Source organism: Elgaria multicarinata, chromosome 1 (genome assembly GCF_023053635.1).
Source record: "Elgaria multicarinata webbii isolate HBS135686 ecotype San Diego chromosome 1, rElgMul1.1.pri, whole genome shotgun sequence".
NCBI lineage: Eukaryota > Metazoa > Chordata > Lepidosauria > Squamata > Anguidae > Elgaria > Elgaria multicarinata.
In genome coordinates, this window is record NC_086171.1 from 55592102 (window position 1) to 55736280 (window position 144179).

Here is a 144179-nt window from a genome sequence, read left to right on the forward strand (position 1 = left end):
AAGTTTTGAATGGTTGTAATGAGTTGGACACAATGGTGCTTGGCAAACGATAAAGACAAGTTACCCTGTTCTATTAGACTTGAGGTAAATTGATTAGTTGAGCAACATCATTACACAAAGTAAACACCATTAAGTATGATGTATACATGTAAAAACCTAGCGGATCTTGCCTGTCTACTTGTAGTTCGCATTGTCCTAAAGCTAAATGGACTGTAATTTAATTTGGACTGGAATTGGTTGCCAACTGTATGTCAACTACATTATTCTACTTTTAATAAAGAAGCTGGCTGGAAAACTGCCCTGAAGTGTGCTTCTTGCATCCAAATAATTACACACACCACCAACACAAACGCATTTGTTTTCACTAATACATTTAAGGTGCTTCTAGACAGAGGGCTCCTATCCTATTGCTGATAATCAAAAGGCACGGGGAAGCTATTCTGGCTACAAATCCCCCCGCCATAATATTCTATGACTGAGGCTGTGTGATTGCAAAATAAAAGATTTAATCATACTTAGAGTAAACCCAGTGAAATCAGTGGGATTTGAGTTGGTAGCTCCACACTGAGAATATAAATATGAAATGTGAAAGCTGTCATCTGCCACAGTCCACTATACAGAGCAGTTCAGTTGACTTAGCAAATGCAGTTGGGAACCGTTAAGATCTCAGCCCAGATGTGAATAGGCCTAAGAAGTTAGAAAGGGCTGGCCAAATAAAGAGAACTCGATACTTTGTTGGAAAGGATATCAGGAGAAAGGAACATAGATACATATGTGGTGGAATTGTGAACATGTACAAAAATTATGGAAAATGGTGTATAGAGAAATAAATGAAATAACTGGAATGGATTTAGAAGAAACACCAAGGCCACAGCTAGACCTAAGGTTTATCCTGGGATCATCCAGGGTTCGCCCCTGCCTGAGCACTGGATCCCATGTGTGTCACCTAGATGAACAGGCTTGACCCCTGGACGATCCAGGGATAAACCTTAGGTCTAGCTATGGCCCAAGTGTAGCATTATTATCAATGAATGGAAATCTCAAATGTAATCAGATGGAAAAAGAATTAATAACGAACCTGTTAATAGCTGCAAGGTTAATGATATCCAGAAATTGGAAGGTTCAAGGAGATTATGATATAGAAGATTTGTATAAAGGAATATGGGATATTGCTATAAATGATAAATTAACATGTAATATTAGATTTAGAAGGGGAATAACAAAAAACAATGATTTTGAAGAGATATGGAAATTGTTCCTAGAACATGTATTGTTAAAAGGAAGAGGAAGAACACCTCCAGAAGACTCAATGCAATTTTGGAAACTAGAATAAGATCCCGAGGGTGGGGGGCACTTATTAATGTGAGTTAGTTAAGAAGTAGAATGTATAGCTAAGAAATAAGAGGAATGTTATGTTATGTATGTATATGATTTATCATGTGCTGTAGTTAAATAATAAAAATTAAATAAAGAGCTGAAAGGAAAAAAAGAAAGGGCTGGCCCTGTCCAAGTAGTTTCCCTTCAACCTGCCCCCGATAGTTCCTTAGCCTAGGTCAGCTTTGCTCAACCTGGTGCCCTCAGATGCATCAGACTACAGCTCTCGTGTTCCTGAGACTGTATGACCAATGGCTCTGCTGGCTGAGCATGAGGGGCTATGTAGTCCAAGACATCTAGAGGACACCAGGTTGAGGGAGGCTGCATTAGATAATCAAGCCACATAGGTCAGGCTCTGGGTTTCAGAAGCTGTTTCCTTCCAGCCACTCTAGGGATGAGAATCAAGGTAGCTGCTGGACTGTTCATTGATAAATGTTATTGCTCAAAAAGTAAGTTTTAAAGTTTGGATTATATCATGGCTTTGGGGGGTAGGAATAAAATAGCATTATTTCCATATGTATGTGTGACTCATCCATCTGAGGCAACAATGAACGCTTCCTTAACACAGATCTCACAGATGGCCAAGACAGAGTTAAAATGCTCTTCCAGCTTCTTCTTTCTCCTCATGGAAAACACATTCAACAGCAAATCCAAAAATGTCCTGCAGTTGTTGCTTCTCCACATAATCAATATCAAAGGCCAAGATGATACTGTGGGCTCTTCCTGCAGTACCTTTGCTGAGCAATGGGTCGTACCTGAAGGTTTGCTTAGGGTCTCTCCTGTTGGCAGATGTTCATGCAGTGGGCATGATGAACAGAGTCTTTTCTGTGGTGGCACTGTGGAAAGACTGTGTCACTATGTGCTGTCCAGTACCTTGTGAATAGTTAGCACTTTAAGAAGGCCATAAAGTTCAACCAATAATCTGTTAATTTTGCTGATTCTATTATTATAATTTTCATTTTGTTTGATACAAACCCTCTATATAGGGCCAGCCCTACCATTAGGCAAAGTAAGGTGAAAGCTTCAGATGGCAGATGCATGGCAGCCTCCAGCTGGGTATACCTGCCCCCCCCCCCCAAATTAGCCTGTTGCCTTCAATGTGGTGAAGGGTGTTATCCATTGCAGTGGTGGAGTAAGATTCAATAGTCCAGCTGATTTCTTTACATGACACAGGAGGGGGAACCACTTCGTCCTGCACTTCAGGCAGAAAAATGTCTTGGGTCACCCTGGCCTCTATAGAAGAAATGCCCACATGTTGAACCAGCATGTGAGTGGGGAATATGAGCACACCAAATAGTCCCACCCTTGATGTCATGCATGTTGGCTTGTTCACTAGCTGACACCTGTGTGTACAACACCAGAGACTGTAGGGATGAACCTTCTTGCATACATCTCTAAGTGCAAAGGCATCCATGCAATTGTGAACCCTGATCATTCAAGGTTACAGTTTGCATGGGTGCTTTTGTATATACAGCTCTACAGTTTTGCTTACGTTTGCACTGTGCATGTGGATGTCAAGGGGCAGAGCAAGCCAGCATACATAACGTCACAGGTGGGGCTCGTTGGCACATCCCCCCACCCCAATATGTATTGATACAGCACACAAGCATTTCTTCTGACCAGAGCTCTCGTCTTGATTATTTGTATCTCTATTTTGTTAGCTGCTCTTTCAAAAGAGGAAGTAAACAATGTGCACATGGCCCATTCAGTGGGCCATTTTGATCACGTAGCAACTTCTGTCTCAAAAAAGAAAAAGTCAGAATTACTGGGGTGTGTTTTTGTCATGCGAAGAAGGCTAGAAGGGGCGGGAGGTGCACAGGAGGCAGACATCAACGTGAGAGGGACCTGCAAAAAACTGTAAATGCCCAGTAATGAGCGTGCAATAAAACGCTCATCTGATGGGGCCCTAGAGCTACACTACTGCTCTATAGCAGTATTGAAGTGCACTGATAACTGTTGGGGCAGAGGACACATTCCATATACCGCTTCCATAGTGATATTTCTTGCTTTTTATTCCACATTTGTAATGATTTCAAACAAGTTGCAGATCTGGCCTTAGTGGCAATAGGAGCTTCAACCTAAAATAGGTTAGTGGGGTTGTTGTTGTTATTTATTAATTATTATTATTATTATTATTATTATTATTATTATTATTGCCTCTCCTTTTTTGCCACTAGAGAGGCTCTCTAAAATGGAATTTGGCCCTGGGGTTGAAAGAGGCTCTGCATTATATGAATATATGTGGCTGAGTATATGTATTGGGGCTGAAAGACATGTGGCAGCAATGGGTAAAGCTCTATAGATAAACACACAGCATGCGCACCACACAATCATGTACAGTCATACCACATGAGCTGGCCCACTTGTGCATAGAGTTAGTATGTGAGCGATGCACCTACCTGGGCAACTGATTACCAGCAACCTAACTCTGCATATGGCCAGGTTGTCTCACATAGTGAGTTTGTATGTGGCAGGGTGAACATAGAATGCTTACCCATTGCTGCTATTGTTTGTTACAGCCTTAGCATATTTACAAGTGCATTCGGCAAATGCATGTAGATTTACGGAGGCTGGGGGAAGACAGTTCAGTTGACTCTCTTGTGGTAGGAATGGTTCGCGAGCTCTGTACTTGTCACTAGTGATAAAAAATAATATCCTTAAGAGCTTGCATTTAATTCATTACCATTTCAATATGAAAAAGGGCTCCATTCGTTGCAAGCTTTTTATCCCTTAATTAGATTTTCCTGTTATTGATGCTCTCATAATACAGACTGCATCTGAACGGAAGTTCTGCTGTTAGATGACATTTAAAAACCTCATAGAAATGGCACATAAAGGCATCATATGTAAAGCACCATTAACTGCATGTCATTTCCCTGATAGACTGTTTGCATCATTAATCTCTCTCTCTCTCTCTCTCTCTCTCTCTCTCACACACACACACACACACACACTCTTACTCAGTCCTCTGCCTCTATGGTATTGTGATGTTCTATGGCATTTAAATGTCTCACTATGAAAAGACATGTTTTTCTTCCAGTAAAATCCCCTTTAACACTGAGGAAAACCTACACAGCAGGAGAGAGAGAGAGAGAGAGAGAGAGAATTGAAGGACAGACTGTGTTTCCAATGATGTCATCATTAATAAGGTTGAGCAATTCAAGTGTAAACACCATCTGAAAACCAAGACATTTCTAGTGGTGGAAATCCCTCATCTAGTGGTGGAAATCCCTACATGCAGGCTGGGAGAATTGCTGCATAACAACATGAAAAAAACTGCTGGATTTGCCCTGGATGGTGTGTGATTTCTGGGAGGAGCCAGGAAGTAGTTGAGGGCAACACCCACTGCTCTCTCTGAAGAGAGAGAAAGGCGACAACCTGTGGGAGCTCTGTGGAAAAGGCTTTGAGTAAATAAAACTTTGGAAGGCAAAGAGAAAGAGCACTATTTACACACGTGCAGTATATGCAATGGTTTGGATCCAGATTTAGGCGTGCGCAACTGGGCTGGTAGAAGCAGACTTCCTTGATCCCTCCTCTCCACAGCAGCCCTTCACCCCCCTGAAAATGCTACACAGGGAGTTGTGGGGGCAGCTGAATGGGATATGCTGCAGGCCTGGAGGAGACTGAGGGGAAAGGGGGAACCCGACATTTCAGCCGAGGCACCTTCCACAAGCCAAGTTAACTCATGGAAGGTACTTTTGCTTGATTATTGGGGACTCATGCCTCCCACCACACCACATTCAGCAGGATCCCCAGACCCTCTATGCAGCATTTCCTGAGGGCTGGAGAAGCTGCCATAGAGAAGAAGGAATGGGAACATCTGCTTCCACCAGCCCAGTTGCACCTGCATATATCTGGATCCAATGCATTGTCTTTGACTTAACAACAGAAAAGCCTGCTCATTCATTTGGGAAGTGTGCATGTTTTATTAGTGGTAATTCATGCTCCAGGCCTGTTTATGTCAGAAGCTGTTCAGAAGACAGCAGCCACTTTGATTTGTAATGTACAAACATAGCAGGTGGGTGACATGATAAAATGTGGCCCATTTAATGTAAAGTACAGCAGTGGGCAGCTTCCAGATAATTTAGCCTGCAACACCCATCAACTGTAACCAGCAGTGAGGAATGATGGACATTGTAGGCTAAAAGCTCTGGAGGGCCATAAGTTGCTCACTCTTGGGGTACAGCCTGAGCTTGAGACTAGAAAGGTCACATAGCCAGAACGTCACCAACCTCTTCCCAATGCAGCAGATAAGACAAATGCAAAGTTGTGGACTTGGAGAAAGGCTATCAATGTTTCACTTACAGATTTGAGGATAGATAAATCTTTTTGCCTCATTATATCAAGTTGTCATCACAGGTCACCGTTCTTCAGTTGTCTTCAAACAACTTGGTGTATACATTCAACAGGTTTGTGGCATTCTTGTTTTACTAAAGCCATTCCATTAACATTTGTTCAATTTCCCCCCTCTGTCTACCCCTTTTAACAACCCGGCTGATCCCAGCTACTGGGATTCCACCATGTATACTGCCACTGAAACCCAAGTACTTTTCTACACTCCAAATGCTAATAGCACTAGTGCAACGAGATACCCAAAAATGTCTGGCTTGTTCCTCTTTGCTGAATATACCATAATGATATACAATTCCGAGCCAGCCTATATATCAATACCTTAAAGCACAACTAAAATCACTGAGAAGTTCTGCCTCCTACCTATGCCTCTGCTGTTTTTCATTTTTTCAGGAACGGAAACCTCTTGGTTAAGACTAAATCGCAGGAAGAACATAGTGCAATGCTTCCTTTGATGGTGCAATCTCAAATTGCTCTGGCCCTTCCTCCACACTGAAAAATAAGAACTGTGAATGTGGATCAGCCGATGAAGATGGGCTGTTCTTGAGAAATAACACAGAAGCCTCTGAGATACTGGTTTTGAACATCTGGGGAAGGTATCCCCTTCTAGTATTTTGTTCTGAAACCTTCGCTCACTGGCTCAGGGAACCAAAGGGAATCATCATTGGCATTGTTGATAGCAATTAAGCAGCAACAGCAGCAGTACTATTTTGAAAACTAAAGATCTCTGAGGTTGGGTATAAGAAATGGGTGCAACCACAGAGGAAGGGCCAGACTATAACATTGTATATAACAATGGATATGATGTTACACTAGGAAGGAAGTGTCCCAAGCAGATTGCATTAAATCTTTATTGGGACCAATTCAAAGTGTCCGGTTTTAAATGGGGAGTGGGGGGGGGGGGCGTTGATACAAAATTGGCTTGAAAGCAGCAGATCTTTTATGTAATGAAAGGATTAAAGCAAGGTTAAATCTATTGAGCAGCATTTCTGGTAACTGGGGGATTGCACTCTTGATGTTCTATCATGCATTTATTAGGGCTATTGTGGATCCTGGTTGTCTGACCTATGCATTTGCTTCATAGTCTTCCCTACAGAAAGTAGATACTATTCAGACAAAGGCTTCGAAAATAGTTTGTGATGGTTTCTGTCAATAGTTTGTGTCTTTACATTTCCTTGCAGTCATATGCAGGACCTGGCTGGGAAATGGATGCACTTCATTGGAACTCACCTTTAAGACGTACTTCATTGGAACTCACCTTATGCAATAGGTTGTGGCGTGTTAAGAAGGGCCGTGGGCTTGGTGTGGTATTTATGATGATGGGAGTTTAGTGACCCTGAGATGTTTGCCAATTAACAAATTCCTTTACATGGTTAGGGTTAGGAAATAATATAATGCAAAGTCAAGTTGTTCCTAGGATGCACGCTCTGTTGTTTCATGGACGGATGTGGATGCCTCCCATGGTAGATTTGAGTTGTGATGGCGAAGGGAAGAAACATCTTGTATAATTGAATGCATTCTTTATCAGTGGGATTATTGTAGCTTAATCTACACAGCTGGATCTAGGGTTGGGGAGATGGGTGCAGATTTCGGTGTTCCTGCCTTTAGGGTTTGAAACAGTTTTCATTGTCAAATTGGGTTTCAGTTTTGTGGGCTGAGTTGGTGGTTATTATGTTGGGTTTGGAGTGGGTCAGACGTCTGAGGCTAATTTTAACTGATTATTTGTCAGTATTGTTGGCTATTCAGAATGGAGGTACGGGATGCAAGTTTAACCTGGTACTCTTCAATTCAGTGTAATCTGGTAAACTTGAATTTGGAATTTGGATCTATGGGTCTTCGTGTCGTTTTCTGTTGTTTTCAACCCATGTAGGAATAGTAGTTAATCAGATGGTATATCAGGCTGACAAGGGTGCTTTGAGACATGACTGAACTGATATCATATTACTTTTGTCTTCTTCAGAAGTCAAGTGTTGGGTTAAGTGGGAGTTTAAGAGCCAATGGCAAAACCATGAGGAAATGGCTGCCAACACTAAGAGCCTTTCTACATGAAGCTTTGATTGAACACTCATGATTCCTCAGTCCCGGTAGTTGCAAGTCCATTGTTATCCTCAAGAGCCTGTCCCATGCTTTGCAAACATTATCACTATTTTTTTCTTAACGGGAGAAGTCTGGTATTTTTCTCAATGGCGTTATAGAAGCCTTGTGTATTTGTGCAATTCTGTTATAACACAGCACCAGCTAGTGATTGTGTAATGGAACATATAGAAAAGCAGAGAAATAACCCCCCTTTTAAAAACACACATGTAAAGAGCAGAACTTAATTGCGCAAAGACTCCAGAAGCAGATGCCTCGATAAAGGTGCAGATAAAAAAACTCAGGTAGAAAAGCCCTAAGGAGGTTAATTTCTTTTGTCCAAATCTCCTGGAGGTTCAACATTTAGTCAGCGATAACAGGTGACACAAGTTAGTCAGTTTAGGTTTTCAGCGGGACATTATGTTCTTTGGAGATATAGATATAGATATACAGTAGATAGTGGTCTCTGTGAAATGTGTTGGGTGAAAGAGGTGGCTGACCATATTTTATGGGATTATTTGAGGTACAGGGTCAAGAGGGAAGAGCTTCCTCTGCAAGCTGAATGAGTTGGGGGGGTTGTGATTTTATCTATAGGTTAACATTCTTTAGGATTCTGCACTGGTGATTCTATGGAGACTTTTACAGGTTAGCAGAATTTTTGACCGACAGTAACTGAGAAGTGATAAAGTATTAGCCAGCTGGTGTAATAAGGCCTTCCTCTGTGGCCTTGGAGGAGGAGGAGGAGGAGGAGGCGAGATCTGCTGTTGACTTGCGTGCCCCCACCCATGGATTTCACTGGGATGGGGCCAATCTTCGTGTGCTGTTGAACTAGCTATGCAGGTGGCAGCATTTGTTGCCCCTTATTCTCTGAGTATGGGGACATATAATGGTGCTCTGCTGGAAGCAAACAGAACACCCCCTAAAGTCTCCAAAGTGGGATAGACAGCTGGCAACCCTTGTTCGAGACAACAGGGCTGGTTCTGATGTGCAGCCAGGCTGCTTTAGGAACAATTCATTGTCCTTAGAGGATAGTGTTCTGGATGATGGAGCAGCTGCACCAGGGGCAATTTGCTGGATCAGGGAGCACAGCATTAGAAGCCATCTACTTATAACAATAATGTAAAGGACATTAGCAGCAGCACAGAGACTCCCAGGGTACATTGGCATGGGTTTATTTCATATGTACAGGCTGCATAAGTTGATCAGGTGCAGCAACCGTTATCCCATACCTTTAAAAATGGTGTTGAGAAGGCCATTTGAGAGGCAATAAGTGTCTTTTTTAATGCCTGCATGACTGACAATCAGCACTGACTAATATGTTTCCTATATTCTACACAACTATGGAAGTTATGGAACTTGCCTCTGCCAAGCTTAGCTGTCCTAGTGTTGTATAAGTCAAATTTACTTCTATGCATTTCTGTCCGCAAGCTATCAACTTGATACAGCCTCGCTTTTAACCCATGGAGTTTTTTCCTCTGCAGTAGTATATTTTTAAAAGTCATTCCTTACTTTGGAAGTGGAATACTTATCAATACTCTATCTGATTAAACTGGAATCCAATTTTCTTGATCAGCTAAGGTGGTAGTTATCACACTATCAGGGTATCACTTGAACAACTTGTCTCCATCGGTTGGTATCACATGACGAGACGTCTCTCTGTCAGAGCTGATCTGTGACAGCCACTTCACACCGGTATGCTATCCTGTAACAGTATAAATTATCACATGATAAGCATAGATGTTTGAATTAATCCTGGGCAATCCTTGTCACTCTGCCCAGTGTATCCTAGTCTGGCTGATTTCAGCAAATACACCAAATTAACCTCCAACTCTATCAAAATTAGGCTAGGGCACTCAATGGCCAGCTATCTCTTTCCCCTCCTGCTTTGCTAAAACTCTGTTTATGTGGTTTTTTAAACACAAATGTTCCTTTTCTTCCTCACGGGTTGATTGACTTAACTGAAGCACTTCCTTCAAATGTGTATTGGGTTGGGAAAGGTTATGGCCTGTTAAGACAAAATTATCGCCATCAGTTGTGAGCTTTTTACCCTAAGGTTGACAGTCACAAGTTGGACGCCACGCTCTCTCAGAATTACATGAGGCACTTAATTAGATTACTTGACAAAACACAATTAACTCAGCAAATTCAACTAAGGAAACCTCTGCTACAAAGTCACCCTAGTGTGTATATGCTTTTTCAGCTGGCTGAATGGTTGACAATCCTAATAATTTCTTAAGTGTAGCAAGATTCACTAGCACAGCCTCCTCCAACCTGGTGACGTCCAGATTTTTGGACTTTAGCTCCCATCAGACCCAGCCAGCTTGGCCAGTGGTCAGGAATCCTGGGGATTGCAGTTCAAACTATCCAGATGGCACCAAGTTGGAGAAAGCTGCACTAGAGATGGCTTTATTTTTTTTTGTTCAGATTATCTGCAATGCGCATTCATGAGAGCTTTTCAGCAGATGTCTACATATGTTCTTCATTTGGCTCAAAACTATTTAGGGCTGGTTATAATTTACAGAAAAGCAATGGATCATAATGTAAGGATTTGTCCAACAGATAAAGAGGCTGCACTCAAAAAACACAATCAAAGACACCTTGGGTTGAATCCAGGACTTGCCTTCCATTGGCGGAAGGGCTCTACTAATGGAAGGTGCTTCAAAATTAAATAAGTTTCAGGATCTTTGCTTCTCTACCACACCACGACTCACCCTATTCGGCAGGGTTCCCAAGCTCTCTGTGTAGCATTTTCAGGGGGCCAGAGGTACTGCCATGGATAGGAGGGGTTGAGGCAGTTTGATTCTGCCAGCCCAGTTGGACGGGCCTGAATTTGGGCCCAAACTTTAAAGGAGAAGAAGAAGAAGAAGAAGAAGAAGAAGAAGAAGAAGAAGAAGAAGAAGAAGAAGAAGAAGAAGAAGAAGAAGAAGAAGAAGAAGAAGAAGAAGAAGAGAAGAAGAAGAAGAAGAAGAAGAGCTCGCTCTCAGTGTGTGCCTGGCATTTCCCCCAGTTTGGTGCCTCAGATGTTTTGGACTTCAACTCCCAGCTGCCCCAGCCAGCATGGCCAATGGTTAGTAATGTTGGGACTTGTAGTCCAAAGCATCCGAAAAGCACCATGTTTGGGGAAGCAGCTTTACAGAGTACAAAAGGACAGGTTCCTGCCCTGAAGAACTTACAATTTAAATTAAACACAGTGGAAACAACATAGAAAGGGCAGGGAAGTGGAACCAGGGGTAAGAAGATATGATGGAGCATCTATGGGCTCCATCACACCTACTTTTTTTCCTGGTATGCACCCACAATTTTGATCGCCGTTTCATTAGTGCAGCAAGCGCTGGTCCCTTACGCGATTGCCGCTGCTGTTTGCTCTCCTGCTATTGCGCCCGCCCCACCCTGCTTCTTCTCGTTTCCCCTCCAGTTCATTAGTTTTTGTCGGGTGATGGACGTGATTGCCTTCTCCCCCTTGCTCTGGTTTTGTTGTCTAGGGTTTTACTGATTCAGTGTTTAATCAGCTGAGTGCCATTTCTGCGGGCAATGAGGTTTGGGTTGGAGCAGCAAAAGTCCATTCAACCGGCTCAGCACAAGTCTGTTCATCACAAGCTGAATATGAGCCAACAGTGCAATATGGCTGCAAGAAAGGCAAATGCTATTTTGGGCTGCATTAATAGAAGTATAGCTTCCAAATCACGTGAGGTACTGGTTCCTCTCTATTCGGCCCTGGTTAGGCCTCATCTAGAGTATTGTGTCCAGTTCTGGGCTCCACAATTCAAGAAGGATGCAGACAAGCTGGAGCGTGTTCAGAGGAGGGCAACCAGGATGATCAGGGGTCTAGAAACAAAGCCCTATGAAGAGAGACTGAAAGAACTGGGCATGTTTAGCCTGGAGAAGAGAAGATTGAGGGGAGACGTGATAGCACTCTTCAAATACTTAAAAGGTTGTCACACAGAGGAGGGCCAGGATCTCTTCTCGATCCTCCCAGAGTGCAGGACACGGAATAACGGGCTCAAGTTAAAGGAAGCCAGATTCCGGCTGGACATCAGGAAAAACTTCCTGACTGTTAGAGCAGTGCGACGGTGGAATCAGTTACCTAGGGAGGTTGTGGGCTCTCCCACATTAGAGGCAGCTGGACAACCATCTGTCAGGGATGCTTTAGGGTGGATTCCTGCATTGAGCAGGGGGTTGGACTCGATGGCCTTGTAGGCCCCTTCCAACTCTGCTATTCTATGATTCTATGACTGACCGACTAAGCAAGCTGGAGAACCACCCCAGCCTCTTTTGTTAGCAGGACTGCCCCCAACAAAAGCAACATAGCGGGAGGACACGGGGATGGAAGTGCGCTTTTATTTCGCGTGGAGAAAATGTATTGGACTTTTTGGGTGGTTTTTTGTGGTGCAAGGAAGGCCAGAAGGGGCAGGAGGTAGATGATGTTGTGAGAGGGACCCACGAAAATCTGTGAGTGCCCAGCAAAGAGCGTGCAATAAAACACTCGTCTGATGGAGCTCTGAGTATCCATGCTGCTAGTTGCTTGTTCCAGCCAACAACTGGGAAATGTTTTGAGAGCTACAAGAGCAAGAGATCCTCTTGTTTCCTGCTCACTTTTGGATAATGTACAACTACTAAAGGATTGCCTAACAAACAACTATTTAGTTATAGTAGCTTGGATGTGCTCATGCATTTGGGCTTTAGGTAGTGGTGACAAGGATCAGTCACTGAAGGCATGAGATTGTACAAAGCTGCTGATTTAACAGGTGTTCCAAGGCTATGGAAACATCTTGGCACTTGTGTGTATGCTTTTCCCCTTACTGGCTTTTATGAGAAGCTGCAAGGAACATCTCTTGAAGTTCATCTTGCTTTTAATCTGGCTGGTTAGATTATGGGATCTTTTTGGATTACTGAACATTTTGCTTCTTAACATTGTGCTTTATATAAATTAAGGGCTTTTGGTAAAAGATCTTTAAAAGGGAAAACATCTTTAAACCCTGATTTCCAACCACCACCACCCCGTTTTATTTATTTAAAGCATTTATAGCTGTCTTTCCAGTCTCCACCCCTGCCCATCAGAAAGGGTTGCCTCTGCAGATACAGCTGTAGGCATGCAGGTACCCCCTTTCTGATGCTCAGCTGATGTAGAAGTTGGGGGCAGGGCACATAGATGATGAGGTGGAGCCAGTGGGTGTAGTCCCAATCCCCCCATCTCTTGCATTAGGTATCCACAGCGTGGTGTCTGAACAGCCCACGTCACTTCTGAATCCTGTATAACATCCCACACCCTGCAATTTATTGAAGAAAACTGTAGTTAAAACCACATTCTATGAGCGACTGAACCTAAAACGGCATTTGGCAAACAAAATTGTTGAATGATAAATTCCAAGGCCATTTGTTTAGGCAGGCAGAGGTATCCCTGTCTGAAGCAAAAAATGGGCATTTTTGTATCAACGAAGTGTTTGCAGAGAGTGGAGGAAATCCTTCTGATTGGGTAGAGCAAATAAATGATTTTTATCTGCTGAATTTTATCTGCCTACAGATAGTATTCTGGGTTACCCTGAAATCACCTCACCTTTTTGTACTGGCACCTCCAAGTAATCCTTGTCTTGCTTAAAATGGCAAAGCTGAATAAAAGCTCCCATGAATATGGTAAATGGCGCTGGAGTTTAAAATACTCTTCCAATACCACTTCAATATGTTAACTTTTTATTTTTAAGTGAATGTCCAGCACAAATTCTTGCTGAATTTAAGCATACAATTTGTCTCCTTGTGGTTATGAGCCTTTAAAAGGTCTGGCACTTCATTCTCACTGGTTTAAGTGACAACAGCTCACAGGATGGAAAAAGACTATATTTGTGAAGCTTAATGACCCCCTCTCATCCTATTTAGAGTTTTGCCTTTCCCTTTTAACTGATTTATTGCTTCTCCTGAACTGTGTCTCACACTCTCCCTCATGTGGAAGATAGAAGTCTGGCTCTGGAGCTCATTATTTAAGCATTTTAGAAGATACTCTAAAACAGGAGTGCAAAACATGTGACCCACACACCGCAAATAGCTCCACCAGATCCCCAGAAACTGCTACCATTAAAAAAGAAAAGAAAAGAGGGAGAAAATAGCTCTAAAGACTCATTCCTAGAGAATCTTAGCAAGTAGTACACAAAAGTGCCTCATAGCTTCCTCTGATGCTCTAGGAGCAAACTGTCTATGGAAGGAACCATAGAGCCTGGTGCCAGAGAGGTTCCCCCCTTTTCCCCCAGTGACTGCGGAGAGATGGGTTAAAGCTGGGAGTGAGTAGGTGCGTATGTGTGCATGAGTGTGAGAACATGACTGTGTGCGAAATAATGAGTTGATGTAGAAGTGACTGGGAGGTGTGTGTGTGTACGTGTGTGTGTGTGTGGCATACTGGAACCCAGCCTCTGATAGATTACCCCCAAAGGAATGCAGCACAAATTGCACCACACTGGTCTTAAATGTGAAGGTTTTTTAATATTATTATACTTAAAAACCTTCACAGTATAGTGTGGCCTGGTTCAGACAACACGTTAAACCATGCTGCTTAACCACAAAATGGTTAAGGGAATTAACCATTTTATGGTTAAGCAGCATGGTTTAGCATGTTGTCTGAACCAGGCCAATGAGTAGTATGTGCACATGTGTGTATGCATGCCTATGTGCAGCCCCCAGCAGAAAGCAGCCCTGGGGGCCAAGAGGTGGTGTCCTGTTTTTAACCATTTTTCAGCAAAAGTCCAGTGCTGTCTTTGGATGCAAGCCACTATTCAAAAGATATTTAAGGGTTGATTCCAGTGTAATGTTTTCACCCACCAATGAAAGACATCTCTCTTGATGGCATCAAGGACGATAGACTGATTGTGAAAGCACAGAGATCGGTATAATGCTATTGACTCTGAGTAACCTTTCATTTTACAGCAACTTCCACTACTTTCCCAGTCTTATCTTCAGTTCAGACTGTAGTCCTGGTGATGAAATTCTTAAAAGCTTCAAACTGAAACACTGTAGTCATTTATACCACATCTGAATTAGTTTTAAGAAAGGTATTTCAATAGTGTGTATTAAATGTAGAAAGGGGATCCTAAGTGGTACATTTGGTGGTTTTATTGAACTTTTTTTTTTTGAAGCGAAGGAAACTTTTGAGATAGACAAAACCACAAGACATTTCTCATCCAAACGGATTTTGGATCATGGAAAATGCTCACTTGATTGCCTGGCATTTCACAAGAAATTTGGGGGGTTGGGGGTTGGTGTCAATAGTACTGAACAAAAAGACCATTTAAATCTCTGAAAACTCACTTCATTTGCTTCAAATTTATTGCACCTTGTGGTGTCGTACCCCATTTTATTGTTTATAGCAGAAATATTAGGAGGCAGATCTTTGTTTGTATCTTCAGTTACAGCGAGTATGAATTTTTAAAAACAGAAATAAATCTGTGTTAAATCTTTTAATGGGAATACTGATGAATCTGGAAGTAAAAAAAAGCTATTAAAACCTGAAACAAAACCAATAGAATTAAACTTCAGTGTAGGCCAATAACATGGGAATTGTATCATAAAACATTTTAATGTGAATACTTCTTCACATCCACGAAATGATAAAACTATGTACAACATTTTATTTGCAGTTTGGTCACTTTTACGTTAGCTGTAGACATCTGCAGATGTTCTTCGGTGGAAATAGGTATGCACCTTACTCAGGCATTTAATGGCAGACTGATTGCACATGTTCCTTCTATGCAATGGTTCTCCCAGTGCATTGTGCCATGAGTACGTACTTCGTATTTACATTCCCCTTTTTATTTATGGCTCAACAATAACAAAAAAGAAATCCAAAACAACAGTAGCACTTTCAAACCTGAACACTGCCAAGTATCCTAATCACACACTTTTGTAAAATGTGTGCATTTGCTTACGTTTTCAGCCCTGTTTCTTTTTTTAAAAAAAAAAGTCAGATGTGCAACAATAGGCCTAATTACCACAAACTATTATAGAACGGTACTGCTCCTAAATCAGGGAAATTGCACTGCACACCTAGATTTCCCCCCCCCAAATCAAGGCACTTTTCTGAGCAATGACAAAATCCCCTTTCCTTGCCATTCTAGCATATTTCCAGTCAGAAAAACCAATCTGTTTCTCTGTTGAATGACAATGATATTTTCTGCACACGGTTATTGAATCATGACATCTTGTACACATACACAGAGTAGTTTAGCCAGCAAAATTATGTCCATGTTAGAACAATTCAATTGCCTTCGCACACAGAATTGCTACGTACATTCACAGTTTTCATGGACTGTAATTAGCTTCTCCAGTTGTGCTTTTAAAATTCCAGGATCCCTCCCCCACCCCCACCAGTAAGTGCAAAGCAAAATGTCCTGTGCAGCTACAATGGTTGTAGAGTTATAAACTCCAAAATAATGAGAATTTTCTTTTATTCTCCATTTTCTTCACCCGCCTTTTCAGGTATGGCCTCCAGACTTCGACGGGGCTTTGAAGATTCAGCATTTTCAGATCCTGGCTTATTCAGTCCACATGAAACAGTGGCATAGTGGATTTGCTTTAGGTTTTCCAGTGCCTCATTTTTAGCATATTTGAGAAGATCAGCCTGGCCCTGTTAAGAACAAAAGCAGTCACAACTATCAATAATGAGACCATTTTCCAGTCTTGCTTTATTGTACAACTGTTCATGAAGATGAAAACCAGATTACCTTGAGCTAGAAAACATGCTAATATGCTGCTGGATTGCTTTGTATCCAACTGGTCAAATACATTTAAAAAGACAAGAATCTTTCCCACCAAACAACTCCTGGCAAAGCACTTTTACTAGAGTTTTAATGTTCTGGATGGAATCCAAGAACCCACAGAAACAATGAGGAGTGATCCAGCAACTGCAATTATTGCGCGTGATCCAGCAGCTGCAATGTTCATATATTGGGCTTCTTTCTTCTCTTTGTTGAGGAAATGCAAACTCTGTGCACACAATTAAGAATTACTAAGTGCCCAGGCAAATGCTACCCTTTGAAGAGGGAACTGGACACACACATACATATGCACAAATGAGCGTGCACACTCAAGCTCTTTTAAGGCTTCAAATTATTGTTGCTTTGTTCAGAGTTCAATGTGTTCACAGGAGAATAGTGTTTATATATTGGAGCTCCTGCTCCTGTAAACAATCTTGGGATAGGGGTGAACAAATTCATGGGGAAAGAATTGTATTTGTGTTGGTATTTTAACAAAATTAGCATGGGGATGGGTTGGGAAGATTTATTTTGGCAGTAATCTTACTGCTAGAAGTGTCTTTTATCATTTGCCACTTCTGTTAACTGCTAGTAGTAAGGCTTCAGATTTCTTTCACATGGATGAGGAGAACTGCTTCTAGGACAATTACCCCTTACTTTTTCTAAAGGTGGAGCGCTTTGCAAAGCAGAATACCACAAGCATGGTAGGGTTCCAGAGTGGGAGGATGAAGCAGAAACTGCCCTCCCCAGGAATATGCTGCTGCCTTGGAGAAACAGCCTGGACAATATAATCATGGTCTGAGAACACATAGCAGCTCTTTATAGAACTATGAAAGCTGTTGATTATTCACATGTTTATCCAATAATATATAAATAATATTTTTTATAAATTCAAGAGGACTAAATTACTTTTGCCTGAGTCACATAATTGGAGAATTAAAAGAGAGAGACCAGGACCTTGGAAACTTGCATTTGGCAATTTAAGTTTGCTCTTTAAGAAAGAACATTTATCCATGGAACTTTGGCTTCAATAGCACTCTTTAATCTGTCAAAAGAGAATTGGTGTCTTTTTTATTTTCCCATAAAAACTGAAACAAAGTTAATATAAAACATTCTGGTAGAACAGATGGATACACACACACACGTTATCACAAACATTTCCACAAACTTCAGCACTTATAGTTTATTTTGACTTTATTTAGTTCACTTTGTTTGATTTCAGTTTGTTTAAATCTAAGCTTGGCAAAGTTGACTTTTGCATTTGCTAAAATAAACTGAGTGGATTACATGTTGGGTGCAATCTGCAGAGCCCTTGGAATCCAACTGAAGCCCCACTGAAATGAACAGAAGCTTTGAATAAAAAGCAGGTTTGCTTTTTGTTTGAAGTTGGTTCACCTCTCGTTACTGGTAAATCAAGTTAGCTATAACTCAGAGGAAATTCAAAAGTAGCTAGCAAGTAATTAGCCATCTCATCTTGGGGTGACATGGGGGCAAGAAACCCAACTTCCCTCCACTGCAGATATTTAATTCAGATTTGCTAGCACACATTTACAAACATAGTATTTATCTCAACTAATAATATACCATACTTTGTACCGATTCAGAAATGTCTGAGAGCAGCACAAGTTTGCTTAAATAAAGTTTATATAGAAACACAGAAGCCTATTGCATAGCATTAGTATGATGACGCATATGCAGTTCTGTATGTGCTTTTCTTTACACCACGCTGCCTTTCGTGCATCTAGCATACCTAAAACTCATTTCCACGCACAGGGTGTAGATGTTTAATTATTTAAACATCTAAATTGTAAGCTTTTCAAACAGTCATCCATTGTTTGCCCAGAGGGAACATTTATTCTTTACAAGCCCCACTAAAATTGTAAAATTCCTATTAATTTCAGTTGTTGTTATGAAAGAGCAATTCCTGATGTTCCTGCCTTTGTCTCAACAAAAAGTATCATTTAGGGAGCGTAACAGCACTGTAAGGAAAGGTGCATCTAAACATTCCTTTCTATGGACCCGTTATAAAACAAATCTATATTATCACACTTGCAAAAGTATCAACCAACAAGCCCATCAATTCTCCCACTTCTGAGGCCAGCCTTTTGTGCCACAGCTTTCACAGTGCTAAATCTGTTTTACAATACTCTTTTCCCCACATGCAAATGTCAACACTTGATTATCTTCTCTGCAAAGAAATAGCAATGGATTGGCTCTCACAAGGTGGATAGCCACTTTCACAGAAATAGAGTCTTTGGTTAAAATAATGTAACAAAGCACAATCAGATCACAAATGTTAAGCAAAGTATTCAGTAAACTTAAGGTTCCTACGTCGATACCAGCCAACATATGCCAATGGATAAGGAGCACTAGATTTTATAGCCTCCAGACTTTCTTCCTAATGTAGTGGAAGCGAATTTTAATGGAAATTAATTTTAATATACTTTTTATGAATACCATATATTACTTTCTAAAAAGCTGCTACTAAATGAATTGTGCCTTAGGGTTATGTATTTGCTAGAGGTTGTTATGTGGGGAGAGCAAACTACAAGGGTTTTTTTCTTAAAAGAATATGCTTACTTTGTCAAGGACATGGAGCATAATCAATCCTACCACAGGGGCACAATATTTACATGCAACAGTATGCTAGGTTCCTGGAAAATTCTGGCATATTGTTAAAGAGCTTTGTGCTAATGCATGCAGCCGATTTGCTTCTGCCTGGCTTCTCCTGCTAGCATGACTAGCTAAATTAACCAGGAATTGAAAGGTTACTGTATCATCCAAACTGGGGCTCCAGGCTTGCTGTTCCTAAACAAGACAGGATTCATAAGCCAAGAACAAATCATGTGGCTTTAAAAAAAAGCATAACAAGCTAAAAATATGGGTTTAGAAAACACAGAAAGCTTTTAATCACTCGATAGTTTAGTTGGTTGCACCAGCAGGAGAAACCAAGCGGGCACTAACAGACTAGATGCATTTGCACACAGCTCATTCAGAGTTAGCCAAGATTCTTCAGAAACCTAATTTACTATTGAATGTAAACACAGCTACTGTGAAAGCTTGAAAGCACTGGCTGTATTGATATGATGTGTGGGAGAAACTTAAGATGAGGGTTACAGTTCATATGTTGAACATATTTCTACAATCAGTCCTGTAATGAGCCTCTGAGTAGAAAAAATAACACTGAGAGGTGAGATTAAAATGTATTTTTGAAAAGTTGGTAGAAGTGTGTGTGGGAGAGAGAGAGCGAATGGCACAAAAAATTATATCGTTAAAATAGATTCCTCAGTTTAGTACAGAAATGAGTTACTCAGTAGGCAAATTGAATATTTATCCATTTGAGAAAGAAAGATGGGGACTGAATGAGGTGGTGAAATATAGGGAGGCAGCTGCACAAACTTTGTCACACTTTTTCATTTTGCTGAATGAAAAACACTGCAAATGACAAATGGAAACAGTTTTGCATTTTAATTGTGTACTTCTATATGAAAAAAAGCTTTGTTTATTGCATGATTTTATATTCAGGCAAGATGTAAGGCAAAAATGTTCTGTAGTCAAGCACAGAGAAGAAGGGTAAAGTAAGCCTATTCAGTTACTAAAAAAGAAAATACGTTAATTCTGTGTACATCATTAAGTACTATTGATGAATTTTGAAAGAGCAGCAAAGTACTTAATTTTCTCTTCCTAACTGCATTAATGTTAATACAGCTGCTTCTTTTCAGAAATGTAATCAGATTTCTAATAGCTACACAAAGTCTGCTTAGATCTTTTGAAACGTGAAGGAAAAATTGGTGATCATCATTCCAGACTTATATTCAGACAATGAGGAATTCCGCTAGAACTAAAAAAAAATCAAAATCGAAACAGAACAGCAAAATATTTGGCAGATATTCTTTTAAATATAGTTTTAAAAAACAAAAACAAAAATGCAGTCATTTTTTATATTGGTTCTCTAATTGTTTCCTGCTCAAATCCATGCAAGGGGGTAGATTAACGAGATACACCCCCTCAACTGATGCATGTTTAAGAGGATGCATAAAAATCAGTATGTTGTGCCACGGCTTGAGAATACGGAGGTCTGGAAGTAGCAATATTAGATTCAACCATGATGCTTAATGGCTGGCCCTGGGCATCAGAGTAATCTTCACATGCCTGTTGTGAAAATAAAATGAGTTCTTCACGTTCCTTGGACGAAGGATAAGATGCAAATATGACAAAATACTGTGTATGACAGCCTCCCCTTATTCTCTACTGATTCCCTTTCCATCGCCTTTCACTGCTTTGCACTCATTGCATTCATCTTTTCCTCTGTCTAAACGCTTCATAATTTGTGTTGCTTTTTCCTGTTCCTCTTATTTCTCTCAAAACATGATGACCCAAAGTAGACAAAACATGCCAGCTGCATCCAGTTAACACTGCAGTGAAGTGTGATGCTAATGTCCAGCATGCAATGCTTCTGTAAATTAGGGTGGCCATATGAAAAGGAGGGCAGGGCTCCTGTATCTTTAACAGTTGCATAGAAAAGGGATATTCAGCAGGTGTCATTTGTATATATGAAGAACCTGGTGAAATTCCCCCTTCATCACAACAGTTAAAGCTGCAGGAACTATACTAGAGTGACCAGATTTAAAAGAGGGCAGGGCACCTGCACCTTTAACTGTTGTGATGAAGAGGAAATTTCACCAGGTTCTTCATATATACAAATGACAACTGCTGAAATTCCCTTTTCAATACAACTGTTGAAGATACAGGAGCCCTGTCCTCCTTTTCATATGGTCACCCTATGTAAGTTCAACACAAAGACAGAATGTCTATTTTTGAAGCATCTGCAAGCCACTTAGTCAGTAGAACCACATATGGTATCATCATCCTTTTGGTAAAGAATTGAAAATAACATCCTGTGGTTAAAAAAGAAAATCTTAAGTAAAAGAGATATTACCTTTAATATTGTAATATTCCAGGTGAAACTCTCCACTGATTTTTGTAGTTTTCTTTCCTTTAAACCTTCTTTTGCGCCTATACTTTGTAAGTTTTCATGGAACTCCATCGCTGGGGGAAGGGGAAAACATTTTAATCCATCTGTTCAACTTACAATTTTCTGATAAGATTCCCCCCTTAAAAGCAGCTTTCTGTCAATTTGGAAAAAATACAAAGGAAAGACATAAAAACACTAAAAGTGGTACTTGTTCTTAATTGTAAGAATTAGCTAAAATTGTTCTTAATTTCACAGTCAGGGCACCCAATCCAGTCTTGTCTCAGCCAAGGAAACCAGAAGCACAGCAAAATCCACTACAGTGCTCAAGAAATTCAAGACCAGTGTGTGTGCTTATGTCTATATACACACACACAGACACACACACACACACAGAGAGAGAGAGAGAGAGAGAGAGAGAGAGAGAGAGAGAGAGAGAGAGAGAGAGAGAGAGAGAGAGAGAGAGAGAGAGACTTTTCTGAATGTGAGCTGTGTGACATGCTAAGCCATGATTCACATGACATGCTAAGCCATAATGTTTAGCTCAAAATGCTTAACCAACGTGGCTTAGCGTGTTGTCTGAACAGGGTCAGAGTGAAGCATATGTCGAAACAGGATTTTTTAAATTAAACCGGTCACCTGTCATTTACGATTTGGACACTGAAGAATGTTCATACAGCTTTAAGCTTTCTATTATCTCGCTGAAGGATTTCCGTTCAGCTGTAAGTTTTCAAATTTGTTTATGACTTACACGCTGAAGAATGTTTATACATTTCTTAGTGCTTAAATGTTGATAAACCTCCAGTCTGTATTGTAAATTGCATTGCTGCTTTTATTATTTTGAAAAACCAATGCGGTTATATATTCCCAGTTCCTTGGTTAAATGTATGCAATTATACATTCTGCCTTTGTTCACTTCGTGCACTGTATATTGTAATTTATTCTATTGTATAAAATTAGGAATCTTATGGAATGCGTGTGAACTCATGATAAAATAGAACAATATTTTAAATTCCCATAAACCTAGTTATGCAGTATACCTTCTGCGTTGTTTATGTGGTTGAGTGTTCTTGCACCCCTAGTGTTTTGTGTTATTTCAACCACTGCTTCCTATTATATTGCAACTTAAGAGTGTTGTCTGAACAGGCTCCATTTTAGGTTGTGTAAAGATAGATGTAAAAATATTACTGACGTAATATATATGGTGATTCTTCGTGTAGACATTGCAAAAGCCACTTACAATGGGGATAGAATTTTTAAACTGTCTCAGATTCCCTTTATTTTACTGTGGTGAGAGTACCCAAAACATGGACAACCACTACAAAACTTTGTCTGCATATCCTCATTCCAAATATCTGCACAAAACCTTTTAAAATCATGCCTTTGGTAATTTTGGTAAGTTTTTATCTGAAGTGCTAGGCACACTTCGTAAACTCAGCTAACCATTTATTAAAAGTGGGCAAGAAGAACTCCCAGGATAATAAACACATCAACTAGTATTATACAAAAAGAATGTAAGAAAATGTTGTTTGGTTCAATGTGATGATCAAATTTGACAGTAGTTATATGTGGGAAATTACAAAACCTACCCACACTAGACTAGGAAGAGAGCTAATTCGATAGCTTTAAGAAGAATGCCCTACTTATAGTCCCTAGGCAGTATTCCCCCAGGACAGCTACCACACAAGTTAATGATGTATTGCAATGAGAGAAAATCTAAAGCAAGAGGTATGAATCATAATATGATCTGGAAGTTCCAAAGAACAGTTAACGACTTATATAGCTTTTCACTTTACAATAACATCCTTTTATAAAAACATCTCATCACTTTGCAATTCTTTTCCTTCAAAGAGCAGTTCGTCTTGATTCCTGCTTGATACTCTGTGTATCAATCAAAAATGTGATGGGATGAATGCATCAATTAAGTTCTAATTCCTATATCAATCTGTTGATGCAACTATGTATCTCATAAGCAATGCAACAAGATGGAGCATTACCGTGTGCCTTAAATCATACCCTCTGAATTCTGATGGATTAAATAGAAGGTCTACTTTCTGCCAACTAAACAAGGTGCCAATTAATGACAGATTTTATTTTGCAACACAGTGACTTGCACATACTGTTTGCAATTTCAAAAAGGAAAGCAAGGAAATGCAATCTCAGGGCTTTTAAAGAGGATGAAAACTATTCCCCCCCCATCCCCTGGCTTACTAGCTCCAATACAGTGCTCTTAAGACAAAACTGTCATAAGGCATGAATGATGAATTGTCTTGAGATGCAGACTTTGAGGGCTCCCATGTGGCTAAAGAGGTATCACTGCAAGAAGCAAAGAAGAATGAAGACTGTTAGTAAAACAGCATAAATGCCAAAGAGAGAGAGAGAGAGAGAGAGAGAGAGAGAGAGAGAGAGAGAGAGAGAAAAGAAGAAGAAGAAGAAGAAGAAGAAGAAGAAGAAGAAGAAGAAGAAGAAGAAGAAGAAGAAGAAGAAGAAGAGAGATCTTTCTGATCTCTCTGATGCAAAGAAGAAGAAGAATATTTCTCTATAGAATTGGCTTTATCTAGCCAATGGCCTGTGGTTATAATTTTAAGTCATTCAAAAATTGCTTAATTTTTAATGCTAGACATTCCAAATTATCTTTGTGCTGCTTCAGATGCCAAATAGAATAAAGGTTATCATAACATGCAGTCTGAGTGCTGAAAACTGTTATAACTGTTATACCCAGGCAACAGGTTTCTCAAGGTTTTTTGAGAAAAAGATGTCTGGATTTCCTATAATAGATGGGTAGCAACTGTATGTTTATTGCGGGGCGAGGAAACTCAAACCAACATCATGAAAGGCTTAGTGATATGATAAGCTGGTGGGAATTCTCAATATTCTGCTTTATACTTCTCATGATATAGCTACCCTCACCTCAATGTAGTAGCTGATCCATGTAGCTCAATTATTTTTGCATATTCGCTTGCCATTTAATGTGATTTGTTTCCAAACTATGCCAACAACGTTCATGGTGACATCTTGCAAATTATACAGATATGCTACACAGTAGCAGGGGGTTGGACTCGATAGCCTTATAGGCCTCTTCCAGCTCTACTACTCTATGATTCTAGTGGGCAATCTTTGTGGCAAACTGATGCACACTGTGTACCACTTCCAATAGCTGCCATAATGGAGCCTTCATTTCATGCATGCAACTGTATTGTGAGAAATTATCTTTAGACCAGGTTCTAACGCGTTCCAGTCTACATTTCTTCAACCATGAGCTATAGCTATGCCTCTATCATTCTTCTATTGCATGTATATAACGGGCACTATCTTGGGCTTCAAATACTTTTAACTGTTTTTCACCAAACTTCACAATAGAGATTTTCAGTTTCTATGAACACAAAATGGGACATCAGAAAATGATGTTCACATATCAAATCTCAAGCTGTGACCCAGAAAAGCAGCATCTCTTTCTGTTAAAAATCTGCAATTTATTCATTGCTCCTTGTTAGTGGAATTCCAGGGATATTACACATTAGGTAATTTACGCTGTCAATGCAATTTTCAGGGTCCAAGAATAGTAAAAGAATGGGAAAGTTTTGAAAGGAACATAATCCTGAATGCCTGGAGAAGTATCAGACATATAAACATGAAACGTAATTGCATCCACCATCTTTTTCTGAATTATCACTCAATATCTTTTTCAGGGATAACCAACAGGTATAAAAAAGTGTGATGCTATGGTAGCAAACTGATTAGCGCCTAATTGCAAATTACACATGCACGTACCATGATGACCCTTTTGTTTCCAAGAAAAGTGATAATTAGGAGTAGAGAAATGGTGGGTGAGGAAAGCATGAAAGACTCTTCTAACAAATTGTCCATCTCACAATGGCTTTTACAAAACAAAGAAAGATCAATATTTGTATTGTATTAAAAAAAACTGTTTAACTACATAATATTTCTTTATTTGTTTTCCTGCCAGTATTACTATGAATTACTTATAACTATGTATTTCTAAGACTTTCTGATTGACTAGGGAAGTATTTACGACAGTGTGTGTTAACACAGGGGTGCAGGGTTGGTCCTAATGGATGAACAAGGGTTCTAATTGCACTAAAAGGCATGCAAGAATAGGATACATTCATACTGGCCCAATCCATATGCATCCTGATGGTGCTATATAAATAAATAAATAATAATAATAATAATAATAATAATAATCAACCTTTGTCTTCCCTCCCTTCTTCCTTCCCCATTTTATATAAGGTATCATTAACTTGCAGCCTAAATTTGAGGTGTTGAACATGTGTCTTCAGAATGCAGTGAGGATTCAATCACGTATAAACAAACAAACACACACACACACACACAGAACACTAGCATGTCAGAGAAGAAACTAGACTAGATCCCTTGTACTGCTGGTTTTCTGTGCAGTGGGAATCCTTTTGTATGGAGGAAGAGTCACTCACGTGAATGCCCACCAGCAGTCTGACATGGCACAGCACACACATCACAATGAAAATTAGGCCTAAGATAAACTCTTGTACCCTTTACTTAAACATTAATAGAAATCGTCAATACAGGCTAATGATCTATTAGAGCTCAATCCTATGTATGCTCAGACTTATTGGCTGAGGAATGCTGGGAGTTGTATGACTTTTTCCTCTCTAAACATGCATAGGATTGTGCTCTTACTCACTTAAGCTAAGAATCGTTTAAATTAACACAGCCAGTCCAGTTAACAGATTTTCTTTCTAAGCTAATTTATGATACTATAAATTTGCTAGTTGCTGCAAGCTTCTAAGGGCAAGGATTTATTCTGATAAATCCCATGCTCACTATTTGTGGTCCAGAAACAACACACACACACTAAACACAGCCAGGATCTGCTATGGTAAATTTCATTACCACCAGTGTTTCATTCTCATGACTAATATGTAGCTCAAGATTGCTGCTTACAAGCTCAGGATGTTATATAGAAAAAAAATCATCCATAGTCTTTCTTTAATCATTCATAAAAAAGGAGTTCTTAGCCATAATCAATGGCAGCACAGAAAGTATTTGTCAACACTATTAAATACATATTTTTATTTATTATTACATATACATCCCACCTTTTTTCCTCCAAAGAACCCAAGATGGCTTATATGCTTCCACTGCCCCCCCATTTTATCCTCACAACAACCCTGGGATATAGGTTAGGCTGAGAGTCAGTGACTGGTCACTCAGTGAGCTTCATGGCATGGGGATGACTAAAGATAGGAAATTTATTAGAAAGACGGTTACTCATAAAACAAAGATTTGACATTTTTATATGTTACTTTGAACCATACCTAGTGCCTTGTTTGTCAGGACTGATAGAGCAGGTCAGACATCACATGCACAACCAATTCCTGTTACCAACTCATCTTTAGCACTTCTACACACAGCCCAAGCCACCCTATGAAAGCAATTTGAATCAGGACTTTTATCACATGGATTACTGCTATTCCCTGGGCATGGAAATGGTCCACGTACTAGCAGTTAAGCCATTACAACACATACTTAAGACATTATAGAGCAGCCTTCAGGAGCTTAAGAACCACAATATTTGCACTCATCAAAAAGAGAAAGCACCACAAATGAAAAACACCTCCAAAGAATATGTCACACTTTGTTGGGTTAACATAACAAATAGTCCCACTGATACTTTAAAAATGCAATTCTATACAGGTCTACTCAAACACAAGTCACGTTGATTTCAATCAGGCAAGTGGCCACAAGATCAGCCTTAATAGATCAGTTGTGTGAGATGGGGGGGACTCAGGTTTTTATACAATTCTTCACTGGGCAGAAAAGAGCTCTGTCCAACATAAATGTTAGCTATACTATATTGTCAATCAAGGTAGACTAGCCTTACCCGACGTGCTGCTCTCCAGATGTTTTGGACTGCAACTCCCAGTGTGGCCTATGGTTAAGAATTATGTGTGTTATAGTCCAAAACACCTGGAGTGCACCAGGTTAGAGAAGACTGAGATAGACTAACTAAAACATCTTCTTAACATTCTTCTCATAGTGATAAACACAACCATCTGTTCAACTCAGCTGCAAAATGAATTATTTTAGGGGTCACTTGTTTCATTCTAAAGAGATTAGCCATCCCTGTAAGGGAAGTATTACTTTTACTTTTACAAACACAGAAAATTAAGTAGAGATTAAACAACCTATAATGTGAGATTTCCTGGCTCTCAATGCACATCACTATATACATTGTTTCCAAATGGCATAAGTCCATCTCGAGTTAAAATCTGTTCTGGCATGCCTTCTCTATTTCATTGTCAAATAAAAGATGGAAACAATTGAGAGAGAAGCTATATATTATGCATTGTATATATATTATATGTGACTTAAAACGCTATTAAATTTTGCCCTGTCAGGTGGAAGCTGCTAACTTAATGCTTGTCCCAGTTAACACTTGTAGATTTTCACATTGGCAGACTGAGGCAGGCTTGATTCTTATCCCAATTAAATTAATTTGTGACCCGCTTGGCAAGTCACTTGCCTTCTAAATGCTTCATTCAGCCAAAAATGAAGTTTATACACACTGAAAGTTGAAATAAAAAATTAAAAGAACAGCGTAATCAGATAGCAGTCAATGGGTACTTGCTCTAATACTCTGTATAACCACCCTTTCACTTAACATTGAAATCTTTAAATGCAAAACCAAAAAGTAATTCATCTGCTGAATTTTGGAATTTATACAAAATCCTGATGTAGAATATTTCTTATGTTAATAGAATATATCAACTCAAGGCAGAAAACTGCTGACATATACTTGCATTTTTAAAATGATGGTCGTCCTTACCTGCTTTTTGGCACTGGACTATTTTTTCATATACATTATCTGCATTTTCTGTCAGAGTCTTGATAGCATGAATCATCTGCAAAAATAGAATACCTTGTTTAAATATATGAATGAACATATAACACTAGGAGTCAGAACACTGGCCTATCCAGCCCTAGACTCAAGTGTCTTTTAGATTGCCTGAATTTATATTTGAAAAGTTCATAAAAGTTCCAGTCATTGACCTATGAAGCCACCAAGTTAAAGTACAAAGTTCTGTAAGAGCTGGATTTGTAATAAAAGATTCAATTCAATACTCCTCAATGCAGGGAGGCTCAAACAACATGATAACCAATGGTGGTTTAAATAGTCACTGGTTGGTTATTTAACCCACCGTGGGTTATTGTGTTGCGTGGTGGGAGTTCTTTAACCAACGGTTGGTTATTTGGCCAAAATAACCAATGCAAATAACCAATGCTGTGCACAGTTGGATATTTGAACCACTGTTGGTTATCATTTCGTGTGGAGAGCACCATTGGTTATTTCCTCAGCCACATTGGTTATTTCGTCACCCACAAAGTAGCAAGGCAAGAGCGGGCAAACCAGCAGCTGCCACTCTAGTCCAGCCAGCAAGATAGATTTTCAGCAGCAATGGCTGATGGGATACTAGTGGGAGGACTGAGGGAGGAAGAGAGGGCGGGGTATGAATGAGTCAACTCAGCATAGACTAATAGTCAACTCAACGCTGATTCTAATCCACACCACAGTTGATTATTATCATGTTATGTGGGGACTACCCCCTAGATAAACAACTGTTAATTTGATTATTACCCCACCATTGACTACCGTGTTATTTGAACGTAGCCATTGACCACTTTGATCACCTTAAACTAACTTGGCAAACCATGCCCCCCAAAATACATAAAATCTAACTGCTAAAAGTAATCCTCCATATTTGTTTTTCTTTGAGATTTACCATTTACTCATTTCTTCACTGCCTCTTTCAAGGTTCTTGGAGTGCATTCAAAATGCTGCTTTTCATTGCTGCCTTTCATTGAAGTTAATTTACCTTCTCTTTATTTTAGTTTGCTGCCGTCTTCTCTCCAATAATAGCATATTTTACTGCTTCACCTTGAACCTACTCTATGCAATATCACAAGTCACAACTATTCTGGACTCTTTTGGTCCCCTTTCTTTTCAATTTCATGCCATGGAACATATTTGAAAGTTGATAATGATACATACTAATACTATATTTTGAAGTTCAGTATGCTGATATTACCCTGCTTTCCCAACCTCATAATGGTTTTAAATGGCATTATGTTACTGAATTTAGCTATCTGTGTATGTAGCCATGCATCCTGATATCTCTGAAACTTAGGACCAAGAGAAGTGAACATTAGCTGCCCTAGTGGTCTACTGCCACTTCTTAATTATCAGTTTCAAATTGCATTTTACTAAAGAAAGCGCTGCACACTTTTAAGGCTTTGGTCTTAAAACACTGTAGAAGAATTAAACAACAAATAACTTTCCTGAACAATAATTGCACGTATTCTGACCTAACTGAATACCAAGAGTGGACTTTTCCTATAATGCTGATTGCAACACTTTGGCTATCCATCCAGAACATTTGCATGAGTGAATCCATCTGCAGAGTGGTACAACATGAGTATTGTATTATTTATATTTAAATAGTAATAATATCAATGTTCTATTGGTGCAGTTGAGAAGATTTATCCTAAGCAGTTATCTGCTACAGCAGCAGTTTTAGGGCTGGGTTCTGTTCTATCTTTCCTTAGTCTTGATAACATGTTATTTCCAATTAAGAAATACTCTGGAACACAAACATGCAACATACTGTAACCTGTTGTAACATGTCACTCAAATCAAGATGGTGAGAAAAAATCTTCCCCACATTTAAAATAACCTGTTTTGTTTTAAAGCAGTTTCTGAAATATAGATATTGAAAAGTATTATAACTCTGATGAACAAACTCATTCATACAATGAGTTTTAACAATGTATATTATGTTCTTAACTCAGTTTTATGTATTTTATATTTACTGTTGTTCCCCACCTCGCTCAAAATGGATGGACGGGTAAGAAATTACTATTATTATTATTATTATTATTATTATTATTATTATTATTATTATTATTATTATTGGATCAGCAAATCATAATGTAGAAGAATCTTAACTGAAAATGGGTTTGAAAATTAATTGAACCAAAACTGGAATTCTTTCTGTTTCAGGGCTTCCTTCAGGCTACCAAAGAAAGGGAATAGAAGAGGAAGGCATAAAGTACATTTTATCCTCTTGTCTGCATATCCCCTTTTTGGGGGGCTATACTGGAGGTAGGGGGATTGAGACAGGCACATGACTGAGAGGATATTCAGTTCCTCTACTGTATATTTCTCAATACTTCATTGCTGTTTTGGACAGTGCAGCAGAGACAAAGGAAGACAGTAGAGTGGTAGCTGGACCTGGTAGCAGGCCATTTTGTGGCTAGAATCTGAACCTCAAAGTGGACCGCTGCTGTAAACAAGTGGCATAGGGTAACTACAGTGAGGTCCTCAGACATGGTGCTGTAAATTGTTCCATATTGAATGTCGGCAAACATTCCCGCTTTTATTCAGTATGCTGTAAAAAATGGGTTGAAATGCTGCAAAATTCTAGAAGACCCAGACCTTTAGGATTCTGTGACATGCATGACAAATGCAGTGCCAATACCTAGGTATCTTATAGACCACTCAGCCAGATTCATACAGCCCTTGCAACAATTAAACTTAATGCCACACAAATCAGAAAACGGTAACCTGCAGAATAGACATGGCATTAATATCTGAACCAAACAGATATACTGTATACTGTATACAATGTATACTGACTGACAGTGGCTCTCTAGGGTTTCAGACAGGGGTCTTTCTGCATGCAAGGTATTTACTCTACCACTCAGCTATATATAGGCCTTTCTCACAAAGCATTTCACTCAAGGAAGTGTGCTTGTGGTAAGCAGCATGAAGCATCTCTGGTGCTTTTGCTCACGCAATTCAGTGATCTTACTCCTAAGTATTTGGATACAGAATTGCATAATCACCTGCATTGAAGTTTGGTTTTATTTTACTGTATGAGTGTGTGTGGATGGGGAGAAGTCCAATGTATTTTTTCACCCAATATGTCATTAGCAAAGTAGGTCAGGTTAAGTGTTTTGGCAGGTATGAGGGAGCTACATTAACACCCAGTAATGATACCAGATGCAGTTAAGCCTTTTCTTGGTGATTCTTGCAATAACCCATTCATTATCAGGCCTATTTTTATCACCCTATAACCATGCCCTTTAATTCTAATGACAAAAGCATTGTCCATGGATTTACTTTTCTGGAACTGTGATAAGAACCCAAATTATAACGAACCCAGTAACAGGAACAGACATGTTACAGGAAAGGTGGGGTCCTGCATTTCCATCATGTATTGACCACCTCTTTTTATGTGTTGTTTGAAGGTTTACACTTATATAAATGCCCAGCAGTCTAAGCCCAATTGTGCGTTGCATTCATGCAGCTCTGCTTCAAATGTTAGAGAAAATATGTAAGTGGCATTCCAAAACAACAACAACAACAACAACAACATATATATCTGACATTCTCTGGAAACACAGATGCATCCTTTCTGAAAAATGTGAACTGGGATTTCCAAGTATGAGAACTACAACAGGACCTAGAAATCAGGCGGTCCAAATCAGAATAGATGGGTAGGGTCAGGAAGGCATGAACAGGTTAAGCAAATTAATTGGAGCAGGAAGACTAGCTGGACCTAGGAATGTGTGAGCCTTCCACCAGCTTTGTTGCTTCTTTGTAATCCCCTAGAAGGCACCAGTTCTGCGGTCTTAGGAACAATGTTATAGAGGTACCTCGTATGTGCACAAATGTGAAACATTTTAAGGACCTGTGTAAGCCAGGCCTTAGGATCTGATGGTCTGTGCAAACATCAAGTATGGGGAAATGATGCTGAACTACTAAATAGGGTGACCATATGAAAAGGAGGACAGGGCTCCTGTATCTTTAACAGTTGCATAGAAAAAGGAATTTCAGCAGGTGTCATTTGTATACATGGAGAACCTGATGAAATTCCCTCTTCATCACAACTGTTAAAGCTGCAGGAGCTATACTAGAGTGACCAGATTTAAAGCTGCACCTGCAGCTTTAACTGTTGTGATGAAGAGGAAATTTCACCAGGTTCTCCATATATACAAATAACACCTGCTGAAATTCCCTTTTCAATACAACTGTTAAAGATACAAGAGCCCTGTCCTCCTTGTATGGTCACCCTACAACTAAATAAGGTATTTAAGTAACAATCCATAAAAGATCTAAAATGCCCTCTATACCCAAAGTTCTTTGGGCAGTTCACAAAATATAAGGACTTCCATGGGGAGTAGAAGCTGCTTAGCTGGATTTGTGTATCATACGTAATACTCATGCATACATAGGTCAAGATGAGATGAGTGTGGGCAAACAAATACTCTGTTCTTAGTTTATTCATTTCAAGCTTTGGCAGGTTCCAAACATTAGTCTTGCAAGAGCTTGTTATTCACCACATGAAAATACTATGGATATAAGTAAGCATCAATCCACTTGCTTGAGACCCATTGTATAAGACCCACTGATCTTATACTTACCACTCTGTAGTAAGTGTATTGTGATTTATAGTCTTTATAATTATGTTAGTAAAAATGGGTAAAATGAATTAAGTAAACTTGACAGCGACTGCCTATCAATATTTCTTCTGAAGATCAACTTCGTTCATATAAATTATGATTTCACCAATAACTTCCAGGGTCGGTAAAGTACAGGCCTTCAGTTAAGAAAAGCTTTTTATGTCATCCTCGGTGGCAGCCCATGAAGAAAAGAACTTGCAAACAAGACAGCAATCAATAGTAACCTCATTACAGACCAGCTGTGGTTAGGCCCAGACAGTGAAAGTCGATTTATAATGAAGTGTAATTGATCTTTCTACTGGTTTAAGTGCTGTCCAATGTAAGACAACAAAGCTTCTGGGTGTTACTTATATGTTTACAATAAAGTACTTGTCACCCATATACCAGTGCTTGAGCAGGTTTAAGAGATTGAATCTGCTTGATGTTTCCAATTCGTTTGAAAATCATGTATAGGACCCTTCCCCAACCTGATGCCCTTCAGGTGTGTTGGACTACAACTCCCAGCATCCTCCATCTGTGGGGCACCACATTGGACATGGCTGACATAAACCATCTCACTGCAAACAAAGAAATCATATTTGTAAGCTAAAACCTCAGAACTGGTTTCAAGTACTTGGAATGTTTTGCACTGTGTGAGGCCATTCAAATTTAAGGGTGGCAAACTGCTGCTTTGTGGTCCCTGGCCAATGGCTGGTTGGCCACTGTGTGAACAGAGTGCTGGACTAGATGAACCCTTGGTCTGATCCAGCAGGGCACTTCTTATGAGTTGAATGCAAATTCTCTGTAATTGTAGAACTTCAGAATGAACCAAACGTATTGCCCCTCATAGCTTTCTGTAAATAAAACTGAGGTCCCTGGTTTAGTGTACTTTTTTAAAAAAACAACTAAGACTACACAATCATATCTGGAAAACCAGATGACTGTAACAAAACTGGAATTGAGAACGTATCCCACTCAAAACCAGCTCATATTGTGTTCAGTTCCTGGTATAGAGCAATTGCAATCCTCATTCTAGCTACTGATCAGTTCTAATGAGGCATAATTATTAGGGATGTGCACCGCCTCGGATCTAAACCCCAAATCCGAACCAGATCAGGGTGATTCAGACCCCACCCACCCCGGCACTGCATCTGAACCGGTTCGGGCGAAGTCCAAGGCGGCCTGAAGCCAAAGCCAATTGGCTCCGAAGCTTCGGGCTGCCTCAGCGCTTCAGAGGCGGCCCCACCCCCTAGCTCCCCACCAGTCTCCTTACTTGCCTCCGCTGTCTGCTGCGGCCACCGCCCTTGCAACCAGCAGCTTCCACTCATAGGCGTGCGCAGCACATTTCATTAGGTGGTTCGACCAGGGATATTTTTTTTAAGGTAAACATTTTTTAAGGTGAACATTTAAGGTAAACATTGATTGAATATACAGTAATAAAGGACTTTTTTTCATTCATCAAACAAACAAAATAAACGAAAACTGAAGTAAACTGTATTTTTTTAATTAACAAGTAATCTGTACTTTAAAAATACACATTTTAAAACGGAGACTCTGAATACTACTTTTTGGCTGAAATGATAAACAGGCAGCAATAGGGCCTGCAATCCCAAAGTGTTAACATAAACATAATTAGAAACACAAAACCGGATCATTGATAGAGAAGGGGGGAAGTTGTTAAGAGGGGGAGGTTTCTACAATTGTGGAGCACTTGTCAGTCACACACAAGATGAACATAGTTTGCAAGTCTTCAAGGTGCCACAGGACACTTTATGGCTTTTGAACACAAAAGAACAAGGTGTGCCTCTGCTTCTTCACATCTGTTCGCATTACTTTAGCAAGTGCAAACCCCTTCTGTCAAGGAGGACTATGCACTCATGGATCATGCAACTAGCAGGTGCACTCCAGAAAGATGCTGTTAGAACCGAGGAGACCCAGACACACTCAAACAAGCCAAGCCAAGCTACACTATGCACTCACATATTACCTTGCCCTCTAGTCCAAACATCAGTGCTCAAATCCCTTTTGGGCAGCAAAACCTGAGCTAGCTTGGAAGAAGCAACAGGTGAGGAAGGCCTCTGGCACTCTATTGAACATGTCAGCAGCCAGGGTACCTGCTCACCCCTTGCAAGCAGCCTCACTGCCTACAATGGCAAAATGCAGTGTTTGACTGGTGGGCACCTCTCTGCCCTGACAGGCACCAGCTTACAATGGTACTGTTAAGCAATTTTGGATGCTGGATGTAATGGTCTTACAGTCCCTTTTATATCTTAAAATGCATCATTTCACTTCCACATTGCACAGCTGCTACATTTCTGATGCTACAGCAATAATAATATAATAATAATGGCAACCCTGTTCATTTTTTTCATGTTTCCATATATGTGCAGAGTTTCCCATTCTAAACTCACTCAAGGTAAATCCTATGAATGTTTAAACAGAAAAAAGTCCTAAAACTCCCAGTATTCTCTAGCCAGCTATGCTAGGGGATTCTGGGAGTTGTGGGACTTTTTCTCGTCTAAATATGCAGGAGATTGTGCCTTTAACTTATCACACCGGCATGACTACAGGAATAAAATGTGATTTTCTCCTAAACATTGCAAACTTGCCAGTGTCCCTCCAAAAAAACCAGAAAGGAATTAAAGCAAGAAGAGAGATGGGATCATGAAAAGAAAATATCTGTCCAGTTTTCAGTATTTTTTTTCCTAAAGAGCTCCAATTAGAAAGTTTCTGTTACAAGAAAAAATTACTGTAGCATCCTAGAAAATTAATTTACACCTGACCACAGCATTCTCTGTTCCTAAGAGATAACCTATAACCTCCTTAGAATTCAACAGCAAGTATTACCATTTATTGTGAACTGCTAGAATTAACTCCTGGTGCGTGGAGGGTAGGGAATGTTTCACAGTAGAAATTTGGAAGCTACAACAGATTAAGACAGTTACTCCTCTGGAAAGGTTCACGCACCCTACAGGAAAGTTCCTAGGGCAGTTTACAATGAAACATAAAAACACTGAAATTGAAAATCAATCAAGCACATGACAGCAACAAATGTACTATTGCAACCTTCCACTAACTGTGGCCTTCAAAATCTGTTGGACTACAACTCCCATCATGGGAGTTGGAATCCAACAAATCCAACCAGGTTGGGCAAAGACTGTATCATGGATTATGTCATAATATAAAATGTTTCATTCATGAGTTCTACCTTCTGACAGCCTAGAAAGACTATTTTTATTATTATTTATTACATTTATATACCACCTTCTTTCTTCTGAGAAACCCAAGGTGGCATGCATAATACTCCTCTCCACTTTATCCTCACAACAACAAGGTAGGTTGGGCTGAGAGTTTGTGACTGGCCCAAAGTCACCCAGTGAGTTTCCATGGCTGAGTGGGGACTAGAACCTGGATCTCCTGACTCCCAGTCCAACACTTCAGCCACTACACCACACTGACTATTAACTTACATGCATTTTAAACAAAAATGAAATGAAATGAAACTGTAAATGCAACAGATTTTTTTAATGAACCAACATCAATGGATAGATGAAACAAAGCAAAAGGATTCCTTACAACGTTTGTTAACTCTTCGTTCCTCTTAGTTAAATTTAAAAAGGACTCCTATTGAACTGAAACATTAAAATAAAATGTTCACATCCCTGCCTTTCATTAATCATTCTTTATTTCTTCTAAATGATGCAACACAAAATATCAAGTTATAAAAATGGAAAGTATATTGGAATTCATTAACAAATTGAGAGAAGCTAAATCATGAACAGGTTTCAGAGGATTATTAATTTTAAAAAATCATTAATATTACATGTTTGCTACAGGATAGTAAAAAAATGTAAAATAAAGGCAGATGGTTTATCCTTGCTTCTCCTGGTCAAGTTATTGGCATTTGTGGAGAGAAGGAAAGAAGGGCGGAAACACAAATATTACCTGTTCCAAGGCAAAGGGAGAAGGAGAGGATTTTTTCCTCTGATTTTCCTGATTCAGGAATTAACATTCAAGTTGGGGCAGGGTCTCCAGAAACAAGCCCTTCCAACCAGCCCATCTCATGTGCTGATCCAGGCCTTTGCAGGGCCGGTGCCATTTTGCTGCCCAAGGAGAAGCCTCTAGGAGCCCAGGGAGAGCCTGGAGAGGCCTGTCTAGGCACTGCTGCTCAGTGATTCAGGCTCTTCCTGGGTCATCGCCATAGCGACAACCCAGAAGAAGTGCAGACAAGCCCTGGAAGTGCCTAGAGACCCTCATTTCTGGGCTTCCTGAAATGGCCTTTGCAGCCTCTGCTATGGCGTAGGCAGGGCAAACATGGCGACGGCGGTGGATTAGGAGGTTCAGCTGAACCCCCTGTCTGCACGCCAATGCTTCCACTGCCGCCAATGCATAAGACAGGAAGTAGGCCATCTTATGCATCAGCAACAGTGGAAGCCGCTGGACGCAAAGACGGCAGCGGCAGCGGACGGCAGAACAGGTAAGGGGGAAGGGGACGGGGGCTTACTTGCTCTGTCACCGCCGTCATCTTTGCATCCGGCGGCTTCCACTGCTGCCGATGCATAAAACAGGAAGTAGGCCATGCGACCTACTTCCAGCCTTATGTGTTGGCAGCAGTGGAAGCCGCCAGACACAAAGACCGCGGCGGTGGTGGAGCAGGTAAGGGGGATGGGGGGCTTACCTGGTGTCTCCACCATCTGTGGCGGAGGCACCAGGTAAGTGGGGACAGTTTTCTGGGTGCCAGCTGTGCAGCCTGCACCCAGAAAACTCCGAGTTGCCTTGGAGGGCCCGAATTTCACCTCAGCTTCAGCACTGAGGCAGGTTGGGAACCCCCAAGGCAGCTCTTATTATTATTATTATTATTATTTATTTATATAGCACCATCGATGTACATGGTGCTGTACAGATAACACAGTAAATAGCAAGACCCTGCCGCATAGGCTTACAATCTAATAAAGTTGTAGCGGATCGGGGCTGCTTTGGAGGCTCCGGATTGGCCTCCGAGGCGGATCAGGCTGTCCCTGCACAGCCCTAATAATCAGTAGTTAGATCTCTTTCTCACCAAGACCTAATGCATGATCATATATTTCCTTGAAAACCTATGAAAAAATGTTGTGAAATATCCAAAGAGCTGTATGAATAGGACTTTATAACTTGCTTTGCTTTCTTGTTGTAGCTATATCACTGTCTAACAGATAAGCAGTTTTATTCTCAATCCTTTTTCTTATAATGCCTAACATGGAGTTTGCCTTCACTACAGCAGCTAAACACTAAGTTGACATTTTCATTGAGATGCCCACAACAATCCCAAGATTGTTTGGTCACCACCAGCTCAGATCCCATTAGGTTATATTTGAAGTTGGGTTTTTTGCCCCAATGTGCGTCACCTTACACTTGCTTACATTGAACCGCATCTGCCATTTGGATGCCCACTCTCCAGAGATCCCTTTGGAGCTCTTCACAATCACTCTGTTTTAACAACCTTAAATAATTTGGTGTCATCGGCAAACTTGGCCACTTCACTGCTCACTCCTAATTCCAGATCGTTTATGAACAAGTTGAAAAGAATTAGTCCCAATACCGATCCTTGTGGGATCCCACTATTTACTTCCCTCCATTGGGAGAATTGACCACTTATTCCTACTCTCTGCTTTCTGTTCTTTAACCAGTTACTGATCCATAAGATGACTTCTTCTCATATTCCATGACTGCTAAGTTTGTTCAGGAGTCTTTTGTGAGGGACTTTATCAAAAGCCTACTAATGTAGTAGCAATGTTTCATTGTATGACATGTGTATCCAGCATCTGCCAGCTCTTAATTCATCCAAATTTGAAATCATTTGCAAATTCTCCACTAGTCCATATCCGAAGAGCAAAGAATAAACTACCCTACAATTCGTGTACAATAACATGTACTAAATTTGTAGAATAAATTCTATCACGGTTGATAGTTTTATGGCTAAATGTATAATCTAACAACTATCCAGGGACCTTTTAATTAACTGAAAGTTTGCTCACTAGACACTAGTTCTTTAGTAATTATACATTTCTCCAATATGTATAATTGGAGAACATTCTCTTGCCTCAATCCCCTGTAGTATTTCCTCTTTTTTTTAAAAAAATAGAACTCTATTATGGGCTAGTTTTTGGTCTTCGTTTGTTGTTGTTTTTAAAACTAGAGAAAGTCTACATTGTTTCCTAGCTTATGAGCAGATATATTGAGCTTTCTAATTGCTCACTATGCATTTTTTTACTAAACTAAAGAGGGAGTGTGTTGATCATTCCAGTTACCACTGCAAATGTTTACTTTCATTTATATTGCAAAGAGGTTTTTCTGATAAAGAAATGATAAATATTAAATTAGTCTATAGCTCTGAGACTGACTGACCCTGGAACAGTTATACTTTTGGAAACATCCCTGCTAGCCATGAGGTACTTACCAAATGAAACAAAAATTTAAACCAGAGATAGCCTGTGCACTTACCATGGTAACCAAGGTTTGTTTAAAAAACATTCCATAAGTAAATGCCCATGTTTTCACTCTATTGCATAGCAAAAGCCCATTAAAACACAGGCTTTCGATTGGCTATCCAAAACAAAAATAACTTGAGTATATTTTTCTAGAACACCACCTTGGTATAATTTACGTGTGTGTGTGTGTGTGTGTGTGTGTGCATGCAGAAACTGTATTTCTTGCCAACAGAAGTTTTGCTTGACTACTTGTATATAGTACCAAAGCACCTTTTCTTGACATACTTTATGAACTACTATGATGCTTCCTGGCTACATAGGAAATAGTACAAAGCTATGAGTTGCCTTGCCAATCTGAATGCCTTCTGACTGAATCTGAACTTCTGCAGCCTTTTGCAAATCTGTGTTTCACTTTGCCCCTAAATGCTGAGGAAATGTGTATCTACTGAATCACAGACAGTTTCAAGCACTGTTTTAGATTCCAATCCCCATAAAATAGTTACTGAACGGAGCTCAAACAAAAAGCTAGTATTTGTTTGCATATTTTAAACACAATCTAATCATTATCTGGGCCCAGCAAAGTTCTAGTTCGTTAGATAGCAATTTGTTGTCGTCATCCCCTCCATATAATGAAGGTTGAATAGTTTAATTAAAATTAATTTTTATAAGCCCGATATTGCAAGGTAATGTAATTATTATTTCAACTGCATGCAAGATATTTAAATTGTTATGTGTTTCATAATATATCAAACTTAAACACATTTTTCCAGAACATATAAAAGATATTTAAGCTTGCAAAAATAATTACACAAAATGGAATGGAATTTTATGATTCACCACAAGTTTCAAACAAATTGTAAAGTCATTTACATTTCAGATCCTGTTCATAAAGCCAAGCTCGAAAAACTATGTAATTTTCTATTTTCCTCTTGAACTAAAAAAAAGAGCCAAAGCTTAGTAAAGTGCAAACTTGCACTGCAGAATTGCTAACAACAAAAAAGGAATAGCAAACATGTAGGCAGGAAATATAGAAATATATATCAAATACTGGTTAAAAAAATACTGACTTAAGTCACAGCTATTATGTTAATCTCTACAGTTTCAATTCAGCTGAAAACCCCAAAAATAGCTATATTGGCCAAAACAAAACATAAATTACTCAACTTTATAGCACTGTAACACCGTTTTTAGGCCAATTCAAATCTTGCACAGTATTTTATAATCTTTGAGTTGGCCTAATAAACATGTTATGATGCTATGGAGTTTGGAAAAGTTCTTTTTGAGTTCATCTGAAAACCTTCTGACATCCTCTTTCTTCATGAGAATGATCTCAAGTAGACATTGGTGGGAGTGCGGGTGTGGGTAAGGACGGGACAGAAAGATGCTGCAGATTTGATTTGACATTTTGAATGGACATATCGCTAAAAAGATACTTTTCAAGCTGAGAGAGACATGAAGGACTACTCACCGTTTCATATGCCGTAACAATTTTTTTCAAGACCTCTGGAACAATCCCTTGCAATTCCATAGCAGGATATTGATCATTGAGATTCACTACCACCAAGGGTGTATTATCAGATCTCACCAAGCGTGGAGACACTGCCAGAATGCATTGCATGAGATTTGCTACAGGAGAGAGGCCACACAACTCTTTGAATAAAACTACTGCATTCTGTTAAAAAGAAAATACATATATAAAGTTATATTTCATTGATGCATAATTTGGATCTCTAATTATTCAGTCTAATAGACTTGAAACTCATGGTATAATATAGTAGTTACAGCAGGTAAGCAATTAGTTATACATAGCGATATCCTAGAAAACTGGCAGCTTTCCAAAGCAAGCAAGGTGCCTTAGACATTTGGAGTATTTATCAAGAATATTAAATATGCAAATAGACTTTAAAATGCTGCTACAGGAAATTATTTCAATTTTTTTTAGCTGCAATTGACAAGAATAGTTTCCTCTCCCATGTGAACTGACAAAGTTACTCATAGTGTTGTGACTTACAGGTCATGCTCTCTACTTTAAAACCTTTCAGTCTTCAAAGTTGTCATGAAACCTTTCTATCTCAGAAGGTTTAAGTGATCATGGGTCATTCACATGTGTCCATTATCACTTATTCTACCATGAAAAAGATGTGAGCTTTTGATCTTGCTCAGGGTTTTTGAATCTCTTTCAGTCTACTTCAGCCTCTGATTCACCCCTTCACACTTGAGTATAACCATTGTTATTCTAGAATAACTGGATTATTATTATTATTATTATTATTATTATTATTATTATTATTATTATTATTATTTAAAAAATACTATAACAGGCTTCCAGAAAGCAAAAAATCCACTTGGATCTATAAAATGTGGAACTGTCCAACAGTTCTAATGATCACCCATCCTCCACAATACTATTCAAATTCTTCTAGGTATTCTAACTGTCAGAATAGTTAAAGAAAGTTAGCTTCAATGATCCAGGAAAAGGGATTCCACTATTACCAGCTAAAAAAAGCAAAATAAAGTCCACATTGTTATTAAGCTGCATCTGACATAGCAGCAATGTAAGGTGCTAAATTATGAACCTCTAGTTTAGCATTTAGTTTGTCATACTGTATTAGAATTAACTATGCTTCATCATTTCATTAAAAACTTAAAATATTTTCTAATAGTACTAGTATTCATTGCAAGTTGTTGTTTTTTTTAAAAAAAGGACAAATGCCACTAAAATATGCCTTTAAGAAAAAAAAAGTAGATTTGAAATGACAGACAGCTGAGATGGGGAAAATAGGTCTATTTTCTTGATTGACATTAGTTTATACTGTGCTCATGCTCTTAATTCTTTCAATTGCCTGTGCCATTATTTTGAGAATCTGGCTCAGTGAACTGTCTGGCATCCTGTGACAATATGTATTCTGGAAAACTGACATTTAATTATTTACCGAACGCTGATCTACAATTAAAAATCTGTCCTTACAGTTACATATTCCAAATGTACAGTTTAAACACTGAAGTCCTGTCATATTATCATGGCTATACATCCTCAACAGAATATGTCCAATGTTGAAGGTTTTTTTTATCTTATATTTTTAACCACTTTTCTATAAGCTGTCCTAGAATGTCTCAAATTTTTGTACCATGCATTTATCTCTTTACACCTAAAGAGAAAATATACCAGATAAAATCTAAACATGCTAGTTTACAAATAGATTTAATCCTATGATACATTGCAATTAGGGATCCAGTTTAAGTTAACTTACTTATTTATTTATTTATTTATTTATTTATTTATTACATTTCTATACTGCCCAATAGCCGGAGCTCTCTGGGCGGTTCACAAATTAACTGCATTTATTTCCCATTAAGTTGTGTTCTTATTGGGACTGAAGTGCACGTAACTTATTCCAACTTGAATGCAAGCCTTTTTAAAAAACAAAATACTGCTGCTTTTTAAGAACACTGGGAATTAAGATGTCTCTTTGAATGATTTCCTATTAGTGTGTGTTTGGGGGTGGGGGAATCGCTGTTACAAAGACAGCATTCCATTTGCAAAGCCTCTGAATATTTTCAGAAATAAGACACTTGTAATGCGTAATGTTTTCCCCATTCTGGCAAGTCTCATTTAGCCCATGTTTGTTCATCTGTTGATGGCTGCAGCATCAACTGGTGACTTGCATATATGAAAGAGCAATCACAGGTCATATCCCAGAAGCACAATGTTTTGTAATGCACTCAGTTCATACATTCAGCTGCAAGCCATCAACTGTTGTACAAGCCTATATAAACCAGTTTTATGAATTGTCATTTTCCATAATATATCTACAACCAGTCAATCTTTAGAAGAATAATGTGATAAAACAAAAGCAGTTTTTACTTAGTATGCCATCCTTGCCAGATTTTCCTCACGGCCATCATCTGCATGTACTGTTAATTATAACCCTTTCTATTTATTGCTTACAATGTCACTGAATGTCTAAACGGATTCATACATAATGACAACCAAGAGTATGGGTTGTTGTTGAATGGTGGGTTGTCATTTTCTGTGAACCCTGAAATATGGTTTAACTATGGGTTGTTAACCATGAACAGCCCAGAGTTTTCAACCTAACAACAAACCATGGGCGCTTTTTCTGGGTTGTTCATGAGTAACAACCCATAGTCAAGCCATAGTGCAGGGTTTACACATAACGACAATCTACAATGGAGCCATGATTCAACAACATCCCATACTTAGGGTTGTTGTTACATGCAAACTATGTTTAGCTATGTCACACTATCTGGTACATAAATATACATTTATTACATCAGTAGATTTTTATGTAAAATGCAATTCTTATATTAACTTAAATAAAGGTGGTACCTGCATGTTTTCCCTCAAATCCGTGGCATCCCGTATGGGCTGGAGAGCATTCTTGAATACTTCATCAATGATTTTAATCCATAAAGTCCTCATAGAGGCATATTCTCTGGATTTCTTGCTTTTTCTGACCGAGAGACCACGTTTATGAGGCTTCCCACCACCCCTTCGATTTGTAATAGCAACATGGACAAACATGAAAGCATGTGCTAGTGCTTCCCCTGTTAAAGACTGAAGTGGAACATGCTGATAGCCTGTCTGTAAACACTCAAAGGGAATTGTGTACTGCCCAATAAATTCATCCCCGATATAATCATCATCTAGTACTACAAAGCGCACCATGGCAAGTTCAGGTAGATTAATCTGAAATTCAAAACTCTCGTCAAAAATTGGATTGTCCCCATTTTGATGCACTGTTTTTGTCCTTTGCTCTGCACAGTCTGCTGGGATCCCATGGATTTCTACATAGACATAAGGATCTACGACATCACCTTTGGCACCTGACCCTTTGGGTTTTGGAAAGTTCTGTCCACTAATAATCTTAACATGAAGAAGCTGAGGTGAAACTCCAGGCACAGAGTCCTTTGTATTTGCACTAAAGAAAGACACTTCTTCCCGCATGATGGCAGGCCGCAGTACGTAGCCACAGTTGCCATTTTGTCGAAACCAACCAATGTTGAGGTCCATCATCAATCCAGGTGTCTGAAAGTTCATTGCCACTATCTGACAGCCGCACTTCCAAAAATCCTGTGGGTTCATATTACTGGAATCAATCCTCATAGGGCTAGGGAATACCCGAGCAAGAAACCGTTTGTTGTAATTCACAAAGTCCCCAGGGTTTTCGTTGGCGTATTTATTAGCAAGCACTTCATTAAAGGAGCAAACTTCCCAGTATTTCTGAAGCTGAAATGAAACCTGAAAATCTTTGAACTGAACTGACTTACATATGCTTACCAGTTCTGAAAGTTCCTTACAGAGCTGAAAACGTTTCACTGTGACAATGTTCTGTTGTTCCACCCCCTCCTTTCCCACTCTCTGTGACATTTCTGCTCCTTCATCTTCATCTGTAACATCTCCCTCTAGCCCAGAGCAATTAGGAGATAGCTTCTTGGCTTTAATTAGAATTTTCCCTTTAAGAGATTCAGGCGAAGGCAGATAAGATTCCTCTGCGTTAGGAGACTGCGTGTGCAGCTTGTCCCCCAATATTTTCTTCATATGCTGGACCATCACCTTCTGTTGCTTGAGAGAACAATGATTTTCTAAGCACAAAAGAAGTGGGTACTCCGAAGCAAAGAATGCATATTTGTTAATAATGTCAATTACACTGCGGAAGACTATCTGCGAGGTCATTGTGTGCCCTGTGTAAATTACAGGCTCATTGTCAGGACCATCCCACACATCCAACTCAACACTTCGACACCCCATTTTCAGGGCACGAATATATCCTGTGATATCAGATGGGCCTCGGAATTGGTCCTCTATCAAGTATGTATTATGAGATGAGTTTATGAAATAATGAGATAAAGGTTGGTTCATATCTTGGCAGACCTTTTTATGCTCTGGGTCAAATATATGACATTCTGGGGATGTAAGATAATTTGTAAAACCATCTATAGAAAGCCACCCCTTTTCCTGACCCTCTTTAGATGGCTCATATTTGTGAATAATATCAAGGCTTATCTCTTCAGTGACATGTGCCATACCCTGTTCTGCTTCTAAAAACATCATAAGGTCCTTGGTGTCAAGGAATTCTTTATTGCTAGAAAACTGAACTAACAAGAAATAGATCTCAGGGCGAGTGCAAAGCTCATGAAAAACTTCAATAAACTCTTCCTTTGTGATTTCTGTACCAGGTTTGTCTTTTGATCTGTGTAGCTCTTTGAACTTTAGTTCAATTTTACTTGTTTTTAAACCAGGATTTAATTTTTTAATAAATTGTACAGCTCTGCATAAAGATATACGCCCCAAATTATCTATATCAGTTTCATTAAACATTTGTGAAACCCATGAAGTCCGCATTTTATCTTGGCTACTTTCTAGCATATCTAGTGTATGTTTTCCATAAGATATCAGGTATCTTAGCCCAGTAACCCAAATATTTGCAACATCTGCAGAATTTGCAACAAGATCTAGAGACTCATAATTATCTCCATAAATAATAGAAAATGCACAATCTTCTGATATTTGGTCAGAAATTCCATTGCTACGAAAAATGTCAGTATTTTTCCCCGTTCTCACTTCTTTGATGGATTTAACATCAATCTTTGCTTTTTCAGAATCCTTCTTTGAAGGTTCCCAACGTAGAGACTGCATATCTGCATCTAAAAGGAAGTACCGATGGTATATTCTAGAGTTGGATCGAACCTTTCTGAGTTCCGAGCCTTCAACCATGGCGTTAATACAGTCACTTGCACTACTAATCTTCTTCTCAGTAGGCATGCTGCTAAACGACACCGTCTTTTTCCGTTCTCTTTTTTGCTTTGAACCATCCTAGAAATAGAGAAGGGGAAAGTTGATAAAATATTTCACCCCAAGACACAAAAACTGCATGTTTAAAGATCCATGGAGGACTAATTAATCTATCCACATACTAATGTTCATGCACAAAAAATTAAAAGTTACATTGAAGATGTACATCCCCATCCTATGCACATTTGCTTGGAAGTATGTCCACCACGTGAGCTCACTGGGACTTATTGCCAAGTACATTTACATGGAATTGTAGCCTTAGGCGTTCATAATGTTTTATGGTAAATATTTCTGTTATAGTTGCAACAGCCTATGAGATAGTACATATTGTTCCCTTTTAACATTCTATGACCAAGAGACATGCTCGAGGCTAACACACCAAGCAGACTTTTTGAATCTGTGCCTCTCCAGTACCCTATCACTGATTACTGTACACTCTCTACAAATATGCAGTGAGTATGTTGGCATAGCTATATTTTAATTTATTCTAGGGCTATGAAACTTTTCCTGTTCTAGGCCCTAATTGTCAGCACAATTGTTATTTATTTTTATTTATTTTAGAAATTTATAAACCACACATTCAATGTTTTCATGGCAGCGTACATACAATGATACAAACAATACAACACTATATCATAAATCAATCTAAAATCTTAGTATCAAATGCAAAACAGGAAAAAACGCCTCATATTTTCTTACAACTACTGACAAGATGGGGGTATGGTTAGTGTGTGGGTTGGGGACTATCCCCAATGTACTGAGCAGTGGAGGCTGGTGGCTCCGATTTTGGTGGTTATCTGAATCCATTCTGGCCACAGGATAATGTTGTCCTACTAAAACTTCAGTAAGGCAACAATCCTAAGCATGTCATCATGTTTAAGAGGCAAAAGAAATAGCCAACCAAAAGGTACAAAGAGTTATCACTCTCAAAAGAACAGCCTCATTGTGCACCTCAAATGAATTTACATTATCATTACAAACAGAAGGACCCAACTGTACTTCTTCCAGAAATCTGAGGAAATGTTTAAAAATATCTAAAGCATCTGATGATGTAGGCTGTTATCTGCAAAACCCATACCTCTATAAAATAGTTTCTAAAGTACGGCAGTACTTTTTACTGCCTTGATGCTAAAGAATAACACTGCTTCACTCCTAGAACACATCACTAGCAGAACTCTATCAGACTAAATGATTAATGCCTCAGAAAGAAACCAAGCCAGGTGGAAGTCTTCCCATAGTCAATGCATCATCACAGCTTTACAAATAAAACTATAGCTCAAACACATCTCTCTCTCTCTCTCTCTGGAGGATAAAGTACCTTGTCAAATAAAAATGTTTAAAAATAAATACACCAAATTATTAATATATGTAAAGTTGTTTTGTTTTTAAACTTTAAAGCTAGGGATATAAATGCTTGGATAATATATGAATATGTTTTCTTTAAGGGCCTTCACAGATTATTTATGGGTTGTTATTTTTCAAAGCAACAGCCACATACATTTCAATCATTTGTTGGGAATGGGTATCTTTCCTTTAAAGTGGTATTCTGTTATGTAGATACCACATTTTCCTAGCACTCAAAACTACAATATTTTGTCACTGAGAAAATGCTGCTTTTCTTCCAGCTAGTGTGTCAATTGTGATGTTGTGTACTGTGTTGGAAAGTAGTGGCATGAATATTACGGGAACCTACTGGATAGTACTTGTGACATATAGCATTTACTATAGGTTATATAGAGAAATACAGGTTACTTGCTAATTCCCTTTGAGGGATTCTATCCATGACAACATTGTAAGAAAGTGCATTCAGCAGCATTCTCTTTGTTTAGCTCCTTAGATAATTTCCCAAAGTTAGTCACTTACTCCTATCCATTGGGGTCAAGGGGGCAACGAGGAACCAGACAAACAAGAGACTCCTCCACAATCTCACGTACATGAATAAGCAACCTTTTCACTAAAGCAGAATAGTGGTTTCATTTTTTCACTCACTGGCATCCACAGAGTTCATAGTGAGAGCCTACAGTATGTGTTTACAACACTTCAGAAAATTTCCAGCCGATCTCCAATATTCCATTCTTGTGCAAGGTGCTGGGGCATGTGGTGGCTTCTCAGTTCCAGAATTTCTAGATGAAATGGATTGTCTAGATCTATTTTATTCTGGCTTCAGGCCTGGTTATGGGACAGAGACTGCTTTGGTTGCCTTGCCTATGTCAGGAACTGGACAGGTGGAGTGTGCCTGTTAGTTCTGCTGGACCTTTCAGCAGCTTTCATACCATTAACCATGGTACCCTTCTGGGCGTATGTCTGAGATGGGATTGGGAGGCACTGTTATACGGTAGTTCCAGATCTTCTCAGAAGTTGGTGCTGGGAGAGTACTTCCAGATCTTCTCAGAAGTTGGTGCTGGGAGAGTACTTCCAGATCTTCTCAGAAGTTGGTGCTGGGAGAGTACTGTTCAATGCCATGCCGTTCCCCTGCGATGTCCCTCAGGTTTCTATCTTATCCACCATGCTATTTAACATATACATGAAACTGTATATTTTCATCATCATGGGGTTCAGTGCCACCACTATGCTGATGACACCCAACTCTAATTCTCCTTTCCATCTAAATCCAAGGAAGTTGTTCTGGTTCTAAATCGGTACCTGATATCAGTAATGGACTGGATGAGGGCAAATGAATCTTAATCCAAACAAGACAGAGTTGCTCCTGATTAGTTGATATAAAGATGAGGGAATAGGAATTCAACCTGTGCTGGATGGAGTCACACTCCTCCTGAACACTCAGCGTTGCAATTTGGGTGTACTCTTGGACTGTGGATGCCCAGGTCTCAGTGGTGGCCAGGAGTGCATTTGCATAGTTGAGGCTAGTACAACTGTGCCCATTCCTAGAGACATCTGTTCTGCCCATGGTCACACATGCCTTAGTTACATCCGATTTGGACTACTTCTACATGGGGCTGCCTTTGAAAACTGTTCAGAAATTTCAACTGGTCCAAAATGCTGTGGCTAGAATGTTGACAGGGGCTGGTTACAGAAAGTACATGACTCCTTTGTTACAGCAGCTTCACTGGCTACCACTCTGTTTCTGGGGAGAATTTAAAGTGCTAGTTATGGTTTATAAAGCCCTATATAGTTTGGAACAAAGCTATCTGAAAGACCACCTTCTGCCATACAAACTTGCCCAGTCCTTACGGAGAGACCCTATTTTTTTAGATTGCCACTATCAGAGGCATTTTTGGTGGTGACACGAGAGACAGCCTTTTCAGTGGCTGCTCCTAGACTGTGGAAGTCCCTCTCAAGTGAGACTAGGTTAGCTGCCTCTCCTCTATCCTTCTGATGGCAGGCAAATACCACTTTATTCGAGAAGGCCTGTAAAGGGGAGGGGAGGCCTGAAGATTGGGTGCCATTTTTATACCGTAATTGCTATGTTTTTATTGCATTTTAATGTGTTTTAATCTATTTTAAATTGATTTTGTAGCTGCCTTGAGTGCCATTTTTTTTTTTGTAGAAAGGCAGGGTATAAATCAGATAGATAAATTACTGCCATGTCAGTGCATCACACAAAATAGGCATAGCTAGGCAATGAAAGTTCTCATATTAGCAACAATATAATACAGGGATCACAGGAAGGAGTCCAGTGGGCTATAATCAACAGAGATAGGAAGCTCACATCAAAATAATCCTATATGCTACCGTTCCTTGGTCAGTGTTATAGCCCTGAAATTGCCAAGATAATGTCAGAGTTTGCAATGTTGCACTCACATGGTTGTCAGTGGTACGCCCTATCTTAAGATATAAGACTGGTCCTTATGTTTTTCACCAAAAATGGCATGTCCAGAAAAGTATATAAGACATCCAAGCAAAATTGATTAAAAATCGTAGCAATCATGAATAAAAAATAACAGAATGTTAGCTGTAATTTTACATATTTATAGTGCTCATAATGTAGAACAAGTTGCTCCTCACAGCTCTATTGCATAATCTGAAATGAATCTTAAAATGATATCAATCAAACAAGATGCCTGAGACATTTTCCTCACATTTCCCTTCCCAGATTGGGAAGAGAATAAACTACAGTGAGATATATTAGGTAATAATTTAGAATGACATTTTCTGTATTTGTTTTAGGTTTGTACCCTTCCTATTTATACTAATAAATCTGTAACAGTGTAAGCGAAGTGTCACTCTCAGCTTGTGGCCCATAAATTCACTTCCCCACTAAAAGCAAATAATGTAGGCCTATTTTTATTGTTTTTTGTACTGGACCTGGTACCACTTCCTAAGGCAGCAAACACATCTGTACTTACTAAATAACAGTGGAATATCCCAGAGTAGGTTTAACTGAAACAATTGCTTACATTTCATTTATCCCAAGAACCAAAGAAGCTACAGATAGGGAAAACCCACACACAAATACTGCAGAGCTATCTGCTAAATGAAGGGCTTATTACTGCCCCAAAGCTCAGAGATACCATAACATTAACGGGCATGCTACGGTCAATGCCTGGGATGCAGGTTCAGGCTTATGGAAATGACTCGTATCACTAGTCCAGTGGAAGTTTTGACTTTTTTTTATTTGAACTGCTCAATTCCATGCCACAGCACAAATTACTTTGGATCATCCCTCCCCACCTCCATTTCAACAGCACTGTGTCATGTTGCATGGGGGTGCTGCTATTCAAGAAAAATAAAACTAAGGCCTAATCTACACCAAGCAGGATATTGCACAATGAAAGCAGTATGAAAGCGGTATATAAAAGGCAGGAGTCACACTACTGCTTTATAGCAGTATTGAAGTGTACTGACAAATGTTGGGGCCCATTGACACATACCATATATCGCTTTTATACCACTTTCATAGTGCAAAATCCTCCTTGGTGTGGCTCCTGCCTTTAATATAGCACTTTCATGCCGCTTTCATAGTGCAATATCCTGCTTGGTGTAGATTAGGCCTAAGTTTCTCGTGGCATCATGGAGCTAGTTTCATTATTCTTTGGATATTGGCCCATTTTTACAGCATTCATTTCTGCCTCCTCCAGCTGATTTGGTGCTGCATATCTAGGGTTTTTTTGTTCATGAAGTTAGTCTGGTGAGGGCTTTGCTGGCATTTTCTCTGTCATATGGGGGCATATATATTTGTTACGTCCAGCTTTCATCAACTTGGTGCCTTCCAGAAGTTTTGGACTATAACTCCCAACACTCCTGACCATGTTGGCTAGGGCTGCTGGGAGTTGGTCCAAAATATCTGGAAGACACACAATGGAGAAGGCCATGTTGTACAATGTATTCAAGACAATCCATCAATGGTGCTTTTGCTGGGCAAATTACCACCATGAGTTTCAATCACTTTCAGTCAAAGTTCAATTAACCTTAAGTTTAGTTTCTGAACCAAATTTCATCTTGCTTATGTGTACAGCTACTCCATTGTTAAACTGTGGGCCTTGCTAGACGAGGCCTTAGCGCGCAGTGAGGCCCGGTTTCCCTGCTGTGCATCCAGACGACGCACAGGGGAATCCGGGGTCAAGGCGCACTGAAGCCTCCTTTAACGCGCCATAAGCGAAGTCGCTTATGGTGCGCCTTTTCCACAGCCCCGGCCTGAGGCCGGGGCTGCGGAACATCTAGCAAGGTCCGTGGCTTTTTGCAGCTACTCGCTTACTCGCAAGTAGCCGGGAAAAGCCATGGACTGAGCACAGCGCTCATCGCTGTGGCCATCAGGCTGGGGGGATCCCGGGGGAGGAGATGGGGGGAAGGCCGGACCGGCAGGAGAGGGGGAGGGTGGGGGCGACACAGGGGATGGCGAGGAAGGGCAGAGGGCGACACAGGGGGCGACGAGGGAGGGCGGAGGGCGACACAGGGGACGGGGAGGAAAGGCGGAGGGCGACACAGGGGACGGGGAGGGAGGGAGGGAGGGGAAAGAGTGGGCAGGAGGCATGGGAGGGGATCAGGAGTGGATGGGGGGGCTTAATTAAAAGAAAACCCACCTACCTTGTCCGGAGTCTTTGGGGCGCACGTGGCCCCTTTAACATAAAAAAAAATGGCCGACGCTACAGGGCTTCCACAGTCCCTGCGTGTCGGCCATCTAGGAGGCGGGGCGGCACGTGCTAAAGTTAGCACGCCATCGCCCCGCCTCCCTGCCGGCTTATCCAGCAGGGTCTAGCAAGACGCTATGACTCTACCCCAGTTTATGCAAGATGATTCTTCAGTAGCAGCACAAATTACTGGTTAGAGATATAATTGCTCCTTAACATCAGACTGCTAGGCTTAGCATCAGACACAAATGCATGGCAAGGAGAGAATGTGAATGTACAGACCTAACTTGAAGTGCAAAGGAAACATACCCATTTCTCATAGTCATCAATGGCAGATGAAATGAATTGTGACCTTGTGTTTTGTTTTTAGTCCCAAGTATCAAGTGCGATGTGTGCCTACAATTTGTTAACAGCAAGCTAGCTGCTAGTCCAGATGTCTATAAATAATTAAATTATACTGTCAGTTCTGCATTGACATACATTAGAATTTTCCTTGCCTAAAGGGATGGAAAGACCACATTCAAAATGTTCCTCTTTATAGTCTAAAGTTGCTGAGAATTAGGAACTACTTAAAAGAATTTCAAATGAACACACCTCCAATACAAATCTGGAAGCATAAAAGGGTTTCCTTTTTGCATTTGTATTTTATTTTAAAAAATAAAACATTTATATGTCAACCACAACAACAAAAAGGTAGTGTCTTTTAAAGGTGCACCATTGCTTTAATATAAACCTCCCATTTACAGTATTATCTGTTTCTTTTAACAGAAAGGGGAGATACCAGGTTCAGATATTGTTACTCCCCAGATTGGGAGTAGAACTTTTTTGGCCATGAGACTAAACTGCAATTAACTGAGTATAGCATTTCAATTTGTGAGATCAAGCTGTATTGCATGATTGGGACTCTTATCATACTGGTGTTCAATATGCTAATTCTGGTCCAAGATGTTCTGGGCCTCACTGAACCAAAAGGCTTAGTCTCAGGGCATGGTACTAAAGAGGAAATTTCTTAAATACATAGGATTGGATTCAGACTAAGGGTGGTATCCAATGCTAGTCCAACTTAGACCAGACTCACTGAAATTAACAGGACTTAAATTGCACTAATATTGGATACAAATCAATCACATTTAGGTAGGTCCCAATGAAATCAATGTGAAATGTTAGTCATAACCATTTTAACCATATGTGATTTCCAACCCGTTTACAGGTGCTTAAAAGATCTAAGTTGAATTACATATTTCTGAAGAAACCATAGGATTTGGGGAAGAACATAGCTCAGTCTCAGGACACATGATTTGCATGCAAAAGATCCCAGTTCAATCCCTGGCATCTACAACTAGAAGAAAGGATCTTTGCCTGAGACCCTGGAGCTCCATATGTTTCCAAATTCTCAGCCGTTTCCCTTATCACAGAAATGTCAAAAAAAGAAGCTTTCATAACACAGCTGCAGAGTGCACAGCAATGGTTGTGCAATACACGGATGATTATGACCAAGGGCATAATCTAGCACATGAGTCTCTAAACTTGAGCCCATAGGAACATTTGGAATTTTGAAAAAGTGCCCTGGGCACGACCACAGATTGACTGCTGTAGGGGATGCTGGGGGACAGTCACAAAAATGTAGAAGTCACTCTTATCTGTATTTGTATGTGTACAACTTCTGTGTGTGTTACCCACTCTGGTCTCTGTCTCTGTCTCTGTCTGGCTCCTCTTCTCAATCTCTCTGGCTATTCTTTATTTCTTTCCTTCTCCCCCTCCCATCTCTTCTCTCTCCCCCTCCCTTCTTTCTTTCCTCCCTTCTTTTCTCTGGCTCCTCTCTTTCTTTCTGGCTTTTCTTCAAAAAGCTCAATGCAGCATGAATAGTTCTCTTTCTTCCTCCCCTATTTAATCTCACAATAATTCTTTGAGGTAGGTTAGGCCAAGAGAGAGTGGCTGGCCTCAGAATACCCACTGAGAGTTTCATGACTGAGTGGGATTTGAACTTGAGTCTCCCCAGTCCTAGCCTGCTAATCTAACTACTATGCTTTTTGTTGTTTATTCGTTCAGTCGCTTCCGACTCTTCGTGACACACTATGCTACACAGCCTCTATTTTAGCCCAAGAGCAAACCTTCTATCAGCTGCATGTAACAGATTTCTAAAGGGAAAAAAGTGATGTTTTACCATTAAAGCTGAAAACATATTTCCCCCTTATTTCCAGTCTTCTCTGCATCCATATTAAAGAGAAATTTATTTTCTCTGATTTTGGTGCAGCCTGAAGTCATGGGAAAATTTTACATTCCAGAATAACATCACATTGGCAAAAACTCTGGGAACAAGGAAAAAAATACAAGTACGTGCAAATGATCCTCTTTTTTGTTGTTTTTGCTTTAATAAATAGGAACTGCTGGGCATTTTCCATAATCTGGACATTTTAAAAAATAGTTTTACTCTGTTTTAATAGTTGAAACATTGTAAAGTGATAAACATGCTTCTTTCAATGAGTGCCACAACATAAAAATGTATTGTGAATGGCAAGAAATCATGAGAATTGTGTAACAGCTGGCTGTACTTATATCAACTATAAGCTTTCCACAGAGGGCTGGATGTTATTCCAAAGGCCATGTTGGCTGGGCGTTATTGGAATTACAGTCTAACACATCTGGAGGGCACCAGGCTGGGAAAGGCTGTCCTAGGGTGACTAGAAGCTGCCTGCAACCAAAAAACTTGTTGATTACTTAAACCAGTGTGTGAAATCCAGTACCCCTACCAGCACTTTTGAACCTATGATACACCCTCAGGGTTGCTGGTCATAGTGTTGCAATGAAGGGGGCAGAATTCCCCTGGCAGGACATAGGGCCTAAATTTTAGGCTTTTAACCTAGGCAACAACTTCCTTCAGCCAACCTGCCTAACAGTCTTGTCTCCCTCCATGATTGTAAGCCTATGCGGCAGGGTCTTGCTATTTACTGTGTAATCTGTACAGCACCATGTACATTGATGGTGCTATATAAATAGATAATAATAATAATAATAATAATAATAATAATAATAATAATAATAATAATACACAGCCCCTCCTGACCTTGAGCAAGTTTCTTCATAATCCTATCTTTTGTTTCAATTCCCGATCTTCTCTTCCCTTCTCCTGAAACCACCTACCCTGGTTCCTTTGTCAGTCTGTTCCCTACTCTGCATCTCTTCTTCAGCATCCTCGCCTCTGGGTTCCCTGGATCTTAGATTCCTATATCCTCTGACTTCTTCCCAGTTATTAGTTTGTGTTAGGTTTTAATCACAACCAAACTGATAACTTTCTCTTCCCTCACAGAAGTGGATAGCTCACAGTTTAGTTCCCTTAATCCCCTCAAATTAATGTGCCTCACTCAAATAATGTGCTGTTCCTGAATGCCAAAACTTGATGTTGATGCTTTTATATGACATCAAGGGTAGGCAACATGGTGCCCATAGCTGCCAATGTGTTGTCCCATCCCCCCAGTCACCTTTCTTGGCACTTGCCATATTCCTCCCCTCCCCCTTTTAAAATAATTTACACATTTTCTTACTGGCAGCTGGAATTGCTGTGAAGTAGATTCCTGTTGGTGTTAAAAACTAGTTTCAAAGGAGTTGTTTAGTTTCTTGGGGCTCAGAACCCACTTCTGCCTTGTACTCAGTCTTTTGGGCAGGTTACTTGATCGTTGCCAAGCTTTCCTTTGTCCTGGCAACCACTTTATGATGGTGCCTAGGACAGTTTCTCAAATTGTTACTGCACTGTAGTAGGAAGCCAAGATAGCAGATTAAGAGCAATGAATGTGTGCAAGGTACTATGCTCAGCTTTTTTAGATGAAAAAATATCCCTGGGGACCAGTATAGTTGCTATATGTATTGACAAAAATCTGGTTACACCCATCCATTTAATCAAAGGCAACTCATTAACAGCTCAGTATAGGAGCCAAGTGTTAGAAAGCCTGTAGGTGTATGGCTTGCTATGCTCTTGCACTTATTTTTTGTTTTAGTTTTAAATTAGAACAAATTAGGAGTAAAAGAAGAACACCTGAATTAGATGTAAATGAAGACTCTTAAAATTCATGTTGTTTAATGAGTGGGCTGGTTTATTTACTTAAAACAGTAAATCATGGGTTAATTAATTAACCCACGATTTGATGGGCATGAACGGAAGTGAGCCCTTCACGCTTCTGTTTACAAACTACAATCACCCCGAGCACTCTGGGTTGTTTAGGAGTTAAACTACTCAAAGTTAATCCAAGAACAACTCATAGGTTGTCAGGGTTGTTTAACCCCGAAACAACCTAGAGTGCCTGATTTCAGAGGTCACCAGGGCAAGGTTCTAAAATGAAAGTGGGACTGAGGAGCATGGCAGTGGCAGTGCACTCGCTTGTTCCCGCTCATGTCTGGCAAATCCTGCCCAGCAAATTATGGGTTAATTAACCCACAATTTAGGTTAATTTCGTACAAACCGAGTCAACAATTTTGTGAACCGCCCAGAGAGCTTCGGCTATTGGGTGGTATAAAAATGTAATAAATAAATAAATAAATAAATAAATAAATAAACAATAGATGAATGCCAGCAAAATACATAGGAATCAAGGTCTCTTTCCCTCAGTTAAAGAAAAGTTATGAGTGAGAATTCTCAGTGAAGGAATTCATTTTAAAACCACATTAAAATTACACTTGTTGTACTAGATCAAGTTGAAAACATGTCATAAAAACATCAATTTGTAATTCATTTTCTTCCCTATCCTGCAGTTTCCTGTTACGTGTATTGTCATGCTACTTCAAAAGTTTTGCAGTTCTATGCTTGGGCATTGCTGTATGATTTCTGTGCCTTTGGATAAATCAATTACCAGTTTATTTGAAAACTAGCACAAATAATAAATGGCAGCTCTTAAGTTCAAAATCCTGCAGATAACAGCAGGCATGGTTAAGCCCTGATCAAATATTTTTTGCTTGACATTTTATTGCGCAAACAGGTTGAGGGCTCCCAGACATTGTACATTTGGTTCAAAGTTGGGTACAAAGATTAGTCTAATTGTATTAGCAAAACACCTTTTTAAACTCTTGAAGAAACAACTGAAGAGACTAACCATATTCTATACAATCAGGATTCAAAGCACTATAGTTGGAATCCAAAGAACTGTGTCCACAAGGGGCTTATTTTCTCCAAGAATATCCCCACCACCGCACACACACAGCTGCACTGAAAGTTTCCAAAGAAGTTTGTGATGAGAAATTCCAAACTGGGCATGCCCAATTTTGGAGCATGAAGTAGTACTATGAATCCACATGGCAAACTGCTTTTGCAACTGGAGTGGAGAGGAGAAGTTCCAAAGGGAGTTCTTGATGTGGCACTGGGATCAATTATTCTACGGGGGAGAACTAATAAAAAAAATCCACTGGGCTAACACAAGTCTAAGTAGCTCTTGGATCCTAAGAGTTCTCTAAGGGGAAGGGTGGTAGCTTATTAGTAGAGCACATACTTTGCATGCTGAAGGTCTCAGGTTCAATCCCTGGCATCTCCAGGTAGGTCATGCCTAAAACCCTGGAGAGCCACTGCCAGTCAGTGTTGACAATACTAGATGGGCCAATGATACCAGCCTATGAAACTGTGTTTCAATACTTACTGTAGTCATGTACCCTTATCCAAAAGCAGTTCATGAGAGTCGGTTTCTTCGATGCCACCACTATCACTACATGGGGAGAGGGAAACCCAGCACCCTTACTGGAAGATTTTACAAAGTGTGGATGTGGTGACACAGGAAAAGTTTGGCTGTTATATGGCTAGCACTGACATCATGCTTAACCACTAAGTGGCTGCATGCCTGCACAGTGCTGTGATAGCAACCTCCAGGCCTCTTCAACTGCGTCATGATTGCTTCTGGTAAGATCACCACATCTATCTCCATCAATCAGTGGTATTCCACTGTACACATGGAAGCCTCCAGTAAACCACCAAATCAGCAGCTGGTGGCCACTTCATTAAGCTTTTTCAGTAGGTTGTCATTTGACCCAGAAAGTTTCATAGAATCTTAACACAAGAAATACATAACAGAATTGAAGTCCTGTCCTGTGTTGCTAGATCACTACCAGAACCACCCAGAGAGCTTCGGCTATTGGATGGTATAGAAATGAGATAAATAAATAAATACCACATCTACCCTATCTATCCTATCAGGACTACAGAAAGCTAGGCCTGGTGACTAGGAAGTTATCAGACTTTAATCAAAAAGGAAAATGAAGGGCTCATCTACACCAAGCAGGATATGAAAGGCAGGAGCGACACTACTGCTTTATAGCAGTATTGAAGTGCACTGCAGGATCTACGTTACTGCTTTATAGTGGTATTGAAGTACACTGACAACTGTTGAGGCCCATGACACATCTACACCAAGCAGGATATAACACTATGAAAGCGTTATATGGTATTGTCAGTGCACTTCAATACTGCTATAAAGCAGTAGTGTGGCTTTTATATACCGCTTTCATAGTGGAATATCCTGTTTGGTGTAGATGAGCCCGAAGTCTGAGCAAAACCCTCTTCTTGAGAAGATAAGAGTAGAAAGTTGCAGTGCATTTTTAATCAGAGGAAGGAAGTGCACTCCTTCAGGAAGTCACAACTTGGATTATTATTTTTAATTCAATTTAAACAACTACACTTGTAGCAGAAAAGGGTAAAATATCTGATCAGGGTACCCATCAATAAAGTTTATAATCAAGGGTATCCGCTTGATGCTAGCCTTAATCCACACCATGGTTGATTATAATCATGTTGTGTGGGGGGGGGTACCACCTAGATAGTCAACCGTGGAGTTGACTATTAACCCACCATTGACTTTTGTGTTATCTGAACACAGTCGTTGTTGTTGTTATTTGCTATAGAAAAGGAATGGGAATTCCTCTGTTAACTGAACAAAACAAACAAACAAATTGCCAGAAGGGCACCAATTAACTGATTAAGGGCATAATGCTATGCTTGTTTAGAGGGGAAAATGTCCTACAATTCCCAATATTCCCCAGCCAGCTGGGAGTTGTAGGACATTTTTCGCTCTAAAGATGCATAGCATTATGCCCTAAGACTTTTTTAAAAAAAGTGATTGTAGAACTACACAGCTTGAAAAATCATAAAATCGATTCCCAAAGACCCTGTAATTTATGCTCATAAAGCCCTAACTCCTGGTGACTTCTGGAGTCCTATATTAAAGAATATAGGAAGAATAAAGAATTTTGTCCCTGTCTCCAGGATATCAATTCTTATGTTCTACAACGATCCAAAGGACAGGTTAATAAAATCATAGAGCAATTTACAAATCTTAGCTGTCCCTGTGTTTCCCACCTCTAGTCTTCGTCAAACAAGAAAGGTAAAACGAAGGTTGGGGAAGGCTGCTGTAAGGAATGCAGTATTTGCAGCTCCCCCCGCCCCCCAGAATGGGAGAAAATGGAGAGTTCAGATATGCTAGGAGATGAAAATAATACTTCTTAGTTATAGCACTATGCAATTCTGCACAGCTCTCTCAGTGAAAAGTCAGCTCCATCAGACACCTCTCTCCATCAGCTATCACCTGGCAGGAGCCATTTCATCAGTTTGCGGCAGAGAGAGGAAGAGAAGGGAAAGAAGGACCACTCTATTGGTCCTCTTGAGATACCAGCAATATTTGGAACAAATTGCCATTAAACTGTTTCCATTAGAGCTGGCCGTTATATAAACTTTGTAACAAATAACTAGTGTCATGAGTTTGCTTTTTTCCTCCTCCCTCCCAACCTCTTTTCCTTTTGTGTCAAGCCTTTTATATTTTTTAAAAAAATGAGGACAGAAACAGTTTTATTATTTTCTTTTGCAAGCCACTCTGAATGCTTTCTTCAGCTGATAAGCAGGGTAAAAAGCCTCAATTAACTAAACAAATACTAATTATGTCCATCCTAAAAGTAATTTGTCCATTGGAGAAGCAAGACCCCCGATATATGCAATGAAATTGGTAAAAACAGCTTAAAAGATAGCATGTAAAGCTATACAAGTGTGTATGCTGTGGCAGTTCCCTGGGCATGTATATAACATTAGGCTTTTAGTGCAGCAGTATCAGACAAGCCATAATTTGTCAAGTGCTGGAGTAATTTCCCTACTTGTCTCCACATAAAGGAACACTGGCTGGTTTGGTACCTTAATTCCTTTTTCATATTTTGAGCTGATTCTCATGTATCTGTAACCATGGTTTATTTAACCCATGGGATGTTTAATTCTGGATTGTTATGATGTGCAAGCCCAGCAGCATTAGCAAACCATGATTTGTTAACCACTAACAACCTGGAAAGATAGCCAATGCTTTGTTATTGGGTTGTTTAAACTCTGGGTTGTTGTTACATGTGAATCCAGAACCGGAAGTTGTTTTGCCAGGCTACAGAGGCAGTGGGCAAAAGTGGTTTACATGCCAGCATTATAGTGCCACAAAGGCATCTGGGATACAGGGAAGGAGCAGGCAAAGAAGATGTGATATCAAACACCCTAGAGATTGAGAAAACAACCCATGGTTTGTCCGATCAGCTGCCAGACAAATCTTGGTAGGGCAACAAACCATGAGTTAACCATGGGTTAGTATTATGTGAAAACCGGGTGGTTGATTCAGGATAACAATAATTATGCCTGTATAAAATAAAAGACAGCTCTTGATATTGTTATAATAATAAGAAACAAAAGATGGAATACTTCTATTATTTCTTCAATAGTGATGATTATTCACTGGTAAATGTTCACAGGATTAACCATCTAATAACTTTAAATAATATTATTTTTCTTTTTAAAATATACAGTTTAGCTAAAGCTGGAATTAAGTGGAGAGAATGGTAAAATCAATGCCCTAGAACTATGGACCAGATTATCATAAGGATCCCCTTCCAACTTTGCAAATCCATGAATCCATAATGTCTGTTATAGACAAATTTACTTCATACTAGGAAGCAATATACAAGCCATTTACTATATATAATTGATGAGAACAGTGCTGCAGATGTTAAATTATCCCCAGGTAATTTACTTTCTGCTTCTGGGGTAGTCCTTTGCCAACCATCTGGTATGCTTTAAATCAGACATGGCACAATGTTATCAGATAGTACATAGACAGACAAATTTGTGCTCCAATCCTTTTGTTCCATCACATACAATTTTACTATTTATAGTTGGACATAATAATGGTGCTAAATCAGATAGAACTGATGACGTGAGGGCTATGAGGAAAACTAACAACATGAAAATCTAAGGAAGCAGAGGCAAATTCGGCAGAAAAACCACGTTCCCTCTTTCTCCATATGCTGCTTTCCAATTGCCAGCCTGCACTCTTCTTTCCTCTTTCCAGACAACCAGAAAGATATATTGTGCTAGAAGGGAGAAGGTAAAAAAACAAACTCATGCATGTGGAGTAAAGGCCCCAGAGGCAAGTAAGTCTGTGGTACTTACCTTGACTATGTGGGGTTACTCCCCTCTATCTTCTGTTGATGAAATACATGATTTTGAAAAAGACTAGCTTTACCAGTTTAAACACAGGGCCTGAATCCCATCCACCCCTTCCCAATCAAGGCCTAAATCTCTGACCTTCATACAGACTGAAGATATAGATGTGCAGTCCTGAGTATTGATGCAGAGATTCTTCTCCAGAAACAAAGAAAATGCATTGCTTTATTATGTGCACAAGACTCTTGGTCTAGAAAGCAAGAGATACATGAATGTCTGGTTCATTACACACACTGCCCTCAATGAATTGGACTGACTTAAATTAAATGTCATTTAGGTTATACATCAGTACTGTTACATACATAGCAGCACTTGGAACAACTATACTTGGCATGAATCACACTTTTAAATATCCCCAGTGTGATTCTAAAATATTCATAGCTTTTTTCCTTTTAATGAGCTTTGTGAAACAAAGGGGGGAAATCCTAGTATGTTTATTTTTCCTCTCTGCAAACTTCCTCTTTTTGATTAGTAAACCTTGAGATTTATAAAATTTTAAGCAGAATTTTTATTTATATTTTCACAGATAATTGCAATTCTACCTTGTGAAATCAAAATGCTTATCTAGTGTCAAAATCTACCATAAAATTCATTCCGTTCTTCTGCCTCTTCCATGTAAGTAGGCATGTTGTTGACCTGTTCATATTTTCATGGCCTGGAAAAATATTTCAAAAATTCCTAGAAGACTCTCCTAGATAAGGCAGGCAAAAAACAAAATTCGAAATCCTAGGTGCCATCAGATTTTTAGGCATTCTGATGATAACAATCCTAAAATTCATTGCTCTTCTTGAAAGGACCTGTCCTTACGTGCTTTTGTGTAACTGTAGTTCATCAAGAGGTCATCTGTGAACTCACACATATGGGTCATGTGCCTATAAACAGTCATTCTGAACTGTAGAACTGAGCAGAGTTTTATGCAGGAGTCCTTTTTCCAGGGAACTTAAAAGATAAGTTGGCGAAAATTTTAATAGAGAGGAATGTAATGAAGTTAAAAGATTGGCTAGGAAAGATGAGAACTCGAGAAGAAGTATTGGAGAGATTACAAGAGAAAAATTTAACGTGGTTAAATTATTTTCAATTAGAACAATGGACGAAGAAATTGTTAAAGGACAACGGAAAGTGTAGAGTGATTATGAAATTTGAGGAGCTGATCTTAAAAAAAGGAATTGAGAATGAGGGGAAAAATCAATAAAAGGGTTAACGAGTGAAATATATAGAATATTAGTTGGGAAGGCGGAGACAGAAAGCTTGGGTAAGGTGGTCTGGGAAACTGACTTGAAGGAACAAATAGGGCAACAGAGCTGGGAAGGAATATGGAAACAAAGAGTGTGGAGAAACATGTCTGTGAGGATAAAATAACATTATTATAAGATTATATGGAGGTGGTATCTAACCCCGGTGAGATTAAATAAAATAAATAAGCTGAACTCAGCAAATTGTTGGAGAGGTTGTCAAAAAAAAGGAACATATTTACATATGTGGTGGGAATGTGAATTTGTACAAAAATTGTGGAAAATGGTGTTTAATGAGATAAAAGAAATTTTAGGAATGGAGATTGGAGAGACACCTATAGTGGCATTGTTATCATTATATGGAGAATTAAATTGTAATAACGAGACAAAAGAATTGATAACGAATTTGCTAACAGCAGCAAGGTTAATGAGATCTAGGAACTGGAAGGTTCAAGGGGATTACCATATAGAAGATTGGTATAAAGAGATTTGGGATATTGCTATTAATGATAAATTAACATGTAATATAAAAGTGAGACGAGGAATAATAAAAACGAATGATTTTGAGGGAATATGGAAACAGTTCCTAGAATTTGTTTTATCTAAGGGGAGTGGGAAACCACCTCCAGAAGAAACAATGAGATTTTGGAAAGAGGAATAAGATCCCGTGGTGGGGGGTGCACTTTTATGTTAAGTATGATTATGTTAACAGATTAAGCTAGAATATATGTTATTAAGGTTATCTAACATTTATGTATTATGTTGTTTTCTTTTATTGTACGAGTATGTTTAAGTATTGGAAAATAAAATATTTTTTTAAAAAATGCAGGAGTCCTGCCCATTCCTTCTGTGCATGCTCCAGGCACGGCTCCTGCTTGCTGCTTGTTTTGTGTCCACTGCAGCAGAGGAACAAATTAAAAGTGAGGCATTGAAATGGGGAGGAGGGTGGGTTGTGTAAGTTCACAAATGATCATATGAAGAACCAGTTACAGGTAAGCAACTTGTCCTTCTTTTTTGTGGTCTCTGTGAATCACACATATGGATGCCTAAAGCAAGAAACTTACCAGAGGAGGGAAATGTCATGCCAGGACTGTAGCATGGACTGCCCTGCCAAAGGCTACATCTGTACAAGCTCTGATGTCCAACAGGTAGTGCTTAATTTATTTATTTATTTATTTATTTAATTACATTTATATACCGCCCCCAGCCGAAGCTCTCTGGGCGGTTTACAACATTGAATGAAGGCTGAGGGCAGAACCCACATTGTAGTCCAACTTTCTCTTTTCTGAGTATATGTCTAGTTTTGGACTGTAGACTTAAATGTGGGGTGTGTTTAAAGAGGAACAGTCTTCTCCTTGGTCCCTGTATGAATTCTTGATCTTTCTGGATGTAGGAGGGATGGTGGAAGATTTTCTCCATGACTGTTAGATGAAGGGCAAATGTGTTAGATGAAGGGTATGGAGACTAGGGGAGCTAGGGGACCAACTGCACCCTCTTGAACATTAGATCTGTGACTGCAACCAAAGGACCCCTGATCTCCAGACCGAAAGATTTTGCCATTTGCAGTATTTGCTCTGCATAGGGTCTGACATCATCCAAGGGGGAAAGGGTTTTTGATCTCCCACAGCAGCATCTGGAATAGAGGTGGAAGCCACTGTAGACAAGAGGGAGGATGAATCAGAGCAGTAATCATCCTGTCTAGAGGAGTGATATCTAGAGTGTATCTTAGTTGGTAACTCCAGGTTGGTAACAGATGCCATCTGGGTAAACAGTGGAGTAACTGTTAGTTATTGTACTATGGTGGGTCGATGCCTGAGCTTCTACACCAATCACCAAAACTTGGGAGAGGTTAACATTTTGGAAGAAGTTAACCAGGAGAGGTGGGCACAGCACAAGCGGTAGGCTGGCCAGCTTAGGTATCGTGGCTGTTTGGAACACCTGTGTTGGACTGTTTCAACATGGTGAGGGTCAGCGGTGTGCTTCAGGTGGCACCTCTGACCCCAAATTATGGTAAGGAAATGAGATCACTGATGGTGGGAGTAGTATCACAGGGCATCCCTTTTCCTGTAATCATGATGCTATTGGGAAGATGAGTGATGCTATCATGGGGGTGATTGTTCATGACAATAGTAGGTCAGTGACTAGATGTAATAGGGGTGCTGCTGTAGCAGTGGTAGAAAAAACTCCCTGAGGAAGCAGATGATGTTGGTGAAGTTTCTCGGTCCCAAGGAGATCTGGCCTGTGGAGTGGGGCCTATGAAAGGACAATATTTGAAAGCAGGCCGATGGGAATCTTTCCCTGGATTCACCCCCTGACATCAACCCCATGTACTGTATATCATCAGCAGAATGATTATTCCAAGGGAGCTGTAATTTATCTAAAACTGGTGTTGGTGACCTAAGCGAAAGTAGTTGAGAGAGACCCATTGGTACCGGGGATGACTGCTTCGGTACCCAATATAATATTTGTTATACCTTAGCTTTATACATTAACACAAATAGTACATGAGCTACTCTATATTACCGTAATTTACTTTTATTAGCCAATAAAACCGTTTTTAAAAGTGGCAAAATGTGTAATTATTACCTTTAAATTTGCAATGTGCAATTGCCCACCATAAGAAATATTGTACCTTTGGCAGGTGAATTAAAATTCTCATTATTCAAGCAATTAGTAGGAAACCATTAGTAGTGAATTAACAATTGCATTATACAGACTGTTGCTTTTTAACAGCAGACATAAAATTGATATAAAAGCAAGCAAGGCTTTGTTATGAATGTTAAAAATGAATTAAGCTTCACATTTAAAAAAATTGCTTCAAAAACAATCTGTAAAGCACTATACAAAATGAAAATATGCATTAATTTATTTGAAAGCTTAACTCCATAAACTGAATATAGAAAACACGCAAGGTATATATTATCAACAATGATGGTAATAGTAAGTTTTTAACCTCGTTCAAATATGTAAAGATTTTTTAAACAATCTCAACAAATGACAAAAGGGAATATTTTTCCTAATCTTGACCCATGCACAGGGCTGGGCAGAAGGGGGGGCAGTTGGCATGGGCCTACGATTTTGAGGGGGCCTACTCAATGGTGCAAGAACGTTTGAATGGATTAGCAGTTTTGAACATTAACATTGACAAGGCAAAGTTGCTTGATTTTTCTGTTGTTGATGATGAATTTGCCCAAATAAAAGCACGTAAAGCATTTCTGAATGTCTGAATTTCTGAAGTGATGTCTTATATACATCTTGAATAAAAGTGCTTGCTGTTACCTTTTTTATAAATCATTCTAGTTCATATGAATTTAGAACTGATTAAAATAATGAGCAGTTTGAAATGGGGCCTACATTTCCCATCTTGCCCGGGCCTATTATCAGCTTTGTCCAGCCTTGCTCACACAGTGAGAGCTGGTGTAGGATAATGGCCAGGTGAATTGTGATCCAGGAAGTCCCATTTCCACACTAGGGGCTGACAGACATGTAAACTGTCGCGGTTAAGCAATCCACAGCAGACCACAGAATCATGGACTTCCTCTTTCCATTCCCAACACTCCACATTTGGAACAGAAATTCCATTTGCAGAGCTTAGCCACAGAAAAGCATTAGATTGACAACAGTGAATTAAGGCTAACTAGGATTCCCGTTTAATCAAAAATTTGAAACTTAACTTTCTTAATATTCTTGCTGATGTTAAACCATTTATAAAAAGATGGGGTGCAGTGAAAGAGAATTTTAGATTCAATTTTTCTCCAAAAGAGAAGTACATGTTATCCCGAACAGATCATGGATTTATTTATTTTTTAGTGAGGGACCCATAGCTCAGCGCAAGAGCAATGCTTTGCCATCGCAATGCTCCCAGTTCAATCACAGGTATCTCCAGGAAAGCAGGTAATGTGAAAGACCTCCACTAAGACCCTGCTGCCAATCAGAGTAGAAACACTGGACTAGATGGACAGTCAACTATCTGACCTGGTATAAGGCTGCTTTCTACATTCCTATCTATAGGTTTATGCTGCTTCTTTTTTTAAAAAAAAAAAAAAAGTGCGTTTTTTAAAATTCTAAATACCCTGGAAATATATGCATGCCAATGGCATGGGATATAAATGTAAAGTTGTAGTAGTAATCATCATCATCCACAACGCTCCAAAAGCATCCATTAAACCTGTCCGTTCTCCCCATTTGAAATTTCCAGGTAACAACAGCTAGGGTAAACAATGGTGCTTTTTGAAGAATCTATTAAGAAAACTGACCAAAATAAGCTCTGATACACAGACATATTTCTGATGCACACATCACATAAGAAGGGCCACGCTGGATCAGACCAAGGGTCCATCTAGTCCAGCACTCTGTTCACACAGTGGCCAACCAGCCATCAGCCAGGGATGAACAAGAAGGAGGACATGATGCAATAGCACCCTCCCGCCCATGTTCCCCAGCAACTGGTCCACACAGACTTATTGCCTTAAATACTGGAGATGGCACACAATCATCAGGGCTAGCAGCCATTGATAGCCTTTGCCGCCAGGAATTTATCCAACCCCCTGCATATTATAAAGCAAGACTGTTTAACCTCTCCATACATATAGCAGAGCTTTCTCCAACACTGGAGATAATGGGGCAGCACTCACTCAGACACAAATCCATGTATATTTTGTAGACATGAAGAGTTCTTCATCACATCCTGTAAAATCTGGATTTCTGGGGGATGGGGTTTGGGAAATCATGAAGGCTCTGCTTCGAAATCAGATTCAGTCATGCATTTCAGAGAAGTGTTATTTGTGCTTCCCTCTGATTCATTTGCGCATTGCCCCAAAGGACTAATATTTAAACATTAGGTTTTTCTGAGGACAGAATACACAGCATTCTGAGTCTGCATGGTCTGAAAAGTCAATATGGTAATAAATTGGGCTGATCCATGTTTAAAGAACAAGATGCTCATACACACTGATCTGTGCCTCATTATGTTCAGAAGAATTCATGAAACACAATCCAACTGTAAACATTCTTTGAAAAATGCTTTCTGAATGGGCCACACAGAATTTCCTATTAGTAACCAACAATAATACACTTACAAGTTACATGTGATTATTACTCCTGGCTCCAAAATATCTAGAGTGTAGCACCTAGTTCAGGACTACTAGCTCATAGCAGTGGACTGAATTCTTTTCTTGATTTAATTATTCAATTATGTCAAATTTCTGATTATTTGCACAAACAACATTGTCCCCCTTTCTAAAAACTATGCAGATTTTCTTTTTTTAAATCAATAAATTCCTGAAGAAGTTTATTCCCAGAATTCTATAGTAATCCCAGATAACTAACATGATGAAAACTACAATAACCGGAATAAAAAAAATTCTAAAATGAAAGCATGCATGGTAGTAATGATTCCTCAGTCTCATGGAAAGTGAACATGTACTTTCTGGACAACTACAAAATCTCATTAAAACCTGAGATTACAAAGAGAGCTCTTATAGCTATCACAGTGCTTCATAAATCTAGGATAATAAAACTCTTTATTGTGAAACGTTGTTGTTAGAAAGTGGTAGATCAATATCTTCCGTTAAAGCTTGAGAAATTATCCATTTAATATAAATTTGATTAGCAATCAGTTAAAATAAATCAAACCACCACACTGAGCTATTTCCCACCAAAATAGGTACCAGGTACTCAAAAGTATTTTTGGATGCTTCTCCGTTTCTCCTTCCTCATGACTCATCTCTATTCAGTTCCTGTTACTAACTCCCCAGTATGCCCAGCTTCTGACTTGAGCTCCACTTGATCCTGGCTCCATGTCATTTCTGTGCTGGCTATTTCCATTGGACTGTTCTTTGGCTTCTTACTCTAGCTCTTGTTAACTCTACTTTCAGCTGTTTCCTGCTGGCCTTCTTTCCTTGTCTCATCAAAAGCCCTTCAGCTTGTAGGCTATATGTTTGTACTGCAAAAACTCTTGGCTGAACACCACCACGCCTTATAGTGATTGCTAGTTCTGGACACACAACTTTAAGTAAGATCTCCCAAATCAACCTGAATTGGGCAAATAGATTTTAGAGCTAAAATCCCAAACCTGCCCTCAAAGTAGATTGTGTCACCTGCAATACCCCATTGATCCCATCTTCCTAGGAAGAATACTTCACAGCTAAGATATCAAGCAACCATAAACCCAGTAATAATTTCACAAAAGTATAATAACTTAAATGAGACATCTGTATAAGAATACATTAGTGTAATGCTAATTACTAGAGATATAGCAGCTCGATTGTGCTAATTTTTTTGACTGAAGTTTGAGCAGAGTAGATGTGCAGAAAATTTTGAAACTTCAGAAAAGTTCAAAGCTCGAGCTTTAATAGCAAAAGGGTATTTCTATTTCTCTGCACTAGAAGTCTCCTATTGCTCTATGGTTCAGTACAGTTTTATTTGCTTCTCACCAAACAGCACCTGATCTGACATCACGTGTTTTCAACCTGAAACTTAAAAAAATGCTAAATGACTTGAGCTCCACCTAAAAAATCACCTCTGCCAGATTGAATTTGCTCATTTTTGTTTTTCCTCAAAACAGGACTCAGTGCTGGCTTTGTATATCAGATGGATTAAGCTAATTTTTCTTTACAAAATCTGTTTCAGCTAATTGCTTTTATCAAGTCCTTATCTGCAGATTTTGAGTCCTTGGGAGAAAATCTTTTCTGGTCCACTATCCATTAACCACAAGTGAAAAAAATACTTTTACATACTCCAGCTGACAAAATGTTCTATAACTCCTTTACAAGGCCCAAGGATGAAATCATTCATGGACCTGATAAAGGCAATTTGCTGAAACAGATTTTGAGTGGTATTGTTGTTATGTATTATGTGCATCCCTGTTATCATATATTCTTGACAATACAGGTTGAGAACCATTATTGAGGTTTGTGTTTGGTGGATATTATATTGAATCAGATCGTTGGTCCATCTAACCCAGTTTTCCCGACACTGACTGGCAGTCAGTGCCAGTGCCAAACTTCAGGGGTTTGGGAAGGATTCCATCCTAGCTCTTCCAGAAGATGCTGGAGATTGAACCTGGGACCGTCTGAGTGCAAAGCAAGTGCTCTACCAGTGAGCTACAGCCTCTCCAGATACCTGCTGTAGCCAAAATTACTATCTCATTGCTCCTTACTACTCTTTAATGGATAGATGAAAGTTACGTACATATGAAAGTTTAAATGGTCAGAAGAACAGCAGACACTATAGCAGTGGCAATGAATAACACAGCACAGTGAGGGAAGCAGAGCAACAGTGGGCAGCATTAGTAGGGAATGTATTAATCAATTCACACTGGCATGTGGTTTAATAAAGACAGGCACTCTTATCTGTTAGAAGTCATTTCATGTTGCATCCATTCTCGCTTCAGCAATGCGACAAGAGAAAAAACAATGATCCTTTCCAAGAGTTCTCTCTTATGGAAACTGTTGTACTGTACTGGCAGATCTGTTTTCTCTCCCTTTCCTGTACATTCACATTACATTGCCCATTTTGATGAGGCATCCACAAATCCACTTGCCAGCTCACAAGGGAAAGTGACCTTGACCAAGCTCTCATTTGTGGGTGGTTTTGAAAAGAAAAAAAGAGAGGCTTTTCTCAGCACCGAGAGAGACTTTCACTGTTGTTACCTGCAAATGAATAATGACCCTACTCTCCCAAGAACTCTATTATTATTATTATTATTATTATTAGCATTTTTATATTGCCCAATAGCCGAAGCTCCCTGTTACTCAATGATTTCAGCTAATTTAGAATTTACCATCATGTATGAGCAATATGGACAATTCCTTCTAACCTACAACGCTGTACAATAACGGCCAATTCAAACTTCTCATTACATTTGGAAAAATCCATCTTGCTACATAATAGAATAAACCAGACAGCTTAGAAGCCTATATAATGCATATGTTGTACTTCAACAAATGTGATTTTGTAGGTAATTTTAGATGCCTTTTGGTTTTAACAACTTATTTATGAAAGCGTGAAGGTACTTTGTAAACAATCTGTTTCTCTTTATTATTACTACTGGGTGGATACTGTAAGCTGCTTTCAATATTTTAAATACATTATAAATAAAAACAACTCACTCCATAAGTCAGATGATGCCAATCTAGTTTGCTATCCTAGATGTCAGTTGTGATTATATTCTAAAAATGACTGTATATTAGGCATGATTGTAAACTGCCCAGAGAGCTATGGGGCGGTATATAAACACAAGAAATAAATAAAAATAAATAAATAAATGATCCAGCCTACTAAGGATCCAGCAGCGTTGCACAGAGAATTTCCATAGTTTCAACAGAGCTCTGTTTTGCCCATTTCTCAGCAACACACACATATACACAGGAAAAGGTCATTAGCAGGAATAAGAGCTCAGTGCTTAATTCCCACATCATCATTCACTTCTCTTAGCAAAATACTAGTTACTCATGCTCCAGAAAGCTAGTAGCTTGCACTGAATATAAGAATGGAAGGTGATATGGGAGGCATGCACAGACAATCAATTCTCCATAATTGCCAGTTGTGCATATGCTTAACTGAAAATGGTCTTTGCAAATCCTTTCTACGTGGGCTTTCTGCCTGCAGTGCCTCAATTAATTTAGCTCCATGATTAAGGAAAAGCCATTGGAATGTATTGGCAAGGTATCCCAAGTATTAGTACAATGTCCTGTAGGATGAGATCTATAGTGGCAGTTTAATAACAAGAAAAGTCTATACAGTGGTCTGTGTGTCTCTGCTAATCATCAATCCAAAAACGTAATGATTATTTGAATGATTTAACTCTTCTTTTTTGAGGTAGACATTCAAACATTAGTTTTCATATATTACAAATCAGTAATATGGAACCATCACTCAAGAAAAAATGTGTACATGCACAGTTCTCTACATTCTGTTAACTCTATTGCGACGCTGAAACAGAAACCATTGCAGAGCTATATCTATGAAAGCACAGGTTTACGGAAACAGGAGGAGCCTTGATTCTAATTTACTAGGGTCACCAGGAACAGAACATGGGTGTGTGGGTGGAGTTTGGCTCCAATCCCAACAGTGACAGTGTTTTACAATGTATTTCACTTCCTCCCATATAAATGATTGGTTGCCATCTACTACTGTGGAAAAAATGCAAGTTCTGCAAAGGATACTGTTGTGTTAACAGCCAAAGCTCTCTCCATCCCAGTAGGTGGGTGGCCTAACTGACTGACAAGGAGATTTGAGGCACCCAATACTGGGGTGAAGGGCCAATTTTGCCCAAAGAGTCATAGGGAGTCTCACATGCAGCCTACAATGGCTTTTATGACCTTCTGCCCCTACTCCCACCTCTCTTGTGATTCTTAAACCCACCCTAGCGTTGCTAATAGAAGTAACAGCACTAGTTCAATAGTAATAGCACTACTCTATATATCATCTCTACATATTAAGCTGCTCTTGGCAGACAGCATGGACTACTGCTCAACTCTTTCATAGCTTTTCCTTCGATTTGAACAAACTTCAGCTTTATTATGGGCAACTCTTTGTTTACAGTGCCACTTAAAAAAAAGAAGATGAAGCAAAAGCTAACTATAATAGCACACAGGCAGATGGTACCCAATAAAAACTTATGACAGTCAATATATCATGTAGAAAGGAGGGATTTTACAGCTGTTTATTCAGATTTAGTCATTTCTTCCAAGACAATAAAAGAGAGGAGGCATTTCACCCTTGCACTCTGACATTTCTGGGAAACCATGCAAAACCTCAGCAAGGCATTATATATTGCATGACAGTTGTGGTTAACATACCCAGTATCACCATCTTTTTTAGCACCTCAACCCTAAATCCAATTCTTTGTAATTTCATTTAATGTACTTTCTTTCATGTAAATGCGTTTCAAATCACATTGTGAGCAGCAAGAAAGTTATAAAAGGCCCATAGTATTTGCTGAACTAGTCTTCGGTGAACCATCCCCAATTTGTCAAGACAAATATAGGATCAAGAACTCTGAGTCCAACACCTTAAGCATAGAATTATCCTTCTTCTCTTTAACCACACAAATAAGGGATGGTTCCTATAAACTCTGAACCATGGAAGGAAATACATTATATATTAGGCTGTCTCATGTCACATAATAATATTATGTACACAGGACCTTGGGCAATGTTAAGTTTGATAGTAGAAAGAAAGTCAGGAATAATAAAAATAGAGATCAAGAGAAAAAGGACATGCACAATGAAACTGTTTTACTGAACCATAGATATATGAATGAAACAGTGCTCTTACTATAGAAAAAAAATCCCATTTAAAAAATCACTTCTGCAAATTACACTGTTAATGCTATTCAGGGTCTGTCCGAATTATATTTGCTTATGTTCCACTCTTAATTTAAGTAGTATCCTTTCTGTAAGCCACAGATACTAATCCTCTGCTTTCCTCTGAATAACATGCTATTGTGCTTAATGCTAACACACAAATAGCAGATTACTCGGGCTACAGTCCTGACCCTACTTACTTACCAGCAAATTCCTTTGAAATCAGTTGGAATGTTTCCTAAGAAAAAAGTGCTTAACATGGAGGTGTAAGCAAGAAGAAAAATCCTACTATGGGCTATTATTAATTTGATAAAACCTTTTATTAAAAAACAACAACCCTAAGCTATTCAAGTGAAGAACTCAGAGTGGAATTTCGAGCTGCCCAGATGAACTAAGGCCTAATCATTTAGGGTGACCATATGAAAAGGAGGACAGGGCTCCTGTATCTTTAACAGTTGTATCGAACAGGAAATTTCAGCAGGTGTCATTTGTATATATGGGGAACCTGGTGAAATTTCCTCTTCCTCACAACAGTTAAAACTGCAGGTGCCTTGCCCTCTTTTAAATCTGGTCACTCTAGTATAGCTCCTGCAGCTTTAACTGTTGTGATGAAGAGGGAATTTCACCAGGTTCTCAATACATACAAATGACACCTGCTTAAATTCCCTTTTCTATGCAACTGTTAAAGATACAGGAGCCCTGTCTTCCTTTTCATATGGTCACCATGCCTAATCTACACCAAGCAAGATATAACACTATGAAAGCGGTTTGAAAGCAGTACATGGTATATGTGTCAATGGGCCCCAACAGTTCTCAGTGCACTTCAATACCACCATAAAGCAGTAGTGTAGCTCCTGCCTTTTATATACTGCTTTCATAGCACAATAACCTGCTTGGTGTAGATTATGCCTAAGTCAAGTAAAAAAAAATGCGGCATGAACAAGTGTACACACTCAGTTAGTGGTGTCTAAGGCCCTTTCTACACCTAAGGATTATCCCAGGAAAATGGAGGAATCGTCCCTGCCTACTCCTGGGATCCCCTGTGTGTCATTTGGATGCACAGGGATGATCCCAGAAAAAAGGCAGGTGTAGAAACGGCCTAAGCCCTAAGACAAGCTGGATGCAAGTGATTTTCTTCAAAAAGTGCCTTACAATCAGTTGACAACACACGGTGCAGCATCCCACATTCCTTCAAACAAACCAAGCCAGCTAAGAGCAAAAGCAGTTGTTGCCATAGAAGATGAAGCTCTCATCCTCTGGATCCTGAAATGAAAGAAGGTGTTGGAGCTAGAGGGGGGGCGGCGGGTGGCTCTATAGTAACAATGGCTGGCAACTGCCGTATCTCAGCTTCCAAGGGGCCAAACAGCTCAATTTTTAAGGGAAATAAATACTAGATTACAAATATACACACAATCTTATAAACACAGGGTTGTATCCAATGTGGAAATTAATGGGAATTAAGCTGGACTAGAACACAGATGGACAAAAACTTAGGGGGTAAATATAGCAAGTCATGAAAAAGAAGATATGGGAAAGCACAAGCAGGAAATTTAGTTCATGATGACTATAGTCAAGATATGTGCCCAAGTGTTGTATTAGTGATTACCATACCATCAAAAGAAAAGAGTGGTTGCGTAAAATGTAGGAATGTGGGTACACACACTATTCCAAAGCAGATTATTTCCATTTCAAAAATGCTACTTCCCTTACGTAACTACCATTGGTAAGTCTTCAATACATAGAAAAAGATTTAATATCTTCCAAATCTATACTGTATAAATATATCTGGATTTGTGCAAATCATCAAGAATATCCCCCTGTATACTTGGGGTTGATGAGGGCACCAGGAGAAAACACAGCTTCTCAATTGTCTGTTTTTCCCCTCTACTTCCCTTGTTTTTCAGTGCACCCAAGGTTCCTAGTTTTGATAAGTATGGGATTCCACTTGGAGAATACAAATATAAGAAAAGTAAAAACAAACATATCAAAGCGTTAGTCCTACAACAGGGAAGTAGAAAAATACCCTTTTCAGTTCCCAGTTCACTAAAACCACCAAACTTGTATGACAACAAACATTGACATTCTGTTTCTGCCTCTGTATGTAATGTCTAAATTCAATGAAACATAATTTGAAACACAGATTTTGGCTGGCATAATATTGCAATGTAAAAGCAAATTGGCCCTTTGTTTAGCACATAAAATTCAATTTTATGTGCTAAACAAATTCAATACAGTCTTTGCATCCTTGCCGCGATGACAGCAGGGCGACGGAGTCCAGCGAAGGAGGAAGGCGGGGCCGGACCCCTCCTGCGTGGATTCCCACGGCGGACCTGGCTCCAACCCGGGCGGTGCAGTGTCACATCTCCAAGCAACGGTTGCAAGTCAGGCCCAGGTCGAAATCCTCCTCCTCCTCCTCCTCCTCCTCATCGGCAGAGCCGCGAGTCAGGGACGCCCTCGGGTTCTGCAAAGGTCAAACAGCGGAGAAACCCACACACGTCTGCGTAGCAAGCTTGACTGCGGAACAGCAGCCTTGGCAGCGTCAGCGGCAACACCTCCACCTGTCGGCCTCCCCCAGGGCCGCCCGTGGGTCCTTGCAGCAGGGGACGATGGGATCTGCGGCCCCTTGGCCCTCTGGGTTGTCCACAAAACCGGACCCTTGGACATTGAGCAGGGGCAGGGAGTTGGACGCGATGGCCTTGGAGGCCCCTTCCAACCCTGCTATTCTATGATTCTATGCCTTTTCCTGTTGGTGGCTTCAATCACACTTCTTTTCAGCTTTTATCCTTCAATGTGTTTCAATACTGGCCATTCAAGGGTCCCTTGGCAGCTGTGAGGTCAGCTGTCCAGTTCAAGAATGTGGCTCCCCGCCCCCCATCAGCATTGTCTATGGCTGCTTTCCCAGATTGACATTTCTAAACCTTTTGGCAACTTTCTTGCTATTCTGCACCCCTACCACATGCAAAACCAGTAAATTCTACATCAAATTTTCTTTGGCACTGGAGCAGAATCCCCTCCCTCCCATTCAATCAGACTAGTGAGTGACCCTTAGACTTCACTTGTTTGCTTAAGGCTGCAATCCTAGTACAAAAGCCCCATTGATCACATTGGGACTTTGAATAAATATGCATAGGATCATACTGTAACTCCTGCAGAGCTATCTGCTTTGAAAATCATAGTGCAGTGCACCTTGCTTGATCCTGTTGCTCTCCTGTGTCATAACCGTGGTCTGGATTATGTAGAGGTTCCTATTAGATCAAAGGGAAGTATGTTAATGCTTTCTCAATCTCAGCCCTTTGTTCTGTCAAATATCCCATGATAACAGAATCATCATTTCCAACTCCATGTTTAAAGCTGGGTCTTGCATTGTTTTGTGAAGTAGTGATTTAATAATTTAAAAATGAAAATTGCAGCACATTGACCTAACCTTTGTTGACTATAAACCTTTTATCTTTTAATTATTATTATTTTAAAATTAATTCACTTTCCCTCAAAATTGGTGTGCAAGGCTGCTTGCAGACTAAACTGGAGAGTTCTGTTATAATGAAGTGTGGGCTGCTTTGCCTATAATCACAGCAGGGACTGAAGGTTCTTCCTTACAAAATAACTAGTAATGTTCTGCTCTGTGTTCACTGGCCCACATAAACTCCCTGTACTGTTTCTACAGACCATCTGTAAACTACAGTAGTGCACACTTTATTGAGCATTTCTGAAAGTTCAGAAGGCAGACATAGGGCGAGTTCACACATCATACTAAGCCACCCTGAGAGTAACCCATGGTGGGTGCGTGGGTTGTCTGAGAGCTTACCCTCTCAACAGCTTGCCATGGCTTGATTCTCTCTCAGTCCTTCCAGCGATTACCAGCACAAATCCCATTGCGGGAGACATCTTTGTTTCCTTATTCCCTATGTCAGCACCCTTTCTGCAATTGGTCTGCTGGCATTGCTGGCTCACGAGAGAAACCCACCCCTGCCACATCAGATCACCAAAGTTCCTGTGCCCTCATGAATGTGTTTCCAAACTTTTTGATTTTTATTATATTTTAGGGGTCTTGCGTAAGATCTCTTGTCAATGCCCTTGCTAGTGAACACATTTTTTTTAAAAAAAAAGGCTGCTTCATATTCTTCTAAAGTAAGACACCCGTCCCGAAACTCTTTTTCTCCTGTAGCCACAGCCACTTTTGGTTCCACCCTCCACCCTTGTGGCTTCTCTTCACTGAGGTCTAGGTCTCCGTTGCTAGCTGTCAGATGTACAGGACTGTTACAGAGCAGTGGGATCACGAAACATACACGAATTTCAAGGCAGAGAGGGCATTCAGTGGGTAACATACACAGATTTCAAGGCAGACAACTGAGGTGGATTGCTAAAATTACGCAAATAGCATGGCAGAGCAATAAAATGTAGGGGGAAATTGTGCAAATTTTCCAGCATTCACTTGCACAAGAGTGAAAAAAAATTGAAAACTTGTGAATGCATTCAGGACATTCTCTGGTGTACTTTCTTTGAGATTTTTTTGAAAAAAAATATTTCTTTTTATCCATCCTGAGGCACAGGGCAGTGAAAAAGAATGAGGGAGAATGGTGGCAGCACTAGCAAAATTGTGAGCGGCAGCAGGGGGTTTCACCGCTCTTGGTGGGCAGCTCTCTAGCCTTTCCCAACAACCTATGATTGCTTGGTTTGGACATTGCAACAAGCCACCTTAAGAGCAAGCCACCTTAAACAACCTACTACAAGCCATAGGTTCTCAGGGTGGCTTGTTTGTGAAAAACAACCCACAACTGAAGTACCGCTAAATGATAACTCACGATAATCCACCATGGTTTAGTGTGATGTGCGAACCAGGTCACAGTGGTGTGGATTTTGTGGAAAAGTCTGAACTGAAAAATGTTCTGGAAAACTTTTCATATGCTAATCAGGTTGATATGCATAGGAAAATTCATACTGTCCTATCCAAAACAGGGTGATTTGCATCCAGAAATTTACAGTTTGCATTGGAAAATTTTCTGATTCCCTAGAGAGTGATCTAATTTATCTGGTTTCTTTTACTTGTATTTAATAAACAAGGCTAAAAAAAAAGTACATTATTATTTTTAATCCAATACACCAGAAGTATTTGGCCTGAAATATTTGTGGAGAGAAATTAAAGTGCATTTAATGTGATTTAAATGTTTCATAATGTAGATTTTTCATTAAAATACTTGTAAAAACTTAAAGACAATAGCTTCCCTTACATTGTTTAGATTTAAGAAAAAAACAAACATACTGAAAACTGTTGACATGCTAATAAATTTTAGCAACCCAAACAACTATACACAATATGCTGACAATCACTCCTCTACAACTTGGAAACTGCCAAGCTTGCCTAATTATGACTGCGTTCACACTTTCACGGAGCAAAAATAAAACATGGTAGCTTATTTCCCCTTCCAGCCCATGCCCTTAGACAGCTGTATAATTAGTGTAATTACCCTCGCTGGATATGGGTTTTCGTGACATCTGAATCTGGGGAGCGTGAGTGGCTGAGGAGGTTTACAAACCACCCTGAAAACCATGGCTTGCTCTGGGGTTGCTGGGTAGTTTGTAAACCATCCTAGCCACTCACTCTCGCCAGGTTCAGATGTCACAACAACCTGTACCTGGCAAAGGTAGTTATGCTAATTAGGCAGCTTGCATCCAGTACATGTGGGCAGCGATCGTGCAAACCTGATCATTATATTTGCACCTGGCAATTGCAACTCATTGTTACTTATGAAATGGAAGTTTTTCAATGGAAAAGTAAAGCAACAGAAAATTTTCAGCGGGAAATCTTCTGCCCTACATTGCAGGACAGATATGAAGTTCTTCCCCGAAGTACCAAAAAAATTCTCTTGGAGACCCTGAGAGAGAGAGAAACTTGAGGAAAATGCTTACTGTGTACACACTACTTCTGCAATCCATAATGGTAGTATATGTGCAGAATTTCATTCTTTCACTCTGTGTTTATTAATCTGGCCTTCACACAAGCCAAGGATTCTGTACTCAACAATTGTTTAGTGCGTGGGTGGAAGGATTTAGAACCCGTAATAATTTTTCTGTGGGGAAAAAGACGGCTAAAGTATAACAAGTAGTAAATAAATAAATCACGTGAGGCAACAATAAAGCACCACTGAGGGCAGCTAGAGCACTATGTTTAAAATTCGCTTGTGCAGCAATCTAACATGGAAGGGTTAAAAGTTAGATACAAATAAAAGGAAGCCTCATTATGGAATGGCTGGATGAGAAGAGAGCAAAGCACTGACCAAATTAATCTCTTTATTTAGAAAGTACAGTTATATAAGTGGACTAGATGAAGAAGGCAATCCAAAAGGAAGGGTAAAGCAGAACCAACAGGTGCTTGCATCCAACCCTTTAGGTATGAAATCTACCAGACCCACACTAGTGAAGAAACCTGATGCATTTAACTTAACCAATGCTATTTCAAAAACTGATGAGGAAATTAAACAGGTTGGTAATATGGGTGACAGCTTCTGCGTTCTACTACATAAGCCGACTAGCACTTGGTGCACTTTCAGCTTTCTTTATAGACATGGCCTAGCAGCACTTTATAGACATGGCCTAGCAGCACATCCATAGAGTTCTTTACTCATGTGCTGGCTCTGCCATGTGCCACATTTGTGCACCAACCAGTAAAGCTTTGATCTTGGACACAGACCCCTGGACTGCTAGCACGGCATGCATAAGAGCTACCATACAGGTAAAGGACCCTTTAGACGTGACACTGGGCTTAAGGGGCACTGACAGTCTAATTTAAGTCATATGGTCCATTCCTGATGTCTGCTGGGAGCAAAGTCTTTCACCAAATAAGACAGAGAAGTCACAGTAGCCAACAGCTGGCTCAAATGTTACATAAAAATATGGAAAACAAAAGCATGAGTGAATTGTGAATATACTTACTCTGCCTTTCTGCAGTAACACATTTTGATCCTCCCAGCCCCCAGAAAAACTCTGAAGATCATGTATCCCACTGCACGTTTTTGCAGGTTGTTAGATGCTGAAGCCAAACTCTGGAAAGGTTTATACTCCATCCAAACTAAATAGTTTCACCAGTGCTACTTGACAGACAACATCTCATCAAATCTTTTATCAGCTTCTACTCTTCTTTCATATCCAGTACAGTCCTCTTTCCCTTTACATACAATCCAGTTATGAGGGTAGCCAAAGTCTGAATGGGTGGGGCCACAATGTGGTTCTTATCTATTTTATGTCTATTCAGAAGCCTCTGCATGTCTCAGAAGGACTGAACCACTCAGCAGTACTTTTAAATAGCATCCCAAATAACAAGTCTTTGCATGTCTAATCTGAAATTAGCATGAGCAGCATGCCTACTCACAAGTAAGCAGGGCAATCCTCTGTATGTCTAATCAGAAGTAAGCAGGACTAGCCTCAGATGTAAGCAGGGTTAAATCACTCAAAAGCTTTCTCCCTAGGCCCTGCCCCCTCTTCTCCAGTAAGGAAAAGCTCATCTCTGTTCAGCTGCTGATTAGAGACAAGAGCTTTTCCCTGTTGGGAAGAGGAGAGTAGGGCCTAGGGAGGAATCTGGTGAGCTAGATGGAAAACTCTGTGGGCTGTATGTGGCCCATGAGCTTGGAGGTTTCCAAGCTGTAAGGAAATCAAGCAGCCATTACATCTCCCCTCCCCCTGCCCCCTTGTATTCTCCTTTCTTTGCTCTGAAAAATTCTCTATTCTTAATGTTTGTTTGTTACAATGTTAATCTAATTCTCCCTATAAAGGTTTCAGTGCAGCATAGTATGATCCTCAGGTGGTTTCACTTTTACCTCCTTATCCGCCTCTTATGTCTGGAACAAGCAACTAGCAACATGGATACTCACAGCTCCATCAGACAAGCGTTTTATTGCACGCTCATTACTGAGCACTCACAGATTTTTGTGGGTCCCTCTCACAACGCCTCCTGCGCTCCTTCTAGCCTTCTTCGTGTGACAAAAAAACACTCCAGTAAGTCTGATTTATTTTATAGACGGAACTTGCTGCTATCCCCTGCTGTGTGCAGGAGAAGCAGTGTGATCAAAACGGCCCACTGAATGGGCCATTTGTACATTGTTTACTTCCTCTTTGAAAAGAGGAAGTAAAGAGGGACAAACGTGAGGGCACAGAAGTGACGGTAAGGAAATGCAATATTCCTCATCTGATGAAGCTCTCAATTTAGTCTCCAGGGACTTCTGATCTGGACCCCAGCACACCTTCCCATCGCATGGATCCTATATATAATGTATCTCAGTTGCTTTCTCCAATATTTAGCTAAGACCATTGTCTAAACCAAAGAATATTGAGCTAAGACTGTTGTCTGAACAGTCAAAGGAGAAGCTAAAGTTCATAATTTTCACAAGAGAATTCTTCCAAAGCTCCTATGACTGTTCACATGGTTATACAGGGGGCGGAGCTCAGTTTACCTGCAGCTCAGCTCACATAAGAGTGAGCCAACAAAAATAGTCAAGGTTGCTGGCCTTCAGCCCCTGTTCAATGCAAAATAAAATCTTTCTTAAAAATAAGTTGGCAACCAGATATCTAGTTTGCAACCTCTCCCTCTCATTCAAGGTTATTTAAAACACACACACACACACACACACCTCTTAATCTTTCCCTTCTTTCTTTTTTCTCCTCTCTTTCTCTGCAATTATATTATTTTGCAGGTGTCTTTCCCCACTTTACATCTTCCTCTCTGTTTCAATTTACACTGTATCTATAATGATAATGCACTCTATAAAGTATTATGAATATTAACAGAATAAATAAATAATGGTAGTGTTATTAACAATGTGGAAATAAAAATAGAAAAGGGCTACACAGTGAGTCTTCTTCATGTTATGGAGCAGGTGCAAAGCAGCAACCCCTTTTGGTTTCCTACTGGGATTTGAGAGAGAAAACAGCATGCTGCCTCCCCTTCTGGGAATTCATTTCTGGCGAATGTGATGTTTGTCGAAGCTTAGAAGGGCAAAGGGATGGACACAAATTTTAAAATGCCTACGTAGTCATTTTCCATTACGGAATACAATCAACAAAATACTCTGCCATCACTGAGTGTCTGGCTGTAATCCTATGTGCAAGTGCTTGAGAGTAGTAACCCTTGTCGAACTGATGTCAAATTTACTTCTGAACAAATAATACGTTGCAAGAAAGGAAGTTCCATTCCATTCAGTGTATATTTTATAATACAAGTGAACACTCTGAAAAACAATTATCCAGTTCTATCATAGTCTACTGGTTAATGGCTCCAACATACAGCTATGCATGGACAAGCATGGGATAGTTTTTAAACATTAAAATGCCATTAAGTTTATGTATGTATCAGACCACTTGAGAAGGAAAATTAATAGTGACAGGATCAAATCTCTATTCTAAAGCAAGTCAAGCCAGATCTTTACTTCACAAAAATCAAACCAGCAATAAATATTATATATGCTATCATTACCATCAGTGTAATTAACGGGCATTATCATCAGTGTAATCCTCAAGGATGAACATGCAAGAATTAACACAAACACAGAGAAGTTTGGAAATAGGCAGCGCTAACAGACATCACAATGATTAAAGTTGGTCACCACTATTTCCCCTAAAACAAAGTAAAGCAAGAAGTCTGACTATTTGTGAATTACAAAGAAACATTTTTGACCATATTCTCTCATGTTACTTATAGGCATTTAAGAACATACATTAATTTAGAAGCATTTCTTAGTATTTTCTTAACTTAAGAGACTCTCTGGGTCAAAGTTTGGCAAATATTGTCTTGTAGACATTAATGTTTGACCCTCAATAATACAATTTGGAGTGGCCCCACATCCAGCTGTTATATACTTTTTCTCAAACACTTCACTAGAAGCTGAGCTACATGGACCACTGGATTGCTCTAAAGAGACTGCTCTTCAATGGACTAAATACGTTTGGCAGAACACCAACGTTAAGACTTCAGAACAACCCAGATATATTTTCATGAGGAAGGAACTGAATTCCTAGAACAGTAAGCAACATGAAGCAGCTGCTTTTCAGCTGTGCCCCTTGACAACCTTGTGTGCAGTAATATGCTGCCAAAGTGTTAACGAGGGTTGCCTCAAATATTTCCTGCCGGATCTAGCAATATCCCCTACTTAATACATTTTCCCTATTCTTTCTCTCCCAAAATCAGAGACAAAAGAAATCCATATTACAGCAGCAGCAGCAACAACCCTTTTGCTTTTGCTGAACAATAGCATGACTGCAGGACAGTATAAGCCACCAGGAATGAAGTATTCCTGTTCTAAAAAACAGTGCAACAGCCTTCTGCCTGCTGGATGAAATTCAATCTGCATATAGAGACCCTCTCTTCCTCCAGAGCTGCCAATAGCAGGTAGTTGAAATGGCTGGAGGCGGGTGACAGTGGGGGCTGCCAGACTGAATTTTCAACAAACTGAAAACTGACAGGCTGAAGTATCATGCATTTACATAAAATTTAGCCTCCAAATCTATATGAATAAAATTTGCATTCTTTGTATTTGGCCTTGTAGATCTAGAGTCTCTTGTTTTTAAAACTGTGAAGTATTCCTACCATTCAGTACCACGCACCCTAGTTTCAATCCTATGCCTCTGCCAATCACCTGGAATCCACCCACTCAATTACATGGCTGACAGGGTCTGTTTGCTCACCAGAAAACACTGTTGCCTCTCTGAGGAGAAGAGAGGATTTTCATCTGGCACAGCTGTTCCAAAATGGGAAAATATTCCCTTGATATTCCTGGGTGGGGTGGGGTCAGGTCACACACTGATGAAAGGATTGACTTAAATGCCCCTATCCATCCTCCCTTTTAAAATAAGCACTGCTGTGACAACAGTCACACAGAAGAATAAAAGGCAAACTAGAGTCATTGCAAGGTGCAAGCTAGATCTCTAAATCTGGTATGAGTATATTCAACCAATGGAATAAAAGTTTCAGATGTTGAGAAAATATGGAGTTTTATTCAAAGGCATAGCCCTTTATTTTATGGCCGACTAATATATATGGGCTTTTTTCAGGGGCCTGTAGGATTCATTTTGGAGACTACCTTTTTCAGAGATCTCTACAGGCACTTTTAGAAAAATTGACCTCTGAAGAAGGCCCATATATATTAGTCAAGGCTAAAGGTGAAGGGCCACCCCTCAGAATAAAACTACATAATTTTTCGACAACCTGAGACTTTGTTTCTTTATTCCATTAGACATTTTGGGTGTTTTCCAGTTTTGTTTGAACAAGCAGGTTCAACACCATAAGCAAGTATCAAAATGAAAAGATTAGTCAGAGCCAGGACTAGAATGCACGAGGAAATATACAGAAGCTTCAGGACCATGATTTATGGGAGCCTAAGGCTGGGAGGCAGATGCAATTAGTAATGGCAGCAAGAAGGTAAGGCAAATTATAAGAGCCAAAGATTCTGACCCAAAAGGGGTCTTGACAAGCCAAAATGGGCTAAAGAATAATGAATTAGATTAAGGTGGAGAGTCAATAGTTGAAGCAGAAAGAGAGACATCAAGGTAGGAAATCAAACCCAAGTAGTCCAACAGCAACAGGATAGTTTTTTGCGCAGGTAATAGGATAATCAGCACCTGCAACTATATACTCAGTCCCAATCAATAAATTCACTGGTCATTCTAGATCAACCAAACTCGTACAATGAGTTTTGTATGTGCTCTGAGACTGTTCATTATCTCTGGCATGTAAACTGACAGAACCAGATCAGATTTCAAGCCCTTCTGCTCCTGACAAGATGTTGTAGTAGCCATTTCATCTGTATCTTACGAAGGGCATAATCAACACATCTCTTACATTGGGGGCTCATCTACACCAAGCAAGATATTCCACTATGAAAGCAGTATATAAAAGGCAAGAACCACACTACTGCTTTATAGTGGTATTAAAGTGCACTGACAACTGTTGAGGCCCATGACACATCTACACCAAGCAGGATATAACACTATGAAAGTGGTATATGGTATGTGTCAATGGGCCCCAACTGTTGTCAGAGCACTTCAATACCACTATAAAGCAGTAGTGTGGCTCCTGCCTTTTATATAATGCTTTCATAGTGGAATATCCTGTTTGGTGTAGATGAGCCCTGGGTGTCTTACTTCTGTAAGGAATGGCGGGGTAGCACATTTTGTTGGTTAAATAACCAACTATAGACTAGTTAAACCACTGTTGGTTATCGTGTTGTCTGAATCCAGGCAAACTGTAGCCCAAATAAACTGCATACAAATTTATTTATTTATTTTTAAACTTATATACCGCTCCCATAGCCAGGGCTCTCTGGGCGGTTTACAGAAATTCTAAAATTGAGGTAAAAACAAGTATACAAAATTTAAAACTCTAAAACACAGAACATACATACATAAAGCATTAAAAACCGATTAAAAACTAAACATGTGGGTAATTAGGATGTGCCGCCATATGCCTGGGCAAAGAGGAAAGTCTTAACCTGGCGCCGGAAAGATAGCAGCGTTGGCGCCAGGCGAGCCTCATCAGGGAGATCATTCCACAGTCTGGGGGCCACCACCGAAAAGGCCCTATCCCTTCTTGCCACACTCCGAGCCTCTCTCGGAGTAGGCACCCAGAGGAGGACCTTAGATGTTGAACGTAGTGACCGGGTATATTCACATCGGGAGAGGCGTTCCGTCAGGTATTGTGGTCCCAAGCCGTGTAAGGCTTTATAGGTCAAAACCAGCACCTTGAATTGGGCTCGGAAACATACAGGCAGCCAGTGCAAGCGGACCAGAGCAGGTGTTATATGGTCGAACCTTCTGGTTCCCGAAAAGAACTATAATTCACAAAGTTAAGGATCATATCCATGCCTAGATCTCTGCACCCACTTCTAAATAGTTGCTTTAAGAGGATACTGTTGTTTTTATGTTCTTGATGGTTTTAAATTTTGTATATTTGTTTTTAATGTTCACTGTTTTTAACTTCTGTAAAACACCCAGAGAGCTTCAGCTATAGGGCGGTATATAAATGTAATTAAATAAATAAATTCTGGCTATCCTTTGTCTCCCAAGGGTAGTCCTCTCCCCACAGTCTGAGAACCATAAAAACATTTATTCCCATCTGAAATTGCTACCAATGCTTATTATCACTGCATGAGTCTGGATGAGTTCTACAAGAACTCTGACAAGAAGTATTACTTTGGGGGAATGATTTGTGTTGCACGGCTTTGAGCTTTTGGCTACAGTGACTTTTGGTAAGTCTCCCCTATAATAACCATTTCCATTTAAACAAAACTCACATCTGGTTTTACTAAAATCATTTAACTCCAGATAATTTTAATTACAAAAAAGGAAAAGAGTTAAACATGCATTTATTTACTTTACTATTCAGAAGTAAATCCAACAGTATTCAATGAAGAAAGATATAGCTTTCAAGACACTTCCCTAAAGTTTATCAGCAGAAGTGGGCACTTGTGACCCTCCAGATATTCTGGCTACAACTCCCATCAGACCTCACCATAGACTATGGTGGCTAGGGCTGATGGGAATTGAAGTCCAGAATACCTTGAGGACCAAAAATTTCCTATCCTGGTCTATAGGATCCTTGAAAGAGTAGTTCTTCTGGGCCATTTTCCCACAGGGAAATTATCACTTGTGCAGAATAAAAGGATAAACAGAAATGTATAAATTCGTAAATCATTCTTAAATATACTCATGAAACCATTCACCTTGTGGTGGAGAAACCATTTGCCCTATGGTAAAGAAACTCCTCTCAGTTATGATTAGCTTAATAACTTTCAGAATCAAGAACCAGTTTGAATTCAGAGGCATAATTGAGTAGAAATACTTCTATCTTTTGGTTTCTTTACAAAGTTCCATGGTTTTCATGCCTTTAACACTTGATATTTACTAATAAGAAATTCTCTCCAATCTTGTTCTGTGCATTCAATAATAATTTTATGGTCCTAGATGGTAAATTAATATTACCATTTTGAAGAAGAGTGGGTATGAGATACAGAGCATCTAGTGAGAGTATCACAAACCTGTACCCAGTGGGAATCTCTCTCAAAAAATGTTCCTTTCATTGGAGAAGAAATAGTTGATGCCTGATTCAGTACTGATGCCTGATTCAGTGCCTCAGCAGAACATTCAATTTCCACTTCTGCATAGGAATTGCAGAGCCAGATGTGAAGATGAGTGTCTAAGTAAGGCTGAGAGGTATTTATATAAAATTATTTTTATGGTACCTTTAAAGGTTAAATCCAATGCTATGTGAGTGGACTTCTGCTGCTTGTGCAACAGGACTTCCCTTTGTTCTCCCCCACCCATTGCATTCCCCACACAAGACACATGCAAATGGCCAGAATTGGATACAACCCTGAATGTCTAAATAAGGCTAATTTAGATTGCAAACTGAATGGAGGCAGTGACCCATCTGATTAAATTTATACCATAACATATTTGTTAGTTTTCAAGGTTATACAATAATCTTTTGTTGTCCTTAGCATATTAACTCTGTAATACATCTAGGGTAGTCATAGAAACAGAATAGTACAGTTGGAAGGGGCCCACAAGGCCATCAAGTACAACCCCCCGCTCAATGCAGGAATCTTAGATGCAAAAGAGAACAGGGCTCCTGTACCTTTAAATACTATCAAAGGTGCAAGAGTCTCATCATCTGGAAACCATAAATTAGGGTGACCATCTGAAAAGGAGGACAGGGGTCCTGTATCTTTAACAGTTGCATAGAACAGGGAATTTCAGCAGGTGTCATTTGTATATATGGAGAACCTGGTGAAATTCCCTCTTTATCACAGCAGTTAAAGCTGCAGGAGCTATACTAGAGTGACCAGATTTAAAAGAGGGCAGGGCACCTGCAGCTTTAACTGTTGTGATGAAGAGGAAATTTCACCAGGTTCCCCAAATATACAAATGACACCTATTGAAATTTCCTTTTCAATACAACTGTTAAAGATACAGGAGTCCTGTCCTCCTTTTCATATGGTCACCCTACATAAATGCATCCTGCACATGACATTTTATAAACATAATACATGTTTATGCCACTATATGCATAACAGTATAATACCACAGTCACCAATGCTGAAAACCTTAGTTGTGGTTGGAAGGCTACCTCAATAGATTGCATTCTGTGCTTTTAAGATAAAGATTCCTGATAAATATATTTATATTTGAATACTATATCAATCTTAGTTATGACTGCTTTTTGAAAAGATGTTGCTAAACACTTATGTAAAAAAATTTTTACAGTGATGGGACAATACACATAAAATAAATATTTGCTTACTGGTTAAAATAATTAACATCTCACAGTAAAATACAAGCATATTTTTTAATTTAGAAATCAGTTCAGTTTTAATCAGTAAGATTTACTTCCAAGTAAGCATATTTGGGAGAACGGATGAAAAAGGTCAAATAGTTTTTATGTTAGAAGCTGCAGGGAATGGTTTTGATTACTTCCAAGGAGCTATTTGGTCAAATTGAATCTAAACACAACGTAGCCATAATCTGCTACAACATTAAATACAGAGAAGTTTTTAATATAGTAAATCCCTAATCCTAAAAAGGCTTAGGGACAGATAGTTACATTCATTCATGCCTATATGCAAGTATGTAGGTCTGCTATCTAAATGATTATGCAATTTATTTCAAATTAAAATGAAAGGGGGATTGTTTGATTCAGGGTGGCGCATTTTGCACTAGAATGCAAGGAATTAGTCTGTGCATTCTATGACTTGCGTAATGATGTTATATAAAGAATATCTATATAAAGAATATCTATATTATAACTCAATCTTAAGTGTTACTGGGCCAATTATGACAACTAAGCAAGGTGACAACCTACTCAGTTTTTTCCTCAACATGGGAAGCCAAAGTGGTTGCATGTAAGCCTGAAGCCCACTCCTGACATCTAACAGATGAGCACCGGGAGAGTGGGAATAACATCTGAACAGGTCCATCTGTCTTTCTCTGTTGAGATAGCTGACATAACTGCTCTTATTCTTCCCCTGGAATCAATTCAGTAAGAAAACCTTGCACATTCCAAGATGGGCTTGTGTTCCTGTCATCACTTCAGTGTTCCCAGGATGAACTGAAGCAGGCATGAAAACAAATTCCTGATTCAAATTCTTGTTCCGTATTACCTCTCACATACAACATACATAGTACAGGCCACATGGAGCCACAAAGAATGGGAACTAATGGCACCACACCTAAATACAATGAAGAACAGAATCAGGCAGATTCAGAAGATAAGCATGCCAAGCCACACACTAAAAATTAGTGCTGGGCCGAATCCTGCCACCTATTTTCGGGAAAATTCTCTCTCCCTGTGAAAGAGGCTTTGCTTTTTCTGCCTCTTTTGCAGAGAAGGGGGAAAAGTTTGGAGAATTTTCTCCTTGAGGAGGGGGAAAGGGTTTCCACATATCTTTTTAAAGTGTAGTCAGTTTCTGAGCGGGATTCCTCCTATTTTTTAGTTTTTCAAAAAAACACATATCCCCTTTCCCCAGCATTTGGAGGAGCCCAGCATTTCTTATTGAATGCCTATTGGAGAACATGTGTCCTTGCCCTCTCTAATAAGCATTCAGGAAGAAATCCTGGGGTCCTGAAAATTCCAGGGGTATTTAAAAAAAAAATAAGGAGAAAGAAACAAGACCCCTCAACAACTGGCTACATTTAAAAGGTTATGTGGAAATCCTGTCCCCCACCCCAAGGAGAAAATTCTCCAAAATTCTCACCTCTCCCAGCCAATTTTGCCCAAGTTTTTGTTTCCCCACCACCACCTACCCCATGAAATGCCAAAAATGGAATGGTCGAAATTTTTGGCACAGCACTACTAAAAATGTAACGTATCAAGAAAATAAGTGCAATGAAAGGGCAGGAGATTAAAGGGTAAAGAAAACAAGATTCCCACAATATTAATCTATACATAACTCTATGCCCTCCCCTTCTTGTTGCAGGATCTAGAAGTGTACATACTATAGACTTACTTTTAAAAAAACAGAACTGAAAGAGCAAGGCATTGAACTAAATAAAAATAATTTCACAGAAATAAAGTTGTTGTTTTTAAGGTACTTAGCAATAGCATTGGCAGGCTTGAAAAATGGTGCCTATATGAAAGTGAATGAAATACGTACTTTGTCAGTATTAATAATTTCCAGACAAATATAAGCTGGAGCCTTGTCTGACTGCTTTCTACAAATAAAGCTGTTATAACCATATGTTACAGAAAAATGCACATAACTCAGGGTACCATTTCAAACCACACGCACACATGTGTGCACGACATGGAAATGAGGGTCTGATTTTCTTCCAAGTACTAAATGCAGTTTTGATTTTGTATGCATGACAAAAGCCCATAGATATTAGGCAGTAAAATCATTCACATTCGGAAGTACTTGTTCTAGTCTATGCTCAATGCAATCTTGGGATTGCATGCATGTGGTAGGCATTAGCCTGGAGCACTGAAGTCCTATGTTTGGAAGGAGGTGCTATTTGCATACTGTGAAAGGAGGATGCTACCTAACCTTCTATAGGAATCTCAAGTGGAAAAGCAGCAGTGCCTGTATTTAAATAGAAGGAAGAAGGAAGGGGAAACTCAATCCAGGAATAATACATGCAGTACATGTCTTGTACAAATGGAGGATATATCCCTGCCACTCTCAAGCTTCCTACTGCACAGCTTTTGCAGATGTATTTCGCTTCACTGACTTTAACAGAGGCAGGGAAAAGCAAGCAATGGGAGATGAAAGGGCAGCAGAGTTGAGTGGAGGGAAGAGTCAGGCCATGGATACATTGGGGCATTTTGGTAGGCCCCAGTGAACCCATGGGTACCACATCGTCAACGCTTGATGTAGAAACATTAGGTGTTGTTGTTTTTACAATGTTCTACAGGATGTCGTAGTTGAGAGGCACTGTGGTCTTGGCAAAAATAACTAGAATTGGGGAAACACAGGTTCAAATTCCACCACTATCATGAGCAAAGCACTCTTTCAGTACAGAGAATAAGCCTCTGCAATCCTATACCCACTTACCTGTGAGTAAATTGCATTAAACTCAACAGAGCTTACTTTTTAATAGATATGCATGGATTGTGGTAGAAGTGACCCTCCTAAGAGGGTTGTTTTGGGGGGGAACACAAGCAAGGTACAATCCTAAAGACACTTACAAGGGGATAAACCCTCTTGAACACAGACAGACTTGCTACTAAATAAATTTGCATTTTAGGTAAGACTCATAACCTGAAACAGTAGTAGTAATTCAGGTAAAATTTCTAGTGGTCTGGAACAGCCAAGCAACTGGAAATTTGCTCTCGGTGCATTAACTAAATCTAGTATTACAGTTACGCCAATTGGGCCTTTGAAAGTAGGGTGTCATAGCTTTGAATGAACATGACCTGCTATTTTAATGATATAAGCTGCAAAACACCAGCCTAACATGCAGGCTAAAACATGGTTTTGCTAATAATACTGTAAACGACAGCTTTGTGAAACATTTTTCTACCCATTTTGGTCATATGCAAATAAATTTACCCAACTGTAGCTGAAAGCTAAATTTACTAATCAGAAAGATCTTTTTAGTTGGGAGTTCTATGAAAAGACTTTACAGAATGTTAATAAGCATTTTCAAAACAGCTTTTGGACTCCTACAATGGTATTACTGCCCACCATTTCCTAGTACTATAGCAGAGCTACCTATATACATATACATGGTCTGGCCTATCACCTGGGAATGGAATGGTATTTTCACACACTCACGAATAAGTGGAAATTTCAACTCTGTCCCACAAAAAGCACACAAGGCATATCATCACACTTTATGGCAATTCAAAGGGGCACAGCCAACCTGAAATCACTCTACCTTCAAAGAATCAGTGCAACATTGAAGATAGAGAGGGGGGGAAGGAACAAAACAAAACAAATTGAGAGCATGAAGCACAGTAACAGATATCATTTAAGAAACCCAAAACAGGAAATAGTGTGTAGTTTTCTACCAGCATAACATGATTACTCAGAAATCCCAATTAATTCAATTCAGTATTATTGTACTTAAGAAAGTAGTCCATGGGGTCTATATCCCTAGCAAAGCCATAGATGACCAACCATTTCAAGAAAAACAATATGAAACCTATTAAATTATCCCATTCCGTAAGACAACAAACTCATCCACGTCTTTGCCAAGAAACATTTATTGCAAATCATTGTCTTCGACTACATCCAACCTAGAGCTATCACATAAATAAGTCTACCAGCTCATTTTCTTTGTGCAATAGGTCACTTTAGAGATTCTTCGATTCACACAGTGATAATTTCCAAATAATTCAAGACCAAACGGCACAATCGTATGTATGTGTACACATAAATAAGTCCACCATGTACGATGGGAATTTCTCCTAGTAAATGTGCCTAGGATTATACTTAATGGGCAGTATGCAACTCAACACTACTGCTAACATAAATTACTTTGGGCTACCATAAGTGACCTCTACTGAAGCACCAATAGCACTTGCTGTTGTGACAGGTTATCTGGGGAAACACTTCATGCCAGCGAGCGCTATCTCCAGTGTTGTTAATGATTAAGAAAAGCATCTCAGGGAGGACAACTTTGTCTGACATTGTTAAACACCTATAAAATGGAATGTATGTAACAAATATACAGTATAATAGCAGCTCTCATTTAGTAGATTGACGTTTGCAATGAAATCTTCTATGTCATATATATTTTAGCACAGTCTTAGTGTATTCATCTGATTCCTGAAATTTTAAAACCTGAGCCTACTGCTTATTTGCTCTATATCTGGGCTCTTTAGACTGCTTTCAAAAGTGTGCACTTTGGATTCTGTTTCCTGACTTTTAGGTAGCTGTTGTGTAAACAAGGGACTCTAGTAACAACAGCAAGACCTACTGGAGGGCCAAGTCCAGTCTAAACAGAGACTGGGAACCAACTTGAGGAATTCCTGTCCTTTGTTATAACATTATATTTTTTGCGTAGACTAAACAATTCCTCTTCAAACAAATGGAGACAGTTTTGAGTCATTCATCACCTACTTTTGTTGTAACATAGTGCTAAAGTAAAGCCAGCTTGATACATTGCAATAAATGATTTGTACTTTCTTTATATTAAACAGTTGATGAAACTGTTCCAGAAATTCTAAGCTTTTGGGACCAAAGGCAGGGAGAATAACCTTTAGCAATAAGAACTCTTGGCCATTTTCTTCCTGGATTCTTCTGCTCTCCCCACATCAATACACAAATCAGTATGGTTAAGACAGCTTTAGCTCTGTGCTCTGTTCATCAACCCTTAAACACAGAGTATGTCGCTGAGCTTTTTTTAAGATAAAGAACAAAACCATTGTAGTGCTTCTCTTTTGAGAACTATATATATATATACAAAAGGTTAAAAGCTTATGTTTACAGTTAAAGCATATATGTCACTTGTCAGAATCATTTGTGAAACAGCTATAATTATTCAATTTTAGTAGTTCTTATTTTTAGCATCTGTAGCAGGGTCTTTTGGGATGAGTACCTCTCAGTTTCTTTAAAGTGACTCACTTATGCATCCAGATGTGTTGTTAACCAGTCAAAATGTCCATTCACATATGATTTCTAAACTGACGATGAGGTGAAGATTAAGAAGACTACCAGTGTGGTGTAATAACTGCTCAGAGACCTTCAATTTTGGGAGGTATAGAAATGAAATAAATAAATAAATAATAATAATAATAATAATAATAATAGTGTTGGAGTACCTTTCAGCCTAACCTGAAAAGTTCAGCATTGCTGCTATATGAGTATAAAGGAGAGAGAACAACATACTCCATCCTGAGCTCCTTGAGGTTAGTTATTTACTATATTTTAAAAACAAAGGGTATGCAGCATCTTATCCCTAATTGCTGGTTTTTAAAACTGTATTCAGTATTGAAATATACAGAAACAGTATTACAAAGAGTGACACGAAGCAAAATTTTAATGGTAATGCTTACTATTATTTGGCTATTTCATGATAAGCAGGACAAATTGGGAAGATACAGGCTGTTTCTACACCTGCCTTTTCCCCCTGGATTGTCCCTCTGGATCCAAATGATGCACAGGGGATACCGGGAGCAGATGAGAATACACATGATAAGCGAGCCTAGGGGTTACAAATCCCTCCATTTTCCTGGGATAACCCTTAGGTGTAGAAAGGGCCATACTAAGGGTGCAATCCTAAGCACGCTTAAACAGAAAAAAGTCTGACTGGGGAATGCTGAAAGTTATAGGACTTTTTCTGTCTAAACATGCATAGGATTGCATCATAGGTTTAGGTAAGGGGGAAGCATAAATAGAGAAAACATTGCTGCTTTTCCAATATACATAGAAATGTATAAGTATTGTTCAGTACCCACAGAATTTCTATAGAGAAGTGTTACATGCCTTATCCAGGAAGATATTCAAGCAAGACATCATACATGTCAAAATCATTTGAAAGAAAAAAATAGCTAGGCTGGCAACAGGTTTAAAAAGAAAATACTTTCCAACTGGCTAACAATATATATGGCAGGCAAACTCTCCAGTTTTAAGGAAGCAGTAATCTAAAAGTTAATACAAACAGAGGACCTGTATACTGCTAAGGTATTCAACTTGTAGAGGAATAGAAATTGAAAGAACATCTACATTAAAAGACAAAAAATTAATTGTATAATATTGGTACTATCAGCAATGCAAGCATAATATTTCACAATGAAAAATAACTTTAAAGGATTTGTAGTAAAATATCCCAGTGCTGCAATACCTTCAGTGAGAAGGGCAAAGATTCACACCTCTGCAGCTAAAGCAGCATCCTAAGAATGATCAAGTGTAGACAGGAACACTCTGCTCTGCACCACTTTCAACCAGTGCTCCAGTAAAAACTCTTGATGCAATCAAGAGAATACACATGATAAGCGACCCTAGGGGTTACAAATCGGCCATGGAGAATTGCAACATATAAGTGGTCTACCACAAGGAAGTAACACATACACCAGCCCTTCGAAGGCAGGAACTCCTCATACTATAAGTCCCCAAGAAGAGGTTGCAGCTCTTAGGATTTTACACATGCAGCCAAATCTAACTCTGAAGGAAGCGTCAGGGTTCCAGAGCTGGCACCAATGGTCCAATTGTGCTGAAACTGGGGCCCTACTGCCAAATCTTAAAGCCTGCTACCAAAACTTGAGTAGCTCACAGGTGAAACCACAAGACTGGTTAACGAGGGAGACAAAGTGAATAAGAAGGAGCAGGGTACATGACAGAATAGGAAGAAAAACACAGGTCTCACTCGGAAAGATAAGACAGCCAATATTCTTAGAAATATAATAAAATAACTTGGGAGAAGAAATACAGAATGCCACTTTATTGCCATTATATTGCACACTTCCTATATAATTAAATAAGTATTATTTGCATAAACATGCAATTATATTGTATTTGAGCTTATCATTTCAGCATCCATATTAGTATATAACTCAGGAATTCCAGATATCCTTAACAAGCAGACACATCATAAAAAAAAAGATTATTTTAAATAGGAATGCATGCATATAAACATTGCAAAAACTATACTACAGAATGAAGTTATTTTAATATCAACTTGTAATATGCTTTGCCAAGCTCTTGTGGTCATCATATGCTTTGAAAATTATAGCATATGTTCTGTAAGCAATATACTACAATGACCTTTTTAGAAAGTAACAATTGATGCACTAAAGTTGTATATTTGCTTATGCTACGTGTGTGCATATGTAAGGTTGCATTACCTTAAATATGGATATTCATACCCACAGCTTTTTATATTTCGCATAGATATTAAGATGACCTTGAGCATGCTCAATACATTTCAAAACTCAGTCAGTTTGAAATTCCCTATAGCTATAATTCAAATCTTGGGAGTAGGGCCCCTTGAAGTTGGTTGGGCTTATTTTCAAGTGAATGCACATAGGATCTGGCTATAAATATGACTGACACTCCAATTAAAAATAAACATGAGCCAATGCACCTAAAATAGCATTCATTGGAGCTCAGACCATGTTGAACTAAAGACAGTAACAAAACAAAACAGATTACCAAAATAAACATATATAATGTGAAGTAACTGCTAATCAATGAGGGCCTCAAACTGTTAGGAAACAAGTCTACAGTTTTACACTCTTAGCTGAATTGCGTAAGGAGTCATAGTATGTACAAAGTCCACTTTCATATCACCATACTGTGGATCCCTATCCTAGCTTCACAACAAGCTATAGCTTGAAATAATGGCCTTCTCGAAGCATAAACTGCTACATAAACAAATGACACACTGAAAATCCATTTAACGAACTCCAATAATGCAGCAATTATGATATCCTCCTTTGAAGGACACAATCACATGGTTAGAAATTAACTCTGGATCCAGGTCAAAAGATATTTGGCAGGCTAAATGAATATTAAATGATACCTGCAGAAGCATCAACAGAAGTTTGCCACTGTAGTGTAGTGCAGATTTTCCAGTCATACATGTACACTGCTGAGAGTGGTTAAGAACCTGCATCATCTCTCTCTGACAGGAAGGGTGGGTTCATGATTGTCAAAAGCATTATACCACTGCCTGTCCTTGTTTTCCCCTTGATTCTCAGAACAAGATTCTGCAGTTTGTTGCAGAACTTGAGAACTGCTGCTAATGGGATATTCATTCTAGAAATATTTCACTCATAAGAAGCTAATGAAACACCTGTTTTTATCTTAACAAGGAGATAACATCAGCTATGGAACTGTTTTACGTATCTCCATACATATAACAATTCCATTATTTTATATAAGTTTTGGTGCAGCTTAAAATTGTAACTGTGGTGTTTATACAGTTCAGCTATTATGAATCCTATTCTTGTAGCTATTAAAGATTGATTAATATTATTAAAAATTAACTTCTCTATATATTTAAAAAGGCTTATAGCTAGAATTCCTTCAGTTTTGTTTTATTCATGTTTCAACTACCAGCGCTGTCTTATCCTTCCATGCCTAGTCAATGTGTACCAGGAACATCAATATCTAGATAATAATTAAGAAAGGCTGGGACTGGAGATAAAGCCATCATAAACAGTCTCTTGATAGATGCGCTTTCACCTTTAGGAGGGGGCATTCATATTTGCCCCCTCACTCACGTCATTTATCCTTGGTTAGGGCATCATTTGCTGTGCGTCTGTCAACAAGGTATAAAATTGCTCTGCACAGGTGCATCCAGCATCCCACAAAATCAGCAAAAACCTACATAATCTTGGAGCTCTGCATGCTTTACTGGGCACCTATACCTTCCCTTCTATTTCAGTGCATACTTCACCTCCCTTCTGAGCACCCACCACCACCCCCCCCCCCCGCAGCTTCACCAGTTGACAACCATCCTTTGACACAGAGATGAATACATCACCCCTCTCTACTCATATAACCTTAACTCTGTCTTTGGATTTCGTCCCCCTTCTCCCCATGTGTAATGCTACACATTATCTCCACAAGTCAGTAGACATACAGCCTACACTGCTAGGCTTTCAAGTGATCAAGTCAACGCAATGTGAACCTGGACTTTTTTCACCCCCTCTCCCTTCCCAGAAGAAGAATCCAAGGGAATCCCAGGTAAAAACACATCCGCTTACCTTGATGATGCTGGTTTTCTTGGGGATACCAGATTTGCCATCTGAGAGCAGGGTAGAGCATCCTCTCTCTATGCCAGGACTACCAGGCTGGGCTGACTCCATGTCTTCTCTAGTTCCCACCAGAGCACAGTCCCCATTAGAGACCCCGTTGCCAGCACTGTCCGAGTGGGTCCTTGCGACCCCACCACCAGAACCACCACCTCCTCCTCCTTCCCCATCTCCTGCTTTGAATGCCACCTTCCCGCGTGCAGGACTTGGGGAGGAGGTTATCCCCCCTCTGCCTCCGCCAGCCCCCCTGCTGCCAAACTCCGCCATCAGCTTCGCTGGTTCCAGAGAAGCAACAATATTGCCGTCCCTCTTCTTCTCCTTCCCCCTCCTGCTGCTGCTGCTGCTGTTGCCGCAGCTCCGCGATGATGGTTGCGCTTCTTCTTCCGCTTTTCCCCCCGCTTTCCGATATATACAAAGGCTGTGGAGAAGCGGCTCGTTGCAAAACTCTTCCCTCTCTGACCGTGGGTCACGCTGCGAAGCTTGTAAAGTGCCAGAGCGGTCCCCGAGACCCGGGTTCTGCCAGCGCCACCAGCCCTGGCTTTTCAGCACCTTAGGAGAAGAAACGAAAAGGGGAAAGAGGAAAAAAGATTTAAAAGGGAGACAACGAAACGTGGACAATCGCTCTGTTTCTCTCATTAGACTCGCGAACGAGTAAATGAACCAACAACTACGTACCACATGCACTGAGGACGAGGAAGGAGGCGGGTGTCAAGGAAGGGAGCGGCGAAACGAAACACACACACGGAGGTGAGCCCTCCCCGAAAGACAACAACAAAGGCGCTCTCCCCGAGGGAGGGGGAAAGAGCAAGGCAAAGGGGGGGGCGGAGACAATGTCACACCCCCAGAAGCTAGAGGCGCGCGCGCGCGCGTATGGTCATATGAGGCGCAGCGAAAGGTAAGCGCTGCTGCTGCGAACACATTAGCTCGTTCAGGGGAGCGGGAATTATTTTTGCATTATCTGCAACGAAGCGGGCGGGAGAGGAACTACTTCAATAGGAAGCATTACGGCGGCTGCCTTCTTGTTTGCTGGAGTGATGGGTTCCCCTCCTCCGCCTCCCCCCCACCCCAATAATCACCGCGCGCGTCGGAGCCACGGCGCCCCTTTGCGAAAAACAGCCCCGCTTCCCCGGCGAACGCGGTTCATGGCACTGCAGTGGCGGCTCTGAAACGCTCACCTATTCCCTCCCGCTCCCCAGCTCTCCCGCGCCCAGCGTTTGAGGGGCAAGACTGACGCGCGCGCGCCCCTCCCCATGGCATGCACGTAGGTATGTACACACACCCCTCTTTCGACAGCAACAAATGAACCGAACATGCCCTCCTCTGCGCAGCTCCCTCATCCTCCAACATCAGGGGCGCCCATGTACCCAAATTTGCATGCGCTACTCTTCGCCGGCTGCTCCTTCTCGCCAGTGGGAGAGCGCGCGCGCGCGCGCGCCCGGAGGTCCGCCTCCTCCTCCTCCTCCTCTCCCCCACCCCACCCGGTTTCCACCCTGCATTGCCCGCCTGCGACCTAAGGCAACCGTGCTCTCTACATTGTACTCTACAGCGTCCCCCAAATTCCACCTCAACACAAACACGCAACACCCCACAATGGTCTTCTTCGGCTAGTTGTCACTTTTCCCGCTTCCCAGTCCTCCTCCTCTCCCCCCCCCCACGCTTTAGTCTTTCCCCGCCCAAAAATACACACCTCCGAAACAAGGTGACAAGAGAAGTCCCCGCTGCTAGTATTGCTGCTCTTGCTGCGGTTGCAATAACGGCGACGGCGGCAGCTTCCCCTCCCTTCCCGCTTCCCCACGACGGCCGCCGCCTCTGTCTGAAGCCGGATACGCGCAAAGAAACGGATTCATGTGGCTGTTGTGCTTTCCCTCGTCGGCTCTGCCTCGCCGTTCGAGATAGGGTGACGGCTGCTTGCTTGGTAAGTCGCAGCAGCAGCAGCAACGCGCGTGAGCCTACCAGCCCCCGCCTACAAAAGCCAGGGAGGGGGGAAGCCCCCGCAGCAGACCCCAGCTCCGTCTAGCCAGTGTGTGTCTTCCTTGCACTGCTGCCGGCCCGGCCCAGTTGTCAATCATTGGGACGAGCCCCGTTCAGATTGGGCAACCGCCCAGCACCCCCTCCGGCCGACCAAACGCACTACATTGGGGAGAGGGAGGGAGAAGTCAGTCTGTCAGACAAAATGTTACCCAGTCGGCGTGAGCTGGCTCTTTACCTTCACAGCCCCCACGCGTAAAACAAAACAAAAAACCTCACCCACACGCGCTGAATGGGTTATTTCAATTGGGAGGGGGTGGGTCAGAATTAGGCACCTTTCCCCCGTTTTCCCTGGACCATATTCCCTTTAAAAGAAATCTTTCTCAAATGCTCCCTTCTGTTATTACTTCCCTCAGTCTTTCTTCTTTGTGATTTACTTTAGCACTTGCTTAAATTAATTTGGATCCACTTATCTTAGAGTAGACCCATTGGAATCAATGGAACAAGTAAGTCATGGCTAAGTTATGTTTAATTGGTTTCAGTGGCTTTAGCCTAAACATGACTAGCGCCAGATCTACACCAAGCAGAATATGACACTTTGAAAACGTTTTGAAAACTGTATATGGAGTGTATCTTGGGCCCCTGTTATAAAACGTTTAAAGTAGATCCTGCCTAGATCTGGATTCAATCCATTTTTTAAGCTGCACTTTTCTTTAATTTTCTTTTCTTTTACTTTGGTGCACTAAGTGTGAACAGCTGCATTAACTATTCTTCTAAGTGCATTCACAAATGCCTGTTTAATTGTTTTGTTTTTCATTTTCCACCTCTTTGATTGGAATGCAAAACCTAATATGGCTAGAATGTACATTCCATTTAAAAACTGGCTCTCTCCTGCATTAATAATGTTCAGAAGTGATACATTCCAGACTAAAAGGCATTCTCCGCTTCACTTGTGAAAATGCCCCCAGGACTCTCAGTGGTTAACCCATCATCAGACCATCTGGATTGGGTTAGAGTCACATTCCTGGACAATCAATCCTTTTCCTGTCCATTAATGGCTTCCAACGTGTAAATCAAATTGAAATGTATGTGTGTACATGTTGTAAACTCAAGGACATTTAGATGACACCTCCAAAAGAAAGGAAGGCAAGACAAAAATCAACAACAGAATAATAAGTATCCTGAAAAAACGTTTTTCATAGACCAGCAAAATTATGAGTTCAGAGCACTTTCTTAATGTGCAGTTTACCAGCTACTTATTACTACAAAACCTACTTTATACAAGTATACTAATATTTCAGGTATGTTATATAATTATATTAATAATAAAAACATTTTGCAGTATTTATATGCTTTGTACAAAATGTAGAAGTGATGAGCTGCGTATATCTCACAAAAGATTTCACTATTTCACTTTGATTGATGAATCTGGAATAACTACTACGCTCTTGCTGTTTACTCACAAACTCAAACATCAAAAGAGTTGTGGCAGGGGACACTTCTACTTCACCAATCACTTTCACCACCCTGATCATCTGCACTAAAAAGTATATAAAAATATGTTAAGGAACTACACTGTTGAATGAACTTGAGTAAATACAGTGAGTAAAAAGGGGAGACAAAGCTAAAGGGAGATTAGATGTTTTGATAAAGAACAGAAGAATCTGTGGTGGTCCTGAAAACACTTTGCAAAAACAAAACAAAACTAGATATTGTGGAAGCATTTAAAACAGATGGAATTAACTTGATAGCAGAGAGCAGGAACGCACTCAAAAAAAGAATGAGCGCTGCAATCGCAAATATACTCACTAGGGAATATACCCTATTAAACACAGCAGAACTTACTTCTAAGTAGACAGACATAGGATTGCTTATAAACATAACAGGGTAGGAGCAAGACAGGAGATTAAAAGGGGATGAAGAAGAGAAATCTGGGAGAAAGACTGGAGACCAATAGCTTGAAAGTGGAAGAGAAATCCACAGGGGGTCAGTATAGAAGGAGAGAGAGAGAGAGAGAGAGAGAGAGAGAGAGAGAGAGAGAGAGAGAGAGAGAGAGAGAGAGAGAGAGAGGTGAGTGTACCATTGACTACAAACGCAGAACAGAAAGAGGCAAAGCTTCTCAAGGGGTAACTTTTTGAAAGAAAGCAAATAATAAAAACAAATATGCAGAAAGTTAGCTGTGCAAACTATACATCCACCACAAGACCTCCAAGTTCGCATTATCAACTATGTTGACTGGTAGACTAGCATGAAGCTGAAGTATCCTGTTTATTTACAGCAATCACATGTGTGGTTTCATTGTAGCCAATTCCCTAACTTAGAACAATGCAGATATCTCTGTACAGTGAAAGTAATGTCAAAGAAGCAAAGTGGAGGAGGAATCAAGAATAGAATATCAACAATTTAAAAGACAACAGACAAGAAATAGGATGGAAAATAGATTTTGCCAAGGAAAAGAAGATAACTGGAAGCTTGGAAATAGCCATTTTATTGCAGTAGAATAGGTTCAGGACAGATTAGAGAATGCCAGCAAGATATTTGGAGAAGAGAAAGAATATGCTTTGCACTAGAGAACTGAAAGATAGAACGGGAAAACGAAAGAGGGCAGGCAAGCCGGACACAAAGGAAAGGAGATGTTGGAAGATAAAAGGAAGAGGGGAAGCATCTTTGTCTTACAGAATTTATGTTTGGTCATGTCAATCCTCACTTAAAGGCTGTCAAAAGTATTTGGCAATGGGAGAAAAGACAATGGGTGAATTTATGAGAAAATCAAAGGCAGAAAAGCAGGTGAGAATATCAACAAAAAGGGGAACTATAATTGCTGGAGTGGAACTTTAGTGGAGAGCTCCAAACACTCATTAGTCTTCCCACAGAAGCTTTAAGGTGAAGGAGAGGAGCAGGAAAATGGGGGGAAAGGATAGATTTAAGGCAACAGGAAGGTTATTATAGTTAACAAGTGAACAAGATTAACAGAGAACAAGGATGGTAAGAAAGGGAAAGAATAACAATGAAGAAGAGGCTTAAGAGTAACAGTGGCATGAATCTCAATACTTAAATTCCCCTACCCCATATCCATATGTTTCACAATTTCCTATACAGGTATCAATCTTCATGTAGAAAAGGATTTAAACATTCAACAAGCAACCTGTAGAAATGTAATAAATAAATAAAATTAATCTCATTGATAACATGGATTAAATAGCCAATAGGCACATCACTCATCAGATTTAATACTTACAGCAGAGATACACTCACATTGCACCATACTTTACAGGGTACACTAGAGTTCTATGGCTACAATCCTATCCTCATTGATTTGAGTAAGTGCCCATTGATTTCAGTGGGATATACATCTGATTAAACATCCCAAGTTGCATGTTACCATTGTGACCTATCTGTGAGTAAGAGGAAGGAAAGGAAGTGGGTAAAGAGAAATCTGTTGTTGACCACCCTACCTTCAGTAACTGGTCTCTCACATCCCATAGAGAGAACTTTACTACAGTCACCTGGACCCATCATTTCCCTTATCGTCCTATTTTCATAGTGGACTTGGCTGGTTGGTTCATTTATTTATTAACTATTAATTATTAATTACATTTCTATACTGCCCAATAGCCAGAGCTCTCTGGGCGGTTCACAAAAATTAAAAACATTCAAAGTATAAAACAACAGTGTAAAACCATAATATAAAACACAATATTAAAGCTCAACCAGATAAAAACAGCAGAAATGCAAAATTACAAATTTAAAACACCAAGTTAAAATTTATTTATAGACTGTTAAAGTGATGGGAGAATAAAAAGGTCTTCATCTGGCATCTAAAAGCATATAATGTAGGTGCCAAGCGAACCTCCTTAGGGAGCTCATTCCACAGCCAGGGTGCCACAGCAGAGAAGGCCCTCCTTCTGGTAGCCACCTGCCTCACTTCCTTTGGCAGGGGCTCACGGAGAAGGACCCCTGAGGATGACCTTAGGGTCTGGGCAGGTACATACGGGAGGAGGTGTGCCTTCAGATAGCCTGACCCCAAGCCGTTTAGGGCTTTAAATGTTAATACCAGCACTTTGAATTGGGGCCTGGACCTGGACTGGTTCAAATCAGTTTGTGAAATTCATTTGCCTTCCTCACTGCCTCTTGAGGCTGAATGTCCTTTAGGATTCCAGGTCCAGGCCTTGGGAATGTCCTTGTACTTGCATAGAAGGGATAGTTTCAGTAGCTGTGGCGTAATTACTATTAAGTGTAAGTTTGTAAGAATTTGTTTTGTAACAAATGCAATTAGAAGGATGCATGTACTAACAACACAGAATAGATGAAGTGTTCATTTACTGAAATAATAAGAGTTTAATGAACAAAATAACTAATCAATTAACTAATAAATGTTGCTGCCATAAAATAAACTGTGGTGTCTCATTGCTTATACTGTTTGTCCCTGCATCTAGCCAGCATTCGAGGGCAAATATTTTGTTTGTTTTTAACGTTCAAAATTATATAAATATTGTTACTGAAACTGGTTACTGAACAGGTTGTTTAGTCCTCTATATTAATCATACAAACTCATTAATGCACATACTACTTATCAGAGATCAATGTTGTAATGGAGCCAGGGTTCACAGGTAGGCAGTGCTGGCCCTTATTATTATTATTATTATTATTAGCAGCAGCAGCAGCAGCAGCAGCAGCAGGGATGCTGACATCATATGCCAACCCTCTTTCAGACTTCTTTTTCCCCTCTGAGTTTAGCTGCAGTCTTCACAGTAGCTGGGGGAAGGTGAATTTTAACAGCAATAATATATTGTTCCCTGTTGCAATTCAAAGTATTTGGGGGGTGGCTTGGTCCTGAATAGGCCATGAAGACCCATTACTTTACAAAAGACCTGGTCCTGGTGGGGTTGAAAACTGCTAGAACTGTTTTGTTGATATGGATATAGCTGCGTTTTTGGACTCTCCTTGGGGGCATGGCAATAGAGATTGCCATGATGAGTGCCTGCACTTTAAAATTTATCACTACACCATTGTCGGAGGCAATAAAAACAATCCCCTTTAAAACAGAAGCACCAGAGCAGATGGTGCACTACCCAGAGTAGTATAATATTCAGTGTTTTACCACAACCTCTGCCCACCCGTCTGACCTCCAGCCACCTCTCCCACTTTCATCTATACCCAGCCAAGAGTCTTCCCACTGTCTTTCTCCATTATTCCTCTCTATAAGAATGCTCTATAAATAAAAGTGTGTGATTTTAAAAGGCTTCTATAATTATAGCCGTATATACAACTGTTCAAATTTGAGGGGAGGGCATCTGCAAGAAGGCGTACTTTCATAGATAAGGTGGAATGCACTGAGGGGAATAAACATATTAATCACCAATCTATTTCAAAGTATCAGTTAATAGACTGGGACATTATTACAAAGTAGAGAATCTCATCAGCATTCAATCCTAAAAATGCACCAAAAAATTCCCAGTTATTTTTAAATATCACTGCTCATATATTCGGATGACCTACATCAAGTTGCTGCCATGTATGCACAAGAGGGAAAATAGGATCATTGGAAGTGGGGAAGTAAACAGGAAGAACAGGATAGGACGAGAGAAAAAGACAACAGATGACTAAATAAAGCATGGAACGTGGGGGGGGCGGGGGTAGGAGTTAACTCTGAGAAATGTGTAAAACTGCAACCTTAGGTATGTAGAATGGGGAGTGAGATAGAAAGGCTGTGTGGAGGCTATAAAGGGTAAAATGAGGGAGAGTTGCTAAGGTTGGACAACAAGAAAGGGATTTTGAAGGGAAAGGGTGGGAAGGGGAACAGAATGAAGAAGGTGCCTAAATTTTTGCTCTGAGCAGAACCCCTCCAGCCAGCCTCAGAAAAACTTTCAGGAGCAAAAGGAGAAACACATCAGAGCCCTGCAAGAAGGCAAGAGAGTATACTATATTCTACATTAAGAAGGCCTTTGCTGCTACAAATGTGCATACACCTAAACAAAAGTACCACAGTCCTATTCTTTTAATGGAAACCTTGTCCTGCGAAGGATGCATTTAAAGAGTAGGTATGTGTATTTCAGTTAGAGCACAAGCATTACAAACAAACTTGTTTAAAGTTTCTTTCATATTATTAGAAGAGCATTACGCATTGCAGAACAAATACCAGAAAGAAGTATACTGTATGAACCTCAGTGTTTGAGGTGCTGAGGAGTTAAACTATTGGGGTTAAATGCACATTAATAATGCAATATAATCCCCAAGGAATAGATAAAATGATGCCTGAAGTTCACAGACATGGTTATACATTCATGACTGGACTGATTTGTGACATTGGTTGACTTATTAAGTAAAATGGCTGGAATTCAGTATGGATTTACAGTAACACATCTTTATATGTACAGATTCTTCCAGATAAACCATCTCTCCCTCATTAGCTTCAAACCAAAAGTCAGACTTTACAAGCCACAAGAACACTGTGTTATTAGAATCATTTGTCATGCAGCCTCAGTAATAACTCGGTGAAAATGAGTAATGGTTTCAGCCATTTTGCTACTTAAAATGCAAAGTACAGACCCCATCTCCTTGCAACTGCTCAGACTGGTAACAAGATTAGATTTGTGTATCTATACAGAAGAAATTAAGCATCTACTGCCAGGCTTCCACTGCCAGTCAATTTGTATAGGATGAGAATAACTATTGTAAGAACTGCAGGATTCACATCATATTTTGGCAGATAGGTAGTTCTACATATATCAGTTTTTCATGTTGAAAGATTTCTAGCTACAAATCTCTCTGTACTCAGCGAGTTCAATGAGTCTACATACTGAACAACAAGCAGCAATGAAATGAAAGTTAGGGCGGCCACCCTGGTGGAGGCAGGACAGGAGCACAGGAGCATCTGCCCTAGGCACAGTCTAGAAGAACCCCAAATCGACACACCATGCAAATAATTATACATTAAGTAATGCTCTCTTTTCAACTGGGAATAATAAAACAGGATTTACAACAGGGTTGGACAGCTTTAGGGAACTCAGGAGACTTTTTTTTTTGCCACCACTGCCAAATTTGGCAGCAGAGACCACGGGACAAGGTTGCAAGTGGCCCATGGTCTGCAAGTAGCCATGCTTGGTTTGAGCACATTCCATGATGGCTGAGGAATGCTGGGAAATGTAGGACTTTTTCTGTCGAAACATGCATAGGATTGTTCCCTTAAAGTATTTGAGTGAAATTACTGGTTTGATAGAAGGCACAGACTGTAATTCTAGGAAGACTTACTTGGGAGAAAGTCCCACTGAATCCACTTGGTTACTTCCTAGTAAACACACCTATGCAATTGGGTTGTTGTTAGTGAGCAAAACAGACCAAGTAAGTACCATGTTTCCATTGCAGTTTCTGATTTCCTCTGTGGCTACAGCCTAACATTATTATTATTATTATTATTATTATTATTATTATTTATTTATTTATATAGCACCATCAGTGTACATGGTGCTGTACAGAGTAATAGTATATTGTACCAGGAAGTGGGGATGAGTGGGTGCGTGAGAAAGAATGCAAGAAATCAAGTACGAATCAATGGGGCAAGAGCACACGGGGGGGGGGGGGGATTACTGAAATGTCGAATGTATTAATTCTAATAAACAGTCATCCGCCCATCCATGCTGAACATGCCATTCTAGAAAATGAATTCATAATTTGTCTTTCACACAACAAAATAGTATGCGAAGAACTACACAAAAATTTGCAAATGAATATTAGCAAGAGATTGACATTGCCTGACAACTGTACTTCCATTCCTGAACATAAAGAGATATAATGCCATTCAGAAACATTGGTTGCTAACGATGCATGGAACACATTGGCTGAATTTGGACATAACACTAAACTTTGGCATTATATGCACAAGCCTCTGTACTCTTCTCTTTCCTCTAGCATGGCTGCAAGGGGGAGATTGCAAGCCTTACATTTTAAATTAACCATACTTTAGCATTACATTCAAACTTTAACAAAAGGTAATCCTAAACATGGTTTATTGAAACACGAAAACTTCGTAAAGCACAGTTTAAAGCTTGCTTGCTTTAGTAAAAGACAGTTAGGACTAACTACCATAGTTTGTCTGAGTTTGGACATAGCGTTCATCTGTGTTTAGTGAAAAATGGAAGCAAAAACATATAATATCCACCTTGCAACCACACTGAAGGAGGGGAGGAAGGAAGGAGCACACAAGCCTGAACCTTGTTCACATAATGCTAAACTTTACTTTGGCCGTGTTCAGACAGACATTTTTTCATGTGGTCATCATGGTTTTCCCACGGGCTTTAAGAGATGCCGTCACCATGCTGTTCTGGTCTCATGTCTCTCCACCCCTCCCATGTGTTATTTTGCTATGGGGAAAATGCGATATTTTTTGTGGTCATGCAATGAAACCTCCATCATCTCCTGCATAATCCTCCCATCGTACTATGTCCTGCTTTGTGTGGGTGAGTGTTGGGCAGTGCAGCATTGACGGCAGGATCAGTTGGGACTGTCTCTTCCTGCACCTCTGCCATTTCGCTCCATATTTCAGGGATGCCTAAGCAGATGGGCAATGGGGTGAGGGATGGTGGTTGCAACTTGTGAAGAAGTGTTTCATTTCACACTGAGAGATGGGAGGGGCTACGCTAGAGGGGTGGACAACCAATAACACCCTGCAAAGCTGCACCTACCCTTGAAAACAGAAGTTGTGTTTTTCCCAGACAAAATCTATTCTGAGTTGCATGCATTTAAATTGAAACACGTTTTCCTAAAAAGATGGAAATAACAAATCTGTTCTGGATGGGCTTATTAATAGCTACCGATTTTTGTCTCATCCCAGTTTGAAATCTTCTCCCTAAGAAAATCAGGAAACTCAACTATACACTGATAGTTGAGAACCTTTCAGAGGAAATTTTTAATTCCCTTTCTCATCTAAGTGTTAATAAATTAAAAGCTTCATATCAGAGTCTCTGACGTTATATTCAGACTTCTCTGGAGCAGATTAAATTTAAGCAATCGCTAGTGCTGCATGCTGCAATACTACAAAGACAAGCATTCATAAAATCATGAAATCGGTCTCTGCAATAATTAAGTTTGCTTTAGGATTTCACACATAAATAAAGACAACCCTAACCTGAGGGCTGTGCCTTCTTTTCAAGCACTAAATCTCCTGTCTCCCTGCTCTTGAAAACTTTCCCTCGCCCCCAAAAGCAGAGGGAAAGGCACGGCACTAGGCAAGTTTGGCAACAGAGTTGCTAGCCTGGATTGCAGACAGATTGGGGTATTGGGAAATGGCTGCAGGAAATCTCTACGCCGCTTCGGGCATGTGATGGTGTGGCGGGAACTAGCTGTAGGTAAGGGTAGCACAAAGTTGCCACCTTTTTTTCTAGCAGGTTCTTTTACCTAGATATGCAGGTGAGGAAAGCTTCATCTGTTGAATTTCTGCCCAATAAGCATCAGTTAAAGGCAGTCTGTTAGAAACAAAACCAGGTGCAAGGAGAGAGAGCTGCCTATGCCTTGAATTTGTGAATAAAGAGTGTGTGCAGCAGGTAATCTAAATGTTATGGCTTCCATCCCCTTCTATGCAGAAATCAAAGTATAATTTATGCAGACATGGGCCTTTTATGGCCCTCCAGATGTTTTGGCCAACAACTCCCATCAGCACTACCCAGCATAGGCAATGGTGAGGAATGAAAGGAGTTGTAGGCAAAAGCAGAAATAAACCCATAAGTTGTCCTCTCCTGATTTATAGGCTAGTCACCAATTCTATGTGGGCCTTGCATATCTTTTTCATATTATCACCAAGATGTAAGCCAGCCATGATGTGGGAAATAATGATAATCACTAGGACTCTACATCATAATATATTGTGAATACTTATAGTTTGTGAATATTATACTTCCTCCAATTAAGTTCAATTGAAAAGGATCCTGACTGCATTCTCCCTGCATATCGGCAAATTATCACAATCATTATTAACATGTTTATGTCAACCCGAGCTGATTTTTCCAATAGTTTTGAAAACATGGGACCTATTTTGTAATTTTTTCAAAAGAAGATTCATATCTTGATATGATACATCCCAGGTTCAGCTACCATTTTTATTCGGTTTCTCAAAAGATATTAACCTTGTGTAGCATAATGCTTCAACTTATGTAGGAAGTGGAGTTCACCCGCTGGCCCTGCCTCCAATGTCTCTACACATGCTGGTTCTATCCTCTCTCCACTTCCAACCTTGCTGTAATGAATGGAAAGATCTGAAGACGGTTTCAGATCTTTCATTCATGTTCAGCTGAATGTCAAGAAATACTTTTGTAAGCCGCCGTGAGAGCCTTTTTTGGCTGAATGGCGGCATAAAAATCCTTAAATAAATAAATAAATAATGTGTGTAGTAGCCTCCCCTTGATCAGGAACCCTAATAAAGCATGGTTCCTAATCATAGGAAGATTTAGGCCTTTGCTAGACCTACATGATATCCCAGGATGGAGGAGGGGTGATCTCATGTTGTCAATAACATGAGATCCCGCCCTTGTTTACACATAAGGCGAGGCGACTCAAGGAGAGAGCCGTCATGCCCTCTTTTTTTTTAACTTTTAAAGGGGACAATGCACATGAATGCTTGTGCGCGAAGGTAAGGTTTTTTTAAAAAAATAAATTTATTTTCCTGCTCCCCCCACCCTGCCCCCGATGGGCACAGTGCCCCTTGGGAGCACTGTGCCCCATGCACAGCTCCCGGCTCTGCACGACTAATCGTGCAGAGCCGGGAAAAGCCGAGGAATCGGGCCACACGCTCACGGTCTCGGGCTCAGCCTGAGACTGCGGGAAAAAGCAGGCTTGAAAGGGTAGGCTATATCCCGGGGCCAGGGAGGGTTGATCCCTGCCTGATCCCGGGATATAGCCTGGTCTAGCAAAGGTTTTATTATTTATTTATTATTTATTTATTTATTACATTTTTATACCGCCCAATAGCCGAAGCTCTCTGGGCGGTTCACAAAAATTAAAATCATCATAAAACAACCAACAAGTTAAAAATACAAATACAAAATACAATATAAAAAGCACAACCAGGATAAAACCACGCAGCAAAATTGATATAAGGTTAAAATACAGAGTTAAAACAGTATAATTTAAATTTAAGTTAAAATTAAGTGTTAAAATACTGAGTGAATAAAAAGGTCTTCAGCTGGCGACGAAAGGAGTACAGTGTAGGCGCCAGGCGGACCTCTCTGGGGAGCTCATTCCACAACCGGGGTGCCACAGCGGAGAAAGCCCTTATAAGCATGTTTAGCAAAATATGTGTAGAAGCCCCCTTCAGAACTTCCCAGTCTACATGGGAATTAAAACAAGGCTAGACAGTTATACTCTAAGTATCAGCACAATCCTATACATGTCTACTTTCCAGGAAACTGGGTGTAGGGTTGCAGCCTATATACTGAAGTATTCACATATCCAGTAAAGTATGTAGAAATCATCTGAAATAATAGTCAGAATTATTTTAATGGCCTTGAGAATTCTTCCTTCTTCTATCAATGCACAGCAAATAGTTCAGTGTTTATTTTTGCCTGGTCCCCTAAGAGAGGATGGAAACATAACACATATTCATTTCAGTTGTGCAGTTTCTCCATTTCTGATGTTAGCAATTATCTTGCCAGTTTGAAAGCTGATGACACACTATACTCTAAAAGGAGTGAGTGATAGGGATCAAAAAGGAATTAGAATCGGTTTGATAGGTGGTAGATAAATTACATATTTTCCACTTTGGTCTAATGACTTCTTAGGTATTACTGAAATCGTGATACCTAACTTCTGAAAGGAAAGGAGGCCAGGTCAGGACCAAATCGAGCATAAAAGTCTTTGAGAAGTCCATCTTTGTTTAACTATTGCTCATAATAATATACATGATCTCCCTAGGGTGACCATATGAGAAGGAGGACAGATTTCCTGTTATCTTTACCAGTTCTATAGAAAAGGTAACTTCAGCAGGTGTCATTTGTATTCATGCAGCACCTGGTGAAATTCCCTCTTCATCACAACAGTTAAATTTGCAGGAGCCCTGCCCTCTTTTATAGCTGGTCATGCTAGACAGCGCTTCTGCAGCTTTAACTGTTGTGATCAAGAGGGAATTTCACCAGGTGCTGCATGCATACAAATGACACCTGCTGAAATTCGCTTTTCAATAAAACTGTTAAAGACCCAGGAGCCCTGTCCTTTTCATATGGTCACCCTACTTAATGACCAGTCTGGAAGTTATTGCAAATTTTAATGTTTAATGTTACAATATTGTGTTAATACACCAGTCTTTAAAAGGGATCTGGGGGAAGCCAGAAAGTTACAGGCAAGTTAGCCTTATGTATGCAGCTGCCTCCTGAACAGATGAATGGCTCACACAATGGGTCCTATGAGTAGTAATCTGTAATATTGTTAAGAATGAACATAGCTGTTCCTCACCTACAAACATTTGAGGTTTCCAGAGGCAGGAAACAACTCCAATATAATATCTGAAAGTGTTCTTTGTTGGTTGCCTTCTATGGAAATGTTGCACTTGGGAATAACGCTATGACAAAGGATCCATCTACCACATACTGTTGAGTATGTCAGCTCAAACATATGACAATCTGCTGTTTTTCAAGTCAGAAGCTTGCAAATTCAACATTCCTCAAAACGTTTCTCCTGGCATTGCAAGAAATATTGTAGGGTTCTTTAATACCTTTCATGAAACAGAAGCCAGTGAGGTAACCTCAATCAGCAACTCCACCCAAAGATGGCCAGTTTGTTTTTAAAAACTCATTTGACAGGTTCTGGGGCATAATTGCTTGTGTGGATGCCCCCTTAAAGAAGTGGGGTTTTGAAGAAATAAGTGGAGGGAGCCTGACAAATAAGAGGGGGAAGTTATGTCAAGCACAGGGACCAGCAAAGATTCACTCATGGATAGGAGAAAGAGAGAAATAAAGCCTACAGGTTGGAAGAGGAATCTGAGAGTAATGAGAAGGAGAACAAAATGTACCACTCTGTGGCAGTATATCTGCTTCATTTTCAATGGCTTGTAAAGACATAATATTTCCCAAACTCTTTCCATTTCCCCCTAAGGTTCACACAGTCCTTCTCCCACTGGAACAGCTTCACTTTTCAGCACCAACTATGGTTAGCATTCCACCTGCCTCAAGCGCTGAATGCTAGCCACAGGTAGCTTTAAACCAGTGTTTGAAATTATGGGTTGTATCCAATGTTAGTCATGTTTACAGTAGATCTATTGAAATGAATGGGACTTTAAATTAGACTAACATGGGATATAACCCTGAAACTGTTTTCATCTGATTTAAAGCTATGTTAGTATTCAACTCAGTGGAGGCATGATGCTAATAATAATCAGCACTGAAAAGGGAAGGGGAGGGTTAGAGCATGGGAGGATAGAAGATGCTCAAGAGTTTGAGGTGAAAAGAGGAGCACTCAAACCTATGGAGCGTTCTTGATTGGGAATCATTGTGTCTGCACTGAACCAATTAGAAGTAGCCCTGGAAATAGACTGCAAATAGACTGCCACTATATCTACGGAAGAAATTTAGACACAAGGTCTAAAGATTTCCTGTACATCAAAACAGTTTCACAATATATGAAACATTGCACAACCCCTATTTCATGGCAATTGCTAAAACGTTTCCTTTGAAAGAGAAAAGGACAGCTGTCCCTGAGCAGTGGAGGAAGGAGCACACTGAATACTTGATCTGGGTTGTCTTCTGTTAACTAGCTAATTGGTCCTCTTGAAGAACCCAATGTCCTTGCCATCAGAAGCTGGGGTCTTACCTTTGTGTCTGTATTTTGTAAATATTTCTAAGCCTGCTGTAAACAGTGGAGTCACACAGTATCTGTTGTCTAAGTAAGGAGCAGTACCCAAGAGAAGAGAATTGTAACAGTGTGCTACTTAGCAAGTCAGTTGAAAAACGTCTTTTCAGATATTAACTGATAAGAATTGTGTATTATCTCTTAAGGGTATTTGCATCTTTGGGAATATATACTTTTTAAGCAATTGAGAAAAAACTGTAATGGTGCATAATAATAATAAAAATAATAAAAAATTATTTCTTACCCGCCTCTCCATTCCAATCGAGGCGGGGAACAACAGTAAATCTAAAATACATAAAACTGAATTATAACATTGTTAAAACATCCTAAAATTATTTTAAAACATCTTAAAATCATTTTAAAACATTCTAAAATTCCACTGGATAGGCCTGCTGGAAGAGATCAGTCTTAATAGCTTTCTTAAATGCTGATAGACTGTTAAGTTGATGAGTCTCCTCCAGCAGGCCATTCCACAGTCTGGGAGCAGCAGAAGAGAAGGTCCTCTGGGTAACAGTTGTCAATCTAGTTTTTGCTGACTGAAGTAGATTCTTCCCAGAGGACCTGAGTGTACGGGGCGGATTGTACGGGAGAAGGCGATCTCGCAGGTAGCCTGGACCCAAACCATGTAGGGCTTTAAAGGTGATAACCAACACTTTATACTTCGCACAGAAACTAATTGGCAGCCAGTGAAGAGATTTCAAAACTGGTGTAATGTGGTCACCTCTAGGTGCACCGGTGACCAGCCTGCATGCCATATTTTGAACAAGTTGAAGTTTAACACTCAAAAGAGATATCAGTAGATTTGCTGGGCCATGTCTATACGAGGTGACATTGGCGCCACGTGATCTGATATCCCGCACTTGTGCTCCTCTTGAGTAATCCCCATGGAAAGGAGCACAAATGTGGGGTTTGAAACCTCACAGGACCATTGTCACCCCTAACGTCCCATTGCTCCCCCATCCCCCATTGTTTCCCTCCTTCTCCTCCCCGCTGCCAAAGAGAAAGGAGTCGTGGAGGGGAGGAGTCTGCACCTCGCTCCATTTTCTTTTATTTATTCTTTTACCTTTTTGCTGTAATGCGCAGCCCCACTGGCCCATGGAGGCGGCCCAGCAGCCATTCAGCTTGCAGGGCCACCCCCTCCCCCCCTGTCCGGTGCGCCCGTGCCTGGCTCCAGTTTTTAATTTTTAAAAAACTTTTTATTTCATTACGATGCTCCTCTGTACCACAGAGGTAGAGGTGGTCCAGTGGCCTTCGGCTCGTTGGCCCACCCCCTCCACATGTCCAGGCTGATGGCAACCAATCAGGGGATGTCATTGGCCGGGCCTCCGCTGTAACAGCAGAGCAAGACAACAGATGGCAAATGCGTGTCTGCGCCTTGCTCAGAAGAAAACATTGGGGTAAGTCCCCGACTTTTTTAAAGCGCAGCTTCAAGGGAATGCCCTGGGATGGCTCCACAATGGCCGCTGCATGATATAAATGACCTGCCGCCACTGCGGATCCACCCCAGGGCTTTCCCCTCTGGTTCTCATCTTCAATATTTTCCATAGATATCAAAAGAAAAGAGTAGGAATTTAAGTTATATGGGCTTACCATGATAGGGATAGAATTAAGTTTCAGCCCAATCTCAATCAACAGAATTCTGCACAAGATATGGGGTACAAGTCTCTCACACTGTACTGATAGGAGCAAAGTTGAAGGATGCTACCTTGTCTTCTGGACTAAATAAGGGAAGGGAAGTGGTCAAGAAGGATCACTATACAAGTTAGCATTGAAAGAGCAATTTGGGTTGGTGTAATTTAGTGGTCAAATATAACTGATAGGATTCTGCAGGATGTGGTTTGAGTGCGTGCAACTAACAGCCAGGATACAAAGATATCAATTATTCTCCCCAACCAATTTCTTGTGGGCTTCCACAATTTCCCTTTACAACTGCAGGTCCTCAAAGATACTTGCTTTGGAGAAACCTCTGGCTTCTGAAAGCAGGTTTTTGGATGACAGGGGGTGCTGAGTCAGAAAATAAGGGTTCAGAAACCCAGATGCATGCGCAGAAACTCTCTGCAGAGTTCTTTGGGTTCTAACCATGTTTTAAAAATATGTGTTTTCAAGTTAAATATTTATCATTGTATTCATTCTGAAGGGGTTACTTGCAAAAATAAGAGTTGGTGATATTCGTCTGTATGAATTGTATCAAAACCAGTACAAAATGGTTAGTCTAGTTATGGAAACATTTTTTTAAAGTTAGTGTCTCAATAGAAACTGAAGCACAGAGATTAAAAAAAACACTGATGAAGTTGAACTGGAACTGAACTAATTTCTCGTTTCGTTTTTTAACCTTTGCCTGGTACTCTCATTGGCTTTAATTCAAATAAATTAAGAGACTATGAGCTCCATCAGACGGGGGGAAATCACACTTATCCACCCATTTTCGTTGCTTATTCCTCTTTTGAAAGAGGAAGTAAACAACGTGCACGAGGCCCATTCAGTCAGCTGTTTCTGTTGCGCTGCTTCTCCTGCACACAGCAGGAGATAGTGGCAACTTCCATGTTTAAAAATGTATCGGACTTTCTGAGGGTTTTTTTGTCACGCGAGGAAGTCCAGAAGGGGTGGGGGGCGCACTGTGAGGGACCCGCGAAAATACGTGAGTGCCCAGCAATGAGCGTGTGTGCCACGACACAGGCTCTTTACAACACTCCCTGCTCAAGCTAAGCGCCACCACTTTAAGAGCCTGAGGTGAGGGACAAACATCACCTTTCTACAGACTATGTGGAGAAAGAAGTTAAAGAGGAATAATTTCAGGAATAAAATAATGCGCTGTGAATTATATGTGCTGATGGTGAATTAATGTCAGAACGGGTGTTATATGTATATAACTGCAGATGATAAATGCCAAGGAGACACGTGGGATTTTTGTGGTAGTAAAACAAACTGAATAAAAATTTATTTCAATGTTCACAAACTTTGTTTCATAATAAAACTTTTCAGACCCTTGTTAAAATCTCTCATCCAATCCTTTCTCTCTCCTCATACACACTTTCCTTTCTCTCACACCTTCACTCTTGAACTTTCCTTATTATCAGGATTTTTTAATATACACCAACTGACTATCTGCACACTACACTCAAAAGACAACCCTCTTTACCCTGATCCTCTAATTCTCCCTCGAACCAAAGTACTTTAAAAACACACCCCCATCACCTCAGTCATTCCCTTATATATCCTCCTCCACCTCCTAAGATATTCAATCTCCACCCACTCAGGTCAACATTCTAAACACAATAGACTCACAAATCCTAGACATACATTAGGGAACTGACTTGTGGGGTGTAACGCTACAGCGTGCAATAAAACACTTGTCTGATGGAGCTCTAAGAACTGACCTGATTTAGATATTCAGCTGGTAGGAAAGCTAATAACAATAATTGTGAACTATTGATACAGAATACAGAATGAATGAAAATGTTTTGCTGTCGTTAGCTGTAGCATTTTCAGTGTAACGCAGGGAAAGCAATGAAGGTCAAAGCCTAATCTCTTGTTTCTAGCTACTTAAAGTTCAAACCACAAGATTATCTAACTATTTGAATATTAAAATGTATAGTCCTTCATAGAATATGTCTGTGTTGCTTGTTTTCATAGAATATGAAATAGAGTGATATTGCTGGCTACAATGGCACATGTTCCTTTGGCTGGAAAACAGTTTCCTTTGGCTGTTTTATTTGTCTTGTGGTGGAGCTATAAGTAAGGTGTTGTCTTACTCACACTAATGATTATTTACACCCTGAGACAATTATATTGCCACATTTACGTATAGAATCTAGTGAAGGGATGCTAATGTTAACCTAAGGGCGGCAATGTCCCCTTGTTCCACCACTGGAGTTCAGTTCTTCTCCCAGTGCTGATGCAGCAGCAGCAGCAATTGGCCCTGTGTGGCTTAGCTGCAATGGACAAGAAGCTTGATGTGGGTAGCAGATCATAAAGGAGGGAGGCTTGTGTAGCATCCAAAGTACATCTAAGCAACCCTGACTGTTCAGCTGTTCTGGCAAATCCCCATCCACCCACCCACCCGACACACACAGAGCAAGTGAAGTATAGTGATGAGCGAGACAGGAGTGACAAACAAGGCAAAGCTCCATGGTTTTGCTGGTTAGCACAGAATGCTGCTTTAACTTTCTCAGCATAAGCCTGTGTTTGCTTCCCAGTAGCCGAAACACAACTAGAGATGTGTTGAGATGTTGGGCACGTGTCATAAAGGATGAACATAACAACACCCATTCCACATTGATGATGGGAGTGGGGTCATACCCAGCAGCCACACCCACCACCATCTCACCACACATCCACCACCAGATGTGCATTTGAACAGAGTGTGAAGCAGCTCCATGCACATTCTGGTCCACCCATGTAGAGTACTTTCGTGTAGGGTGGGTTCCTGATTGGATAATGATCTCTCCTTACAGGGAGGCTCTCTAGATGTACAGGGTTGTAGGCATGCAAGGCTGCTTCACAAGCTGGCCAAAAACACAGCTGCTGGGGTGTATGGACAGTGCTCAGTGTGGCCAGTGTGGTGTAGTGGCTAAAGTGTCAGACTGGGAGTTGGGAGATCCGGGTTCTAGTCCCCACTAGCCTATGGAAACCCACTGGGTGACTTTGGGCCAGTCACAGACTCTCAGCCCAACCCACCTCACAGGGTTGTTGTTGTGAGGATAAAATGGAGAGGTGGAGGATGATTATGTACGCTACCTTGGTTTCCTTGGGGGAAGAAAGGTGGGATATAAATGCAATAATACATACGTACGTACGTACATACGTACCAGCAGCAGGAGAACATTGCCTCCAGGCACAACCCTATTCCCCCCAATCAATGCCCAAGGGGTGTTCATCCGAGTTCTTCTATGCTACAAGCATTCAGCAGGTGCAGTGTTTGCCAGCAGCCTTGAAGCATCTCTAGCAAGGCTACCTGGTCTTTAAAGATCTGCAGGAGAGGATCTTCTTTCCCGTATGTCAATCTCTTAGGTGCGGCTTGCAGGAGCGTGAAAGACAGCCTTCTTAGGCTGCACCAAGTTGTGGAACCATCCTCCCTAGGGAAGATTGTCTTGGTCCCTCTCTGATAGCCTTCTGCCTCCTTATTAAGATGTTTCTTTTTCAGCAGGGTTTTGATTTGCCAACAAAACAAAACACAAACCTCTCTTTAAAAAACCTAATCCAATTATTAATCTCTGCTGTGGCACCCAGGCTGTGGAATGAGCTCCCTAAGGAGGTTCGCTTAGCACCTACGCTATATTCTTTCAGACGCCAGGTGAAGACCTTTTTATTCTCTCAGTATTTTAGAAGTCTATAAATTTAATTTTAACTTTGCTGTTTTAAATTTGTATTTCTGCACTGCTGTTAATTTTATCCTGGTTGTGCTTTTATATTGTATTTTATAGCATGTTTTTATACTGTTTGTTTTATACTTTGAATGGGTTTAATTTTTGTGAACCACCCAGAGAGCGTCGGCTATTGGGCGGTATAAAAATGCAATAAATAAATAAATAAATAAATAAATTTTATGTCTATTTTTCTACTTGGACTTGTTTCTAATTTTGATTTTTCTATCATATTATTGTTATTATTATTTATTTATATAGCACCATCAATGTACATGGTGCTGTACAGATTACACAGTAAATGTTTTTATATGTAGACATCTGTTTATTAAAAATATACATAAATGGAGAGGCAAGCTATAAATATTTTTGACCACCAAATAAATACTATAAATACTTTTGACCACCAAATAAATAAATCATACTAGCTGCATCATGAGTGTGGTGTAGTGATTAGGATAGTGGGCTATGGTATTTTAGCTTGATTTACTGTTATTACTATGATTATTCTCTTATTCTGTTTTGTGAACCCCTTCCCCCCTTCATATGTTTTAATGTGATTTTAGATTGTAAGCCTCTAGGCAGGGTATCACTGTTTTATTTGTATATTTTGTACAGCACCAAGTACATTGTTGGTGCTAAATAAATAAATAAATAAATAATGTCCAAGGAAACCTGGGTTCAAATCTCAACTTAGCCATTCACCTCACTTGGTGAGCTTGACCCCACCTGAAGAAGGACTTTGCATTATGGCGGTTCCATTCCCTCCAACCACTAAGCAATACTACACAATTTGGCTTCAATTACTTAGTACACCAGCTAAAAGAAATCTCCGCTCCTGCTGTCATATTTCTTTTTACTTATGCACTCTGTCTACCCAGATATCTGCGTGTTTCACCCAGAACAAGAGAGAGATCTGAACTGATGTTTTCAGAAATGGGAATCAGCATTGCTTCTTTGTTCCAAAAAACTGGATGCAGCAACTCCTCCCACTGACTAATGCATTTATTTTGCAATCTCCATTTTGGGACAGGGTCTAAACTGCAGACTTCATGGCCAAAACATCTGGCCTATTTTCTGGACCTTTCTGTTCTTTCTCAACCCATTTTTTTAAAAACTACTTCGTCTGATGAAGAATTCTGGAGAACTCGAAAGCTTGCCCAATCTTCTGTGGCATTTTGGTTGTATTACCCAACTGTGGACTTTGGCATTTTCCCCAGCCCAGCTATCTTTGTGTTTTATACAATATCTGTGTAATTAGTGTAACTTCCTACTTGGTTTGCATTTTACTCCAGTGGTCTAGATATTTTTGGAATATGTTAATATTGTTCAGACCAGCCATTGTGATATACAGCTTTTCTCTTTTTTTGCTCAGCTAAGGGGTGAAATCCAACAGAAGTCCATTGAAATACATAGGACTTAAGTTAGTTATTACAAGCCCCATTCATTTCAATGGATCTACTCTAAGTAGGCCTTATGTTGGAGTTTATCCATTGTCTTTCTGTTCTTACTTCAGCCAAGAAACAGCATTACTGGATTTCAAGGTGATATGTACTCCTTAGTCATCAGCCTGTCAGAAGCTACACATATTACAAAGGAAATGACAGCTATTCCCCTTTCGGAGCAAAAAGTGCTAGGTAATAGTAAAACATTGCACGCTGTTCATCCTACAAGTTGTAAAAATTGTATGAGGCAGGATTTGTGTTCTCTGAAATGCAAGTGCAACTACTTTGTATTACTATAAGGGTGAAAGACACTATAACTGGGTTCAAACAACATGCTTCTGTTTGTTGCTTGGGGGTTGACATGTTATGCAAACCAGGCAAGTATGGATTATGCAAGAGTTAAACAACCCTTACATTACCACCATGGCTTATACAAGGGTTAGTTAACCCTCACATAACCCACTCACAAGGAGGGGTTGTATATTCAAAATGGCAGTCGCACGTGCCCCCCCCAAGCCGCACCCCCCCACACACACAGTATGCTATAATGTCATGCAAACATGACTATGACATGTCACGTCCTTACACTTAAGGGCTGTAAAATGAAAGTCCATGGAATTAAAGCTGCAACCCTATGCATATCTACATGGGAGTGAATCCTACTGAACTTGAGGAGACATACTTTGGAGTAAACATGCATATGCTTGCACTGAACTTTCTTTCCCTTACCCTGCTACCAGAACAGTTATAAAGTTTGACAGTGATTCTCACTCTTTGAGCTCTTGCACAACTACACATTTCTCCCTCCCAATGTTCCTTCTGAGTCTGTACTTTTATTCCCCATTCCCTCCCTCAGCTTTACTCATAATTAGTGATGTATGAGGAATTCATTTTAGTTTGTTTTTGATCAGGATTTACCCAGTTTGCACCTTCTGGACCAATCATGAACTCAGACGCAACCTGCAGCCAAAGTCCATACATTTCCGAGCTTGCAATGTGATTCACGGAACCCAAAAAACGTGTTTCTCAGAAGGCATACATTTGAAAAATGTGCACAAGTGCCCTTTAATCAATGGGAGAAGAATGCATAAATATCAAACATGTGCACAATTGATGCCTACATTTGCAGAAATACGCACAAATTTTTATGCAAAAAAGGGGGGAAGCTCTCAATCTGATACGGATTTGAGTAAGAACAAGCCTTGAGGTGGGAAACGGTGAGCTCACGTTTTGCTGGTTCACACATCCCTACTCACAATCCTTGGCTATCTGTGACTCTAGTGGATGTTTCCAATACAGCTGTGCTCCGCTCCGTTTCGGGTCGTAGAAGTGGCATTGGAGTGGCCTGATTCACCTCCGTTAAAGGCAGATGTGAAGCGAGTTGGGGGCTTAGCGACGCATCACGAAGCGGACCGCATATTTGCAGAGCGATCCGCTTACTCGCAAGGCTCCGCCCGCCATTTTGGAACTTTTTCCCCATAGGATTGCATTGGGTAAAAAAAGCGTGTATAACTTTTTTGTTTTTAAAGCTACATCCCTGAAACTTACTGTGCTTAGAGAGCACACTGGTGGTCATTTGTGTCGATTTTTGTAATTTTTCATTGTGCGGTTTGCTTGCTATTTATTTTTATAGAATGGGTAAAACAGGAGGGGGGAAGCTCTTTTTTTCATCCTTGATTGACAGATTCAACTCCCAATAGTGATAAGTGATCACCTGATGTGAAGCATCCTCCAATCCCAATGTTGGAGGTGGGAATAAGCAAAACGGGATACTTAGCAACTTTACTTTCTTGTCTTTGGAGCGGACTTTTTAATTATTATTTATTTATTTGTATCCCGACTTTTGCCCAATACTGGGCCTCAAGGCGGTATTACAAAGTTTAAAACATACATTTTAAAACATAGGAAAAGAAATGTTAATTTTAAAAAAAATCACAACAAAATTGTAAGTCAGTAGAGGGAGAAAACAAACAGTAAACTCACACACACAATCTTAAATCATATACTAAGTAAAATAACAGATAGGCAACACAGCACTGCAAGGTACCCACCATAACCTTGGTGGGCAACTGGATAGAAGTGATGCAAGGGGATGATGTCCATACGGCATGTGGATGTGCCTACTGCCCTGCCTTGAGGGTCATTAGAACCCTCCAAAGGGTAGCCAGTGGAAAAGCCAATGATTGGCACGAGATGAGGTGTGACGTGGCTTCTCAAAGGCCGGTACCTAGACAGGACCGGTCAAATGACTGGTTTCACAGTCCCCACTGTCCCACTGGGCACGTCCACTTTCCCCTTACTGGTAATTAAGTCAGAGAGAGCCCTTTTTAAAAAATTCTTGTTGTTGTGATTAATAGCAACACGGCTGCTTTTAATTCCACCCCTCCTTTGTTTGTTTATTTATTTATTAAATTTATACCGCCCCATGGCCAAAGCTCTCCTGGCTTTCCCTCTTCAGTGAAGTCAGGCAGGCTTTTCATTGTGGTTCAACTTCTTATTGTTGTTGTGATTATTATTAGTAGTACTGCTATTATTAACATTATTATTATTATTGTTTAATAATGGCTGTGATCACAGTATGTACATTGATGGTGCTATATAAATAAATAAATAAATAATAATAATAATAATAATAATAATAATAATAATAATAACAACAGTACAGTTAATCAACTCTGAGGGAAGGAACACAAAGCTTTACTCTTATCCTCCTAGCCCCCTATTAGTTATGGGATGCAAAAGGCATCTCTCTGTGCTGTTCCCACCTGGAGATGCCTGAACCTGGGACCTATAACTTGCAAAGCATGCACTCTCCCACTGAGCTGTACAGCTCTTCCATGCAAATGTTTTCATAGCACATATACGCAAGCAGCTTCTTTGATTCTGTTCCCGCCTCACAGGGCCGGTTTGCATTACTGGCTTTGAATGGCCTGGAAACAATCCTTGGCTCACTTACTTGTGCCTGCAGAAATGTTTTTATTCATTTTAGTCCATTGCCTAGAAACTACATATGGTTCACTAGGCACTATCTGGCTTCTCATACAGCTAATCTTTTCTCTGGAGAAACCCCCAGATCAGGTATTCAGGGTCAAGAAATTGGTATCCATTCTATATTGCTAAAACTGGAAGGGTTAAGACCAGTATTAAAACAAAAGAAAATGGTAATTTCATTGTATTCCCATCAAGGTAAACATGACAGTAAGTATATATCAGACAGGAGATATTTCGGCTTTCACATATGGCTGAACTAGTTGTTTACATATGCTAATCTGAGGCATCTGTAATGCAAAACTGACATGTGCACAGAAAATAAAGGCAGGAACAGGGTATGCTAAAAAAATTTCCCTTCACTTCAATTCAACAATGCTCCCAAAAGGCACTTGAATGACAAAATCTTTGAATTTTCAGGATAATGATCTTGTCTACTCTCCTCAACACTGAATGGTAAGACCTATAGTTGTGAATGGGCTTTAGTTATCCTTTTTCTTTTCCCCCATTGTGCCAATTCAGACTCAGTCATTTCTTTATGGAAATTAAATTAAGTACTAAACACCAGTTCTGTGGTTATATCAGAAGAGCACCCATGGTTGCTATTGGTCTTGAAAATACTCTCTAATGAACTAGAGTGGGTACTAATATTTATCGCTAATTTGATACACTCTCTTAATATACTTTATTGCACCAGCGGTTTATCAAGACAGGATTTGAGAACTGTTTCAATGAGCCAAGAGACCATGCATGCACAGACGCATGCAATAATGCAGAAGAAGGAAACGAATGGTAATTTCTCCACTGCTGTTGCTCACACAGGATTTTCCATAGACCTTGGAAGCCTCCTGGTAACAATGCAAGGTAGCCTTGGGAAGGCACAGCTGAGCTGTATTCTGTAACGATACTACATGAATTTTTAAGATGCCTCCTTCGTGTTCTTACAATAATCTCATTCCTTCTGCACATTAGAAGAGGATCCAGCAGCATCAGTAGGAAGATTAGTCATGAACGATGCTGCCAAAAATAACTGACACAGCTAGGAGAAACCAGGAGCACAGGCCAGATTTGCAATGCCCAAATCGACAATAGTTGCATTTCAATATAGCTCCACCTCTTTTACAGCCAGTTTGATGTGTGCCTGGTACAAGTCTCAGACATGCCAGAGGCCTTTCTCACATCACCTTTGGGGTGTGGGGTGTGGGGAGAGGCTGCGGCACAGTTGCTTGCCACACACTTTGGAAGAAACCAAACATCTGTGCAGCAGCTCTTCCCCAAGCTAGAGGTGCCCCAGCTTCAGGAAGGAGTAATAATGGAGTGGGAAGAAGCTATAGCATTAGGAACACATTCCCACATGTTTTTAAGTTTCTGGAGTTCCCAAGTAGCATGGGAAAGTCATACTGCAGCATCTTCCATCAGGCAAAGTTAATGTGAATAGGGCTGAGTTCTCAGCCACCCTTCTATTGACCTGCTGAAGTAGTCAGAAGCTCAGAGGTTTTCAGGCAATAAAAAAATACATATTAAAACTGCAGAAGGATGAATGCATAGTATTTGATCCTTATATTTTAATTGCCAATAAACAAACCCTTGACTTGGATGTTCAGACCAAATCCAAGAAATAGCACAGGGACCTCTGAAATATCACACTTTCAGAAAGTTATTTGATTATTATTTGCAGAGTCCCTAACTTTAGAATTTTGTAAGCAGTACTACACTCATTAGCAATTGACACTGAAAATGGGTCGAAACACATGTAGTAGAGCAGAGATGGGCAAACTTCAGGTTACAGGATCTACTTTGCTTTTGCTTTTTTACGGTGCACCAACCAGACCCTGGTGCTAAAGATATATACATAGAAATAAAGTTTTGTGTACCTGAACTAAATGGAGCTCACAAGCCTTCCACACAAAAACCCACCCCTGGATGCCCTGGGCTTTCTATATTTCGGCAGTGCAGTTCAGGATTTTGAGGAAGTCATTTTGTGGTTGCTGTTATTATACTATTGGGAATCAGTAATCCTTGCTGATGTACTGAAAATCAGGTGTAGAAAAGAAGAAGGAAAGCACCACAAATCAACTGCAAAAATAGACACACGCTCTGGTGCTGGTAAAAATTCTTATCTTTAATAATTTTTTCAGTAGGCTCAACGTTTCAGATAAAAATCCTTCCTCAGGAGCTGAAGAAAGATGTGAGCTACTATTATCAACAATAACAATAACAACAACAACAACAACAACAACAACAACAACAACAATAATGTTCTCAACTTTTTCTTTTTCTTTTGGGCGTCCCCACCAAGAGCTGCATGTATCTGACAGAATTCTCATAGTAGCTCACGTCTTTCTTCAGCTCCTGAGGAAGGATTTTTAACTGAAACATTGAGCCTACTGAAGAAATTAATAAAGATAAGATTTTTTACCAGCACCAGAGCGTGTCTCTATTTTTGCAGTTGCTGTTGAAAATCACCCAGAGATCTACTAGTACATCCAGATCTACCATCTGCCCAGCCCTGTAGCAGAGAACCTACTTTGCATGCAAAAGGCCCAAGGTTCAAACCCTCGCATACCCAAGTACAGCTGAGAAAGACTCTTCTCTGTAACCCTGGATATTTTCTGCTAGTCACTGTAGATGTAATACTAAGCTTGATGGACTAATGGTCTGACTTGGTATAAGGCAGCCTCTCCCAACCTGGTGCCACCCAGATGTTTGGGGCTATAATTCCCATTACCCAGCCATTGGTCATGTTGGCTGGGGCTGATGGAAGCTGTAGTCCAAAACATCATGGGGCACCAGGCTGGGGAAGACTCATATACAGCAATATTGTTACCTTGGAGGGATTATCCCAAGTTGATAAGCCCTCAGAGTTCTAAAATATTTCAGTAATGCCCCTTGCTGACTATCTTAACACTCAGTAACAGGCCTCCAGAGACTATCCTCCAGAGATAATAATTATTTACATGATCACTAATCCTAGGATGAAGGAGAGGGGAGTCAAGGGCTAGAGATTTTGCCTGAAGGTTACCCACAGTCTTTCAGCTCAGTTAAGAAGGTAAGAACTGCTTGCTCGATCAAACCAAACGTTTGCATAGATGTTTGGGTTCAATCTACATGGGCGATTTAGTGCAGAGCAAGAACACATCAGGATTGTTCATGACACATGACATTGCCACTACTCTACAGCAACCGCGCAGCTACCCTCTTTAAAAGGCACATTTTCACAAAGTCATTTTAGCGTGTCTTTTCCCCTAAACACGGCTTCCGTGCAGCTCTGCTGCAGTGTGCCCTGTCCTCTAAAATTAAATCCTGCATACTGAGGCAGGTTAAAGGTTTTCTCATTCACTATCTTTACCTGGCTGCTACTTCGCAGTTGTGTACTTTTGTTTTACGAGCTTAAGAAGTTTTCCTGCCACACCATTGTAGCTACTTCTTTGCTACTTACAATGGCAGTACTGAAGTCACTCCGCAGCTGACCCAGGATCCATTTTAGGGATGAGTGTGGTCTCAGCAGACTTCTGCGCAAAGCATCTGGGGGAATTTGGTTCACCTGGGGAGAGTGTCAAGTATAGGTACAAGGCCAGCCTTGTACCTAGTAGGTAGATTTATTAGGAAGTAGTTTGAGAATGTCAGATGTCTCTGTAAGCTTATCTCTGTAAGAAGTTCCTACGGGATCTAGCTTGCTTACTCTTTGTTATGGCTTTGAAGCTGCTGGTTCTCTGGGAACTTAACAGTGTTTTGGATAAGGAGGGGGCCACTCTTGGAAGCTGTCACTCAGATTGCAGCATCACCTTGGTGGGTTGTGCTGTCCCGCACTGTTGGCACATGGGCATGGCTTACAGGTCAGACGACCTGTCTGTCAAGTGGCTTTGAATAGGCCTTAAATGCTGGTGCAAAGCTGGAAAAGCTTTGCCAGGTTTCATCCCTTGATGCAACGCCTGATCCCCCTCTCCACCTAGGAAAGTGTTCCATCTCTGATTGGGACTTTGGCAGCATTCTGTACATGGATTCTTTGCTATTTGGACTTTGGATATCTAAGAACTGTGCCATGAAAAGTAGTGAGGCTTTTCATAGACTTGGGGCCTTCCTAGACAAGGCCTTAGCGCGCCTTCTGTCCCGGCTTCCCTGCTGTGTGTCCAGATGATGCACAGCGGAATCCGGAGACAGGCCGCGCTGAGGCCTCCTCCAACGCGCCATAAGCCAATGCACTTATGGAGCGCCTTTTCCCCAGCTCCAGCCTCAGGCCGGAGCTGGGGAACGTCTAGGGACTTCCACAGCTTTTTGCGGCTCCTTGCTTACTTGCGAGGAGCCGCGAAAAGCCGCGGACCTGGCACAGTGTTCATAGGAGCGCTGTGCCCATCGGCGGGGGGGGCGAAGGCTGGGAGGGTGGGTGCCAGGGTGGGTGGCACGGGGGGAGGGCGGGTGCGATTACGTTGCGCGCCACCCGGGCAATGCCTCGCATGGGGCGGCATTGCCCGGGCAATGCTGCCCCATGCCAGGCATTGCCCGGGCTCGGGCGGCGTGCGGCGCGATCGCACCCGCCCTCCCCCCGTGCCACCCACCCTGGCACCCACCCTCCCAGCCTTCGCCCCCCCCCCGTAAAAAAAACCAAAAAAACCACTTACCTTGTCTGCCGTCTTCGGGCCGCACCCGGCCCCTTTAAAATAATAAAAAAATGGCGGACGCCACAGGGACGCGACGTCCCTACGCGTCCGCCGTGTGGTAGCCTGGGGGATGCGCGCTAACGTTAGCGCGCCTCAGCCCCGCCTCCCTGCCGGCGTAAGCTGGCAGGTCTAGCAAGGCCCTTGGACTTGTATTTGCTGTGGATTGTGTGTGTGTGGCCTGGAATCAGGTGGCAAGAGAGCTTCCCCGAAGCTAACATTATGTGCAGAGGAGTTCCTGGGCCTGAGATGTTACCTTCCCTGTGGTCATGGTAACCAGGGTCAGCTCAGTTGTGGCAGGCTGAGATTGACTGGTGTGTGACCTATCTTCTCTGCCCAGTTCTGGTGGCTCAGAGCAACCCCTCCTTGGGATTTTGTTTTAGGCGATTGGCCATGTCCCTTGAGGTGCCAGTGCATCCAGCGTGTGGAGAAGCTCAAATCAGATGGTGTGTAACCCTAGACATACACACACATCATAAGTGATTGCCATAAGAATCATATAAGAAAAGGAGCCTAAAGCTTTCTAACCATCGTTCAGCTTGAAGTGTGTTTTAGAGACTGTGTAACCATTAAGCCCGTTACCATGTGATTTCCCCAATAAAAGAAGTCTCACTGATATGAGTGTCTCGTGTCAGCTTGCCAGCATGTGTGAATGCCAGAGGGAACAGGCATGAACATGACCAAGAGTTACTTTACTGAAGCAATTGGAAAGGGTGCAGAAAAACAAATCCTAAACATTAATACATGCAAGGAACTGTGGAAAAGGATAACAATGCCCTGTATACTCATAGGACTGTGGCTTTGAAATTTGGCAGTATTTCAACTTCGCAGTCCTGTAACTTCATATTAATACAATATCTCAATTGCACAATAGTGCAATAGTCACAATTGACTGTTATTTCTGTTGAGAAAGGATGCTGACTAGAAGAGATGTTGGCTACACATTTGTATTGGGTAATAACTCATTTCCCACCCTTACAATGACCAAGGGTGTGGGGAGCAGGGCTTCAATAACGTAATAGTATATCTTTGGTGGTATGGCAGCGAGCAGCTTTCATATCAGAAGTGGAGTGCACTTCTGAAGACAAATGGTGTATGTGAGGGGAGAAGTGTGGGATGTAATTCATCTCCTCCATTAAACGTCCCTGAGCAAAGGAGCATTGAAAGGGAAGGGGAGCATCTGTTCCACTTGTGGAAGGACACCACTGGGTGCAACCTATAACAATAAGAGTAAGGCCATGTTCAGGTCACCTTAAGGCTAGAATCTGTTTAAAATAATTGCATCTAGCATGGTGCAGCTGTAAATATAAAAACCTACATTATGTTCAGATGTATCTGTTATCATTTATCTGTACACCTATGCTGTACTAGTGAAGCCTGCCTGTAAAGTAATTCTATAACTTAGCAAAATGAAGCAGCAGGTGTTATTTTATCTGAGTACAACATCATGGTTTGTCTATCTCATTCCATCTACCGACAGGCTGCTGAAAATATTCTCACTTTCAAGGACATTTCCAAAGGTGATGAGGCAAGAAACTATACAAGAATGAATATCCTGCTTTGGCATATATGTTAACACAATCTTGCAAATCAGACCACAAAAAAAATAGTAATTTTTAATATTTAGAAAGAAAGACCAACCCAACCGCTTCTGCTTCACAAAGCTTCTCTGTTGAGTTCTTGGTTATTCTTTCCATGGGTGATCACATCAGTAGTGATGCAATATGAAGTGATATTTTATTATATTGTACTTTTATTATTTCACACTGCCCTGGAATCCATTAGGATGAAGGGTCATTTAGAAATTCTTGAAATCAATAAAATAAAGGAGGAGGTTAAGCTGGAACTCTTCTCTCCTAAATGCCAGTTTAATATGTACATATATATAGACCCTGTTCAGACAACATGCTAGGCCAAGATGCTTAAGCATTTTGAGCTAAACATTATGGCTTAGTGAGTCTTGTGAACCATGACTTAGCATGTCGTGTGAACCATGAGTTAGCATGGCGGCTATATAACCATGGCTTAAATGTGCTCACTAACCTTTTGCTGCAAAGGGGTTAGTGGCCTAACCATGGCTTACTGTGTTGTCTGAACAGGCCCACACATATACATACATACATACACACACACACACACACACACACACATCATTTGCAATCCGAAGTAGAAAAATCCAACAACAGTCACATCGCTTACACTCTTACACCCAATTATGATCAGTGGTGCTGCTAGGTAATTTTAAACCCTGGACATAATGTTCTTATAGGGTGGAGACCCTTTAAATGCCAAGAGTTATTACTTCAGTTGTGAAGCACACAGCTAACCGCCATTCCATGCTTTACAAATGCTACCACGCCTTATATGTTAAAACAACATCAAAACTGTTTGCCAACCCTGATTTTAAAAAAACCCTCTGAAGATGCGTTTTTGCATTTTAAACTCACTTAAATCATAGCACCATAATGACTATGGGAATAAAATGGTGTTCGCTTCTGCTGCTCTAATGCCCTTGTCACCTGCCCCTCTCCAGGTGGTCATTTGGGGGGGCCTGGATATTAGCCCCAGGGTCCAGTCCTAGCTGCATCACTGGCTATGAGAGTCTTGGGGGTCAGAGTTTCCTTGGGGATTATGAAGAAGAGTGAAGAAGCATTTCAAGTTGTCTAGCAGCTGTTTATCTAGTGTCTTGGTTGTTATGCACATAGAATGCCACCTCCATTTTGTTTAGAAAATTTAGGTGCTCATAAAGCTTGCTTGTCCTGTGAGGAAAGGGTCATAGGAATATAGGAGGCTGCCATTGGTCCATCTAGCTCAGGACTGTCTACACTGATGGGAAGTGGCTCTCCCAGGTTTCAGTCAGGGATTGAACCAGGGCCATTTTGAGTGAAAAGCATGTGCTCTACCACTGAGTTACAACCCTTCCCTTATAGTCTGATCATAGGTAAACCTGAGACCAGCGTTATAGCATATCTAGTACTATAATGCATCAATCACTGAGCATGGAAGAGTACTGTATATGCAATACCACTAAGGGTGGAACTAATGTTGAGGCTGCTGTGGTACAGCTTGATTTGTAATTTGTACCAGATTCCCATTGTATTTCCTCACAATTACAAAATCTATTCTTATTTTGAAGCTTGCCCTGTTTCCAGGTTTGGTGACTGCATCCTGCTAACTCTGATCTTCTATAAATAAACACACAGCAGATTTTAGGCCGCGACTACACACCATAAATGTAATAGTGCCACACAGCAGGGAGAAGAGAATGGTGGACAAGCTGGACCATAACTTTATATCATGTCAATCCTCACCTATTGTGTGACAACCCTTACTTCTGTTATAGCTCAACAGTGCCTCCTACTGCATCTGGTCAGTTGATACCCTGTTGGTTAGACTTATCTCAGTTTTTTTGTCCTCAGAAATTCCAGCAAAACCTTAATCCTTTTTTTTAAAAAAGTTGACTGGTTCAAACTCGCTAGTGCTATTGCAATGTAAGTTTACAGTCATTAAGAAGGTAGGTCCAGCCAGTAAGCAATTTTCTGATTTTCTGGCTAGACCACTGACATCAGAGATAGGAGCGATCACATTACTGGACATGCTAAGGGGCTGACTTTTCCTGAATTAAGATCCCCATAAAAGAAGGGCTATCTCACGCCTTCAAAAAGCTTTCCATATACCATTTACATGGAGACCAACATGCTCTCTCTCTCTCTCTCTCTGCAATAGCCTCTGCATGTGCTCTGGAACCCACGTCTCTGTTCAAGTAGACTACTAGATTAGTTAGATTGACTTTATTAATTTTATTTGGACTTCTGTATATATGTGTGTGTGATTGTTCTCTCCTCCCCCTACCCCCAAATAAACACCCTTTTAAAATATTTGGACATTTGAATGTGTTGTTTTACAAGGGATTTGTCACTAAACTTCCCTGTGTGAAAGACTAGATGGTTTCAAAGTTACTGATTGTGTTTTTAAGATATATTTTTTAAAGATTCTCTTGACTTTGGGAAAAGAAGTCCAAATCACCTTTCTTGTTATTTTTTTTACCCAGGGTGGGACTGAAGGGAGGGGTCTTTGGCAATAGAGCTCAGAAACTACTCAAGCAACTGGAGAGTCTAGGGTATTTCGGGAGGTTCATCCTGACTGGTGGCAGCTATCAGTAAATCTTTTTCCAGGGGGAAGTAGGAATCCACCAGGAAGAAACATTATCCCCTTTCCCACTACCAGAATGTATTAGTTATTCCAAAACATGGCAACAGAGTCATGTAATCTTCTGCTTGTGATTGTGCCAGCTAGAGATGTTGGCGACTGAACCTGGAAACTGCTACCAGTGGGATTCACTGCACCCATAGATTCACCTCAGTCTAACCCTCCTTGCTGCTATTATTATTATTATCATCATCATCGTCATCATTATTAACAATATTTATATTCCACTCAATTATCTAACACAGATTCCAGAACATAGGTATAAACAGTAAAAGAAAAAAGATTTTTCAAGTGCTTAAAATTGTTATATTTAAAAACAAAGGAACCAGAAAAACAGTGGCTAGTCAGTTGACGAAGTCTTCATGAAACACAGTTGTTTTCAGACACTGGAAGCAGCCTAGTGTTGCCACCTGATTGACCTCCAGGGGCAGAGAGTTCCACAGAGAAGGGGCCACTACACTAAAGGCTCTTCTCCTGGTGGATTCCCATCGGGCCACAGGTCCACGTGGAACCACCAGCAGCATGCCCTCCAACGACCTCAGTGATCAGGCAGGTTGGTAAGGGAGAAGGCTCTCTAAGGTATCCTGGTCCCAAGTTGTTTAGGGCTTTGTGTATTTTAGGAAGCAAAGCAAAACTTTTTTTTTAATGACCACTGGACTGCTATGATGGAAAAGGTTATCTCTCGGTTGTCATGTATGTCATTTTAAAGTTATTTATGTATCAGCTAGCTTGAAATTGAAAGTATATAAGGCTGAGAAGCTTTGCCTGTGGGGTTACCAGAGCATAACTGACCTTTACAATGTGATGAAGACTTATATCTCCAGCATCTTTTAAAATTTATTCTCTGCACACTAAGTCCTGTCTACCTTCCTCTCTTTATTTGCCAGATATTTTTATGTGGTTTCCAGGTGTGTTGTGATTTTTTTAAGTTTAGGGGCTTTTTTCCCTTTCAAGTATGTGTGTAGTTCAGGAGTGAAGAACATTAGGCATGGATTCCAATCTGGCCCTCTAGGGTTGCCCACCCCCCAATCTCCTGGCTCAACCCCCCTTTTCTCCAAACGGCTGATCATTTGCACAGGCTTTTTCTCATCCTAAAAGGTTGAAATGCCTCTCCCAAGGCTCACTTTCCAGCAGTAACAACTTTATATATTTTCAGCCCGTTCCCCACTCACCACTGTAATGTGGCCCCTAAGAACTGCTCTGGAATGGAATTCAGTTGACAAAGGCCTTAGTACACCAGGCTATATCCTGGGGCGAACCCTGGGATCGTCCCTGTGCGTCCACATGACGCACAGGGGATCCTGGGATCAGGGAGGGATCATCTTTCCCTTGCCCCGGGATACAGCCCTACAGTTTGGGCCCGCTTTTTCCACAGTCCTGGGCTGAGCCCAGGACTGCGGAACGTATGGCCCGTTGCTGCGGCTTGACCTGGCTCCGCGCGATTACTCGCATGGAGCCAGGAGCGCTGCACCCATCGGGGTTGGGGGGGAGCAGGGAAACCAAATTATTTTTTAAAAAAACTTATCTTAAGCGCATGAGCGTTCGTACGCTGCCGTCGCTTTAAAAATAAAAAGTGGTGGGCGCAACGCCTCTCTTCCTGAGGTCGTCCCGCCTTACGTGTAAATGGGGGAGAGATCTCGTGTTAATCCCAATGCGAGAGCTCCCCTCCTCTCTCCCAGAACAAAAGGTAGGTCTAGCTATGGCCAAAGTTTCAAGACTCCTGCTCTAAATTATCCTTACAAAAGTGTGTGTGGATGTAGTCTTGATTTGTTTCTGCAAGAATAACAGCTTACAGAATCCAGTCACCTTGCTTTGAATGCAGAGCTTCACTTTATAAACCTTGTGATATTGTTTAAACTCAGTGGAATGCATGTGGTGCCTAAACCTACAATGTGACTTTAATTTTTCCAGTACATGCAGAAGCACTATAATGAGCAACATCTTTCTCTGTATCAGCCCTTTTCTTGTATACTGATTGATTTGCCTCAAATAGCACAACAGTTAGAAAACAAACACTTCAGGACAGGACTTGCCTTATGACTAAGATAACATGGCTTGTCTAATCCAATAGTTGTATTCTATGTATGTTTACTCAGAAGTGAGTTACAGTGAGTTCCTGTGACTTAATCTGAAGTAAGTGTACATAGGAATATGGCCAAATGGCCCAGTGCAGGGCAAAATTAACTTGGAAGTACCTGTTTCCAAGTAAGTGTATATAAGGTTGCAAACCTAACAACCCAATCCTATGCAGAATTAGGCATACCTAAACTAAATAAAATCAATGGGGCAAGCCCACCTAACACTGCATGAGATCAGGCTATGTAACTGCAATCATATTAATATTTACTTTGACATAAATTCTATTGAATACATGCATAAAATTAGGCTGCATGTAACAGAAGGATAATGGATGATGATTAAGATGAGAGCGATACAGAATGAATAATAGACAAAATTAGGAGCAGGGTTGCTTCCACGTTAGTCCTTTTCTCTACATTTTCCATCTTTTGTTCACTCACTATATATGGAAAATCCAGATGACACTGTAGACAAATCATTGAATTCCATTGTTTTCAGTCCAGCCATGTATTTTGTGACCTGTGGCTTGCCTATATGCCATATTTACCCTGTGGTGACTGTGCAGTGGTGTTGTGTTGGTTATATTATGCAGCCACCAACTTGCAGTCATCACAGGGCATTTCCTCAAAGCTGTGCATTAAAAAAAAGTCATGGACTTACCGTGATTTTTCCATGTAAGAGGTCACCACCATCATTCTCCTACGTGTCAGTCATGTCCTTGCTTTGGGTTCACCCCAGGAGGCAGATCATGGCCACTGATTGGTCACTGGAAACATAGGGAAGCCGGGCAAAGGGCAGGCTTGATGAGCCAGATGGCTGCCGTCCTGCTGTGGTGATTGTCCGCCCCCATCCCACCGTGGGGTTTTACCAGAATGGCGCAGCAAAGTGGCATCATGAAGACACCCCCCTGATTTGAGGTGATTTAACTTTTTTAAAATGCAATTGCAGTAACAGCCTGTCCAATGTGGAATATGGTAATGTGCTATTGATGTTTTTAAGGGCTACAGTACCTTTAATTATAAGATTTCCCCTCATGACTTCTGCCTCTCTGTTTCCTGATAAGTGTGACTAGAGAATTACCTACAAGTAAATTCTCTTAATTTGCTATTATTGCCAGTTGCTGTTCCATCGGAAGAGAGAGGATTTAATTACTTGTTTCCTTTCATTACTTTTTTCTTTTAATTTTTATATTACAAAATATATTTTTAAAAAGAAAAAGAAAAAAAGAATGTCAAGAAATCAGTAATTACATTTCCCCACTGCCACCCTTGTTCCCTGGAAACAGAGCAATTAAGAAAGACTGTTCATGAGTAATCCCCCATTTGAACTCAAAAGAAAGCAATAATGTGGACTGACCATGCAAACATATAATTTTAATTAATTTTGGAAACTTTTAATTAATGATGGAAGGGACTCTTGCTAAATAAGACTTACTTTTGAGTAAACATTACAGGAGTACCTTGCTAGACAATATAGGTCATTGTAAAAAGCTGTGTGGAACTTCTATTTTAATTCCGCTTTCAGCTGATTGCCAGAAAGCAATGCCTAAAAGTCAGAAGAACTGATTTAGTATATTAGCAACCTCAGGAAAGCTAGAGTTCAGAATAAACAAAAATGTAATTCCATTAGGTACAGACTATGGTAAAAAGGACTGCACAGCAAATCTCACAAACAAAAGTGAGATATTCAGCACAACATAACAGGAACTACCATATAACTTTATTGTATAAAGCTGATGAATATTGAGCTGTCTTATCAAATGAATGCAATACCCTTCAATCTACATGGTCTTGTCAAATGATATGTACCATCTTGACTGGTTGTGTTTGACCAAGGAAAATAGAACTGCAAGATTACTTTTGCAATAACCTGAAAGCAAGTTTCCTATGTAAATTGTTTTGCAAATGGGGATGGAAGAGTTTGTGAAAGTCAAGCACAAGAGAACAAATCAACATGATAAACATCTAGAAAACACATGAGTTTACTAATCCCTCCTTTCCAAACATACTGGTAGATTCAGTGATGATGATACAGTACAATCACAATCAAGCACTATACTCCAATACAAGCTGATATCATACCTCTCCCCGTCCAATTTGTGTTTAATGCTATAATTGCTGGAGGAAACCTCTATTTACATGTTTCCACGTAATGTATTTTTAAAAATGTATGTTAAGCTTTATTTTATCTGCTGTTTAGTTATAAATAGTTGGGCTATATCTATTTATTTTATTATACATAAAGTTATATTGATAGATATTTTATTATGTATTTATCTAGTTATGGTTATTGGTTATTCTATTTTTTTGAACTGGTATATTTATTGCTCTTCATTTGAATATGTTGTGAGGCGCTATGGGCAAAATCCCATGGGAAAGCAGCATACAAATAAATGGATGGTGATGCAATCTCTGTCTAAGGCAGAATTTACACTACTGCTTTATAACGGTAGTGAAGTGCACTGACAACTGTTGGGGCCCATGACACATTCCATATACTATTTTCAAACTGCTTTCAAAGTGTTATATCCTGCTTGGTGGAGATCTGGCCTAAGACATGTTGGACTTAAATGTTGTTGGGAAAGGTAATCTAACAAGAAAACAGAAGGTAGAAATTGTAACCTAATGTGACACACCAGACAATTAAAGTCAATTTCAGCTAAAATCAAAGAGAATACCATAAAAATAACCCGTAGGTGGCATTTGACTCCTTTACTCCTAAGTAAAACCTACAAATCCTGCACTCTGCACCAATTATGTTGGCATAATTACCATGAAGAATGGCACTTTCTTCCGTATGTGTTGTGATTGTGAGGTGATTAAATCATTTTGTCAAAAGGTATTTTCTGAATGTCAGCTAATAATAAAAGCAAAACTGGACAAGGATCTGAAATTGTTTGTGTGTGTGTGTGTGTGTGTGTGCGCACATGATGGTGGGGGTGGGGCAACATGCCCCTTTTCAAGGAGGCCATAAGTTTTCTGATGGTTGCTGTGTGACAGGTCATTACCACAAATTGGAAATCTATTTCCATGTTAACTATAGAACAATGGTACAACTACCTATGGAAAATAGCATTAATGGAAAAGTTAACAAATCAAGTGCACATGATTAAAGGACATCAAGATGCTGACACCTTTACAACAACTTGGTTCTGCTTTACTAATTTTATTCAATAGTAGCACAATTTTCAACAACTATCAACCACTCATGGAACCCTCTGGTCTGATGCACTTGATATGCCCTCTAGCTCCAGCTAACGACATTGCTATATTTGGACATAAATGATACCTAATGAATTATCTGTAGTCCTCTGGCCTTGTTTTGTCTGTATTGTTATGAAAAAAAGTTCTTAATAAAAATATTTATTAAAAAAAAACACCTTTCACAGATAGGCAAACATGCAGAAGTGGAAGGAAGGGCAATGGTGAGAACTTCCAGAGGCAGTTCCCTTTCTCTAATACTTTGTTTACAGATATATAAGTAGGGCAATCTTCCCCGACCTGTTGCCCTCCAGATGTGTTGGACTACAACTCCTACCATTCTCAGCCAGCATGGGAGTTGCAATCCAATATAAATAGAGGACACCAGGCAGGAAAAGGCATAACAGGAGGAAAGCAGTATTCACACTCTACTAAGCAGGAGATCTGCTTCCCCCAACATCAGATATCTCGAGAGGTTGTACCCAGAGAGAGCCACCCCCAAATTGCCTTTCAACCTGTGGCTCACAGCTCATATCTGTCTCACTTATGGCGCCTCCAGACGGGGGACTGCCTTTTACTGGGCCAGCCAATTTATTTGTCTAATTCTGGATTGCCTAATCTGACGGGAATCAGCTCTGCAGAATTTCAGACAGGAGTCTTCCCCAACTCAAACTGGATATGCCAGAGATTGAACCTAGGACCTTTTGCGTGGAAAATATATGCTCTGCCACTGAAGTACATTTTTATGCTATGACCAAGAATAGCTCATCATAACAAATATGATAACTTAAGACTAAACCAACAGCAATTGCAATGAGGCTTGCTCTAAGCAGAAACACAGTGCAGGCTGTAGCAGGAACTTCCTCTCTAATGTCCAAAATTAATAGCTAATATGACAGAAGAAAATACAGTTGGATGCACTTAGAGGGAGTAACAGTAATAACAAGGCATAATCCTGAAAGATGAACATTTTCCTATGCTTGTACAGCAGAAAGGGCAAAAGGAGCTTGTCTGGTCTCAATTACAAAATTGAGAAGTGTCAGGGCACAAAACTAAATCTTTGGAAAGTGTGTTCTGTTCATTAATGATCAAATAACAAAAATATCCGAAAGCCTGGTTCAAGTGACATTGGACACTCAATAACTAACAGGTTACCTGTAGGTTTGTCTCCACCCATTTATACCAGCCTGGACGAGTGCCCATCCCCAAATGAAGTGAGACAGGTGGCTATGAAAGAGAAGGCCTTTTCTGTTGTGGAATACCCTCCCCAGAGAGTCTCACCTGGCGCCTACATTGTGGTCGTTTCGGAATCAGGTGAAGAATACTGGGAGTTGTAGGGCTTTTTTCTGTCTTAACATGCATGATGTTGCATCTTTATTTAACCAGGCATTTTAGTCTTTCAGTTTCATTGCTTTTAAATCTTTACATTGCTGCTGGTTTGTACATTGGTTTTATACCATAGTTTCAAACTTTTAAAAGTTTTATCATGCTGTATTTTATGGTTTTAATTTCTGGATGGTATAGAAATGTAATAAATAAATAAATAAATAAATATGAGTAGCCTATACAAGTCTACTCAGAAGTAAGTCACAATGAGTTTAATGGCGTTATTCCCAGCCCAGGTAAGTGGGTATAGGATTGCAGCCTAAAACTCCTATCTCAATTCCATAAAAGATGCACGATCTCCCTCAGTCATATTTATTTATTTATTTATTTAATTACATTTATATACCGCCCCACAGCCAAAGCTCTCTGGGCGGTTTACAAATTGTTGTCATATCACGTGTCAATACACTTTCTAGCAATAACCCCAGACTTCCTGCTTTTTTCAGGGGCGGATAGAAAGCTCTCTTGCAATGGGGAGGGAAGGAAATGATTTCCTGCTTCTGTTGAGATGTTTCAAAGCACAAGACAGTAACAAAGAGTGGAAAATAAATTAATAAAACTGTGCGTCTTATAACCACTTTGTTCTCATTTGATCAGAATAGTTCTTCTCTCAAACAGGCTTATTCCTCTTGTTCTAACATTGTTTTGTTCTGTAATTTCCAAATCCACTAAAATTAAAATCATGTTAAAAATTAGTCTTCATGCTGCTAACAGTGCTATTTGTTTCTTGTGTGTGTGTTTTTTAGCATTCCCTTTACCCTCTCAGCAGATCTCATGCTTATCGCAGAACAAAGTATTTCTGGAACTCAACAATAGTAGCAATGAAAATGTGTCTTTACTTGTTGTCTTCACAGATTTCAAAAGCAACTCACAGATCTAACGTTTACAGACTCTTGACGGAACACCAGCGTATGCTTACCGTGTTATATGAACAGACCAAATGCCATTTGCTTTCAGATTTAAAATAAATAAAAGGAAGCCTTTACATTTTTCTTCCTCGTCTCCAAAACAAGGAAGCTTTGACATTCCACGTGATTTGACTGAGCAAGCCTTCGCTACAATCCTTCAGCCGTTTTGCAAGACAGGTGAGATTCCCTTTCATGACCCATCACCAATAACCTGAACCAAACAATGCTTTGCAGAGCTAATTCAAACCTACCTTCAATGAAATGTCAAACTGCCATTTCTGCGCTGGAGCGTTCGCTGCTAAGCTTTCTCTTTCTCTTTCTCTCTATCGCCAGCCCTCTCCCCACCCCCAGGTTGCTAGGCAACCAAAAGATATGCCTGGCTGTGCATGTCCAGCAATAACTAACACTGCTGCATGATAATTTTCATTTGATTACTAAAATGGAAAATAATGAAATATCCTGGCACATTTTCACACCCCAATGAACAAATAATTTCCAGAGTTTCAGAACCTATACTCTTCAAAATACATACAAAATCGGCGAGGGAGGGGCGGGGAGCGACATGACTTTCTTACCAACCCTACCATATGTTATTTATTTATTTATTAAATTTCTATACCGCCCAATAGCTGGAGCTCTACATAACTCTTACATAATCTTCATTATTGACTTTAATGTACTGTGGACATTTCTTTCAGTATTTTAATTGGTTAAATGGACTTATTTTGGGGCTTAATATTTTATACTTGAAGTTTATAAACATTACCCACCCTAAGGTTTTATGATTGGAGAAGTACAGATTTAAAGAAACAATGGCGGTGATCAAGCCTAGCCAAGGTTAAACATTTGTAAGACTGCTATCCTATGCGCGCATCTTGTTCCGTTGGGAATAAGCCACACTGAACTCAGGGGGATTTACATCCAAACAAGCAAGCACAGGATTTAGCTACGAACCCATTTATTTAATGGTTTGGCAGAAGTGTTGAGTACATTTACTGAGATAAATTTAATAGGGATTACTTATTATTATTATTTATTTATTTATTTATATAGCACCATCAATGTACATGGTGCTGTACAGAGTAAAACAGTAAATAGCAAGACCCTGCCTCATAGGCTTACATTCTAATAAAATCATAATAAAACAATAAGGAGGGGAAGAGAATGCACCAAACAGGCACAGGGTAGGGTAAAACTAGCAGTATAAAGTCAGAACAAAAACAACTTCCAAGTATGCATGTACAGGGTTGCAGTCATGCAGCCCAATCTTATGCATGTTTATCAGAAGTAAGGCCCACTTACTTCAATGGAGCTTACTTTTAACTAAGTGTGCCTACATTTGCAGCAAGGTGAGTGTTTGAGCTGTACTTTTTTTGATATCTGTAACTCAGAGCATTCACTATTGCTAAATGCACCATAGCAAAGCAAGCGATAGAGTTTTGACCCTGTGAGTTTAAAAGACATCTTGGGTAAACATTTTAAAAATAATTTAATTAAAGTTAACTGCAAAATAATAATCATCAGAAATGGAGAAGGAAAACAGGGCAAAGAAGGAGACATGGCACACTCCTTTTAACTTCTCCCTCAATTATCACTCTTGCCTTTGCTTCCCACCTTTTGGGGCAGCTGACAGGAAGTACCCAGGTTCCAGCCCTCATGATCGCTTCAGGGTTCAAATGGTGCCTGTGTGAGATTGTATTTCCTCTCTCCTTGGGTTCAAGGAATTAAAATAGCAAGATGTGTTTACAGTGGCACCACTGTCAGGACAGGAGTTTGTGGCAGACCAGGGCTGGCCCAAGACATAGTTGGTGGGCTGTGACTGTTGCCCCTTGCCCCCAGCATCTGCCTCACTGTGCTTAATAGGCAGATGTCCAGGGCCCTGCTCAGCAGAATGAGGAGGGCCCCCAAACATATGCCACCTCCCTCCAAAATCCACGGTTTTCCTCTCCCAGGGTGGTGTTTGGTAATCCTGATGTCGAGGAGGGAGCGTGGGATTTCTAGCAGCCATCCGGGTACTGGAGCTGTCTCCTGCCCTCTTCCTGGTGGAAAGCGACCAATTGCCAGTCACCTTCCACCAGGGACAGCCCCAGAGTGACGTCAGACAGTACGGAAGAGCCGTACTGACATTGCTCTGATTGAAACAAGCAGCTTCGCAGGAAAGCTCTACTGTGGCTACGTAGCTGTGCCTGCAACATATAACTGATGTAGCACAGATTCACAGCCACCATGGGGCTTTCCCCACGCCACGTATAGACAGCCCCACAGTACTTTACTCATTTTGAAGTGAGTAAAGTAATACTTAGAGCCTCGTGTGGCGCAGAGTGGTAAGCAGCAGTTATTGCTGCCAAAACTCTCCCCACGGCCTGAGTTCGATCCCAGCGGAAGCTGGTTCTCAGGCAGCTGGCTCAGGTCGACTCAGCCTTCCATCCTTCCGAGGTCAGTAAAATGAGTACCCAGCTAGCTGGGGGAAAGGTAACTGCGACTGGGGAAGGCAATGGCAAACCACCCCGCTACAAAGTCTGCCAAGAAAAAGTCAGCGAAAGCAGGCGTCCCTCTAGGAGTCAGCAATGACTCACGTGCTCGCACGAGAGGTTCCTTTCCTTTCCAAAGTAATACTTATTATCGAAAGAGCACACTGGCCCAAATAACATCATTATGTCGAGAGTCTAAAATTACCTAACTGCACATTTAGCAGTTCCAGATGCTCAGAAGCCGTGCAGTGACATTGGTGCCAAAGGCATGGTTGCTAGGTCTTAAACTTGACCCAAAATGTCTGCATTTTGGCATCCTCCCAGGATTTTCAGGAGAAGATGCTAAATCTCAGCTTGAAAGGAGCTAAAATCATTAGGGGCAATTGGTTTCTGCAGAGCTCATTACCCTTCTCCACTCCTTCTCAAGATTAAACTACACCCCCCTTTTTCATATTCTTCCATTTGCAATAGTCCTGTTCAGAAGTTTTTTTAAAAAAAAGTTTCTGGGTTACATGTACAGAGTCTACATATGTACAATCTGGATAGACATAGGGACTGTACATATAAGAAAGGGAACCTTGACAATTATCTAAGTGCTACCTGGTCCTTTTCCCTGCTCTTGTGGGCACTACCCTTGAGCATCTAGCCTCAACCCCTGAGATTCAACCCTAGCTAAGGGTGGAGAAGCTTGCTTCTTTCACTCTGTATCCTCCAAAGCCAGGAGGAAGGAGGAAGGAGAAATGGGACTGAGACAACGTATAAATTCTCATCCCTTCTGTTATGCGGGGACAGTCCTCATGGTTTAAAGCAGGGCTGGGTAACATGCGGCTCTCCAGATGTTGTTGGGCTGCTACTACTGTCAGCCCTAGACAGCATAGGTAATGGTGAAGGGTGATGGGAATCCCAGTCCAACAACAACATCTGGACAGGCAAATGGTCCCCATATAGGGAAAACTCAAGTTCCTTCCTTCTCTTGCCCAGCTCCTCTCCCACTCACGTGCTTTTCTCCCTCCTCCCCTGGCCCAATCATCTTATTCTATCCCTCATCTTATTCCTTTTATTCTCTCCCTCCCCCCTGTGTTGTGATTAGAGGAGAGGCCCAGGCTCAAATCCCTAATCAGCCCTCTTTGAGTGACCAGTCACGACAACTCAGCTTAAGCTACCTCACAAGATTGTTATGAAGAGTCTACATATGTACAATCTGGATAGACATAGGGACTGTACATATAAGAAAGGGAACCTTGACAATTATCTAAGTGCTACCTGGTCCTTTTCCCTGCTCTTGTGGGCACTACCCTTGAGCATCTAGCCTCAACCCCTGAGATTCAACCCTAGCTAAGGGTGGAGAAGCTTGCTTCTTTCACTCTGTATCCTCCAAAGCCAGGAGGAAGGAGGAAGGAGAAATGGGACTGAGACAACGTATAAATTCTCATCCCTTCTGTTATGCGGGGACAGTCCTCATGGTTTAAAGCGGGGCTGGGTAACATGCGGCTCTCCAGATGTTGTTGGGCTGCTACTACTGTCAGCCCTAGACAGCATAGGTAATGGTGAAGGGTGATGGGAATCCCAGTCCAACAACAACATCTGGACAGGCAAATGGTCCCCATATAGGGAAAACTCAAGTTCCTTCCTTCTCTTGCCCAG

The 144179-nt window shown here is 40.3% G+C and overlaps 1 protein-coding gene across 2 annotated transcripts; it reads right to left on the reverse strand.

The window, feature by feature from the left end:
* Positions 1 to 15102: 15102 nt before the first annotated feature.
* Positions 15103 to 99868, reverse strand: PLCL2 (phospholipase C like 2). Of its 2 annotated transcripts, none has more exons than XM_063128501.1 (7): positions 99721 to 99868; positions 97986 to 98582; positions 43825 to 46311; positions 40942 to 41145; positions 28331 to 28406; positions 21469 to 21578; positions 15103 to 16402 (listed from the first exon to the last, which is right to left on the reverse strand). In XM_063128501.1, exons 2-7 carry the CDS (start codon positions 98298 to 98300, stop codon positions 16223 to 16225), a joined length of 3372 nt encoding a protein of 1123 aa, XP_062984571.1. In that variant the 5' UTR covers positions 98301 to 98582; positions 99721 to 99868; the 3' UTR covers positions 15103 to 16222. The 2 variants fall into 2 exon arrangements, with proteins under 2 accessions (XP_062984571.1, XP_062984563.1); XM_063128493.1 differs by lacking the exon at positions 99721 to 99868 and adding an exon at positions 99313 to 99416.
* Positions 99869 to 144179: the final 44311 nt, after the last annotated feature.

Coding starts and splice junctions, on each gene's coding strand:
- PLCL2 (XM_063128493.1), bottom strand. CDS start 99,345: ATGTTCGGTTCATTTGTTGCTGTCGAAAGAGGG. Junction 46,312..97,985: donor AGAAAACCAGCATCATCAAG/GTAAGCGGATGT, acceptor CTCTATTTCTAG/GATGGTTCAAAGCAAAAAAG. Junction 16,403..21,468: donor GGAATATTACAATATTAAAG/GTAATATCTCTT, acceptor TGTTCTTAACAG/GGCCAGGCTGATCTTCTCAA.